This window comes from Channa argus, chromosome 17, assembly GCF_033026475.1.
Source record: "Channa argus isolate prfri chromosome 17, Channa argus male v1.0, whole genome shotgun sequence".
NCBI classification, from domain to species: Eukaryota; Metazoa; Chordata; class Actinopteri; order Anabantiformes; family Channidae; genus Channa; species Channa argus.
The window spans coordinates 13,122,265-13,266,443 of NC_090213.1; the positions used below are offsets into that span (position 1 = coordinate 13,122,265).

General features: G+C 39.6%; 8 protein-coding genes and 1 long non-coding RNA gene across 24 annotated transcripts in view; 4 read left to right on the forward strand and 5 right to left on the reverse strand.

The window, feature by feature from the left end:
• Nucleotides 1-27,156: 27,156 nt before the first annotated feature.
• On the forward strand, nt 27,157-31,701 carry pou3f2a (POU class 3 homeobox 2a). The gene has a single exon (XM_067482848.1). It carries the CDS (start codon nt 28,729-28,731, stop codon nt 29,896-29,898), a length of 1,170 nt encoding a protein of 389 aa, XP_067338949.1. The 5' UTR covers nt 27,157-28,728; the 3' UTR covers nt 29,899-31,701.
• A 2,267-nt stretch (nt 31,702-33,968) lies between these two features.
• Nucleotides 33,969-43,157, reverse strand: faxca (failed axon connections homolog, metaxin like GST domain containing a). Of its 2 annotated transcripts, XR_010911304.1 has the most exons (7): nt 42,703-43,157; nt 40,932-41,067; nt 40,314-40,510; nt 39,450-39,667; nt 38,430-38,546; nt 38,118-38,253; nt 37,437-37,576 (listed from the first exon to the last, which is right to left on the reverse strand). XR_010911304.1 is itself a non-coding variant. In XM_067482847.1 (6 exons), the coding sequence occupies exons 1-6, from the start codon at nt 42,960-42,962 to the stop codon at nt 37,272-37,274; spliced, it is 1,233 nt and encodes a 410-aa protein (XP_067338948.1). In that variant the 5' UTR covers nt 42,963-43,157; the 3' UTR covers nt 33,969-37,271. The 2 variants fall into 2 exon arrangements, 1 of the variants encoding a protein (XP_067338948.1); XM_067482847.1 differs by lacking the exon at nt 38,118-38,253 and having other exon boundaries at nt 33,969-37,576.
• A 1,495-nt stretch (nt 43,158-44,652) lies between these two features.
• On the reverse strand, nt 44,653-51,138 carry ccnc (cyclin C). Its single transcript, XM_067482849.1, has 12 exons — nt 50,981-51,138; nt 50,488-50,594; nt 50,244-50,328; nt 48,942-49,011; nt 48,792-48,843; nt 48,621-48,676; nt 47,389-47,424; nt 47,218-47,309; nt 47,034-47,101; nt 46,842-46,921; nt 46,195-46,313; nt 44,653-45,840 (listed from the first exon to the last, which is right to left on the reverse strand). Exons 1-12 carry the CDS (start codon nt 51,010-51,012, stop codon nt 45,786-45,788), a joined length of 852 nt encoding a protein of 283 aa, XP_067338950.1. The 5' UTR covers nt 51,013-51,138; the 3' UTR covers nt 44,653-45,785.
• Nucleotides 51,139-53,553: 2,415 nt separating this feature from the next.
• On the reverse strand, nt 53,554-58,565 carry pgm3 (phosphoglucomutase 3). Of its 2 annotated transcripts, none has more exons than XM_067482844.1 (13): nt 58,408-58,565; nt 57,516-57,724; nt 57,169-57,353; nt 56,943-57,010; nt 56,694-56,827; nt 56,388-56,583; nt 55,882-56,039; nt 55,719-55,802; nt 55,550-55,648; nt 55,322-55,441; nt 55,076-55,198; nt 54,408-54,581; nt 53,554-54,303 (listed from the first exon to the last, which is right to left on the reverse strand). In XM_067482844.1, coding segments are annotated over exons 1-13 (1,641 nt in total). In that variant the 5' UTR covers nt 58,409-58,565; the 3' UTR covers nt 53,554-54,213. The 2 variants fall into 2 exon arrangements, with proteins under 2 accessions (XP_067338945.1, XP_067338946.1); XM_067482845.1 differs by having other exon boundaries at nt 58,412-58,564.
• A 373-nt stretch (nt 58,566-58,938) lies between these two features.
• Nucleotides 58,939-89,775, forward strand: LOC137102901 (clathrin coat assembly protein AP180-like). Of its 13 annotated transcripts, XM_067482843.1 has the most exons (24): nt 58,939-59,599; nt 59,714-59,990; nt 67,298-67,440; nt 67,697-67,772; nt 68,200-68,302; nt 75,585-75,678; nt 75,776-75,887; nt 75,997-76,103; nt 76,199-76,240; nt 76,698-76,771; nt 77,549-77,561; nt 77,700-77,830; nt 78,124-78,197; nt 78,402-78,416; nt 78,991-79,161; nt 81,371-81,469; nt 82,360-82,614; nt 83,260-83,346; nt 83,927-83,986; nt 86,002-86,088; nt 86,846-86,907; nt 87,886-87,969; nt 88,098-88,205; nt 88,306-89,775. In XM_067482843.1, exons 2-23 carry the CDS (start codon nt 59,861-59,863, stop codon nt 88,182-88,184), a joined length of 2,106 nt encoding a protein of 701 aa, XP_067338944.1. In that variant the 5' UTR covers nt 58,939-59,599; nt 59,714-59,860; the 3' UTR covers nt 88,185-88,205; nt 88,306-89,775. The 13 variants fall into 13 exon arrangements, with proteins under 13 accessions (XP_067338944.1, XP_067338942.1, XP_067338943.1 ...); XM_067482831.1 differs by lacking the exons at nt 82,360-82,614; nt 83,260-83,346 and adding an exon at nt 87,671-87,724 and having other exon boundaries at nt 58,942-59,599; nt 88,306-88,503; XM_067482832.1 differs by lacking the exons at nt 82,360-82,614; nt 83,260-83,346 and adding an exon at nt 87,671-87,724 and having other exon boundaries at nt 58,942-59,599; nt 86,017-86,088; nt 88,306-88,503.
• Nucleotides 89,776-90,697: 922 nt separating this feature from the next.
• Nucleotides 90,698-93,536, reverse strand: LOC137102905 (inactive serine protease 35-like). Its single transcript, XM_067482846.1, has 2 exons — nt 93,356-93,536; nt 90,698-92,788 (listed from the first exon to the last, which is right to left on the reverse strand). Exons 1-2 carry the CDS (start codon nt 93,373-93,375, stop codon nt 91,354-91,356), a joined length of 1,455 nt encoding a protein of 484 aa, XP_067338947.1. The 5' UTR covers nt 93,376-93,536; the 3' UTR covers nt 90,698-91,353.
• A 1,423-nt stretch (nt 93,537-94,959) lies between these two features.
• LOC137102565 (leukotriene B4 receptor 1-like) lies at nt 94,960-96,864 on the forward strand. Its single transcript, XM_067482209.1, has one exon. It carries the CDS (start codon nt 94,966-94,968, stop codon nt 95,839-95,841), a length of 876 nt encoding a protein of 291 aa, XP_067338310.1. The 5' UTR covers nt 94,960-94,965; the 3' UTR covers nt 95,842-96,864.
• A 14,491-nt stretch (nt 96,865-111,355) lies between these two features.
• Nucleotides 111,356-116,798, forward strand: LOC137102581 (terminal nucleotidyltransferase 5A-like). 2 transcript variants are annotated; one of them, XM_067482235.1, is made up of 3 exons: nt 111,356-112,503; nt 112,670-112,750; nt 113,412-116,798. In XM_067482235.1, exons 1-3 carry the CDS (start codon nt 112,078-112,080, stop codon nt 114,222-114,224), a joined length of 1,320 nt encoding a protein of 439 aa, XP_067338336.1. In that variant the 5' UTR covers nt 111,356-112,077; the 3' UTR covers nt 114,225-116,798. The 2 variants fall into 2 exon arrangements, with proteins under 2 accessions (XP_067338336.1, XP_067338337.1); XM_067482236.1 differs by lacking the exon at nt 112,670-112,750 and having other exon boundaries at nt 111,360-112,503.
• Nucleotides 116,799-116,909: 111 nt separating this feature from the next.
• Nucleotides 116,910-144,179, reverse strand: part of LOC137102583 (uncharacterized) — a 29,428-nt gene continuing 2,158 nt past the window's right edge. The window contains exon 3 of the long non-coding RNA XR_010911244.1: nt 116,910-121,038. This is a non-coding gene — a long non-coding RNA (uncharacterized lncRNA). The remainder of the gene's footprint in view (nt 121,039-144,179) is intronic.

The window sequence follows — 144,179 nt, forward strand, 5'->3', positions numbered from 1 at the left end:
CATCAAGTTAGGATCAAGTTAGGATAATTAATACCCTAACATGATGGGTTTTAATACATTGTTACATAGTACTTTTAAGTAAGATTTTGTACTAAAATACTTTATTTCTTTAAATTTTTAATTTATTTTAGTACACAATCTTACAAAAGTAGTATGTAGCAATGTAATTAAAACCCATCATGTTAGGGTTTTAATTTAATTTTTACGTGGTATTTTTGTGGCCCAAACTCTAGATGCTGAAAAATATGCACAGCAGCCAATCATCATTCATATTTTTCTGGACCTTTACGCTGCAATTACTAAGCCTCCATTTTGAAGTATGAAAGTTTATCGGCTGAATTTTTGTATTTATTTAAATACATGTTTAGACGATTATATCCTTTTAGACAACCATTTTCAGGGGAAGAACAATCATTAGTTTAGAAAATAATTACTTCTTTAGACAATCAAACAATCTAATCTTCAAATCTAATAAGGTTTTAAATTAGTAACACATTTCATGTTTTCAGAAATTAATGTTTTCACTTTTCTCTTGTGAAGATGGAAAAAATGATGAAATGACTAATCATCTGTTAAAGTTCCTATTTTTAGTATTGAAAAGAATAGTCTCTTGTTAGACTGTAAATGAGAAACTGATGGTGGTGCATAGGGTCAGGACATAATGCTATTTTGAGAAACAATTTCTCTGTCTTGTTTTATAATTTTTGATCATGAGCAAAGTCCCAGTTTGCTTTTTTTCTGTTTGTTGTTGGAAGGAAGGAAAACAAAAGAGAGAAACTGTAGCACTGTTCATTAAAAAGGTTATATTCAAGTATGTTGCTATTAAACTGATAATTTTACATTTGTTTTACATTTTCAGTTGTTTTTTTCTTCACGCAAAACATACTGAAGAAAATCCTTTCCATAGACATTCCCCTCAATGAGCCCACACAAAGAACTCAGCTACTCTCACTGTGATAAGCAGAAACCAAAGCAGATCTCCATGTCATCTCGCCTTTCACCCAACTGAAGAGGAACTACATCATTTGCTCTTTCGACTTTGTGCAGATCATCTTATTGGTAATTGGTCAAAGCAAAATTTGCACAAAAATTAGCATAACATCAAACATAGCGAAGAAAATCTGGATTGTTCCACTTTTGAAGCATTGCAGGAGATGTGTTGTTGTGTTTTATAGGACAGAGCATTGCTAACCAATGTCACGGGATCCTATCAGATATGCCAGTGGTCAAATTAACAAATCCAATGCAATTAGATGTTCCATTTTCTGTGAGATGCTGTGATTGCTCTGAGTGTATTAGTCTCCTTTGCGCTGTTTCTCGCTTTTCTCTAGTTTTCCCTTGTGGGATTTTCTGTTTATCTGTTGTGATCTTGACTGTTCATTTCTGTTTCACGTGTCTTGCTGTGTGTATTTTGTGTGTTTTTCTTGTCTCAGTGTGAATGTGTACACACAGATGTCTGTGTTGTCAGTGTGTCCACCTTAACATCAATCTACTTGTCTGAATGTGTGTCTCTTTGTGTGTGTGTTTGTGTGTGACTGTTCATGCCTCACTGTGGGACACGTTGATTAGTGCTCACTGTGGCTCAGCTCCCAGCTGTCCTTGCTGCTGGCCGCTGATTGAAACCAATCAGGCTTGCGATGGCCCCATCGCAGTGACCCCTCACCCCTCCCACCCCCGCCCTAATCACCTGCTGATTGGCCCACGCAGGGCCCCCTGCCGTTGGCACGGAAGGTTAATTTGACCGGCGGATGAAGGCTCCAAGAGGGAATAGGAACGTGCGCTGGGTGATATTGCATGGATATAGCTCACCTGTCAATCACAGCCACTTAAAGGGGAGCAGCAAAGGGAACACTGACTATCAGAGAAGAGAAGAGAGTGAAAGGTAGGAAGGAAAGGAAAGAAGGAGTGGCAATGCTGGTTAACAGCCTTTTAGCAGAAGGTCATCTTTAGAGATTAACAAAATCCTCACTTAGAGTCCACTTACTAGCTTGCAGCAAATAGAGTTTGCACATGTGAACTCACAAAATAATATGTACCACATAGAATACTCTGTAGGGTTCATTATTTTTTATTTGTTTTGTTTGTCAGACTGTACCTCGTGATTTTCCTTATATAACATTTTCCTTTACTTTATTCACCTATTATTTTTACAGTAAGAATCATATAATTAATTGGATTTTTGATATTTAATTTTAAGCAGCTATACAAAGATTAACTTTTGCAATCCTACAGTAAATTTTAAATGATGCAAATATCACAATAGAACTGAAAGCTTTTAGAAAAATGTTTCATCTAAAAGTACAAAGATTTCACAAATACTCACTACTGCATAAAGTCCTCTGAACAATAAATATACCTATCATGGTTGAAGTGAATTTTTTAAATTATATAATCTATATAGATTTCATTTACAATATAGACTCTGAATTGTGCTTACACTGACACTTCTCTTATACCCAATTTACAATTATTTCTCCTATATCATTGAAGTGCATCTATTGTACAGTACAAATACTGCAGTGTGGGGGTTAATCCAGAGGGTGGCAGCATTGTATTCAATGTATAAAGTTTCAGCCTGTGTAATAAAATGTAAAATTATAATCCAGTGCTTTATGGTCAACTTTCCTATAAAGCTTAATATCTACCTGTAAGTCAATGTCAAATGTCTCCTCCAATATATATATTTATAAATGCACAAAAATATGCCAGTTTATTGGGTACAATGTTGAGTACTATTGATTTCCCAGAGCGTATATTGGTATCAAGGTGACGAGGTTCAAAAGCTGAGCTTAAAAGAGAAGAATTTTATTTTTTGTTTTGTCAAACTCCACATTTTTTTTCTTCAACTCGTCATTATGTTTGGAAAATCTGTGTGCTATACAGTATATTAAAACTTAATTTAAAAAATGTATGTGTAGGTGTGTGTTTGTGTGTGTGTGTGCTGATCTTGAAGCAACAACTTGGTTGAAGGTTATGAGAAGGGTTAGGCTAGGAAAAATACTGGTTATGTTTAAGGTTTAGGTAAATCTGCAGAAAATGAATGTAAGTCAATGTAAAAACCCCATGAGGTGAGGTGTGTGTGTGTGTGTGTGTGTGTGTGTGTGATTTGTGGCAGGTTCTTCTCCCTTCTACTCTCTGGTGGGCAGAATAATGTTGCCAGATTACCATATCATTACCATATCATTTCCATGTCATTATCAAACTGCTGCCTGCAAAGTGTGTGTGTGTGTCTGTGTGTGCATGTGCACATGCATGTGTGGGTGTGTATGAACTTTGCATCAGATCTTCAACTGTTTCTCTTTCTGTTGCTGACAAACACATAAACACACATATACACACTCCCCCCAATGCCCTGCAGGAATACACACATCCCTATGACATGCCCCCTCTGTTTTTCACTGTCACAGACTCTATCTCTCTATCTCTGTCACACAGCCATGTAAGCACATCATAATTCTCAATAATCTGCCGTTCATAATACTTGTTTGCTTATTTGTTTGCATTAATCTAAATAGCAATTAAAGTGAAAATGTTAGTGGGAAGGCCACAATGGCTAACATTTATTCTAGAGAGAAATGTGAATATGTTTTGTTGACATGACACATTTTTGCCGGATTAGTGTTATACCTGTAAATTGCTAATGTCCTATTTCAGAGCTGAAACAATGAGTCATTCAATTAACCGATTTATTATAGAATTAACATGGTTAGTTATTGGTTCTTTATTGCAAATTAAATATCTTTAGACTTTAAACAGCTGGGTTGACTAAAAAGTGTTAAATGTTTTTATTGGTAAATACAAAGAACTGATCCACCTTTTGGATTCAGACTGAATACAAATCTGAGAGGCAAAGTAATTTAAATTATTTTTGTTCCATATGAATAAATATCATCTTGGTTCTGCATGAAAAATAAACATTATAGCTTACTGATAATACAGCACATTTTTTCTTAGTTGACTACAAACAGGAGCAAATGAGAAATTCAGCTAAGCCAGCATGCATCACCATTTTTACTCAATGTCATCACTTCTGGGGTGTTGGCTCACTACTACTAACATGTTTTTGAATAAATGACAACATCTTTTGTACACAGTCAAAAACACTGCAGTAATGAAGATGAACTCAACATACTCCTCTGTAATACAGTCCGTTAGCCATTCTGGCTCCAATTCCCACCCCACAAAGTCAGCCATTTTGGGGTCTGCAGCTGCCAGAAAGAGCCCATTTAGCAAGGGGAGCATGTTTGGGGTCGTGCCCTTGTTTACATGGGGAGCCAAAGCTGATGGTTTTAAAATGGCGTTCAGATGGTGACAGAAGCTTGATTGCAGCAGAGGGGGCTTCTGTGTCCCACCCACTCCTGCTGTCCAGCTACTTTGGCTGTGAAGCTGCATCTCTCTATCGGGTCCCTCTTTCTTTCTCTGTCCAACAATGTCTGTTGCCTCTGTGGATGTAACCCAAAACTAAATCTATGTTATCTTCCCTTCCCCTCTATCTTTCTCTCCTTTACCCCTTTTGCTTCTCAATCATTTACTCATCTGTTTGCCACTGCCACGAAGGCACACACTCCCCTGCAGGTGATGCATGGCAGCAGAGTGTGTACATTGTCTGTGTGATGGATTGGACGACCCTTTGTTAAATTACAGTGTCGCTGCCACCCATCTGAAAGCACAGGCTTAAATAAGATTGCGCTGTATTAAGATGGAAAGGAGGGAAAGACTAGAAGAAGAAAAAAGATACATAGTTTGATGAAGGGAGACAGAGAGAGTAGTTTGAAAGAGGTGTTGGTCTCAAGCTTTCAATCTTTGTGTATTCGTTGTCTGCTTCATCACCGCAGAAGGAAGAAAAAATGACAAAGGAGAGGTATGGGAGGAAGGGAAGCGATAGAACGCAAGAAACAGAGGAAGATGCTGTATAGCGGGGGAGAAAGGAGAGGACTGGGGTGAAAGATGCAAGGAGATGAAGGAGAGAGGGAGAGAGGGAGGGAAGTTACTGTGCACTAAAGGGAAGGGGCGAGAGGAATGAGAGGGAGGGCCACAGTAAATACAGATGTTGTGATTGTGTTTGTGTCAGTGTGAAATATGATTAGTGTTCTCTCTCATTAGGAAGCTGATCACCCTCGTGCCTTCTTTACACACACAACACACACACACAATCATTCACACACATACACACACGTTAGGATAAGTGTAGTGTAAAGATGTGTGCAGCTGTGTGTGTGTGTGTGTGTGTGTGTGTGTGTGTGTGTGTGTGTGTGTGTGTGTGTGTGTGTGTGTGTGTGTGTGTGTGTGTGTGTGTGTGTGTGTTTAGAAGTCTGCATTTTGCACATTGCAACTTGTAATGAGGTTTGCCTGCATCTGTGCAGGCACACATTTGTGCCAGTGTGTCTGTGCATATGTCATTTCTTGTGAGCTTGTGTGTGTGTGTGTGTGTGCGCGGGTGTGTGTGTGCGTGTGTGTGTGGACGCCAACAAGTGTACGTTCTCTCCCCCACCGTGGTAGCTGGTAAGTGATTCCACAGGCTGCTGGCGGGGCTCCAGCCCAGCTCAGAGAGAGAGAGAGGGAGGGAGAGAGAGAAACTGAAGGGAGAGAATCAAGTAAACTGAAGAGGGAAGGAGAGAGAGAGGCAGTGGCTGTGTAATTAGTAGCAGGTTTTTGCAGCCCTCTGCCTCTGTTTAATTAAAAACTGAAAGAGGGAAAGAGGAAACAAGAAGAGGGAGCCTGCAAGAATGAAAGAGAGTTTTGCATAGTTATTCTGTTTTTGCCAGGGGCAGGTGCGAGGGTGGCACTGGGAAAAATCCCCAATAGCTCAAGGCATCTCCCACTAGGCTTTGGGAAAAATTGTTAAAGGGACAAACTTCACCAACAATTTCATCCGTTTAGAAAGTGAATTAAATGTGAATATTTATGCATTTGTCCATATTAAAATAATATGCATGATGGATTTGGACTTGTGGAGTGATAATGACAGGGCTGATGAGTGATAATGAAGGTGATCCTGGTGTTGAAAGCTTTTTTTTCCCCTGCAGTTGTGTGTCAGGGCAATGATGACTCAGCGATATCGGCAGCAGTCGAGGTGCTGATGAAGAGTTCTCTCTGTCTTCACTAACCCTGGGCTATGGATCCATTTTGCTGAGCACGCTCTTTCTCTTCCACCACAAACTCCTTTTGTCTCTTTACTCCACCTCAACCCCATCACCAACTTTGTGCCTGTCATTGCTCTTTCCTCTCTTATCCACCACACCTTCCCTTTATCTGTTTCCTCACCTGATGAAACATAGTAAAGGAAGATCCGGGTACTTTTCAGAGGTTACTGCAATTCCCTTGTTGATTTGATTTTTCCACTTGGGGGAACCACAGTGAAACATTTATATTGAATCAGCTCAATACTCACTCTGCTTTTAGCTCTGTTTTGGTCTCCACCTGCTCCTGAGGGAACTGTCTGGCTGGTTCTTTAATTGTTCACCAACTAGATACTGGAAACACAAAAGCAGTGTGACAAAAAAATGTAAACCATAACCTGAAAGATGGCAACATGCTGTGTAATGCTAGGAGGAACTGCTGATTTGAGTGATAGTTTTCTTTGAATTCATCATTATGAGGGACATCTTTTACACCACAACAACTGATTTTATCCATTTGTAATATACAGATTAGTGCACCTTTTATTTACAAGTTTTACATAGTTGGTTCACTGAAATTATATCCAAATAAATATATAATGATAATAATAATAATAAATAAAAACTTTTACTAAATAGTCTAAAAAAACAGTTGGAACTACTTTCTACCAAATGTTCCTAAATGTATAATCCACCATTACACAAAAGAGATGTTTTTTCTCAAACGTTTTAAGGTAAATTTTCATTGTGTGCATGTATGACAAACATATTTATATTCAGATTTGTAGAGGTGGATATCTCAAAACCGAGACAAATTGAGTCAAGTCTACCAGCATTGTCAGTTGTTTTTGCAGAATTTTTTTTTCTAATTTGGATATATTTATCTGATTGCTGTAAAAAAAAATCCAACACTGGATGCTTCATCGGATTTCTATTCTTGAGCTGCAGCCCATGGGTTATTACTGCATCCCAATGACAGCACCTAGACTGTACAGGTAGGAACACTGCTGTTTTATTTGCTTTTTCTCGTCATCTTCACCTACTCTTCCCCCTGTTTTTTTTTTTTTTTTGGTGAATTTGTTGCATTTCCTTGACAAACCACGTTTTTCTCTCTGCTATGTGCAGTATGTTTTTTGCAAAATGCCTCTGCAGACTGTCTTTGTGATGTGCTCTGCCTCTTTCATTCTCTTTGTTTTGTCTCTTTCATCTTTTGCTAGGTCTTCTTGTCTTGGTAAGTAAATGAGAGAGAGAGAGAGAGAGAGAGAGAGAGAGAGATGAACTGAAATTCGGTCAGGTAGGCAAATAAAGACAGGAGGAAAGAGAGATTGGGAAAAGAAAGCTAGAGAGAGTGAAGGGGGAGAGAGAGAGGAAAGGGGAGGGGAGCTGAGGAGTGAAGAGCAGGTGCCAGTGCCAGTCAGTTGGAGGAGAGTGAGGAGTAGGGAGATAAGGAGACGGCCAGAGAGCGGAAGCTAGCAGGCATCCGAAAGAAAGACACTGATACCCTCTCTCTCTCTTCTCTCCCACCCCTCTCACCGCCCCTGCTTCCTCCTACTCCTCCCTTCCTCCCTCCATCCCCAGCCAGCCTCCTCTCCTCTTTTGTGCAGTGTCTCAACAGAGCTGCATTTGAGTGGCAGGCCGTCACAGATCAGCTAGCAGCTAAAGCAGAGGACTCTGTGTGTGTGTGTGTGTTTGTGTGTGTGTGTGTGTCTCAGCCAGCCCAGAGCAAACAGATCAGGGGAGAGTGTAAGTAGGTTTATCAGTGCCAGCAAGAGCCAACACACACACACACACAAACACACACTCATATCTAATAAACATGAACACACAACTGTCACACAAACAGAAAGTGAAGAAACAAAGAAGGGAGTTAGTTACACATAGTGTCAGATTTAGGCATATGCTAATGTGCATGCACACACACACACACAGATACAGAGAGAGAAAGGGGTATTAGACTCAACCAAAGCAAACCTGTGAGCGTGAAAGCGCCTTACTGCCTGCCTGCTAGCAAAAGATGTGACTGGATTCTTAAGCAGCCGGCTAGAGAGTGAGGGCTGCTAAATACACTTACACACACAGAGACACACATGTACACACACACACACATCGCTCATATCTCAAGGTTCAGACGAAGACTCGTGCCTCATTCCTCTTGTAGCTCGATGACTCGAATCCCCAACATGCTTGTCGAGGTAAGGATTAGGTGTGTTTGTGCACTGCTTTCTGTGATTTCACAGGATGTCATATCTTTATTTTAATCACATTTATTGACTTTTTAGGTTATTTTTAAGGTAGTGACATTTTTATTAGACAGTGTACTTTAGAAAGAGATAACACAGAATGATTGAGGTAATGCTGAGCATAAAGTACACCTCAGTTTTAGTACATGAAAGGACACCCTGATCGATGCAATAAACACACTGTGGCCTACGGCTGTGTCAATTAATAGCTTTAAATTACAGTGAATAAAATGACTACATAATATAAAGAGGTTCTCCCTGTGGTCAGGAACCTGCTGGAAATAATAATAATAATAATAACATTGAAATTAATGCTAATATTGTTCTATGCCTGGAAGTGTGCAGTAAACTGTTGGCATGTTCAAGAAATCCTGACTGGAGATAGAGATGAAAAACCACCAATCTAGGAAGAAAGTTGTGAATATTAGCCATAAGTTATTAATCTCAGCAGAAGATGGGCCTCAAGACAAAGAGGGTTAGGTTTAGGGAAAGTCGCTGGTCACAGCAGTAGGCCATAAATTGAGAAAAAAAGGCTTTGACAACTTCTGGCCGAAATCTACAATATGTTGGATTCAGTTAGTCGGTACAAAATGTAAAACCTTTAAACCTACAGTATAGCGAATTTTCCAACATCTGTAATCTGATGGACTGAGGGACTAGCGCAATTGTTGCGTCTGCTCATTTTATTTTCATGTTCCTGTCATTTATTTATTTGCTGCACTTAATTCCTGAGGCATATGTATTGCCAACGCACTGAGAAGGTTTTGTTTTTGAGTTTTATTTATTGACTTGTCTTTTGGAAAATTGCACTATGGACTCTCTCACTGTTGTAACAACTCAACTGAAAGCAAATAAAGCCAAGGAAAAGCCATTATGTTCGTTCCCAAGTTGTTTCCACCGTATGGTAAGTGTGCACGATTAACATGGTAATTAAATTGCATATGTGTGTTCATGTTGGCTTGTCCGCGTGTGAACCCTCTCGCTCCACAGAGCGCCTTGGTGTACAGTGATATCTCTTTGTTTAGTAATGGAACAGGCAGGCCTAATTATATCTTTAAGTGTGTAATTAGGAGCGACTGTAATTGTTGGTTTGCACACAGAACGCACTCCTGGCTGGAAAACACAAATCATGTCTGACACAATGCCTTAATGCAGAAACGACAGGTGGTATAGACTCTCGCATAGAGATTCCGGATTCAAGAATTGGGCATAGATGGAGAAGCATATGCAGCAACAACTAATAATGATCATTACTGTTTGTTGACTGGTACATTGTGGTTATTTGGCATTTGTCTTAATCACTAGACCACCAGGACATTTTTAAAAAATGTATCAATTATTGTCAAATTGGCAGAGGTAGCAGTAAAAAATTACAGTATATTTATTTTTAAGCATTTTATTTTGCTCTAATTAAAATATTCTGAAAAAAAGCCTATAGGAATTAATGTGATCTCCTGCACTAAGACAGCAAATCAGCTGCTCATTCCAGGCGATAAACACAAATAACCTGCTCCACAAGTGAACTGGAGCAAGTCCTGACATAGACTAGTGACCTGTCCAGTCAGCCAAATCTGGGGTACAGACTAATAACAGTTGGGTTCAACAGCCCCCACACTCTATGACTGATATAGATACTGGATAGCTGCATGGAATAACTGAAGTACTTTAAAATAAATGGACAAACATGGAATAAGTGCTGAGCTGAAAAATCTGATTCTCAGGCTTGTTCAGTTAAGGGTAAAGTAGAACATGAATAAGAGATGAATTCATTAAATCCCAAAACAACAACTTTAAAAGAAATTTTGTTTGGACAAAGTTGTGGAGACAGCAGCTCATAAAAACTCTGCAGCTTGGCTGCTCCAGCCTGTGCAGGTAAGTTATCAAACTGTAGTTACTAATCCCTCAGGTTTCTCTTGATGGTTACGATCAGTAGCCTTGCTGATGTTGGTTTACAGGTTGTTGGCAGTGTACATGTTTGGTGTTTGTGTGGAGCTGGAAAAAAAAACATAAATACTCCTGCACTGTCTATATTTTCTGTGAGCGCCCTAGAGCATTAAAAAATTAATTAATTAAATAAATGTATTAATTTATGGAATATATTATTGCATACATATCACTATTTATATTCTGAAAAGATTACTTTTACTTCAATACATCTTTATTGCAATTCACTTTACAATAATAGTGATGCAAAAAAAAGTAATCTCTCACATTTAAGAGCCTGTAATGTGAATAGGTTTGGCTTTACTGGTGCAATTTATCAAGGCATAAATACCCACATCTGGAGACTAATCAGGTCGTAAAACACTGCAGCGTGGTATATGATACCATGAAGAAAGTTTACACTAGAGATTTTACATTATTTTAAAATAATCTACTTAGAATGTGCCCTTGCATTGTATTTGTGAAAGACTGGCAGCAAAAGTTAAGCCAGTCAAAGTTTGGACAGGGTTTGTGCATGACTGCTTTGATGCTGTACTATCACTTCTGTTCATGGCATTCAGGGCACAAAACAAAAAAAACCACACATACTCACACACACACATGGAGGAGATGGTGGAGGACAGAGGGAGATTCACAGGGAAGGCCTCCAACCTCTCTCATGCCCACAGAAGGGCTGTTTGTTTAGAGGAAATGACACGTGCTGCATAGGAGGAAATGATCGGCTTGGCCCCATGTAAGATCCTCCCTGGCACCAAGACCACTGCACTCAGCTCTTTTCTCACTGCCAGCATGCCTACAAACGCACACACACACACACAGACGCACACGCGCACACACACACAGTCCCCCTCTGTCCCTTTCTTTCCTTCATCTTCTCAGCTCTCCATCCATCGCTCGTCTGTCATGGCAGGAGTGCAGCCAATCCATCACAGATCGGAGCTAGGCGAGCCGTTAGGGCGTGTGTGTGCGTCTGTGTAAATGACTGAATATGTGAGTAGTGTTTGTGTATCAAACTACCACTGTCGCACACTCCGACACCAAGCTGTTCACGTACACTCATTTTATGTTTGTATGCAGGTTTTCACACACACACACACACACACACACACACACACACACACACACACACACACACACACACACACACACACACACACACACACACACACACACACACACACACACACAGTCACACACCTTTCCTCACTCCTTCACCTTCAATAAACAGTGTGACTGTTGTGCATGGGTTTCTATACGACACAGAGAAAGTGGATTGGCCCTGCCTTCCTTCCCCATGTTCTGCTGACAGATCGTTGGACCATGGCAAGCTGCAAAGAGCCACACAATGCTGGGATAGAGACTTATGATGAAATATCAAATTATGTAGCAAATGAGCGTGTCTGCTTGGGAGCCTGCATGCACACGCATACATTCATATTTGTACCACCACACACCTCATCGAACTGTTGCCATATTCCACTAAAAGTCTCCCACTGAGTCATTATGATCTGGTGGCAGCAACAAGCCAGTAATACTGATGGCGTGTTGTTTTATTTACATAATACATCTCCTTTAGGCTGCTGATGTGGTCTCTGCAAAATCACTTTGGATTTATGAGGCCATTTTCACGCTTGTTACCACAGGAAATATGAGTGTCTATCAGCATGTGTTAGAGAGGGAAAGAGCGAGAGTTTCAGCTATGGGCAGCAGTGACAGCTTCACACACACTCTGCTCCAATAGAATAAAATTAGAAGTGCACACACACAAAGACATACACACTTTGTTTTCTGGTGACAGTGAATTGTGGGTGTGTGTTAAAAGCCAAATTCAGGCTCATAAACACACCAGAGCTGGAGGTGTGAAATACAATGTGTGTGTGTGTGTTTGTGTGTGTGTGTCTTGGCTTGGTATCAATATGCAGCACCACAGCCTCTCTGCCCTGGGTTGCACTGCACTATTGACTGATATTTACGTTTGTACCTGAGCTGATAGATGATATTCTTGTGACTGTAATTAAATGTTGTTGGTATGATTTTGTGTCTATATGTCAATGAAATGTGTAACCATCTCCAAATGACCCGAGCAAGTGTATGAGTACACCATATGACCAAATTCAGTTTCAAGATAAGATTTGTTTTTAAACCCAGCAGGTTACAACAATGCAGTACCACTGTTTAGATTAATACAAAGTTTAATAAATAGTACAATATAAGTTATTTTGTAAAGTATACTGTATAATTTGATTTTGAAGGAGTTCCCTCAAGGCATTCCTGAGATGTCAGGACAGACGTACAGACATAATAACAGATCAAATCCTAATCAAATCATAATGCTTATGGCTACAACTGTTGCTGATGCAGAGGCATAAAAACAATAATAACAATATGTTAAAACCATATTACCACTATTACTATATGTTGCTACAACTTATACTGCTACAACAGGAATAAATACCATGTGGTCTAGAGCCAAACAAGCTGCGGCATTATTGACATTACACAACGTAATGACAGTAATGGCATAAATATAAAAATATGAATATAAAAAATATCAAAATAAATCTCTGGGTTACTTGTTGCACTTGTTACTTGTTGTTACTTGTATGGAGCCCCTCAAGGTAAATGGTCTGCTTATAATGGTATAATATATGGATATAGGACAAGCAGAATTATTATTATTGTTTTTAAATCAAGTAGTTGCCATATTTTATATCAGAGAATGCAACAGTTTATTCAGAAAAATGTGTTGTTGTTGTTGTTGTTGTTGCTTTCCCATGTCCCTTAAGGGTCTTGGTATAATTACTATAAGGATTAGAAAGTTATTTAAGCATTAAATCAAAAAAGTCAATCATGAACAAACAAACTTCATCTTAAACTTAGATAGTCTCATTCTTTTTGATCATATTACATGATCTTTGCTGATAAGATTTAATTAGTTAATGAACCTTTAGGGGATGTTGTTTTGTAAGTTGTTGTTTCCAGGGTCAAGAGTTAACACTGAAACTCAAAATTAATTGTTAATTTCATATAAAGGAATGTTCTAATCTGTTATCCTAAATTGACAATTACACAACCTATGAAGGTAATACATAGCCATTGCATGGCCTATAAAGATATTAAGTTGATATAAGTCAAAACAAATGTTAGTTTAATAGCTGTGTCAGAGGCACCCATGCCAATTGTTTTTTGTAAATGTCAGTTTTATATATAATGTGAAATGTTTTTCCTCATATAATTTATGAGGTGTGGGATTTTTTGGAAGTAATTGTGCTTCAACAGAAATTATGACACTAAAATGAAGGAAATGACAATCACATCCCGACTGTGCTGCTCACTGGGGAAACAAACACACGATAGCAGAAACACTGTGAATCAAAAGCAATTTCAGTATTGATGGCTCATGTTTCAATAAAAATCAGAGGGGCTTGCTTGTGTCAGATAGGGTCAACTCTCCAATTCAGTTTTCTCCTGAGATTTTGCTACAGAGACAAAGGTTAGAAGGACGAGGTTATGTGTGTGTGTGTGTGTGTCTCCCCGGAGATCCATGCTCACATGCACTTTTACCTTTTCATCCTCTGTAAAACAGGCCATATTGTTTATGATAGCTTATTTTGGGTGTGCACCAAAGGAGGCTGCTGTACAGTGCCCTCAGTATTTCAAATTACTTATTGATCTTCAACTGGTGTCAGTAATAGGTCATGTTTATGATGAGTCTGGTAGTTTTTAGTCTTAGGCATTTATTTAGAGGACTATTGCCACTTTAAGCAGGCTTCAAAAGATAATTCACAGTGTTCTTCTTCACTCAGACAACAGTGGCCTCATTGGTGTCATTGTAACTTGGACATTTTAGTTGGAAGTTGACATCTTTCCTATTACATTTTTAACAAATCTGAGGGCAAATCTGTGCTCTCAGATTTGTCAAAAATGTTTACTGTGTAGTTCTACCTCCTTCAGAATCTCCACTTATTTTACGTTTTTTTGTAATTTACAAATTTGACAACGTGCACAACACCTGACATCCTTCAACCACTTCAGATTACGAAAGAGTTGACATAAGATAGACAATCCTTATGAAGAGCCTGCACAGCTTGAGTCCAGAATGATAATATTACATTCACCCTTCAGCTTCAAACAGAGAGTAAAGAGCATTTTCCCCCACAAAAAGCTGCTATGAGTGGACGTCATCAGAAGTGCGACTCAGACAGTCCAGCAGCTTCAGGAACCCCCTTCCCCCGACACCTTTGTGATGTGTGACTGAGACGGCTGTGTCCAACCGTTTCTAAAAGTTTCTGACAACAACAATCTGGCATTTACACCCATTTTACACTGATCAGCCAGCTGTGTAGAGGTGAGGGGGATCAGGGGCTTCATTCTAAAGCTCACTGTCACCTTTAATGTATACAAATGAGTGCATGAATGCCTTGATGGAGTGACTGGAAATGTGCACTGTCACACCCAAATTTAAACATTCACCATGTCTGCTCTCTCCATGGTAAGAGACTTTTCACCACACCTTTGAGTTGGCTATTCAAACAACTTTATTAAACCTTACTATACCACTATATTACACTTTTGGCTTCCAATAAATCATGATTTATTCTTTTTTATTATGACTTGTCCCTTAGAATGGTAACAGTCACATAATGCAAACCGTACCGGAGCTTTCACATCCTTCTTGATGAGTTTTTTACAGACTTTAGATTATTTTAGAATAGAATCCAGTAGAATTACATAACTCAAATTTCAATTTTATGCTGTTTCACTACCTGTCAGTGCTGGAATGTATTCAACATAATCTTGAAAAATGGCACAACTGAGGGTGAAAGTTGAATTTATTTAAAACATTATGACAATGGTGGCGTATGCCCAGCCGAGCCCCCTCTTACCACTGAAAAGAATGGTCTTAACCAGTGCACTTGAATGTTGGGTGTCAAAGTAGCCGAACATTTTCTGTTGTCTGTCACACTATAGCTTTAATTAAACTCAGATAAAAAAAATTTATTTTCTCACATATGTTGAGGAATTGGCAAAGGTGTTTCACTTGTCCCTGACCTCCTTCATGCATACACATACACTCAACCACACAATGTACCATTTTAATACATTTGGGATGTGGTGTACAATTCCCATGGGTTGTGTACACACATAAAATTATACGACAGATGAAATATAGCCCTTCAAAAAGAAGAGCACTTCCTACCTCCACTCATACCCCCTTCTCTTACACACACACACTTTACACTGGTTATGTGCTGATTGGACATGGGCAGGGGTTTGCAAACACAACTGCTAGTGATGGGAACTGCACTGAGATGAGAGATGAGAGGAGCCCCTGCAGTGTTGAGGATTGAGCCATAGTCTTTCGATGAAAATATCAAAAATAAGACACAAAAGTAAGGACATAGATGGCAAATATCTTGCTAAACATAAAGAAATGTCATTGTTGGCTTTGAGTCTATTAAGGTCTCATGTGTATGTTGTAAACCAGAAAAGCATCTGAGCTGTTCAGGTGCTTTAGAGAAAAAATGGAAAAAGAGGAAACGGACAGGAAGAACCATGGATCACTGACCCCCAATCATCCCATTCCATTCAGATCGTGTTGCTATTTCTCACCCGATCTATGCCATCTGGCTGCGGATCTAAATTTTGGCACCTCATCCATGTGGAATGCCCCAACACACGGCTCAGCTTGCAGTGAAATGAAGGGAAAATGAAAATGAAATGAGCTGAGCTTCTCTCCCGATCCTGGTCTCAGCTCTGTCCTCTGCTCAATCTCATCACCCCCTCCTTCCCCTCTGTATCATCCTCCTCCTCCTCCTCCTCCTCCTCCACCCTCTCATCCCTCCCACCTCCTTCACCCTCCTCTTCCTCCTCCTCCTCCCCTCCCTCCCACCACCCCTGGGTAATCAGTGTGCTCTCTCATTCCGTGGCACACGGAGACACATTGATCTGGCATCGTGCGCTCACGCTTGTGTTGACGCACCTACACGCATACACACAGACACCACGGCTTGTCTCTCACACACAAACACACACATGCATTGATCTGGCCCGCAGGTCAAGTTCAATAGGAACAGCCAAGCCCCCCGCCCTTTTCTATTTTTTTACTGACTAGCTCTGCAGTATACTGCAAGAAGCTTTCATTCCTTGTCTATGTTTGTTTCTCTCTGTCTCTTTCTCTCTCTCTCTCAAACACACACACTCTACTTTTTAAACAAACTGACTCTGGGATCTGAATCTGACAGTATAAACATATAAACTCAAACACAGCTGCTTGCTAAGGTTACGTTCTCAAACATCCATCACCTCTAACTTTAACACCTTCTGCACCAAACAAGTCTGAAAACACAACTTTTGGTCATGGTTTTTAAAACCAATTCAATTTTAAATTGGATATTGCTGTTAATGATCGTCATCACTAATCATTGTAAAATGACACCCAGGTTAAGCCCACACAGTTTGCTCCAGTTTTGTACATGTCAGACACCAAACATGATATTTATTTTTGTACAAATAAGTGTGAATTTTCCTTTGAGATCAGGCTGAGAGAAACACACAAATGCTGTAAACACATGCCTTATGCACCCTAAGAGGGGAACATGCACAGAAAGACAGACAAAATCAAAGAAACACTCACAACGCACTGGAGACACATAAGCCAACATCTCAGTAAGCAGGAGCATGCTGGGATTGTTTGGGAGGGGAATCCCACTTGACTAAAATCTCTCTTTTCCTCTCTGCCTGTAATTTTTTTACTCTTTTATGATTCTGAAGTAATTTATCCCTCAGAGAAAGGAGACAGACAGACGGACACACAGAGAAGGAGAGACAGCGGGGAAGAGAGAGAGCGAGAGTCCCACATTTGGCGCTGCACTTTGATTTAGCGGAGCAAATTTAATTTTGTTTGCTTTATGCAAAAAAGCGGCATCAGCCTCGACTTCTGTTGATTTCCACTGGAGGCAGAAACATCGCTAATGGGAGCTAGCGCCGCACTCACCACAGCTACAGGGCTACGACACTAACTGAATTAGCCTCATGCATATATTTAATACAGACCTGCAACACAAATTAGCCTAGTGGTATGTAGCCTAGCACCTCTCCAGCGAAGCTTTGAGATCTGAGCTGCAAATTAATTGGCTAGGTTGCCTCCAAGAGTGGCTCGTCTGTTTTCCCTCCACCCTGAATTACTCTTTCCAATTGCAGAAACACATTTGATATGCATGGGAAAAAGCATATAAAACAGTGTTCCTTCACAAAAGCAATATTTGCTTTCATTTCTTTTCCAAATTCTGTGCATCTGGCAAATATTATCAGCATAGTAGTTTTACAGCTGTAGTCTGTATCAGTAATTGTCTGAACATACAGGCTAATAACCCATAGGAGTACTGCTCTGAATACATTAGATATACTCTAACAGAATCAATTCCTTTTGGGAAACACTACACTGCTTTGACTCTTTAAAGTGAATTTGCTTGTTCATTAGGTGTCACACAAATTCTGCACGCTGAGGGACACTGTAATGAAGTAGTGTACATTTCTATCCCATAGTAACTAGAAACAAAATATACTGGGGGAGTATATCTTCTGATTCGCCCCTGAAAGGCATCACCACTAAGTAAATATACTTCAAGAAGAATTAATGCAGCAGAATTAATGCAAAATTATCCGTTTGTGCTTTTCCATCAGAGATAGAGAACAAGTAAGAGAACAAGACAGAGATTAGTTTGATTACCACACTATGAACAAGCATTATTGCTCCCCGAGGTTTCTCCCCTATCAGTTTTAGGACACGATATTTAAATGAAGATGTGTTTTACTCAAGCATTACATCAGCTGACTCTTTGGCCTTGGCATTGACCTTAGAAAAGATTATAGTTTTTATAGAACTGTAATTGAATTTAGTGCATTAACACTGTATAATATTACTGGGACTTATTACAAGTGATGTGATCTGCTTGTGTTATTTAAACAAAGAATAATGTGATGTGGAGAAAGCATACAATGTCTTTAGTGCTTTCCACTTTTCACTCTGCATTTTACAGTAAAAGGCACCGTGGTGAAAAGTGCTGTTCTATTTGCTTCCTTATGAATTATGGAGAACATATCTACTTACAGGGACAAAGAAGCTGTAGTTTATGGAGATAAGCAGGACAAGAGAATGTGCACACTGTGATTTTTTTCGTGTTGATATTTGTAGAATGTGTTTTTGCTTAAAAAGATTTATTCAATGTATTATTTAAACTTATTCTAAATCTGAAGTGATATGTTTTTATACATGTTTTGGCCTTTAAGAGATGACAGTTTATTACATCACACATAAATGTTAGCACACAAATCTAACATTTTGCAACAAATTGGAGTTATAGTATATGTAGGTAACTATATGTAGAAATTAGGTTTCAGTACTTTGTGTTTGTTTTTAAGAGAAAACCTTTCTGTGATACATCTGTGATAGGTAATTTTTCTATTGATAAATGTATATTCAATGTAAGTTCACCATATATAATCTTTTTAGCATATCATATATAGGGAAGATGGAAATAACCTTAGGATACCATTATAATGAAGGCTTAGTGGCTGAAAACATTTGCTTTACTCTCAAATAAGGTGGTCTTGATTGTCCAGAACTTATGTGAGATGTCAGTGCAACTCCATTTTCCTCTTGTTTCTCGCTGGCTATCCTCTCTCTCAATACTTCTGTGAATTGTTCAAGCTTACCTTTGGCCCCCTGCTCTGGTTCATAATTGACCAATTTTGTAACTAGTGTTTGCACCTGTACACCAGTCATCAGTGTGGACGATTGATCATTTCACTACAGTGTTTTGAAGGACAATTGTGTGTTGTGTGATTTAAAATTGCCATCTGAGTGAAAAGCTGAAAATGTGTGTGTTCTTTTGGTTTCAAGGGTTTGGAACAGAGGTGTCAGGATTTTGTCACTGTATGTCAGGTTCAGATGTTAGTATTTAGCCAGAACATTTATTATGTAAAACACTAGTAAAAATAAGTCAATTCTTTATGCCTGTTAAATATTGTAGATCCTAAACATGTCCATGATTTTTTTTAGGGAAGAATCTGTAGGACTTAATTTTACAGCTCATCAGTTACAGGAAAATATGGGGCTATTGTTTGTTACATACTGAGGTAATATAGAGGTAATGTCTAGGTAATAACAAAATGGGGGCGATAATATTTGGTTATTAACAAGGCCAAGGTAATGGGGAGGTAATATTTCAGTTATGTGTGTATGTGATACAATTCTAACAGGGTCAATACTAAAATAATAACCAGGTAATAACCAGCTTGGTAATAGTTAGGCCAACATTGGCAAAGTAAAGCCTGTCCTGCCTGTTTTCCAACTTTCCCTCACCTAAATCTGGTTTGTTCAATCAATCAAATAGCTGATTCAGTTAATCAGCAGCGGATTGGCTGGGAATAATTGGAAAACAAGCAGGTTTGTGGCTCTTGAGGAACAGGTTTGGCCACCCCTGAACATTGCTTGTATTATAAGCAATGTTCATAGGTAATAATGTGGAAATTAAACACCAAGGGCTAGTAGTTACCTGGAAATATAGGTTGATGATGTATACTGGGAAGTTTTGTCATTACAGACATTACCATGAAAGAAAAATGAAAAGGGTGACTGTGAAAGATCTTGGTGTTTGGTTAGATAAATCAATTGCTCTTACCTGATTTTGCCTAGTAATTACAAGATATTGCTGTATTAAACTCACTATAATATACAATCCAATTATAAAAAAAAGTTGGGACAGTGTGTTAAATGGAAATAAAAACAGAATGCAAACATTTGCAAATCTCATCAACCCATATTTTATTCACAATAGAACATAAACTTCAGATGTTGGAATTTTATGGAAAATATTAGATATCTAATATTATTAGATATATTAGATATGGAAAACATTTTAAATTTGATGGCAGCATGATATTGAACCATTGTGTTCACATATAGTTTCTTCTTTACATAACACAGCTTTAACTTACATTTTTGGATTGCTCAGTGAACAGTGAATTGTTCCTGAGCCCATGCAGTGATGTCCAGCAGAGAATCAAACCTGTTTTTTAATGCAATGAGGACAAAGTTTGTGCGCATCCAGTTTTGACCTTCAACCTTGTCCCTTGCTCACAGAGATTCCTCCTGATTCTCTGAATCTTTTGATTATATTATATACCCTAGATAGTGGGATCTTTAAAGTCTTCGCAATAGTGTTTAGAGACAGATATTATATTATATTATATTTTGTTCATGAGTATCTTTATATCTTTCAACAGCATGCACAAAACTATTAGTAGGAAAAATAAACAAACAAACAAAAAAGCCAGTAGCAGCACAATTCATGATGAAAACAAATGTACCAAAGTTAAGTTCAGTGCATTGATGAATTCTCGCAAAAGCTCAGGCTGCAAATCCAGTGTTGTCCATAATGATCCTCCAATTAAAATATCACTGTCATCATCCAATTCAGTTCATGCAGTTCCTCAGCCGTCCTTGTTAATGGCATATATGCCCATGTTGGCCTTTTGTAGGTTTCCCGGGATGTCATCTTCTTTGAGCTTCTGTTTATTTTAACAAAAGAAAAGAAAAAACACATCTTTTCATTTAGTTTTATACTTGGGTAATAATTCATTTCACATATCAAAAAGCGCATCCATCCATTATCTTTAACCACTTGTCCTGTTTAAAGTGGTACGGTGGCGGGAGCTTATCCAAGCTGTCATAGGGCGAGAGGCAGGTTACACCCTGGACAGGTCGCCAGTCTATCTAACGGCTAACACACACATACAGACAACTATTCACCCTCAAGCCTATCGGCAATTTGAGTCCCCAATTAACTTAACATGCATGTCTTTGGAATGTGATAGGAAACCAGAGTACCCAGAGGAAGGCAAGCATGGGGATAACATGCAAAGTCCACACAGAAAGGCCAGGTAGACATGGGCACGATCCCTCTAGCTGTGAGGGGGCAGCACTAATCACTCCACCTTATCAGAAAGTCTCACATGACAGTATCAGGTCCTCTTCTGTTAAAGACGTTGTAATTAAAGGCTAAAGAAAAAAATCGAAAAAAGAAAAAGGTTTTTTGTCCTTTCGGCTTGTCCCGGGAGTTCAGGGTTGCCATAGCGGATCGTTGTCTGCATGTTGATTTTGGCACAGTTTTATTTGGCCCTTCCTGACACAACCCTCCCCAATTTCTAACGGGCTTGGACCAGCACTGCACAGCTGGGGAAGGGAACGGGCTGTTATGGGTTCAGTTTCTTACCCAGAGACACTTTGACATATAGCCAGGGCCGAGGATCAAACCACTGACCCTGTGGTCTGTGGACAACTGCCTTTACCAACTGAGCTACAGTCGCCCCCTTCCAGTGAACAAGTTTCTTTTGCTGTAAATGCACTGACCACCTCTCTGTTGGTAATGCATCATATGATACGAGGGACAAAACATGGATCATGAATCTGGCATCATCAAAGTCTTGCAGCTAATGTGCTAATGTAGAAAACCATAATTCTGCCATATTAACATCCTGGATTTATAGGATACTGGCTGACTACTACTAAAAAATCAGAGAAATAGTATAAAACAATATCCAGTGTCGATGCTAACAGTAAAGTGAGACAACATTTGTTGTGCTGCCATCATACTACTTGTGTGAGCCAACTGTGACCCTTAGGGCTAGTGATCATTTGCATTATTCATTATTCAATGATCAGTTATTATTGAATACCCAATTATTTATTTCAGGTATTAAAAATATATACAAATATATTCATATTAAAAATGTTAAAAATATATACTCTAAATATATGAAAAAAGATGTGAAAAACCTGTTATAAATTTTACAGGCCCAAGTTGATGTCTTAAGAGTTTTTATTTCGGCCAATCACCTGCTCAAAAGGTGGTTTTCTGAGTTAATTGTATTTTTTAAAAATCCCCCTACAAATACTTAGACCCACAACAAATTTCTCTTCACAGGTGATATCTGCTGTACGTATTTCTAACCTGGATTATGTTGTTTGTCTGTGGCATGAATTACTGTTTTTGTCCAAAAGCTGATTAAAAACAGATCAGTATGACAATCTCCTCCACTTGTTGTGAAGTTGTAAAAGTTGTTAAACACTTTACAGTGGTTGTGCGTGCACAGTTGCAGCCAGTTGATTCCAACAACTGTAAAACGTTATAGCAACTATTCAACCAGGTACTTTGGAATTGGAAGAAACAGCTTACCCAGTTTACAGAGTGATGGACAACAGTAAGTAAAGAAGATTCATTGTTAGTTTTAGTGTCTGTGTGGGGACTTTTACAAATAATTAAGAAAATGTCTGAAGTTTTTCTTTAAAACATTGTGTTCTTGTAAATTGGAAAATGCATTTAAACTACCTTAGCATAGACTACCAAATAAGGTGCCCCTCATCTTCACCAGGCCTTGAGGATTGCTGTCCTTTCAATCCTGCGATGTGTAAAAGCATTCCAGTGATTAAAACAGACCTAAATGAATAAATAGCTGCATATAAAAATAAAACACATATCTGAGGAGGAAGAGGCTCCTTGCTTACCATTTTTACATTGTGTAGTTTAAATTAGAAAATAATTTCAGTATAAATTCAAATAATTTTTAGTTAATGTATACACATATTTACGCACCTCTTGCAAGAACATGCAGATGTCACACTCTTTCACAGATGTTCTGCACCTTTTCAAACACATTACCACGAGCTTTACTTACTGCGCTCATCCCCATCACCGAGCCCAAATTTACTGTCTCAATTTCCTAACTAGGCTGAGTGTATATTCTCACAGACTACACACGTTGCTGCTGAAGGCCTGAGCAGCACTGATTCATATCGACTGCACTCACACGGTAACCCATTGTGTGTCCATTTGCATGGATAGCTGTAGATTTATCTGTACTGTAGGCCATAGTGCAGACTTGTGTATGGACGTGTATGGAGATTTACTGGTGTTTTAACCCCAGGGTTAGCCATCAGTATTGATTACAACAGACTTAGCCCGATTTTAATCCTTGCTTGGCCCAAGACTATCGATCAGGGTGCTAAGCTTTCAAGTGGGTTTAACGACCTACCTCCCCTCCTATCCCTCACTCCTCTGATTCTGTTGCATTCTTTTTCTTCCCGGGAAGCAAAAGGAGAGGTTTGTTATTACACCCCAAAACAGAAATGACATGAGGTGTATCCACAGCCCACCCACTCCTCTTCCAACACATTCCTCCCTGAACACCAACCTATTACAGAGGGATGTGACAGGACGTTGCCCGTAAAATATGACTGCACTCATGCTTCTCCTATCTGGAGTTTGTGTAGGACATTATAAAGCAGGAGATGAGATGAATCTGTGCACCTTGACAGCAATGTCACGGTAAAAATACCTGCTGGTGAATTACGACCACTCACCTTGAGGTGGGAGCATCCCTTTATGTCTTTATGTGTTCTCTGAAAACAGTTATATGGGAGAACATGGGAAGCCTTATAGGAGCCCTGGTGCCTTGGGACTTGGGGAGTGTTGTGAATTTATAGGCTCGCAGAATGGCTGACACACTGATTGGTCTTGACATAGTAATGGTGGAAGCTGAGAACCTGAGTTTTAGAGGCGTTTGTCTGTGCGCGTCTGTGTGTGTGCACGCAAACACACTAAATAAAGATCCTAAAAAGGGCAATTTGCTGAATGCAAATACAATTACCATCTGAATATAGTGATGTAAGTAGCAGATACAGAAAAGAAAAATATATCTAATATGTAATAGTCAGACGTGTTGTATCATTGTTTATTCAGTGTGCTGATGCACCTTGGAATGCATTGGGATGTGCCCACTAACATACAGACTTACTGTAGTATGTGTTTTGTGCTTTTGCTTGATGCCCCTATGCAGAGATATGAATTTGAGTGCACTTCTGCTTGTGTAAACATTTATTACTGTGTGTGTGTGTGTGTGTGTGTGTGTGTGTGTGTGTGTGTGTGTGTGTGAGGGATGGGTTCTGTGCTTGCCGTTTCTCCTCCATTTGTCCTCCCAGAGGCAGATCAGGCGAAGGGGAAATAAATTGGAGAAAGAGAATAAATCAATGCTAAACTGAGCACCAGTGAGACCTCCTAACCCTGACAATGTCTTTCTCTCTCTCTCTCTGTTTCACACACACACACACACACACACACACACGATTGCGCAAAATGCAATACGAGTCAAGGGAAAAGAGTGTATATGTCCATATATCTATACAAATCTTAAATCACTCACAAGCTCCGAGAAAAAAAGGGCTGGTCAGATGTGGCATTTGCCCATGGTGGGTAAGGGGCTGGTGTGTGTGTAGAGATGTAATAGAGGCCATAGCTCTGGGGAAGAAAAGGTTGATTGCCCTGTAGGTCTACCTTTGTACAGATGGCAGAGGGGTGAACAGTAGCGTAGTGCCACAACGCACTGTGGCACAGAGGAGGGGGAGGTTCTCCATGGAGCATTTATTGTTTTTTGAGGAAGAACAGCCTCTGCTGAGCCTTCTTCACCATGTGGAAAGTGTGGAAGCGCCAGGAAAGTGCTCATCACACAGAATACAGTACATTTCCTTTGGTTCCATCCTTGACTTTCTGCTCATACTTCAACTGTGCAATATAAACTATTCACAATTTAACTTGTTAACAGTGTTTCTCAGCACAAGCTAAAACACTGATATGTTTGCATTTTAAGACGATCTCAGACAGCTCTCTTTGTTAAACAGGCAGATAAACAAACACACTGCAGTGGAAAAAATCAATGTATCAGTGAGTGTGAGAAAATAAGCTAGATGTATTTTCTAAATGACAAATCATAAGACAGAGCACCAAAACATGACGTCCTGATGTCACTGCGCTGCACAGACACAAACTGCATCTGAGGCCACAGATGGAGCCGAGCACTGGAGCTCGGGGTGCAGAGGGAGAGTATAGATTGGGATTATGGGGGTGCACCGAGAAAAGACTCTTCACTGTGTTTCCTATTCAACATAAGTCCTCTAAGACCTCCTTATCTCTTTTGAGAGCAGCACGCTGAGATCTGATCTAATATGGAGTGCCACATGTGAGTGTGTGTGAAAGACACAACACTTTGATGAGAGCATGCTGGTGATGTGAGTGTGTATGGGTTAAGAACGAGTTCAGAGTGTGGCTGTGTGTGCTAGGGTAATGAAGGAGTCCAGGATTTATATTTTTCTGTGTGTGTGTGTGTGCGCGCACGCCCTATGTCTATGCACTCTCCCTCATCCCTGAAGAGTTGTTTGGGGTATTCTGTGCAGATTTTGCTGAGGGGGGAGGTGGGTTCTCAGGGTCCTGCATTCAGATGTAATTAGCCCAGACAATGGCCTGGTTAAAGCTGGAATCCTTAGAGCCCCCTCTCTATTTGATTGTGTGGGCCAGCTGTGGAGGAATGGCCATTATCTCCCTGTGTCCAACAGCATAAAGAAGCCCCCTGCCCCAGTTACCCCTGTGTTAGGGTTCCCACAGGGGGACTGACATGGCTTGGTCACACACTGGTTTGGAAAAAGTGAAAGCAACCAAAATACTGGTTCACTTGCAAACACTGACTCACAGAAATGGCTTCACCTCGCACTTGAACCACCCTTTTTCAAACTAATGTGGGAGAGCGGGTGGTACTATTTACACAAGCTTTAAAAAGTGGCTTTTCAATCTTTGACTGGATTTGAAGAGAGCTGGCCTTGAATACAGTTTTAGCGCTGCACTTCTGTGACAGAATCAAAATCTTTAAATCTACACATTAGGAGCCACAGATGCTTCTGTTCTATATGTGTTTTCGTGTGTGTGTGTGTGTGTTTGTTTTTGTTCTGTCTGTGTGGTTTTCAATCATAAATATCTCATAGAGAGTTCTGCTGGTGCACGGGGACACTTAGGCTCATTAGACTTGTGAAGAAATTGAATCTTTACAGCACTGGGGCCATATAATTACTGTTAATTTAACGCTCAGATTCTCCATCATTAACTCTCACTCTTGAATACAGAAGGAGGGACAAGGAAACAGAGACAGTATGTGAGTGGAACAGTGTTGACAGCACACCCAGCCCTGACTGGGCTTGACTGAATTAACAGCGACCTCTTCGTCTTGTAAGAACAGGACTGGCATCGTTTATGCGTTATTAAGTTCTGTAATTGGGCAGCCAGTAGTTTGCATATTAGTCTATTAGGGTAATATGTTTTGCCTCTCTCAACACACGAATTGCCAGAGCCCCTGGCGACACATTTGGTAATTCTCAGAATTACACCCTAATCATAAGCCAGTGTTCTTTCGATCTCTGCAATTCAATGTGCGTCAGTTTATGTCTACGCATCTTCAGCTTAATTAGATTTATTGATTAACCTATTACTTTCTATGTGAGGTTTTATGTGGGCTTATATTGTACGATCTTTAATAAATATTATACTGTTTATTAAACAGCATTATTACTGTATTGCTATCATTTAAATATTGTCACTTTTTCCGTTGGTGCCCATGATGTTTCACGCTACCCCCCGTTTGAAGGTGAAACTTGCATATTTTTTGCCCTTTGACGTTCTATTAAACCCTTAATAGCTGTTATGTTTTACAGCCAGTGTCCCACTTTGAGCCAATAAAATCACATCTCCTAAATACCAGTAGTTGCCAAAGTAGGTCCAGGGACCCCCCCAGGGGTGTAAAAAAGTTTCGGGGGGGCTCAGCAGAATGAGGATTAGTTTAACCTCAGTTTCATTGCATTCATTTAAAGATAGGACCAGCAGATCAAACCAGCAAAATTAGTGCTTTGGTGAATTTTCCCAAAGCAACTTCACTGTTATTTTTATTAACAGTGCCAAGAGGTGGTATATCTGTGTTATCAGGGGAGAATTCCTCAGTGAACACCTTTATGGTCCTGAGTCTGATAAAAGTATTGATTACACCGTGTAAAGAGATACTCAATTACATGTGGAAATGTGATAAACAAAAAAGCAAAAAATGCAAAAAACGTTTTTAAAATAAAAATGTTCAGCATGACAAATTACCAGTTTGAGATGGTTATATATCTATTATGATATTGCTGGATTATTATTTTGGGTGCATTACAAAGTCATCAACCTTTTAACATTGTAGCTGGTCATGGTGAGGCTATAGGCATTTCCTGTTAGGTGTAGTTTTATAAAAAAAAAAACAATACATAACATCTTATAAGTTCTTTGTTCGTTTTGTGTGGACAATAAAGTTGATAGCAGCCTTAAATGCCCAAGTAAAACAAAAGTATCTAAAACTGTAAAAAAAAAAAAAGTTCAGTCAAACTTTCCAATGTGTTCACCAGTGAGATAAATATTTCTTGCTGTGCTTACCAGGGTTGAAAAATTGCAAAACCCCTTTCTAGCATCTTTTGTGCATTGGAAAGAGGTTTATTTTAATTCATGCAAGTCTTTGAATTCAAGGCCTCCCTATTTAAACGTCGTGCAACCACCCTCGCGTGTCACTGCTGGTGCATCTATCTCAAAGTGTACACAACAAGCAGGTGGAAGGGCGCAGAGCAGGCTAAAGGACCCATTCTTGCAGCCTCCTGTCTTTGGCCCCGAGCTGCCCTCTCCGCTCGGCCCCCATTATTTGCCCCGACGGCCAAGCGCGCGGCCCCAATGAGTGCTTTGGAACGGAACGAAAAGAAGGAGCGAACCGCAGATGTGACGTGGGCGTTGTTGTTCCATTCACCGCGTTCGCCATGGCAACCGTGCAGAGGCCCTGGAAGCACGCAGCCCCTCTCCCTGGACAGCGTCCTGAGGGCAAAGAGACAGCTGGAAGTTTCTCCCCTTGATCACTGTTCACTGTCTCGTGGCGCAAAGCCCAGCGAATATTCTACATCAAATGCATTAACACTGGGGTAAATTAAGGTCCAAACGATTGAGATTGGAGACACACATTTATATTGTTTAGCGAACACATGTGGTCACTACAGCAAGTAATGCGCGAATTGGATGTATTTTATGCAACTTTTACGCACTGTTTTGACGCACCAAACTAATAGATATGTCCCAGTGACCCACATCAAGGTTATTCATCTACTTTCCAAACATAACAAAAAATAGCTGAGCTTGTTTAGTCTTTTCTCTATTTACACCCCGGTTTCCCCCTCCACTTTGTACTCGAGCATGCTGCAGGACTACTAGTATTGTTGGGCAGAGTGACTGGGGTTTCTGTACAATCTCCCGTGACCAATGAGCGGGGTGCTGTCAGGGGTAACCACATCTGTCAACCGTTCTTGGCCAATAAAGAGCTGAGCGAGGCGGACCACAGGTGCGCGCCTCTGCGTCCCCTTGGCACAGCGCCCGGGAGATGCTGGAGAGAGACGCCTAGCTACCCCGTGGCGCAAAAGAGTTACTGTCAAAGACAGCCTCCTTTTAACTCCAGCTATCACTCTGGCTCCGATAGTTATGGCGACCGCAACGTCTAACCACTACAGCGTCCTCACCACCCCCAGCAGCGCGCCGCCGCCGCACTCGGAGTCCGGGAGCATGCAGCAGGCGGCAGCATACAGGGACGCGCACACCCTGCTCCAGAACGACTACAGCACGTTACCGGGCGGTGGACATCCGCTCAGCCACGCGCACCAGTGGATAACAGCGCTGTCGCACGGTGACAGCGGGGCGCCCTGGCCATCTAGTCCCCTTGGAGAACAAGACGTGAAGCCTGTTCTGCACGACAGTGACCGAGAGGAGCTGCAGAACTCCAGCAGTCTGCAGCAGCAGCAGCAGCAGCAACAGCGACACCCTCACCTAGCGCACCAGCAGGCGCATCACGACGCCAGAGCATGGCGAACCAGCACAGCCACCACGCACATCCCCGGTATGGCGACATCTGAGGGCCAGAGTCTGGTGTATTCCCAGTCCGGTTTCAGTCTAATGCCGGGGGGAGAGCAGGGGGGACTGCACCACCACCCCCTGCGGGACGAGGATCATCATAGCCACAGTCCGCACCTCAGTGAACATGGAGGGGGACCTGGGGCCCACCAGCAGTCTCTCTCACACCATCACCAGCACGGGGGCCATCAGGACCAGTCAGACGAGGACACACCGACCTCCGACGAGTTGGAGCAGTTTGCCAAGCAGTTCAAACAGCGGCGTATCAAGCTGGGCTTCACGCAGGCGGATGTGGGACTGGCTCTTGGGACTCTGTATGGAAACGTCTTTTCTCAGACCACCATTTGCAGGTTCGAGGCACTTCAGCTCAGCTTCAAAAACATGTGTAAACTCAAGCCTTTGTTGAACAAGTGGTTGGAGGAGGCGGACTCCACCTCAGGGAGCCCCACTAGCCTGGATAAAATCGCGGCACAAGGAAGGAAAAGGAAAAAGAGGACCTCCATAGAGGTCGGCGTCAAAGGGGCTCTGGAGAGCCATTTTCTCAAATGTCCAAAACCAGGAGCTGCAGAGATCAACTCCCTAGCGGACAGCCTGCAGCTGGAGAAGGAAGTGGTGAGGGTTTGGTTTTGTAACCGGCGGCAGAAGGAAAAGAGGATGACACCCGCTGGAGGACAGATACCAGGAGGAGAGGACATGTACGGGGACACCCCTCCTCACCATGGAGGACAAACTCCGGTGCAGTGACCCCAGTCCGTTATTCTGAGCAAAACACGGACCACTCAAGGAGGTATAACGCCTCCTCATTTGTTTGATTCACTGTGCTGAACCACTCGGAACTGGACCTCGGCCAGTTTAAACGTTGGACCCACGGACACACACAGTGTGGATCTACAGTGGCACTCTAGCACTAAAAATACGCATAGCAGAGAGCTGTATGAAAAGCTTTCATGCCGCGGGACTGCCAAGCATGTTGGGATACGGCTGGTGTGTGCTAACCAAAAATAGCGACATTGATACGAAACGCTTTTCTACACCTTCGACCAAGGCGCCAGTGTGTCATTATGTAATGTGTCATTAAAGACAGGCAGTGTGTGGCGTGGACACGAGGTGTCCGCATCACAAAAACAAGCTTCGGGCATAATAATAAATCGCAGTCAGTGTGGGTAAATAAACGCCATCTTTCCATCATAACAAAAGCAACAGGGGTTCTTCGCAGATTGTGGCAAGAGAGGGCTGAAATGGCAGACACCTGCTTACAGTGTTAAAAATGAAAGCCAATACCAGCCAACGGCTTTTATTATTATTATTATTATTATTAATATTATTATTACTAATATTATTGCAGATTAAATTACAAATCTCTCTCTACTGTCTGTTGAGTCAATTTGTGTAATTTTAATTTATCTTTAATATAAATATAAATTCTCTTTGCTTTAATACAACAAAGTTTATTTCATTCTGAATTCAAGTGGTAATGGACAATCTTTCCGTAATAATAATAATAATAATAATAATAATAATAATAATAATAATATCAATAATAATAATACTAATAATAAAAGACTGCGTATTGGTTGACTTTACTGCTTTTCTTTCTGTGCAGACATTTCTGTGCGCCTGTTTACAATGTGTTTTTGCTGTTTGTTATTTCTGTACTTTTCCTAAATGCTGTGACGAGAAAGACCGAGACTGTCCGGCTGGAACACTCAAAGCAATCCAGCCCATTTGCCTTCCTTTCCTAAGAAGAAAAAAAACTGAATATATCCTGGTACCAGCTGTGGCCGCAGTGGCTATACTACTACTGTATGACTCATTCATTCACTTTGTGGGATGTATCTCCATTCGTTTTTGTATGGCAACGTTTATTTGTTTGTTTGTATGTTTGTTCGGTTTTCTCTGTCAATCTGTGCCAAAAGCACAAACACAGAAACGTGTTCTTGTGCCACTTAAATCCTGTGACTAATAGCCGGATCTGAAAGTGGGAGGTTATGAGGGGAAGATCCACGGTCAGTTAGTGGGGGATTTTTAATCTCTGACTAAAACTTACAGAAAATACTGTATAGAAATTCAAAAATTCTAATCCAGCTGAAGGATGTAGCTGACATGAGAGGAAATATTTGAACAGCCCCATTATATAAATTTTAGACGATTCTTTGACATCTTTTGCATCTCTAAAACTTTCTGAATGTATTATATCCCGTGAATAATAAGAAATAACAAAACGCTCCACTCCCCTTTGTAGTGCTTTCACATTGCCAATCATTAAAATTGAAACAAAGCAATATCTTATGCATTTTCCTTATCCAAAGCTATGTTACATAACAATCCGCCTTTATTTAAATAAGGGCCTATATTTCTTTACTTCTGATAGCATGTAATCCTTCAGCTGAATTTGAGTTATTGACATGATAGAAAAAAAAAATCAACAAAACCAAAACAAAATAGCATTGACCTGAAATCTGTGATCAAATGACGTGGAAAAAGAAATCAACGATTGCACAATTTCTACATGCTTTTTTGTCATTAAATCGTATTTGTTTTCTATAACTCCTCGGTCTTTGCACGTTTATTAAACTTCAGAGAGAAACCTTTGAAGCTCTGGAAACAATAATTTTGTTTTTGTGTTGAGCGCGGCCTTGCATTATAAAATTAGATTTTATCAATCCGTCTCAGTTACTTAAAAATGTTCTTCAGCTGCATCGCTAAAGTGCTTACCGCTGATTTTTCACTGATATTGTTGTGTGAGGAGAGATATCCGTGAAGCTCCTCAGACAGTCGCTCAGCGAATTACCTCAAATGGAAATGCATAGCATTCATTTTATATGTGCCTCAAGATATAATACCCCAACAATTAATGGGGCTGGTTCCCACATAGGTAACAAGCAGGTCTGCGTGTAAACTGTGGCAACACACATCAACATACTGCGGCCCAATATGTCAAATAACCGCACATACGATGATGGAAAACAAACGGGCCTGTTCCCTTCAACACAAATTTGTCAACACATACAATGTGTTAAAGGCTAAAAAAGCATCGGAAACAATTTTAACAAACCCAAATATGAATTCAGATATTAAAGACTCTTGAAATTCGTGTATAAAAAGTGGAATAATCCCAAGCTTCGCGGTAACGTTGAACATCATGCTTGTTTTGACATTTTGCGCATTTTGTAGCAAAACGATGTTTGTTCTAATTTCACCTGTTACAAGTGAGTTTTTTTTTTATTCGTCGGCACTCCCCTTACCTCATGGCTGTTTTCACTTAGTGGCTAATATTTCTTTTTACACATTGCACTGGGCTGATCAAAAGCCAAGACAGAAACAGCGGCTGGTGCCACCTGCTGGATGTTGGAGGACAGTGGTTACTTTATGCTTTATAACAAGTGAATGTTGTTGTAATCTATTTTATTTTATTTATTATTAAATTACCGCACAATGCTTGTGCTTATTGTGTGGTAATGTAATTACTGGCAGTATGCGGGGAAACACTTCATTTTACACATTTACTGAAATACTGATGTCATCTATCTGAATAGAGGGATTTTTTTTTTGACATAACTTGCCAAGTCTTAAAAAATCTAAATTGTATATTTAACTTTTTAATAAGCCATTTCTGGCTATGATGTTACTCTGATACCTATGTCAGTTTTATGTACATAGCTCAGGTTACAAGTCCTTTAGGAATAATGAGATTTAACAACACCTGAAAACCTTAATGGATAAATTCCATCCCTATGTTTTTATTAATTATTTTCAGTCTATCTCTAAACAACTGGAGAGGACTGTGGGGATGACACAGTTTCAAATTATCATTTAATAACAGCCAATTTTCAGCTTACCTTGTCTATCAATTCTAATATCGAGGCTTTTATTTTGAAAGCGGAGGGCGTATGCGCAACTGTAGGGAAAAAAGAGAGAGGGAGAGATCTGAAAAAGAAACAAAGAAATGCATGAATATTTGTGAGTTGTGTGTGCGTGTAAAGCTAGGTCCAAACCCAGCTCTCTGGAGGACCCTTTTGCCTGGATTCTGTCCTATCAGCAGGCGACCATCTGCCCTCCTCCCGGCCCTCACGCTCCTACAGGCATCCTCTGCATTATTCATATTTTTACACACACACAGACTCACACAAATACAGACAGTGGCACACTCACACATCCTACCTCCCAAATCATGCATACAGCCACGTGTCAGGGAGCCAACCTCACTCTCTCTATGTCTCTCTCTCACACACACACACACATACAGAGAGAGAGAGAGAGAGAGAGAGAGCTGCTACCTCTAACATTGTATGCCATCTTTGACTCACCAGAGGTGGGTTGTAGTCTGGTGTCATTGTCAGTTATGAATTGCCTCCTCCGTCTTGTGTGGATGGGATCTCCCAGGGATTTAGCACAATGGTCGTAGAAATGCAGTGAGCCAAAGTCATCAAATATCATTCATCTCTCTGTGACTGTTTGCCTCTTTCCCTTTTCATGCCCTTTTTCTCAACCAAACCCACACTCAGTCTCAACCGTGGTGCTCCCACGACTTGCCTTTTCTATTCCTCTGGCCTCCTTTTTCCCTTGGGTTCTCCCAAGCTCCAACACGAACACAAAGAAAAGGGCAGAGAGCTAATCCTTCTGCATTGTTGGGTGGGCTTAGTATTGTCATATGGTAGCAAGCACAGAGGGAGAGGGATTATGAGACAGATATGTGCCAGTGTATACCCACCTCCACTGTTGATGCAGAGCCATTTTTGCTAAATGATTCACATTTTATTTTCCCCCTCAGGTAGATACAACTGATGCACACAAGAACTGAAAGAAAACAAGGAGAAAATACCACAGCTATATTTAATGAAATATTGAGTAACCCATTGTCATACAGCTTTTTTTTTATCTATAGGTATGATACATTCATTTTTTAATGTTAAAGAGCATTTTCATTTGGGTAAGGTACGCATATTAATTTTTTTCCTGGCTCTCCTATTTACAGTTTGATGAGATTCCACAAGTGTTTCAGCACACACGGAACATCAAAAGACAAAGCAATATGGCTTCTAGAAACTACAAGTTGGAGACTTGATTGGTAAGTAACACACAACAGGGCTGAATCCCGACTCCTGGCCCTTTAACGGCTGTGCCACACCGAGACAGATCAAGCTTCCCACAGACACTGATCTGGAAAGATTTTACAAGAGAGAGCAGAGATGCTGATCAGGAGGATGACACCCTGCTGATCTGATGGGAATTTAGTACTGTCAAAATATTTTGACATCTAATAATACTGTAAATGCAAACATGCAATCATGACAGCGAACAAGAAAATATTAATTTTCTGCAATTTTCTGCAAGTCAATAGCATTGCGCTAATACATAGATGAAGAAATTATTTTTATAGGAATTCTTAACCATAGAAGAAAACACAAGTACAGGTTTCTAAGAAAAGTGCAAAAATAATTAACATCATTGTTTCCTAAATTCAAGCTCATCCACCATCATACTCATTAGATGTGACTAAAATAAATAAATAGCTGATAGAACAATGACAGAAAACTGTAAGTCATATGTTGGCACCGGTATAAAGTAAACAGTTGAGCTTCAGTTTTCATAAGGCTAAATCTGACCAGCAATGACACAAGGCAAGAACATGCAGGCAAAGGGGTTTTAAGACAGAAGAAGTTAAGACCACATTATTACATGGAAATTAATCTGCAGAAGCACATACAAAGACTTCACTGTACTGCATTTGTAGCTACTGTCTCCTTTCTAAAGGCTTGATCCAGACTTTGGTCTAAAGCCGGATTTATTGATGCTTTTTGCATCATTTTGTTAAGCACAGAACCCCCAAATGTAGGCCATACCCTGAAGACGCCACACAGAGAAAAATGGGCATCTTTCATATTATTAAATCAAGATTCAAATCTGTAGTTAAAAACGTCAAGCCATTGTTATTATCAACATCATGGTCCCACTTAAACGTCACATTCATGCACCTTTTGATATCTGTGCACTAGGTTTCTAGATTTTAATTATAACATCATACTGTTACTTCATAATATAACGCTACATATTAATGCTACATATTTGTCATTTGTCTTGTAAGTAAAATCACTATGCCACCAAATTTTCTAGATCCATATATTTTAAAAAGATGTACAGATTCATCTTCTGATGTGACCAGGTCCTTACACTAATATCAGACACTATATTGGCCCAGCCAGTTTATAGGTCTATTTACAAGCCTCTGTAGATCAATGGTTCCCCTCCATTTCTACAGGAACATAAAGTTGAACGATGAGTAAGAAGCAGACTCATCAATACAACACTTAAACTCAGTATTTACTACCATCTAACTAAGAAGGCCTGGTGGATCCGTGGTAGAGCATTGGGTTGAAATGCAGAAGGCTGCGGGTTCAAATCCCACCACGTAAGAACTCATGCCAAATCTACGTGTGGGACACGTTCTGCTGTGACGCTCCCCAAAGCAGAGAGCTGTAGGCTGTTGATCTTATTTACTACCATCTAACACAAACACTAAAGTCATTTGTGAGTGTGTTTATGTAGGAAGAGTACACTGGTGTGGACACACATAGAGTGACTCATCCATGTGTAACATGGACAAAACCCTATTCAGTGCATACCCCCTGCTTGCATCCAGTGTGCATACAGTGTAAGTAGCCTTAAAATACAATATATTGGTGCCTTGCCATCACACAGCTCATATGTCACGCAGCCTAGCATAAAATTAAAAAGTAGACCTGTGTATGCTTTCTTATTGCCTTGTATAACTTTTACTCAACAATTTGTCTTTTTGAAACATTACATGCCTGTCATGAAAATGCCTGGAAGGGGAAAAAAAAAAACTTTTTCATGATCTACTGACATTTTTGTGTGGTTGATGTGACAAGAGGCACGGGCGAACACACTGCATCACGAGTCAAACTTTAAAAAGACGCCTATAGTGTAGATAACACTACCTGCATTATGTGTAAAGGGTCATTTTCATTGGCAGGTACCAGCCATGCACTTTTATTCTGACTATATATTTATTTAGTCTACAGTATTTCTACATGATTGTTTGACTCGCTCTTAATGCTTGAATACATGTAAAATGTCTATTTGACCTAAAGCTACTGTCCTCAATGATAATCCAAACAACAAAGGAGTTTGATGATATATCTTGTCATATAATCCTTCTAATGTGGGGAAAAAATATGATTTATTTTTTAATTTGGTAAATTCATTGTCCTAATAAGACAAAAGTTTCAAAGTGCAGATTGCACTTTACTATCCATTATCGTCCATAAACTTGTACTGCAGCAGGTATTTCTGTAATATCCCTGTTATATAGGAAGATATGCAGTCTTACTGATCCTTGACAAGCAGAGTGGACAATATTTCAGTATTGGTTACTGAGCCCAACACAAAACGAATCTTACTGTCTAGGAAAAATGCCTAGAGTATTTACACCATACAACAGTGGGGATGATTTTAAACTTTCTGTACTATGTCTACTCATATGTAATCAAATATTCTATCTTCTAAATCTAAGAACCATATCAGATCCACTTATGTATTTACACTGAATTGTGTTTATTCACACAAATCCTGTACAGTTCCCTGGCGTTTAAGGGTTCAGTTGGATCAAAACACACAAAACACTGGGTGGTGCACGTTGCTACAAGGGACACATGCACAGTAATTGTCATGGTTACACCACCGTGATGACAGGTAGAGGGTTGTGACTGGAGATGTCGGCCATGTGGAGGAGTTTGTCAGCAGCGGCATCATTTACTCCGGGTTTTAAGATTTCTACTTCTCACTTTTTTAACCTGTTCCTGCATCTTCCTCGAGCTAATTTCCCCCCAGCACAATTTTTCTGCTTTCGGACTCTTTTATTTTTGTCTCTATATTCTACTTTTTCCCCAAGACTTCACTCCCAATGCTTCTACTACAATCATCCCTCCACTACAGTGTGCACATTAACTCTCTACACCCTCAGCTTATACAGGCAACACCACAAACATTCCCCAATCATTTGCTTTTCTAAGCGGTAGGGGGCATGTTTACAGGTGGGATAGAGTACCCTCCTGTGGTGTTTGCACATGTAGTGTGTACTATACGTGCATGTATTGTCAAAATTTGAGCTGGTCTATTTCAGAGCACTCCGTGTCCATGTCGGAGTCATACAGCGAGTGGCCTGTGGGATCGCTGGCGGGAGACGGTGGGTCCTGTGGTGTGTGAGTGTGTGAAGTGTGCGTGTGGGTTTCATCCTGGAAAGTGTCAGTGCGGGAGTAGAGACCCAAATAAGGGAGTTTAGAGGGCGAGTTGCTGCCCTCTGTGGTGTCATTGTAACAGAAGTCTTCCAGGTCTACGAACCACTCAGGCCATATTCGCCGGCGGATACGCTCGCAGTACATGGCCAGGTTGATCAGCTCACCTGCAGGGGATGGACAGATCAGTTTTAATTGGATTTTCAAACTCCTCTATGTTTGTGCATCACTAGTAAAATTAATTTCCATTTTGGTGTTTATGTTTCCAAAAGTTGCATAATGTAATTTTGATATTATCAGAATTAGATTATCAATTCTGATTGATAATCAATTCAGCCTTTACTGTTCAGCTAACTCATTTTTAAAAAAGTTCTTCTGCTTCAGTGTTTTTGAAGGATTCCACTGTTTTCCATTGATTTACTTTGTAAAACATGTTTTGAGGGTCATGTTGTGCAGTCCAGATTTCATGAAAGTATCACAAAGACTCTAGACATTTATCTATTAACAGTAGTCGTGTCATTTCTAATTTTCATCATGGGTTTGAATTTCCTCTTTCAGGTGGATGACCTGAAATGAAGCCTTGTGTCTGCGATCATCAACTGACGTAGGCTGTGGATGAGTCTCTCCTTTGATATAAAGCAAATTTTAAGGCCCTGTTCTAACAGGACGTACGTGAAGACAGAGCGTATATTTGAGAGAAAAACTCACTTTTCTGTGTGTGAATCATGCTGTAAATGATTTATAACATCCATCCATCCATCCATTATCTGTCACCGCTCATCCTATTTGGGTCGCAGGGGGCTGGAGCCTATCCCAGCTGTCTGATTTATAACAAAATTCCATACTGTAAATATAAATTCAATATTTTCAAGGCTATGAGCACTGCATGTCATTCTGCTTCACCACAGCAGAAGTCTGAGTAGAGGAGTTTTCAGACTGTCTGCATGTCTAGATATCACTAGCAGTAAGTGGAAAAAGCATGAAATGATCTTTACACGCTGTTATCCTTAAGCATCTCACCTTTGATTAGCTGCTCTGGCCTTGATCCCGGTAGCATCCACATAGCAGGTGCCAGATGGCTGAAGACTGCAGCATCTACTGTTGAAAGCTTAGACCCCATTAGGTACTTTTTATCACCTGAAACACAAACAGAAATAAATTTAAATGTTAGCACAAAACATACACATTGTGTAGCTGTGTATTTCCTCTAGTGATGCAAAAAATACTGTATTTGGACTTGTGACATTTGGCAATAGCATAAAAGCCATCAGAAATCAACTAATGCCTTTAGAGTTGTAAAAACACAGTTTGTCATAACTAAACAACACGTCCCACCTCTGCTCCACTTGCATCTCCCACCACAAACTGCCTGAGGTTATGCATTAATTCTACGCTGCAGTGTTACATTTCCACCGCATGGTGTCAGTAATGTGCTATACTTGATACTATTTATGGACTAGGACAAACCTGATGTGGCTGGTTATAGTTCTCAAGGCACACATAAAAAAGTAATTGAGACTGTTTTACTTGGCCAATAAACCTGCTGATCGGGTTCCAGGGTAAACTATGTGTACACAGAGGCGACACAAATAGTGATAAAGTTTCCCAATCACAAATTGAATGACCATAAACCTCTTTGGATACAGAGCAGGCTCATAAGAAACATTAACTGTGCTGTACTGGCAGTTTTCATATGGCCAAGATGACTGGATTATTATCTCTCTCTACAAAAACGCAGTTTAAATTCCCCAGGTTAATCCCACCTGAATTGAAAAACTATACAATAATAGATTTTATTGTTCCAAGTATGAGCAATGTTATAACCCCAATATAAACAAAGTTGAAACCATGTGTAAAACGTAAATAAAAACAGAATGCAATGATTTGCAAATCTCATCAACCCATATTTTATTCACAATAGAATATAAATAACATATCAGATGTTGAAACTGAGATATTTTAACAGTTCATGGAAAATATTAGCTCACATTAATTGGGGTTGTAATTCAATTTTTTAAATATTTAAAAAATTTTTGTCACCTAGTAGAGTGGCCAGGGTTCGCATGTCTTTCTCCATCAGGGCGTACACCTCCTCTTTAGAGAACCGCCCGATCCCATGACCATACATCTCCCTCTTGATGATCCCACCGGTCAGGTGACTCAGGATCCACTTGAGCAGGTCACTCAGTGGCCCGCTCACCGACAGCATTTTCCTTGTCTCCTCCAGATTGTCCACCCACTGACAGTAAGCTATGGTCCTGTGACACACACACATACCTCATGATTAATACAAGTAATCCAACTGCCACCAAGATTAATGCTGTTAAGAAGAAGTGATAAAATCAAACTTAACTTTCACACAAAATATTGTAAGCTGCATCCTAAAAGAAATAATTAAAGCAAGAGTTATTTAAGTATGTTTTCTCTGGAAAACCCTAATACTACTAGATACTTAAGGAGTCTTAACTGCCAAAACTGAACAGTAAATTATGCAAAAACAAACAAAACCCAAAGAGCTGGTAGGAGAAGTGCCATTTCAAGTGTCCTGACTGAGAAATGTCAAGTAGGATTGAAATCTATAATAATAACAGTCTTGGCAATATCACACAAAACAAACTGACCAAACAAAAAAACCTCTCTATCATTGACTACAATGTCAAATATTGTTGGTAGGGTTTATATTTAAAACTAATAAAAATGTAGCTTTAGTTGTAAAAATTAAAAAAATGTCACATCTCGCTCATACTTTCTTGAGAACTGTCATTTACCTAAAAATGTAACACTCATGCAAGATACATATCACCATCTTCTGCTCCTTCTGCTCCATTTCTTTCTCACAACCAACCTGCAATGTGATTTGCACTGATCTGAGGTTTCAGAAAAAGCCAAGTGGCGATCCCTTACCAGTAAAAATGCTCCTCCACCATTTTGGTGATGGCTCGAGACATGGCCTTCTCTTGAAGTGTCAGGCTCTTGTTGAGGCTTACACCCAGCCTCTCCTCCAGGAAGTCGATGATGAATTCAGTGCCACACACCTGCTCCTGGTTGTACTCAATCCATGGCATCTTTCCCTGCGGTGAAAGCTTCCCATCAAAGTAGTTCTGCAGGAGCGATAGGTACAAGGAGAGGTGGGGGGGAGGGGTTCCACGGAGAAAAAACAAAACCACTTTAATTGTAATGTTAATGGAGAAAGTGGCTGGTATTGGTATTGGTATTAAGTGACATCAATTTAAATTGATTTAAGGCAAAATATTTCAATGAATTTTTAATTATCCCTTTAAGGTAACTGAATGAGCTTTGCAGCTGAAGCTCAGATTTGAACAGTAATTACAATTACAGCAAGAGTAACTACAACAAGTGTGCAAACTCTGGATTTTGTCATATGAAAAAGGGGGTTAAAACCTCATCGCACATGTAAACAAGGAATGCTAGCTAGTCACCTTAGGACAATAAAAGAAAACAAAATTAGATGAAGTAGTAGCATTTTTTTTTTCTAAAACAGAGACAAATCCACAGCTGTACCTGATAGGGCAGGTCGACCATGCGGAGGTAGGTCTCCATCTTAAGGCAGAAGGGGGACAGGGACGGGGCGCCAGTTTTGGGCCTGGAGAACTGGTGGAGTATGATGGCGTCTTTAGAGTCCAGCTCTTCCTCTTTTCTGGGTGGGCCAAAGAATGACAGAGCTGAAGGAAAAGGCCTAAAAGCAACAAACTGCATGTGTCTGTGTGTGTGATGATGTAGGTATATTAATCTGTTCACAGTCACAATTTATATGCATCCTTTTTTAAACGCCACAGATATAAATAATATTTTATTTTAGTTCACTGGTCAAAATGGACTCAATAATATCAGATATATGCTTATTCTCTTACTTACATTAAGACAGTTGATGGGTCTGACAGCCACAGCTAAAACCAGTAATCAGTTATGTAGCCTAATGTAGCACTGAGACTAGAAAAATTGGAAAGAATCTAGCCTGGGTCCTTCTATTTTTAGCAAAACGTGCCTACAAACACCTCTGAATGTCACCAGTTAGCATCTAATTTGTTTAATCTATACAAAACCCACAATGTGAAAACCACAAATACCTCCTATAGCAGCCTCACACTGAACAAAAAGACTTATTGGTCATAGTCAGGCTTCCATTTTCCCTGTCTCCACTTTTTCTATTTAGTTCACTCTGTCTACTAAGACAGGTGTGTTTAGTGGTGTATCAAATCATTGTGGTTGTCATCCCTGTGCCACGATGCAAAATGTTCACTCTGAACAGTGCTGGGCCAAAGAAATCCAAAAGAAAAGAAAACACAGAGCTGAGGAGCTGTCTGTGTCAGTGTGGTGCTGAAACACCGCCTCCATAACAGCTGCTGTTCACTTGCAATAACAGTGAATGCTTTCCTATTCGACACAAAGGCTGAATAGCTTGAGTTTGACTGCATAACAAACATCCCGCATGTTTGCCCAAGACCTTCAGCTATAGGTGACTAAATGCATCTCAAACTGCTTAAACATCATTTAATTATCACGTAATAGATGTCTGCATTTTTTTTTCACATTGTAAATTTTTTCATCTGTGTTTTCTCTGGGCTTTAGTAGGCTGCTATGGAGCAGCACTCAGCCAATAACAATGAGCCTGTGCTGCAGGTAACTTGAGATCTGACTCAGTCAGTAAAACCTCACTGCCACTGAATGCTCAATAATAAAGCATGTAAATTTATATTTAGGGTCCACGCTGCTGCCTGCGCTGTAGAAAACCACTAAGGCGTTGTAAGAATTCTTTCTTTCCATTACTGCAGATCACAATAAAGCCAACACATGATGTTGACCTCTAGAAATCATGTTGCCTTGTCCTTGAAATGCATGCAAATGAAAGGGGCCTACTGTCATACTTTATGAAGTCAGAGCTTGTAAAAACACACACTGACCTCCCAAAGAGGAACATGTTGACTGTGAAATATGATCATTTTGACTTTTGTTTAATTGCAAACATTTGCAAAGGGGGCTTTTCAAATGTGTGCGTTTATGGGGATAAAGTTGTGGGGCCTAATGGGGGAGTCTGTTAAATCAAATCCCACCCACTCACGACTCCTTATTCTCCAATGGCTCCGCTCTCACCCCGCCCAATCTGTCTAGATTAAGTAATACCAAAGCCCAGTGAAAATACAGCAGACCTGGAAGATCGGGAGTGGAAATATGAACACAACCCGAACCACAGCTCTTCTGATCGACTATGCTGTGGCCCAAGAGGGCTGACTGTGGCAGGTGATGAGCTCTGCAGCCTCTGTGCTGTTGGTACCTGATGGCCAGCAATTCGTGCAGCAAATAAGCAGCGGCAGCGAGCAGAGCCCCTCCGGTCAAATACAGCGTTTTCCGCCACCACGAGTCCGAGCCCAAAGCTGACATTATCCCACCGTAGTCCTGCAGTGGGTAGGCGATGATGTACCCATAAAACGAGAGCTGCTCATCGCAGCCCAGCAGGCCGGAGGAGAAGCTCTGGTTCTGGCCAAGATCAACCACACACGACCCCGTCCAGGCGAGCCCGACGCGCCAGTACATGCTCTCTGTCTCCGGCCACTTTCCGCCCCACTCTGGCAGCTCGGGGCTTCATCAGCGGGGGCTTCATGGGTGCCGAGGGGTGCAGTTGCGGGGCGACTGGCCGAGGAACAGCCTGCTGGACACAGACATCCTGCCCGGAGCTTGTCCCCGCAGCGGGGTCGACATCCTCCGCAGCCTGCTAGCTGTTGCCTCCCTCCCGTGACGGACAAGTCAAACAGAACAATCATCAACATCAAGAAAGATCCGGTTGCATCTTTCCAAAATAAAAGTGGATTTTAGTGTTTTCTTCGACAACCTAATTGATTGGACAAATACAAGTTCATAGAATTGTTTCTCGCTCCCTCAACATCACGGGTTTACAAAGACCATTATTTTCTGACTTTTAAAGGCGTCAAGGTACAGACTTGCTACTATTATTAGGCTGTTGATATTAACTGGATTTATCCAAATTATTAAAGCAAATACAATAGTGAATTTCAATAAAACAATGGGCAAATATGTTCATTTAAAAAACATGCCCCGAATTGTGGACGTCACAGTTAAATTGTGTTCTACTTTTAAAGTTCATGAAACAGTTGTTTCACATTGGATTCACTCTTTTATCCTTGATTGCTCCAGTGACCCAGTGAATATCGGTAAAATGATTTTATCTAACCAACTCGAAGCCCAATATTAGCTAAAGATCCCCAAAATGTTTTTTAGCTATAAAACACCACTGTTTTTATAGTAAAAACACATTTTCAGCCTTATCCCTTAGTTACCATTGCACATCAATATATTTATTATAAGACGTTTAGTCGTAGACCATGTGAAAGTTTTCAACACGTGAACACCTAATTCGATTTCAATATTTAGGTGATCAAACAATCCTTTTATTATATTAACATTATTAAAACCCTACAATAGTAACGATTGTTTTACTTTGCAGAGTCAATTGTCTTGTAGCATTACTTCCGCTGCTGGCTGAACAAGCAAACTTGACGTCACCGTGTCGCAATCATCTAAGAATTGAGTAAACAGATCCTTTAGTAATGTTTATCGTCTTAGTGTGAAATGGCGAGAGTTTGTAATTGATTTTGTATATTGCGCTATTGAGTCCAAACTTTCAGTTACTGAATAAATTGATCTTATGTCAAAACCAAAGACGCGACATAAAAGATTTCAACTTTCTAAAACTGTTTTTGTTCAGAACTGATTTGCATCACCACTAGGGGTCCTACCAGGGGGGTTGATATTGAGTTGTACCTAAGTGTTGCAGTTGCAGTAACAGAAGTGATCCACTTTGCTTTGCACATCATATTTTATTTCCATAAATGATGCTCCAAAATGACAAACTTTTGTAATTTGTTTCTGGATAATGTTTGAATCCAGACTTACTTGGAATATTTAGTTGGGGTAAAGCCCTTGTGATCCGTCATAAAACAGATGGAACCTGCTGATGGGAAGGAAAATGCCAGGAGGCAAAGCAAAACATGGCTGAGTCTCATTTGCCTCTAATGATTCCCTGTCTCACTAGTCTCTTCACTTAGTGTGAGTGAAACGAGTGTGGCCTTTATCAAGCTGTGTATGAACCCGTTTAGATGTTTTCCTACACTGACAAATTCAAAGGAGGAAGAAAACTGAATGATCCTGATTAGTTCAGCACAAACACACACCTAAAATATCTTTTACAGTTTGCCTGAATTAGACATTGTGCTTTAATGAAGGGTTTAATCTTTAATCAGCAGCTTTTATTTTGTAAGGCTTTCAAGCACCTTGTTTTGAGTAAAGCCACACATAGCTTCCACTTTACATCACAAAAATATAAAGACATCTACAACTAGATGCACACATATGACCACAATTAAATGATTAAATAGATGGCAGAAAGTAGAAAAAATAAGAATGTACAACCTTAATTCTAGAACATGTGTTAAAATGAAAAATTATGAAAATAAAATGGAAATACAAGCTTTCCAACAGGCAAGGAGCATCATGGAAGTGAAAGAAACAGGAGCATTTCTATTACAAGCACAAGTATGAAGCCAAACCAGCTCACAATTTCCACTAATTCCCCTTAAGCAAAAGCATGAAAGATAAAAGAAAAGAATAGAATTATAAGGCTATTTACAAAAGGGGTTCGCAAATGGGAGGGAGGAGGGGGAGTGGTCATGATTCAAACCAGTAAATTCTTGTATTTCTGAAAAAAAAAAAGCCTCTGTTGCATTTTTTTACCTGCCACAGCCTATCTTTAAACAGCACAGGATCAAGTGATTTTACAGAGAAGACTACTGTATTATAGTCCCTGAGGAATGAAAACACACCCATACTGACGTTTATCATGTTGTGTACACACACACACACACACACACACAGAAACAGTACTTGTGATCAAGTTTTCTCGAATCCCATAGAGCTCTGCATGAACTGGCTCGCTCCTCTGGGCTTTTCAAGGACGTCAGGATCATCACAATGACAAGTTTCTACCCCCATTAGTTTGCCCCACATTCAAAGACACCACTCCCCCACCAAAGTTCATCTCAAGCCTGACACAGAGTAAGCGGCCTCATCAAGATAACACAACTGCCTGTTGTCAGCGATGGGCTATTCACTGCAGGCATGTCCGCTCACTCGATCCATGAACCCATAATGGACAGAGGTGGAAAGTGAAAACATAGTTCTCAAAGTTTGCTAGGGCATCCATCGATGATGAAGGGAACATCTTGGTCAGCTGAAACGAGTGATTTTTTTCAGCGGACATCAAAAAGGTCGTGCTGTGTGAGATTTTCAAAAGAGCCGCTACATCAACGTAATGGATTCCAGTACAGAAATACAGACATCACGCTAAGACTGACTATAGGAGTTGCTTTGGTTCCCATTGGAGCTCTGGTCACTCTCACTGGAAATGGAGCAAAGAGACAGGTGGAGAAACAATTACATACAGTTAAAAGTTAAACTGCAAAGCGCTCTAACATGCTACATCGTTCTGAGTGTGCCCTCAAAAATCGATAAATGAGACATGTACAGTTTCTTTGGCATGTAATCAGATTAGCTGTCTCAAATTTTTTTTTTTTTTTACTTTCCAGATGAATCACAATTAGTAAAAATACACTGTAGCCATTTTCTCACTCTCACATCAACAACGTTCTTATTTATTTTGACATGTCATAATTTAAATAAAAAAAAAGAATCTGTATACTGCATTTCCAGGGGTTGGGGGGCAAATACAGTCTCAATTAAAGGAGTTACATACCTGTTAGGAGGAGGTTTGGGCTTGGGCATCTTGTTCAACACTGCAGCTATCTCCTTTCTGTCATCAAAGTTTTTCCATTGGTCGTAGAGCTTCAGAATGACACGAATAATTTCCAGGATCTTGATGGAAAACAAATACAAGTCAGCTCAATCTGAGACACAGCTGCTTATTACAAAAAAATATTAAAATTATAATTAATTATAAGATAAAGTTTTCTCTCTTCTTGTTTAAAAAGGTTCAAGTGTCCCAAGTGCTCCTAAATCAACAATAAGCTAGAAAGGATATCTTGCAGTTGCATTGTTTTGTTAAGATTCATACAAGTTCTAGGGAATCTTAAATATATTTTAATAGTAAGAATGAATTGGGTAATGCATAGTGATCAAATAAAATATCAACACTGCATCAAAATAACAGTGGGATTGACCTCTGCTTTACACTGATTACAATAACGTCTCAGTACAGTAATATTCTTTTTACAGCATCTGTGGTGACAATTGGGCAGACGTTCCATGAAGATCAGTAGTAATAGTAGTAATAGTGTGAACATATTAACAATGTATTCTGCCTCACACTTCAAACATTCTCAGATAATTCTGTCTGCATCAAAAATAAAACAGTTTTAATACTGCAGCACAAGCCAATCTTACTTTGTCCATGTCAACCGAGAGCTCTGCAAACCACTGCCTGGCATCTTTCTGCTGCACCACACAGGCGACATGCAAACAGGCTGTGGGAGGAAAATTGGAAAAACTGATCACATTACATCTAATAAAACTTATTTTAAGTCAGTAACTACATTAAGTGACCACCAAAAAAAAATGCATGCAAACAGATCTTACCCAGGGCAATCATGAATGGAGGGTAGAGCAAACACAGATCTGTCCTGTATGTGTCATTTACTATTCGCCTAATAGAAGCACAGAAAAGCACAGTGTGAGAGGCCACCATTCCCAGCAATATCTAAATTGTTTTACCCCCCCATCCAAAAAGGACACAGGTAACTGTCCACAGACTGTATCATACCAGGCCAGAGGTAGCAGCATGTCCTCCTGTCCCATATCCTGCACATACTGTAACAGTGGTCTGTAGGGGTGGTATACGATCAGGCAACAGTCCTGAAACATGTTACATTAAAGTCAATGAAGACAACTCCCTGCAATGTTTTTAAGTGAGAATGACACAATCTGCACTTACCATCAGCTCCAGAAGGTAGAACTCACACTCTAATATCTGTAAATACACAAATATAAATCGTGTTGAATATAAACTCAACCAGTCGAACAGAAATTTTAAAATAGACTCCTATTTGGAAATATTGCTTCAAAAACAAGTTGATGGGATGTGGCTTTTCACAGTTAAAGTGAAATTTACTGTCTTGATGAATCATAAAATATTTGGATCACATAAAATCTATATTTTGCATTTATTTGTATTTTACATTTTCAGATAAAAAGGAGCACAGATTAAAAACAAAAATAACAATTCACCAATCATTAATGTTTCCAACCACTGCCAAAGAAGGAACACAAACCTAGATCCCACCTCATGTTGAATAAGATTTTACTGGAATTATGACTATTCCCATGTCTGTTCCTTTGCCACCCTCTCTCTCACTACAGAGCAGACATGAAAAATTATACTGATTAGTCCCAGCACCCTGCAAACTCATTCTATGCTGTAATAGCCGCTCCCTCCATTTATCCCTTCACTGTGGCCTACTATAAAAAATCATTTACACAGTTCACTTGACAGGTTGCCTGTCAGAACAGCCTTGATGACCTTTAAGAAACTTGGTGGAAATGCTGAATGAATAAAATGCCGGCAGGTGACACTGCATTGAGAGATGCCGCGCAGAACAGAACTTTGCACCTGTGCACATGGGCAGCTGTGGCTAAAGCAATTTCCCAGAGCAACAGAGTTTTTCATCACAGAAGTACAAACTGTAGTTGTGGAATCTCATGTAATGATAGGCAAGTAGGTTCAGGTTCTGATGTTTTTATGAATGACTGCCACTTTGTTTGATATGGATTTATACAGTAGCCAGCAGTCCACATTTTTTATGTTCATATCATTGTCAACCAATTAATATGCAGAAAAAGACATTAAAACAGCAGACGGCCAAGTAGAGAGATGGAGAGAAAGTGTGAATTGTTATAAATGTGTGGGGGAATTGCTCACAGATTTGTGAGAATAATTTTTATTATGCACAATTTCAGCAACAAAATTATAACCAAAAGCTGTATTATACAACAACAGACTAATAATTTTATTAGGTCGCAAATAACAGTTTTGTGTGTTATTTTCTCCTTATTTGCACAGTGAATCCAAATGTAAGAAGTAATTTTAGTAAGTATAGTACAACTTGAGTTGTGCCAGATAAAAGCAACCAAATGCATAAAAGGTAAACTGCTAAATATTTTACTTACATGATTCATTCTGTAAGGGAACTCCTTTGGAAAGGCGTAAGAAAATCTGGTTTTCACTATGGGAAAAAAGAACCATAAATGTTAAATGCATAGGAAAACACGGTTTGACTGAAATAAAGCTATTAAACTGTGGTGCTATATTCACTTTTATTAAATATATTACTAACTTACACACAGATGTTGCTGCTGAGATCAGTCTCGTATTAGAAACAACTCCAAATTCCTGAAAAGGACAAAAGTTTAAGCTAAGCACAGCAAAACCTGAACCTGCAATTTTGCTTATCTTTTTATAACATAATGGCATCACAGAAACCACCAAACCTCAACTTTGGAAGCCAAAAAAACGCAGGTTGGAGCCATGAGCACTGGGTCTATACTTTTCAACGAATACCTGCAAACAAGAAGAAAGTGGAGCAACCCCTTATGTTGAAATGTCAAAGAGTGAATGAAATTTTTTTTTTGCATCAAAATTATATTTAATGCACAGCTAGTCCCAATGTTCTTTTATCATCAGAACTAAAAAATTGGTCAAGTGGTCAGTGGATAAATCAAAATTTATAGCAATCAGGTGTTTGACCTTTTAAAAAGAGACTGTCAACACTTAATGCTTAACAAGTGGTACCAGATTGTTTAAACTGGGCTTACACTTTAAATTTGGAGTTGGGTAAATCTCCAATGGCATTAGGAACAGCTTTCAGAAGAACTGAAAATTAAGCTTGTAAACCTTCATAAAGCTGGAGGAACATCTAAAATAATGTAAAAGCATTTATGGATACCAACCTTAACTGTATAACCATAAGCAGAGAATGTACCATGGACACATTAGGACTGCTCCAAAAAGTGTAAGGCCAAGAAAAATAAGTGAAAGTGGTGCTTGGAAACTTGCTCAAGTTCTACGTGAGAATCCTAAAACAAACAGCAAGGGACCTGACAGAGTCCTTAGACACATCTGGAATAAATGTCCAGATACCCACAGTCAATTGTAGCCTGCACAACTCTGGATTGATTTGGAGAAAGCAGACATTGAGCCATTGCTTACGTGTACACATAAGGCAGCATGGTTGGTGTATGCTAAGGACTATGTTAAATTTCAAATAAGTTTGGAACAAGATTGTGTGGTCTGATGAAACCAAAGGCATCAGAAAATGAAGCTTTGGAGATAGAAGGAAGAATGAAAAAGAAAGACAAGGTGAATGTATTACCATGGCCTTCTCAGGTCTCCAGACTTAAATAATATAATATGAAAATCTGTGAAAAGATTCGAAGAAGACTGTACAGACAACCAATCTGGTGGACTTGGAAATATTAGGCCATGAAGAATGGGCTAAAATCACACCTGAAAGCTCAAACACGTTGCTCAAGGCAAAGAGAGGTCATAAAAAGTATTAGAGAACATTTCATTATGAAGGATGCAAACGTTTGCAACTTTATAATTCTCATTTAAAACTCCTTAGTCCCTATTTATTGTTTGACATTTACACCAGCTGAATGTGCATTAAATATTTTGTTGATGAAAAAAATGGTAAAGACCAAGCTATCCACTTTTAAGCTAGCTACGATATATTGATAATATATTATTTTGCTCAAAACATGTGGTGGTGTATTTACTATGATTTTCCTTACCTGGCATAGAAGCGTTTGAAGTAGACAGTTGCAGTTGCAATGACCTGCTGCCGCAGCTTCAGGTGTTCCCCTAAAGCCTGGATCACTGAAATAAAAGGAGAAAGAAAAGTTTCAACAAGAGCATTGATAATAACATGTCATTGTCAATTCGGTATATTCAATATTTTCCAGGTAAAATTAACAAGTATTTAAGTACGTACAGCTCTCATGTTATATGTTATATGATACAAATATAAATTAATACCATTGGCGAAAAAGATCTGCAATTTCCAGTACTCCTCTTCTGTAAGAAACTTAAGGTCTTTCTGGCGCTCCTTCATCAGGTCCTGCTTATCCAAGACCCACTGCAGACTTTAAAACAGACAATACAGATCAGGTTTTAAATGTTAAAACACTGGATACAAATATATAGATGTGAAGACACCTGTACTGGTTAGTCAGTATAGGTGTTTTTTACCATTTTCACCACGGCGCTAGCCATAAATAGTACTCTCGCAAAACATGGCAGCTACTCAAGAAGACCAAATTAATTACGTTAATCTTAAAGCGAAGACTATCTATCAGCATTTTTCTTTCTGTTTGTGTATTTCAATGTGTATTTTACAGCACCAGTACTGCAGAGACTGCGAGCTTTGCCATACGATGTCGCACAAATGCAGCTAATACCTAGGCCCCACAACAAAGACGTCGATTTACAAAATAAATACGTAACGTCAACTTTTTACGAAAACACTCACTAATGAGAACTTTGCCAGAAGTTTCCCGCCATGTCGCAGTACTTGAGGTAGAAAAATGCACTTAAATTTTAGATATATTTTTAAAAAGAAGCGATTAACCCAGGCAAAGTAGTTGTGCTTAGAAGAGACTAGCGTTCCATCTAAAGTCTTCCGTAGAACATAAACGCCTAAATTGAATGGTTCCGGGCATTCAGTTGATGGATGATGGAGCATGGATGTAGCCGAGAACCAGGCTTTTATGATGAATAGAAATAATGAGAGGCAGGAGATGGTAGCTCTCAATGACCGCCTGGCAGCATACGTTGAAAAGGCAAGAGCCCCCACACCCTATTCACAGACATGATTGTTTTCAATGACTGTCATGTCTTTGATCCTAAAGACAAAACAAACCCCCTCAGATACACACATCCTCTTTTTTTGTGACTTATTTTCACTTTGAATTCTGTTTTGGCAGAATTCTACAACACAATATTTCTACACAACTATAGCAATAAATGGCAGAGCATCAACTTGATCATTGCATAGGTCTGCCTCCTGTAGGTGTGAACATTGGAGGCTGTTGGAGGCAGAGATTAAGGCAATGAAGACCCACCATGACAGATCCTCAGTCCTCAGACAGCTATACGAGTCTCAGCTGAGGGACCTCAACAGGGACGCTTAGCAGATGAGAGTCCAGAGAGTTTTAAAACACCAAAGTAACCCTGGTCTGTACAGGATTTGTACTTGACAGCCCAAGAGGCTATGTTGGGTCAGCTGAAGATGCTGAAGATCAAATATGAAGAGGCAGTGGAAGCCAGAAAAAAGACACAGAATGACATCAAGAGTTTTCGTCCTGTAAGTGGAAAGTCTCTTTTCTATATTTAAACTGAGTAAGATTTCAAAGCTTAATACATATTATGGGCAGAAATAGGTATTTAACCTCACAGTGCGAATCTCATGTCTTTATCTGTTCCAGGATGTAGATAAGGCAATCTCAGCCAAAATTCCTCTGGAGAAGCAGTTGGAAAACCTGGAGGTTGAGCTGGCCTTCCTCCAGAGAGTCCACAAAGAGGTAGCGTGTGTGCTTGTCCATCCACAGCAGCCAGCGTAGATGAGTCTGTGTCTGCATGCCGTTCATGTTTTTATTAAGGGTTTATTGGGTTGGTAATTATTCCTGTGACAGGTTACACTTTGGTCGGGCATTGTTGACAGATAGAGTAAGGCTGTCAAGATAGTAATTATCAATGCAGCGTGAAGTTCTCAGAGGAAAGCTTATAAGAGGGGAAATCACAGCCTATAAGAAAGATGTAATTTTCTGCTTGTGTTTATGGGTGGTACTGTGATTTCTTAAGACAAGCAAAATTGTGTGTACATGTGTGTTTAGATTCTTAACAAGGAACAGGATTTGGAAAACCTGAAAGAAATTAGTATCTGGAGGCCCAGATGCATGATACTATGACAAAGTAAAAGAAGAAGGAGGACTTACAGGTTTTAAGAAATTAAATCATTAATATCCCTTAAAAGCTTTTTATTTTCCAGTCTGATCATCTTATTCCTACAAAATAAACCTATGTGACTGTATTTTATTTCAACAGGAACGAATAGAATCCATAAAGCTGGAGGTGAAGATGACAAAGGACAAGATCGCTTTTGCGGGAATATCAGGACCTGCTGAATGTTAAGATGGCTCTGAAGATTGAGATCACCACTTACAGGTGAACAAAACAATACACGTATTTAAGTAGCTCACAGTGTCATTTATTGACTGTTTCATATTTGATATTTTATATTCCTTCTTTCAGCGTTTCTGTATTTTGTGTGCAGTGCTTACTTTAAAGTCACTTCCCTGTGTTTATTTGGCAGGAAGCTGATTGAGGGAGAGGATACCAGTCTGAGCACCATAGTCCGTAACCTGTCCCTGACTGGAGGCCACCACCTTACTTCTAGTGTACACATTGCCTCAGTCGCAGCTTTAGCTGCTGACAGTCCTGCCCCAGCAGCATCTTCAAAGCTAGAGGAATCCCACGGTGACAAGCTGTGGCAGGGCCGCCAAAGCTCCAGGTGCCACCCAGACAGATGGCAGTTCAGAAGAGCAGGCAACTGAGATGACAACGAGGAAGAGTGTGCTCATCAAGTAGAGGGGGAATTTTGCACAATCTGTCACTTAATAAGTTTTAGCTAATTCACTTAGTGGCCCAGCATAACAGCAATCTTTCATTATCTCATTCTTATATACAGCTCTACTGCTGAGGAATAAAACATTTTTCTGTTCCGAATTCTTGTTGGTCGATCTATGCTCACTAGTTGCAACCGTTCATGCCACGCTGTTTAGGGTTTTGAAAGATTCTGTCTATTCTCCATGGACATTTTAAAGTCTCTCTGTGTCACATGGCTCTGGCTACTCCTAACTTTCTGTCAGCCTCTCTTAGCCTTTCTTTTTGAAAGTAACAAAATAAATAGCAAGTAAGCAAAGTTGTGGTTTTCCTTGAAATCACAGGATATGTGAAGTCATCAGTGTCACTTCACAACCATTTCCTAATGCAAACGTTTGATTTCCCTGTTTCAAAAAGAAGAAATGACAGTAACTGGTGGAAAAAGAGGAAAGTTATATTTTAATCAAAAGAGAAGTGAAGATCTCCTTAAATTCATCTTAATGTGTTTATTATTGTGTGGGTAGTGGAGTCGTACTGCATGTTTTGGCCACCATATTTAAGATGAACGGGGTGGCTAAACATTAGAACCACCTCTTCTTATAATGCACTTCACTATGACTCCACTATAAACTTTGACCTCAATAATAAACACATAGTAGAATTATCATCTTTCTCAAAGTTTCAACCTAAAAAATGAGAAATTATAACCTTGTAGAGTAGAATTCATGACAAAGCCACCTGTATTGGAATGCATTAAATTGCCCAAGTGTACTTAATGTTGCGCCTGACCGGTGAATATATATACAGTATAGTCAGTTTTTAATATTACAAGAAAATTATAAATTAAAAGGTACATGACAGTCTGTTTAAGATACGATAACACTGCCTCATTTTATTGCCTCCCCATGTGTGTCCCTTGTAATCACAAAGACAAATACAAAAAAAATTAATAGTATTACCAAGTGCAATTAACAGTACAAAATAATTTTATGCCGCAGCTCCAAAAAATGTTGGTAAACTACAACTGAGGATTTCTGTCAAAACCCACCAAGAATGAGACAAAATTCCGGGGTTAATAAAGTTGCATATGTGAAAAGGTTTTTAGTGCAGTGATTTAGGTTCATCTCCCACTCCCCCAGCAAGGCGATAAACTGCAAGGCTGACTTCATGTGCAAGAGCATCAGCACTCTCCTAAAACACAAACACAATATGTGGAGCAACAGGATTATTTACAATACAATTCCCTTCAGAACCATTTGTTGTACATCAACACCAAAAACAAAATTATTTCTCACCTGTGTTTCTGCTTCAGTGTAAACTCTCACCACGTCCTCTGTGCCGGAGGGTCTTACAAAGGAACGGGCCTTCCTGTATTTCTTCACTAAAGTGTCGATGGCCTCTTGGAGTCCTGGTGGGCTCAATGCTCGTCTCTCTGCATCTGTTGTATCGATCACCCTGCGGTCTAACACCTACGGAATATGGAGACGATGCTCTTATTAAGTCTTCAAAGCGTCCTTGAGCAGAAAACTGAAATCTCATCAGGTTTTGATTGGACCGCAAATAGAGTCATGTTTTATTTAAGACATGCTTACAGTCAAAATCAGACAAAGAGGTGTAAATGCATTCGTGTAATCTTGGCAAATCAAACCAAACTGTAATTTTTAAACTCTTAATACATCTGTATTCAGGCTGTGAAGAGATGATAAAAGAAAGGAGGTGGCCTATAATTTACGAACAAGTGTTTTTACAAAATTAGGAAAAATCAAATATATACAGTATTTTCGAAGCATTTTCCATAACATTCAATAAGTTTCAAGTCAGAACTCTGAGGTACTACATAACATTCTGTCGCTTTTTGTTTTGACAATATGCACTTTGAGAGAGGCAAAGATAAGCACGATAAGCCTACACGATTAACTAGAAGATATGTATTATAAATTATATTACATAAATGTGTGAGTACCTTGACTTTCAGCTGTCTGTTTGGCAGGTCAGTGTAGATGGCATCCCACTGCTGGACAGTCATGCCTTTGATGGCTAATATAGCTTCAATCAGCAGCATGTCAGAAATGGCATCACCTACAGTCTTTAGACGATAAGGCACAGAACAGGGTTTCTTCAGATGTTTTTCTGCATAAAAAAATTCTTTAATCCAATGTTTGTTTGATATTGTATTACATGTCTCAGATCAGTCAGTGAGTGTGTTTACCTGGTTGATGATGTTGACAGTGTTCTGCAGCAGGAGAGCTGCTCTCTTCCTCTCGTCATCAGTGTTGGGGTCATTCGCCAGCTGCTGGATCTTTTGTTCAGCTGCCTTGCTAAACAACACCTTAACACACAGACAGACGGTGCAGAAAGAGCTTTTGTTATTATGAAACATTTTTGACAACTGGTGAATTACGTGCTGTAATCTGCATACATATGTGTGACTACCCACAGTTCCATGACCATTGGCCTCGAAGTACACACCAATGTCAAACTCCTGGGCTGCATGGTGAAGGTGCTTCACCCCAGTCTTTGTACACCTCACTATTACCTATGGGACAGCAGAATATGTCAGCACTAACTCAGTAAGTGTTGAATTTAAGTGAATTATCTCTTCTTACCTTCATAGTGTTCTCCAGGTAGTCTGTTGAGCTCCCGTTAGCATAAGCAGTTTGCACAACTGCTATCTTCAAGTCTAAACCAGCCTACAGAGTCCACAAAAAACAATTTAGTGTTGTATGTATACAGTATCCCCCACTTTATTGTTTGTATTTAAGAGTTTACCTGTGTGAGCAGCTCTTTAAGAAAAGTGCTAATGAGAGTGGCAATCTTGTCTCCATCCAGAAGATGAAACTGTTCCTCAGAGTCAACGTAGTAATAAACTATTCGGTCAGCATCACCATCAAACGAGCAGCAACGCTCTCCCGTGTTCATCAAAATACCTTCCCAAAAAGATAAGGTGGCACAGATTTTTTTATTTAGTTACACAGAAGATAATCTGACACTTAATTAACAAACAAAAATCGAAAAATAAATTGTATAGCAATTATATTCATTATTTTGGCAATTTACTTATTGAAAGACTCCTTCTTTTGGTCAAACATTTAATCTAGGATTACACAAGAGATTAACCTGAGAAATAATGTTCGGGATATAATGCTATCTGCTATAGTTACACTTTTCAACGTATTATCTTTAGGGAAAAGACCAAAAGAACATTCCTATTGAAACAAATAAAGACCACTTGCATTTGCAGCATTTGAGCACTAAACAATTTGTGTTAGTCTCACCTGTTGGAGGTTTCTGCTGCACTTTAACAAAGTCGGCCCCACACTGGTAGTTTAGCTTTCCTTTGGTGCCGTCGTTGAAAATGGAAATCTGGAGCTCTGTCTTCAAAAGACTCTCCATCTCACGGACCTTCAGAGCCCCAATGCCATTAGCACCATCCACACAGAGGTGCTTTTGGTCATCTGTGCAGTTAGGAGCCTACCAGATTAACAGAAAAGTGAAAAAAGAATGGATAACTACAAAAACACTAAACCAAAGTCCACAAGAATGAAATTACTGGAAAACAACAACACGCCCTGTTTCCTTACATTCTTTGCCAGCCGAATGAAAGCCTGTGAAAGTTTGTTGTAGTATCCTTCCACTGTGGCCTCTCCATATTTACCCTCTGTGTTTTGACAGCAAACCATATAGTGGAGCTGTGGGGTTGTCACCAAACCATAATCTGATAAGACAGAGGTAGAGGAGACAAATAAGAAGCAAAAATTTAAACCAAAATAAAATAATATAAAAAGTACAATAGACAATACTAATACTAATACTCGTTTAATAAACTAAACCTTTGCTGTGACCACCAACAGCAGTTACTCCATCCAACACTGCCTGTGAGAGGCTCAGACTGCTGCACCTATAGTTAGATGACACATGTGTTTCTTAGTCTTTTGTTGTTAGGAATTAAAAACACCAATAAGCATAACAGGTCTGATTAAGGTGTATGTCAGTTTACTTTTCTGCAGTCTTATTTTAATAAAGTATCTATGAAATCCAAACCAGAAGATCATGTACCTGGTGTCTCTGCCCACAAAAACGTTAGCCTCCTGGCTCATGTTTATAGTCTCCTTCTCTATGATGTCTTTTAAAGCAGTGAGCATATCTTCCTGTTCTGCGTTGGCCAGCTGGGTAGCGTAACCCTCCCACGCTGGTGTGACCATCTCTCCCATAGGGTCAATCAGCTTTACCCCATTGTCCTCCTACAAATCAGTTAGTGGTTGAATAGGGATTAAATAAACAACGTTCTACTGGGACAGGTTGACATTATTGTCAAAATAATTGCAATAATGTAAAATATCTCCACAGAACACAAGCCAAAGTAAAGAAGTGGATATTTTAATTTGTCTGTATAAATGTCTGACCTCAGGGTTGTGTGATGCAGTGACCATGACGCCTATGGTGGCTTTAGTCTTTTTGGAGCGGAGAGTGGCCAGCAGTCCCATCCTGAACATGACATGGTCAAGCTGTTTGGCGTTGGTTCTGAAGCCGGCAGTGCCATACTGCAAAACCAATCCTGCAGGTTTAGGGTGTAGACTTGACTGCTTTAATACTTCCTGGAACTGAGCCATCACTAAAATACATGAATCAGACATAACAAACAGACAAGTTTGTGCTGGAATGAGTATTCAGGTTCTGCTATGGTATGTTAAAGCATATCACTGGGTTATATTTACTAATTCAAATACACATAACTTTTTGAAATTGGAGCTGGTTACGGCGCAGATCATTTGAACAATTTTTAGACTTATAAGTAACCTACAATCTAATTATGTGAAAAGACCCTGGTTTATAATATTTAACTATGTAAGAGTTACAGTTGTCAAATAGTAATAGAACCAATTGTAGCTTGAATATTTTTGTTTTAAAGGCAGAAAATAAATTATAGTTAAGAAAAAGCACTGAGAATAAAATTTAGCTTTTTTGAAAGCATACATATTCATTCAAACATTATGATCATATCTTTCTTCAGGCTTAAACGACTGCAAACAACGCATAGGCCAACACTTTATATAACGTGTCAAAGGACAAGAGAAGGACAAAGTTTGCAGTTAACAGCACCAGTCTGCCGCCCACTAAACAGATAACCTCAATAAACTGACTCAATGATTCCAACTGAATAACAAAACTAACTTCATTAGAGTGAATTAAACAAGCTTGAACTGCACAAACGAGTGCTTCCAGGGTTAAACGTAAATGACACTATGTTAAAACCAATGCAAAACTTGTTAGCACAATAAATTCGGTTTAACTTACTTACATTCACTCCAAGGATTGGTTTATGCGGCAAGTGAAGAAGCTCTGTTCTTCCCAGTTCCTCCTTCTGATTGACGACGTGGCTACAGTTCCGGGTACGTCACATGACGCACGTAAACTCGGCGTCCGTGTGTTGTACTCCACGGAAGGTCTATTTGCCACCATGAGCAGACTAAAATGCAGGGATTCTGGGCACCGTTACTCCACTGCAATATTGTAAAAATAATACGATTTTTATGAAATGCATTTCCTGGAAATAATAAAGAAAGAAACTATTTTTGCCCACATATAGTGCAAATCTGGAGTCTAGTCAATCATTCTGCCCATGCCTTAACATCGATGTGGGGGAATATACTACCGAGGTCTAACAGATTACTTTAACCCCTAAATGTTAAACGTGGAATAGCCTTCCTCGCATGATAGCAATAATTTAGCATCTTTATCAACTGTCGATCTACGTGCTGTACGTGCAAACCTGTGTGATGCATAGCATAACATAGATACGCTACACACGTCATTAACCCTTCGGTGCACAGGGACCCCACGCCTCATCTTTAAGAGAAGTGGGATGCAACGTGTGTCATCCAAACTAGTCTAAGGACCTGCTGTGGGTGGAGCGTCGAGATGGACGTATAGAGAGGACAAATAAATAAACAAACGTTAGGGGGGAAGGAGAAAAGGAAATTCCCTACTGTCCTTTCCTCTTCCCGGGCATCTTGCGCTGCGCAGTGCTGGCGACACCACCCGGGAACGGTGCGTATTTTCTATCGGTCTGAGGAGAAGACCACAGCATTTCTGAGCCAATACGGACAAATCAGAGCGGAAAGAAACGCCGCAATCTGTCAAGCGAGTGCGGGTTCTTACATTTATTTTGGAAGGGTTTTTTTAATGATCTGACGGGAGGGAAGCAGCCAAACCCGATGCCCCCTCAAAACGAGACATCTGACCGACCTATGGAGCATTGATTTACCTTCCATGATTTTCCAAACATATATATTTTGAACGATCAGAGGAGTCTCTCCTGTGCAGCATTTTTAATTGCACTATTTTTGAGATAATTGTTGCTTGGTGAGAAAATTGCTTTCATTGCCAGTTGAGCGTTACATAACCGAGTGGCTTTAGCTGTCCACGGTGCTGAACTGAACGCTCAGAGCCTATAACGGGACGAGCCAGTGGGAATTCACAACCTTGCGTAAGTCCACTCATGTCACCGCGCATATTAACAACGTGACCGCATGATTTGATGCAAAGACAACACTTAACTTGCGCTTTGAGCTCATATTGTGTGCCTTTTCCGCCCACACAGAAGGTCACGGGCCTGTGGAGGAGGACAGCACGGGATCCACTCACTGAACCACCACCGGGAAGCTGCTTGGTTTTATTCTCTTTTATTAGTTCCACCCCGTCCCGTGGTGAAATACATTCCTGAGGTGGTCGACTGAACGGAGAGAAAATGTCGGGGCAAACGCTCACGGATCGCATTGCCGCTGCGCAATACCAGCTAACGGGATCAGATATGGCCCGGGCTGTCTGCAAAGCCACCACTCATGAAGTGATGGCGCCCAAGAAAAAGCACCTGGACTGTAAGTGTAGTCCTTCTTCCTCCTCCTTCATTCTGCACGGGTAGATCATATAGGGCCCATAGGGTAACAGGCCTCAGTCTTTACAAACCACATGTCATCACATCCAAATGGGCTATGATATAATTGGGAGCAGTTATGTTTTAATTCCCTTTGCTTCAGTGGGTGTGGTGGTGCCATAATGAATTGATGTAGCCATAGTGATGACCCCTCCGGTGACCCTCTGTGTCAGCCTCAAGTCTCTAGTAAACATGATGGGCCAAGAAGAGAAAGTGGGAGGGGGAGGGAGTAAAAGGACATATTTTAAGGTAGAGTGACAAGGCATCCTCAGAACAAGGCCATTTAATGTCTGCTCTCTGTCCTAAAAAATCACTTTCCTTTAACACAGAAGCCTTTCAATGTTTAGAGGTGAAGAAGACCTGCAGGTCATGATACTAAAGGACTCTGTGCTGGACACAGAGACTACACTTTAAAATGTAAAATTAAAGCATGTATATCACCAGTCTAGACACTTTCGGACTGTAAAGTCACAGATGAAGAATATTATCACACCTCACAGCTTTACTAGCACATCTATAGATGACAGCAGGTGCTAACTTATGACAAATCATGATTAATCACTGTCATCTCCCACAAATACTGAGTCAGACCAGAGAATACAGATAGTGGCACTGAATAAAGATTGGGATGGGTAGTCTAGGTGACTCTAAAAGACATTTGGTTGGATGTCTCTTATCTGTGTCGGTGTGTGGTCATTAACCAGGTCTGGTCCTCTGTCTTGGGCAAAGACGTTATATCTGGTGATCCGCTCTCCCGCTGAATAATTTAATAATCAGCCAATGACTGCCTTGCATTATTTACACAGCCAAAGGTGATAATGCTAGTGCCAGAATGCACCAAAGACCAATGCTCTTCTTTGTCTGCTGTTTTCACATGTTTGTTGCCTGGATGACTTTAGCTTTTGTAGCTTTTTAAAAAACTGTCACTGGCACAAGTCATGACTTCTTTGTCCACCACATGTCATGTTAGCACAAATAATGCTGACATGCTGGACAACTGATATAGGCTTTATATTCAAGTGACTTCTACAAGGTGTCCTAAAGATTTTTATTCTTGAGGTGAGGTTATGTTGTATCTATATCTGGAGCAATTAAACAAGCTTCATGTTTTTGTAGGCCACTGTGCTTCTCTTGCACGTGGCTCTTGGCTGGTGGAAATAACATGAAATACTCAAAGGTCTCAAAGTTTTTATAGAAATTATAAATATACTCATAAATCACTTGTGTATTATGACCTTAAATAGTTAATGCTGAAAATGGGAAACATTTAAGGGGATTACTTTAAGTTCCAGAATGAAAGTGCTGTACAAGTACAATAAAGGGCATTACAAAGTAATTAGTCACCTTTCACCAGGCTTAATACAGCACCTGACTCTAGATGTCTACCTAAGTGTTTTTATTCCTTTGTCATTGTGACAGTAACTGACTCTTGTAGTCGATGTGGGTGTGTGTTAGTGGTAGTAGTGATGGTGGTGGTGCAGTACAGTTGCTATGGCAACAGATTGAGATTGTCTGGGGATGGCACTGTAATGACATAGACATACATCTGTCATCTGAAATGTGAAGCAACAATCGCAGTGGCTCCATTGACATTTTTTGATTGTTTTTTAAATGAAAACACTTAATGATGAGTGTTGTTGAAAATATTTACTTAAAATGTTTTACGGAGAAAAAAATCATTCTTAACTTCTTCCTTTTGTATGTGCCTCCGGGAGTCACTGCTAAAAGTTCAGGGTGTGAAGTTAAATTAAAGTAGTTCCTGAACTGTACTCTTTGAAAAACAAGTTTCAAATAATATACAATAATGTGTGATTAGAATACACATTATCTTTTTCATTTAATCTCAAAATATGTATAAGCAACACCTTGCTTTTTGCAGGTTGTGATGTGCAAGGTAATGTCTTGCCTAGAAGCAGAGACATTCTAGAGTTTGGTTATTACTATATGCTATGAACAATTACTGTATGGTTATTGTGCTAAGATAAGCGATCCAGCTGCTAAATAAAACCTCACATTTAACATGTAGGCTCGATTATGATATTGGCATCAATCCTTTAACTGTAAATATAATTTTTTAAAAGTAAGCAAATTAGTGTTTGTTCCTATAATGTTGACCATATAGAGAGTTAATGGGTGAAGAAGGGGCTGATTTTATTCACAGCATGGTGTAAACTAGTGTGAAACCACTTGAAGAAGCTTTTGTCACTATTGCACTGCACATAGCTGACAGCAGACAGGAATTATTCTACCCAGATGAATGTGCACATTAGCTCAGAGAAGTGTACTGTGTAATTTCATCTGGAATATTCTGGCTACAACTAGAGTGGTATAATTTGCAATTACAACTCACAGTATAATAGCATACATAGAGTAAAAAACATGTGCATACGTAGACACAGTTCCACACAAACTTACACTCACACAGTACAAGGCCTTACTATTCATTCCTAGATCTTCCCTGTTGACAGTGGATTACCGTAAGAGTCTTTATTTAGCTCACCCAATCCTCATTAGATACACACACACACGTACACACTACTTGTATGAGAAGGGACCATGTTTCTGTGGGTTTTTTGAGTGTGCAGTTTCAGAAGAGTTTAATCTTTCTACAAAAAAGTGAGGCTGACCACGCGACAGAGAAATGGCAGTGAAGACAAAACAGTGGATGGAAATAATTTTAAGAGAAAATTATCCCTAATGTGGTGAAGGACTTGATGTCACTGCAGTTATTGGTAAATATAAAAACACTGGTCACCTTTAGAGAGAAGCTGTGAGCAATTAGTTACATTGTTCAGAAAGACTAACTGGTTCCACAAATGAAGTACTAGATTCACTTAAAACAAGATAAAAAAACGCATTCATGAGAATTTGAATCATTGAAGCTGATCTCGTTTGTCCTGTTTTGTGCTACAAAGATAATCAAATAAACCTGAATCATTACACTTGGTGCCACAGGTGACAATGGCAGATAATGGGGACGTGTTAGATGATGAAGACAGTGTAAAAGGAGGTGGGTGACAGGTGTGTGTGCTGTATGGGGGATGGGTGGTGAAACAACCTCCATAACAAGACTAAAACCAGTGATTAGTAATAATCTGTTTACAATGCCCCCTCACGCCCTAACCCCAGTTTCTGTCCTGCCCCCCTCCCATGACCTGACTCACACACCTCCTTGTTTTTTCAGTCTACAGCTGTTTGTCTCAACACACTCTCTGCTCTTCTGTATGTGTCAGCGCTTTTTCTTCCATCCTGTTATGCCTTGCTCATCACCTTGATGTATTTTTGGTCTTGTCTGCAGTCTGGTATCTACCTACTTGAGGCAAGGCCAAGGTCTCTTAGATGTAATGTTCTTCCTCTTCTTATATTATCAGAGGTGTCAATATTTGCAGCATTACTCTCTGTATGGACACACACAGTCTGGACTTCTATGGCCATCAGCATAAAAAAAGCTTAAATGTCAGGAAGTTAAATGCTATTGCTTCATATTGTTCCACTGTTCACAGTTTACCTTCACTGTGCCCTTCACAAATGCAACATCTGCCCTCATTTACATTTATGCTAAAAATGCTTTAGAACGTTTGTCACTTTGGCCAAACATGCTGCAAAGATTCCTTCTCAAACATTACTTACTCTGCTTGACCAAATCCGGTTGGAATTTTATATTTGGATTATGTATCTCTGGCCATCTGTCTGCCTCTGAGAAAACCCCAATAACTCATTAGAAATGTCCTCATCATACAAAGAATGAAAAAACATATATTGTTAAATGTTTATTGGAAAAAAAATATAAAGCTAAGCATATAAAACAGTAAATGTCATCGGATCGCAAATGGCAATGTTTCAGGTTTGGTTTTGGATCACATTTTAGGATTAAAATGATTGTTTGGGTGAGAATGTTTTGATTAATGAACTTTGTCAAAATTAATTATAGATAATTAATTTAATATGAATATTACAGTGCATGTAGCAGAATGGGTATGACAGGCCACGGGTCCACAAAATTGTGTGCACATCATATTATAGAGCTGAGACAATTACTCATTAAAATTGATGGACAGGACATTAAATTAGCAGCTTTCTTGTTTTGAGTCATTTTAAATAATTCTTTAGGCTCAACTGGGGGGCAATGCAAACACAAGGGGGTAATGCAACTACAAGGGGGCAATGCAATCAAAAGAGGGCACAAGCCAGTGTCTTCTTGTGCCAATCCCAAGTCCGGAGAAATGCTGAGGGTTGTGTCAGGAAGGGCATCCAATGTAAAACCCATGCCAAATTAACCATGTGAATCATGATTTCTACACCAAATCCGACTTTCATACCAGATCGGTCGAGGCCTGGGTTAACAATGAACGCCACCAGTGCTGTTGACCTACAGGGTGCTGGTGGAAATTGGGCTACTGTTGGTCAAAGGAGAGGAGGAAGACGTGTTTGTAGGCAGAGAGAGGAGAGGAAAGTCAAGAGTGTAGGACAGACAGTAGGGACTTTGAATGTTGGGACTATGACAGAGAAGGAAAGAGAGTTGGTTGACATGATGCAGAGAAATAAGGTGGATAAACTGTGTGTCCAGGAGACCAGGTGGAAAGGTAGTAAGGCTTGAAGCTTAGAAGCAGTGTTGTAGTTGTTTTACCATGGGTCGGATAGGAAGAGAAATGTAGTAGGAGTTATCCTGAAATAGGAGTTTATAAGGAATGTTCCGGAGGTGAAAAGCATATCAGACAGGTTGATGAGTCGGAAGCTAGAAATTCAAGGCGTGATGTTCAATGTTTCTAAGTGGTTATGCCCCACAGGTAAAATGTGGGTTGGATGAAGTGCTGCAGAGCATCCCCAGAGGTGAGAGAGTGGTAATTGGTGCAGATTTTAATGGACATATAGGTGAAGGATACAGAGGTGAGTAGAATGTGATGGGCAGGTTTGGACCTCAGGACAGATGATGAAAGACAAGAAGGATGCAAAAAGGATGGAAATGGCTGTAGTGAACACTTTCTTCCAGAAGAGGCAGGAACATAGGGTGACATATAAGAGCGGTGGTAGAAGCACTTGGGTGGACTACATCTGTTGTCAATGTTGTAATCTGAAAGAGATCAGTGTCTGCAAAGTATTGATAGGGGAGAGTGTAGCCAGACAACACAGGAAGGTGGTGTGTAAAATGGTGGTGGGGAAGATGAAGGGGACTAAGGCAAAGCAGAGGATAAAGTGGTGGAAGTTGAAAAAGAATGTTGTGTAGTTTTTAGGGAGGTACTGAAACAGACTCTAGGTGGTCTGGAGGTGCTTCCAGATGATTGGACCACTACAGCTAATGCAATTAGGGAGAGGGATGGGAATGTATTGACAGGTGCCAGGAGTGTGATGGGAAGGAGAACTTTGCAGAGTTAATGAATGTAGAAAATGAAAGGGAACAAAGAGTAGAAGAGGTGACTGGTGTAGAGCAGGAAGTAGGAAAGATTAGTAAGAGTGAAATGAGGAGTTGAAGTGGATGAAAGGCAGTTTGTCCTGATGACATACATGTTGAGATATGGAAGTGTCTAGGAGAGCTGGCAGGAGAGTTTCGGACTAGTTTGTTTAACAAGATCTTGGAGAGAGGATGCTTGAGGACTGGAGGAGAAGTGTACTGGTCCTGATTTGTAAGAACAAGGGAGATGTGCAGAGCTGTGGCAACTACAGAGGAATAAAGCTGATGAGCCACACAATGAAGTTGTGGGAAGGAGTAGTGGAAGCTCGGCTAAGGGCAGAGGTGAACATTTGTGAGCAGCAATATTGTATAAAGAGTACAACAGATGCAGTATTTGGGGGCTGATGGAGAAGTACAGAGAAGGTCATAGGGAGTTTTATTTTGTCTTCGTACATTTAGAGAAAGTGTATGACGGTGCCGAGAGAGGAGCTGTGGTATTGTATGAGGAAGTCTGCAGTGGCAGAGAAGTATGTTAGAATGGTGCAGGACATGTGTGATAGCTGTAAGACCGTGGTGAGGTGTGCTGTAGGTGGGACAGAGGAGTTCAAGGTGGAGGTGGGTCTGCATCAAGAATCAGCTCTGAGCCCCCTTGTTTGCTCTGGTGATGGGCAGGCTGACAGATGAGTTTAGACAGGAATCTCTGTGGACTATGAAGTTTGCTGAAGACATTGTGATCTGTAGCAAGAGCAGGGAGGAGGTGGAGGAAAATCTAGAGAGGTGGAGGTCTGCTCTAGAAAGCAGAGGAATGAAGATTAGCTGCAGCAAGAAAGAATACATGCTTGTTAATGAGAGGGATCCAAGTGGAACGGTGAGGTTACAAGGAGCAGAGGTAAAGAAGGTGCAGGATTTTTTTATTACTTAAGGTTAATGGTTTAAAGCAACAGAAAGTGGAGGTAGCAGAGCTTAAGATGTTGAGGGTTTCTTTGGGAGTGATGAGAGTGGACAGGATCAGGAATGAGGACATCAGAGGGACAGCTCATGTTAGATGTGTTGGCAATAAAGTCAGAGAGGCCAGATTGAGGTGGTTTGGACATGTTCAAAGGAGAGACTTTGAATATATCAGTAGAAGGATGCTGAGGTTGGAGCTGCCAGGCAGGAGGTCTAGAGGAAGACCAAAGAGGAGATTTATGGATGTAGTGAGAGAGGACATGAAGTTAGTTGGTGTGACAGAAGAGGTTGCAGAGGATAGAGTTAGATGGGGGCACATGATTTGCTGTGGGGACCCCTGAAAGGGAACAGCCGAAAGGAAAAAAAGAAACAAGAATATCATTAAAAATATTTCAGATACAACTGAATGCAAAGTAGTTCAATATAAACTGTACCTGAAATAGACTGATAAATGCTGTTATTCTTTCTCATAACTTAAAAGCAAAAGTGATTCAGTGTAAAACTGCACTCTACACATTCATCTGTATCACTGCTGTCCAACTCAAAAGGATGTATATATCTTGAATTGTCACTGACACAGAGTATTCCATTGTCTGGACACTGAGGGTTTGAACTGCAACCCAGGTCAGAGAGATGACAAAGTATTATTCCATCTCTTCGCAGTGTCAGCGTGTGTGTGTACTTGTGTGTGGGCTTGTGCACCAACATCATTTTGTATGTGCATCAGGTCTTCTTCTTGGCTTTGTCTCAGGGCTGTCTCGAGGAACTCTGCAGAGTTTTATCACAAGACACACAAATTTGTCTAAGGATAAGCTTGTCAGGCTCTATAACATTTCCTAAACTAGACCACTTAATACTAAAGTCTCAAGAGACAGTATTAACAATGGTAATGTGTCTTTGTGATGTTGTTGCAGACCTGGTGTCAGCCACCAATACCACCAATGTGAACATCCCTCAGATGGCTGACACACTGTTTGAGCGATCCACCAATGCCAGCTGGGTGGTCGTCTTTAAGGCCCTTGTCACTACTCATCACATGTGTGTCTACGGCAACGAGGTTAGTAAATGTTATACAGACTGAGCAGTTTTACCTTAAAGCTGTTTAACTTCTATTCTGAAATATAACATTAATATAAATGCTATTTTTAATTAGTAACTTATTTAGCCAGTGTGTGTGCAATCATAGATAGAATCCCATAGAGAGACAAATCTTATTATATATGTATATATTATTGTATTCCTCGACTTTAATTTGCCTTCACTACCTCTAGTAGTTAAAAATGTCATCATTGTGTTTTCTATCTCTTTGTCAGAGGTTCATTCAGTACTTGGCTTCCCGGACCTCCCTGTTCAACCTCAGCAACTTTATCGACAAAACTGGTTCTCACGGTATGAATGACTCTCGTCATTTAGTATGTGCATTCCGGGGAGATAAACACAAAGAGAGCCATCTGGTAAATAATGAGAATGGCACAAGGTGGGACACACACGTGTAATTGTAAGCACACAAACACACTTACTTGTGCATAATGTACACAAGCAAACACATTTCTGTTTCTAAGGTCTAATACCAAAAATACAATTTATAAATTTGTTTTGCTACAATTAATACAAAATTTGAGAATTTCAAAGGTTTTTTCCTAAATAGATTTTACCTATAATAAATATACAATAATCAGGTAAACTGATCACTTAAAACCAGTTTCATTTACACTAAAACAGGTCCTCCTGGACAAATAATTTTTATTCGAAAATCAAAATGTATTAGTGTCATTAACATCCTTTCTTTCTCTGGCATTTATTTCATTCTGTTTAGGCTATGACATGTCTACATTTATCAGACGGTATGGACGATACCTGAACGAGAAAGCCTTCGCCTACCGCCAGATGGCTTTTGACTTTACCAGGGTTAAGAAGGGGTATGTTAAATATGGTTATCATAACCCTTTTTTATGTGGAAACCTGATGTATTGGTGATGCTTCTTTAAAGAAATGTTGCACTTAAGGTGCTTGTTTGTTTATTTTACACAGATTGTCAGCACACCAGCACATTGCTTTTAAGAAAGATATCCAGATGTAATGTGAGGTGCATTTACTAGTTTTGCACATTTAGGCCATGATTTGGACTCTAACAAAGTTTTAGAATTAGGTCATCATTAATGATTATAGATTTAGTTTCCTGTAGCAGTATGTGTGCGTTGGGAGACTCTCAAGGACCACTAGGACCTTGAGAGTGTCCCTCAAGGGCTATGATGACCCAGTATGAGTCATCATAGCGGTTTGAGACTGCTATGATGACCGCTGTGATGCAGGTCGCAGAGATAACTGTGAGTTGGAGTAAGGCTAGGCAAGAGAAGAGGTCTTGAGCCCTTAAGTCCCCCAATTGGGGGACATTGGGTGGTGCTGGGAACACACTGTAAAACAAACCACTAATTACGAACGAATATAGTGATGTTGCACATCTAATTAAAAAGCAGAACCTGGGCTATAAAGGTATATACATTCCACATGCTCTAACACAACTCAAATAACAACAAAATAAATACATATCAAACTCCATACAGCACTACTGTGTCAACCCAATCGTTACATTTCCCCCCTGCCATGACTCTTTACACAGAAGACACAATGTACACCTCAAATGTAAAATGCAGAGACTCTACAGATTCCATATATATATGTCAAAGCACTCAACACCACAAAGTCAGAGAGATAAAAGGCGAAGAATAACAACAGAACTGGCTTTGCAAAATGTCTTTTAACTTTGTTGTTCTGCAGTGAAAGGTTTATTTTAACCATGATCCACATTTTATCCTGTTAGACCTATGTCTTTGGGTTAGACTCAAATAAATTATCTGACAGGCTTTAGGATCCTGGGAAGCCTTAGAAAGTCCATATGCAGCAGCCTGCACATCCCCCACACTGGCATTCTGCTCATTCTGATTATCTGACAGTGTTGTCAATCTAACTTTGGTGGGTATAGCTTCATTGTATTGGCTCTTACACTCAAAATGAGGTGTCATTCACTCATGTTTACCCATCCGTACAGAGCTAGAGCAATGCGTAAGCAGAACCAGGTAAATAGCAGCACCGGTAGCTTTACATACTATTAGGCAGAGTGAGTAAGAAATACTTGGTTTTCCTCTCTTCTTTTTCATTTTTCACTTCACTCTTGTGAATTGTGAGAAAACATTTTTTGAAGAAGAGACTTTACAATGCTGAGGAAGTTTTGAGACTACTGGAGGAGGACATCGTGAGCAGTCTGTGTATTTGATTTGTCAGACGAAGACCTACATTCTGAAAACACATGAGGACTCAGATTACTGTCTTCTATCATCGGAAAAGGTAGGGACTTTAAGTTAAAAGTTGTATTTCTAGATTTATTGTTGTCAATTTTATCTAGAGCTAGCAACTTTGTCAGGGCAAAATTCTGGATTAGTCTTTTGATATGACACACAATTACACATTTTGTGCATGTAGAACAGAACAGAATAGAATAGAATAATACTGAATTGATCCTCTGCAGGAAATTACTTTGTTTTATATATATATAGGGTGTTATTGGAATGCTACTATACAAGTAACTAGCGAAAGGGGTTAATATATGCAAGAAATATCTCCTATCACAACTAAGGAGATTGACGAGGTACAACACAAATGCTACAGCAAGGGGGAGCCAGAACGACAGGTCAGGGGGTAGATATCATCGTTACCCCCACAATCGGAGATTGGGTTCCAAAATATCAGAATTGCAGAAAGGCATGATGATGAAGAAGCACAACCTACCTAGGTATAACAAACTGCCCATACCTACCTAACCTGCTGAAGAGGTACACCAGAAAAGTTAAAACCAGGAGAATAAACAGGATATTCTCCACTGAGCCATCCACGGTGCACTGAAAGTGGCAGGGTAATACCATAAGAGCAGACTCGCCAAGGCTAGAGACTGAACAATACTGGAAAAGCATATCGGAGACCGAGGCATTAAGTAACAACAATACCCAGTCGCTGGTGGACTTGAGAGGATCCCACAGGAGCCTTCCTGAAGATCCAGTGACCATCAGACATCCAAAAGAGGATCTCAAGTATGAAGAGCTGGAAAGGACCAGACATGGTCCTGACATGATCCATGTCCACTGGTTAATGAAGCTAACCTCACTCCATGAGCACCTGGCACCACAAATGAGCAACCTACCCTAAATGTTTAACTAAAGGCCACATGATCCTGATTCTGGAGGACCCCCAGAAGGGAGCAGTCCCTTCCAAATACTGCCCAATAACCTGCCTCTGCAAAATGTGGAAGCTCCTGTCAGGCATAATAGGACTAGCTAAGATGAGCAGGCACATGGATCATACACAGTACATAAGCAGATCCCAGAAAGGATTCGGTAGTAACACCAGAATAGCAAAGCACCAGCTACTTGTGCTACTCAACGTGACTCTAAGATCCTTCATCAAGAAGTCAATGTTAAGTGGAAAACAACCCTAGAGGCCAACTTCAAGCCAATTGGACAAGTCAACATCAAGTGCAGCATATACCAAGGAGTTGCTCTGTCCCTGCTGCTTTTCTGCATAGGCCTGAATCCCCTCAGCCAGAGCTTCACCAAGAGTGGGTATCAATATCGATTACGGAATTGAACGAGCATCAGCCACCTCCTCTACATGGATGACATCAAGCTGTATGCCAGGAGTTAACGAGACATCGACTCACTGATCCATACCACCAGGATATAAAGCTAGGACATCGGAATGTAATTCAGACTGGATAAATGTGGACGGATGCTAACAACGAGAGGAAAAGTAGTCAGAACTGAGGGGTAGAAAAAGGCAAGATAGCAGATGTTGAGGATAGCTAGAGGTACCTTGTGATCCCAGCCAAATGGTAAACATAAAGAGGCCACAAGGAAAGCAGCTACTATCAAGTACCTACAAAGAGCAAGGCAAGTCCTGAGAAGCCAGGTGAATGGTAAGTCCAGATGATTAACACATAATCTCTCCCATTCATCAGGTACCCAACAGGTATAATACACTGGCCAAAAGAGGAGATAGAGGCCACTGACATCAAGTCAAGGAAGCTCCTTACAATGCATCCTCATGGGTTTGTGAAGAACAAACCCATCAGGATGTTGGATCTGCACAGTATGTACCACCTTCAGATAGAAGAAGCAACTGAAAAATCCTACCAGTGAATGGAAAAAGGTGGTCTAAAAGACAGCACAGAGGCACTAATCCTACCAGCACAGGAGCAGGCTCTAAGTACAAGATCAAGAGGCTGTGGTCTACCATACCAGGCAGGACTCCAGGTGCAGGCTGTGCAAAGATGCCCCTGAGACAATACAGACACATAACAGCGGTGTGCAAGATGCTAGCAGGCAGGGCATACATGAATGAGTGGCTGACACAGTGTGCCGAAACATCTGTGCCAAGTATGGGCTTGAAATCAAAATGGGACACCGCTCCAAAGGTGGTTGAGAATGACAAATCCTGTGGGACTTCCAGATGCAGTCTGACAAACTGGTAAAGACCAACCAACCCAAAATAGTAGTTGTGGACAAACAGAAGAACAAGGCTGTAGTGGTAGATGTAGCAATCCCAAGTGATAGCAACATCAGGAAGAAGGAACATAAGAACCTCGAGGAATATCAATGGCTGAAAGAGGAGTCAGAAAAGATGTGGAAGGTGAAGGTACAAGTGGTACCTGTGGTAATAGGCTGTGATCCCAAATGGGGAAAGTGGCTCCAGCAGATTCCAGGATCAAAATCTAAGATTTCTGTCCTAGTTTGAAGTCCTCTTGTAGAGAAAGGAATAAGACCGGGCCAAAAGATATATATATATGTATATTTATACGGTATATAAATAATATGTCATTTTGTGTGTGTGTGTGTGTGTGTGTGTCGACTTCCCTAGCACAGTGGTTGTTTTTTGCTTTTTTGTTTACATGTAATTGCAATTTCCGAACCAGGCCACTGAATGAATATATTTGTTTTTCTTCTGGTTTTTCTTTCGAGTGACCTTTCACCCACAAGACCTTCAGGGAGTAGTTCGCTAAGGAGATGCTGGAGTTTGCTGAAGGCTCAGCAGTCGACCCACCACCACCATTTGCATGCCTTCATTATTCGAAAGCAAGGAAACACAGGCCAGGAAGCATTGTAAGAGATGTCATAATGCTGGACCAACCAGGGTGAAGACAGCAGTGTGTTGCACAAAGTCTAAGGTTCCTCTGTGTCAGTAACTTGACAGTAAATTCCTGATGGTCATGTGTAAATAAATAGTCAATAGTGTAAATAGTTGTTTTAGATTTATGTGTTTTTACAGTTTTATTACAGAAATATTTACACTTTGATAAAAGTAAATCTGTTCCATTTGGAATTAACCTTCAGTTGCTTTGTGTGGTCATTTTTGGAATAGAAAATATATATAGGTCTGGTTGAATCTTCAAAAAAATGCCAAAAACTGTTGTATTTGGATGTATTGAACACCCTGCCAAATGAATTATATAATTTATGTACATGAGAATATTCAAGGTGCGGCAGTGGCTCAATAGGTATAGTTCCTGCCTACTGACCATAGGGTCGGAAGTTCGTGCCTCTGGGACAAGACACTGACGCTAGGTCGGCCCGCACCAGCTACCGGGGCCTGACTAGCGGAGTTGTTTTCCATGGTGCGGAGCCGTGCTTCCAATTCCGTGAGCCTCGCCTCCAAAGCTGCAAAAACCTTACACTTGTTACATATACCATTATCACTAAAGGAGGCAGAGGAAAAACTGAACATGAGACACACCGAGCAAGTGAGAGAAGGAGAGACAGAGGGAGACAGAGAAGCCATTGCTAATGTTTAACTGCTAAGCTAGCGAAGCTAATATAAGTGAAATGTGGAATTTGTAAACTTTAGCTGGTTATGTTTTGCAAAAGCAGGTGCTTGTGCAATACAAGCGTATGTTACGACTAAGTATTAATTCTTGTGTGAAGAAATCACTTATTTAAGTAAAAATAACAGCTACAATTAATCAGTAAACAGTCTTTCGGTAGAAACCCAAGAGTGTGCAGAAACAGGAAGTGACGCAATACGCTTACCGCAAATCTGGATGGCCTATCAGGCCTATCATAGTGCCTGTCCCAAGCCCGAAAGGGCATCCGGTGTAAAAACTCTGCCAAATCTACATATGAACAAATGATCGTTATGGCGACCTTGAAGTCACAGGATAAGCCTAAAGGAAAAAAAGTACATGAGAAAATTCAAATGGCACAGATGGTGCCAAAATATTCCAAAACGGACATTTTGGAGACCTAAACGGTCTGTACTAAAACCTTTCTAATTTTGTTCTGCTTCACTTTTTTAAAAATCAACTATTGCAGAGATCATTTTCATGTGTTGCACTACGATTTGATAAAGGTCTAAAGCTGCAGCTGCATCATTTAAAAGGGATAATTATGCTGAAAGTTCTCTTTTATTTAAGGAGTAACATTTGAGTTTGGTTTTTCTTAACAAGGGAATTCACAGTTTCACAGTAAGGCGTTCATGTTCTGACCCCTAGATGCACAGTCTGCAGGATTAAGCTGAGAATTCACATAGGACCACTGTGAGACTGTTAAGGTCTGCTGAATCTCTGACACCCTATACAGCTAGAAATGGGCAAAACCTTATATATATGTAGTCCTCCAGTGGAAGCTGTAACTCCTTGTCCACACGTACTGCCAAGGTTGTTGCTTCAAGTGAGGGATGTTCATGGGCATTAGGAGGGACTGTGAACTGGATTACTGCTGTTTTGCTGGACTATGTTACTGTACCATAGCCTTCCTCACTAGTCTCTGCAAAATTATGCAGTTGAACAGACACAGTCTGAATAAAGTTTTCTGGCTTCAAACATCTGTCAGTTGCAAAGTCACTTAACTGCTCTAAACTTTAACCCAAACTTTAAACCCAATGGAACCACCTTTGGGCAAGATGTTCAGGCACAGTCTCATCCCATCCCAATCTTATCCTGCAAAGCTCCTGCATAGTTTTCCTGGCATTTAAATTAACAGGTGCAAGTCCCAATGGATCATACACTGAGCTTAGCAAGGATCCCCCTTATGGTTAGGAGCTTGCGGGATAACAGCAAGGATAACAGCTCTGAACTTGAATTGATCTGACTGAATGCACCATTGCACGCCCAATACCCTTTTCCATTGGAAGTGCATTTTAATCTAAATCTGCCTCTTTAATCCCATGAGCAACACTGTATTATGAATGAATTTGCCCTTGGCTCAAACCAGCATATCTGATCTAATTTCATTTTCCTTTTCTGATTTAATGGTTGTTGACTGCTTATTTACCTGAGATATTTATATCACAAAACTCACCAAACAGTTGGTTAAACTCCGTCAGTAGTTTGGTTTCCACCACCTCCACGCAGCAATCATCCAAAAACCAAGGAATCTTGTTCTTTTTCCTGTCAGCTGACCTAATTTGGCCTTTCTTGCATTCATCCGACTTTGCAAAGCATTCTCTATGGCCTTAAGAGTTAGCTTTGCTCGTTGTTTTTTCATTATAGCGGGATCAATTTCCTCTTCCATGTTCACTTTCCACAGGATACGCAATGCCTTACAAATTAGCTTTGGAGCTCGCAAACACTTTAAAGGCAGCTGTGTGATGTCCGATACGCTTACACTGTCATAACCTGGCTCTACAGTATGTGACAAAAGAGGGAGGCCACAAAGTTCTCAAATAATACAACATGTTTTAATTGAATGCCTAGAGATTTAAATTTGTGAGCAAGTCAGTGTTGGATGGGTAGTGTGAAAAGAGTGTGTCTAGATGTAGACAAGACAAACATGATTCAAAAGGGTGAACAGATCTGTAAGGCTTCCTTTATAGGAATGTCAACACAGTTGACACAGTTGTGGTGCATGTCTAAAACCCAGCTCCACCCTCTGACATCCTGGAAGACAAGGAAAACACAGAAAAGTCAACCAACCACACATGAACAAAGGCAAAACCCAAATCTGGCTGAGGCCATCATAATACATACATTTCTTAATTTACCTTATCTTTTATAGTAAATTAAGGTAAATTAAGGTTTTTTTTGTAGTAACTACAACCCCCCCCCCCCAAAAAACAAAAGCAGAACAAACAGAGAAAACTCCCGCTAACTCCTACAGTCACTTTGATGGTTTTCTTCACGTGAATCTTTTAAGTCTTCTCCTGGCTGTGTCCCCTCAGTGCTGAGGGTGTGATGAGGACCATGACAACGGAGAAGCTGTTAAAAGGCATGCCTGTTCTGCAGACTCAGATTGACACACTCCTGGAGTTTGATGTGAGTCCAGCATTTTTATTTTTTTATTTTTACTTAGATGAACAAAGACTTTTTATTCTTTCACTTTACTTGTCATCTCTTTTCTTTCTCCACCCAGGTTCATCCCAAGGAGCTTAACAATGGGATTATCAATGCTGCATTTATGCTTCTATTCAAGGACCTGGTGAAACTGTTTGCATCCTACAATGATGGAATCATCAACCTATTAGGTGAGTGAATGGTCAACACCTTCATTGCAGATTTTGCTTGCTTGGCACCTCACAGATAAAAAACACAGCTCAAGGTGAAATGTCTGAATCGGCAAACCATTTTTTGTAGAGAAATATTTTAAGATGAAGAAGAGTGATTGTAAGGAGGCCTTGGAGATCTACAAGAGGTTTCTGACCAGGGTGACAAAGATTGGTGAATTCATGAAGCTGGCCGAGGTAAGGGACAACCTTATTACATTTGATGGACACATCACCAAGCAACGGGGTAATGCAGATTATTTACATTTTTTATTTTTATATTTGTTCAACAGACAGTTGGAGTTGAGAAAAATGACATTCCAGACATCAACTATGTAAGTTAGATTGGGACCAAGAATAAATTGAATGTTACCCAGCCCTCCTCACACACACACGCACGCACGCATGCATGCACACACGCACACACACACACACACACACACACACAGAAACACCCATGTCTCACCCACAACCATCTCCCCACCCCAGTGTCTCCACCCTGGGGTAGTGGTGGACCTAGCAGACTCAGATGATGAAGACTGCCCCTTTAAACCCCTCGAGGAACCGGTAACCACAGAAACAAAGGGTGCCCTGCCAGAGTGCCTGCTTGCAGGATGAAGTGTTGGCATGCTGATCATAATTAAATTTTTACCCCAGACTAAAAAACTTCACATGTGTGTGCGTGTTTGTATAGGCATGTGTATTTACAGTAAGATTTTCCAAAGCTCCCTCAATGGTTTACTTTGTTTAAAATGTAAATTAAGGATTATTTATTGATTACTTTTATTTTAGGCCCCCAGCAGTATCCTGGAGTCACTGGAAACACACATGAATGGTCTGGAGGATGTTAAGGGTGGAAAGAAGGGGTAAGAATTCAGTAATATTCTTTTATTTTGGTTTCTTACCCTGAGCATCCAAACAGAAAAATTACAACAAAAGTAAAAGAGACTGAGAGCTGAGGAGCTGCCTCTTTGTTTCCATGAGTGGTGCCAGTGAAAAAGCTTGAAAACAGATGCTACATTTTGAGCATTTCTTTTAACCCTTCCTCTCTTCTATCCCCCTTTATGTTCACTTGGAATCACCAGTGAAGGGTGAGCATATACTGTATGTTTTGTTTGGAGTTTACTATCTTCTTAGAAACTTTTGCAGATGTATTTGCCCCTCCAACCTCCACCCTCTGATAAATGTAAATTCACATGTGAATCACAGTGATGTCCATGTGAACAGAACCTCTATGCACCATAGGAGCATTCACATGTGGAGTGGTGTGTACTGGTGTGATTACATGTGAGAAATGAACCCGTTTTGATAAACTGCAAGTCCCCTCATGTGTATTATCATATCCTGATGTGCAATGACAAATTATGAAGAGTTTTGTTCCAAAGTTATATTGATCATTAGCTCAAATTTAAAACATTACTTTTCTTGACACGATTCTGTTATTCTTTCCTTATCATGGAATTTGGAGAGTGTATTTATTTGGAAATTAACGCGGTCTGTCACGTGCATTCTCATTTGGTTTCTTGAGTTAAGACTTTATCATTTTTGAAAATACATCTGTCTAATAATGTCACGCTTAATCAGGATCATCTACCTGTTAAAAGCAAAAGCTCTAACAGTTTCTCCTGCTCTTCCATTTTCAGGTCTCCAACAAAGGTGAGATAAATATTTTCAATAGTACTTTAAATAATAATTACTAATAATAAGTAAATCAATTAATAATAATACTTTTACTTTTTTAAGTCTTTCAGTCTGAAGCATCACTGAACAGGGGCTTCTTTGATTGTCTTCCAGGGGTCTCCAACAAACAATGTGTCTCCAACATCGACTCCAGCCAAATCTTCAAACGCCGTTCCCACACTGCAACCTCCTCCTGGGGAGAGCGGTGCCGGAGCAGCAGCTGCTGCTCCTGAACCAGCTGAAGAGTGAGTGACTGTGTTCTGTTACCTTTCTAACCTGTGTATTCTCTTAATGCTCTGAATATTCTTATAAATCTGCACGTGTCTTTCTTTCTTTCTGTTATAAATTTCTTAGCAATAAATTTGAATTTGAAATTTGAAACTTTGTAGCACCAGTGTAAATGATTAGATTATGCAGACAGGTAATCAGTTTGCAGAGTTTGGAGTATCACTATATTTAACTCCTTATTTAGTTGTGGGTTTTAATCTGTGCAGAGGCTTATGGATCAAATGTAACTCTCATCTTTTGTATTCTGCAGTTCTTTGTTGGACCTGGACCCACTGTCATCCTCAGGTCCTTCAGCACCGTCAGCTGCCCCCACATCTTGGGGTGGTAAGTCCCTCTCTTTCCTGTCTAAAAAAAGCCTGATTTCATTAAATTGTGCCATCATATCTGTGAATGGTGAAACAATAAGTAAGGCATTGGAATAGACAGGTTTTCATTTGCAATAGGTTAATTTCTACTTCTTTTTTGAGATCATAAAAAAATACTCGAGCTTGTATCTTTTTCCTTTTCCCCTCTTTTCTGCTTCCATAGACCTTCTTGGATCAGGTGAGTGTTGCTCTCTTCCTTACTTCACCCACAGTCTACAGACTAGTTTTGTGTAGTTTTTTTACTCATCCTATTAGTGATATGTCATCAACTTTCTCAATGAACTCTAATCTGTAATTGAGTTAACCTGGAAACAATGTGAGACAGATTTCCTCATAGATTTACTGCACCAATGTCAGGTAGTTCCTGTTTGTCTCCTCAAGCTGTTCTCTTTAGTCTGAGTAGTGTCTTTGTTTCTCTCTGCTTTCTCTCTCCCCTCCCTCCACATTCTCCATTGTCTGTTTTTGGTTTTCAATGGGGGCTATTTTGGTTGCTGATTTTTATTTGTTGATTGTGAATGAACGGTGTTGGATAATTTTGGAACTTTATTTTGCTAAAATTTGGATTTTTGCTTTGGTCTGTCAATTCTATATGACTTGATTGGGGTTTGATTTGAATTGGACCTTTGTTCATGAATGATTTTTCTTCACTGTTTTCCTAAATGGTGACTTGATCATTTTTTATTTGTTACTTTTTGGGGGTTTAATTTGATACCTTTCTTTGGGGATTTCAAAAAACCCATTGGCACTCGCAGAAATGGGCGATTCCTTGCTATCAGAACCCACCCTCACGGCAGAGCCCACCCCCTCCCCTGCAGCAGCAGCACCTACTCCTGCAGCGGCAGAATCCGGAGTCTCTCTAGCTCCTCCCACTAGCACAGCAGCCGCCACCTCCCCTGGCACCGCCAATATGGATCTGTTGGGAGGTCAGTGGGCTTCCAGAAAGTTCTCTAAGGAAGAATCACTCTGGGAAGCTCAAACCTAAAACAATCACACAATATGATAACACATACATGCATGTCCAAATACATATTTAGACAAGACTTGACATTGTCTTTATGCTGCAAAAAAGAAAAATTACATTATCAGAAACAGTCAGGTTGTATGCTTCGCTTACGTCATGTTGGCAGATTGGGAAGGATGGGAATGGTTTCCATAAGATTAACTGGAGTGCATTCATGCAGCAGTGCAAGATATTGGTCATTTGTTGTTTGGTGTTGTGCTGTTGCAGCTGCTAAAATAGCTAATTAAACCAGCTGAGTACTTAAGTTAGGCTACTGTTGTTTCAGCTGCATATTAATAGCTGTTCATTTGCAAGTTAAATTAGGTCTAAATACATATCTCTTTCAAATGTAATTACTAATTTTAAAAGTTTAAAAAATTATATAATTGATCTCCCCTAGCCTCCCAGTAATGGTGGTTGTATAGCCATTTCTGAACCCATTATTTGACACTTCTTTGACAGTTCTTTCTACCAAGGGGAGATATTGTATTGGTCAGAAAGTCCTGAGATTGCCGACTAAGACGGCTTTCAAGATGGAGGTTGGCGTGAACGTTTTGGCCCACTTGGCTGCTCATAGTAAGGTTTAAATGACATGATTTGAACTGTGTCCAAAATCACTTTTCTCATTTGTTGTTTTTACACTTTACTCATCAGTGAGCAGTAAATTAGGACTGAGGAAGCTAAGCTGGGTTATTAATCATCCTCATTGTTCACCGTCACTAAACACTGTAGAGCCAGAAATTGTTTCATTTTTTAAGTGAGGAGCATAGCACTGTGTACATTGTGTGGAAGCTGTTCTATTGTGACTTTATTCAGGGCTCTATGCAGCTGATACTGTTACACAATTAGTGTTAGCAAACAGTGAATGTAGTGCACTGGATAGAAACCAAGAGCGATTTTGGACACAGCCTTTCTAATATACTGATTCACACCTCCATCATTTTCTGCTATCAACTGTGTCACAATTATAGTGCACCCAACATTTATTTACATGATAAATAATTATATAATGCAAATTGTTATGGTGAATTAGGTAAATCTTTAATTTAACAAATAATTGTTAAGTTATTGTAAAAGTATTTATTTTTTAATTTTTGGAAATAGGCCCTTTTCAAAAGACCATTTATTTCATGGTAGTGATGTTGTTGACAATCTCCACCCCCTCGGTTTCCCAGCCAAACTTCTTATGTACCTAAAAAAATCGAGCACTTGTTTATCTCAAAAAATTGAAAATTTATTCCCAACATAATAATCCCTCATTTTATTGAGAATTTGTAAATTACCTGGATAGCAAAGCTGGATTGTTGGTTATTACTCAGCATTAAAGAAATAATAAAAAGTGTCTTTTGAAAAGGGAATCCTATTATGAAATAAACTCAAAGCCTAATAAAACTATTTAAAAAAGTAACATTCATAATAAATATGTTTTAATCCAATCTTTAGTAAGTAAGAAAGTCAATTATTAACCTCTTGGTTTTACATACGTTACACATGGCTTTATTTGGTAGATTTTGTTTTTTAAGTATTTGACCAAGTATTTGTTTTACTTATTTAGTTTTTTAACAATGGATACTTTCAGACTCTATATAAAACAGGTCAGAAAAGCTGGTAATTTACAAAGAGTGTTATTATCTCCAACAGAAACACTGCAGATGGCTACAAAGATTCAACATTTCTGCATAGTGTAATTAAGCACAGCTACATACTTGCCGTCAGCTTGTAAATACTGTTACCCTCATTATTCACATGCCTCTTGTTTGATATGGAAAAAATGCTTTTCTTTGGCCGCAGTTAAAAGCAATTTTATCAAACCATGTCACATGGCTACAGCTATAAATGGCAGCTGTAACACTTGTAGACTTCAGCCGTATTCTGTTTTTTGTGCAGTAGATGAATCCTTGCTGTAGTGCCTCCTATCTGTATTGCCATTTGTCCATTCACCTGTCAGTCATTAATGTCAAATATTGATGAAAGTGTTTTGTACTGGTTATTTTTCTGACTTAAATATTGTAGTCTTAACTTTACTTTCCCTATGTTCTATTCTCCTCCACTATTTATCTTTTCATCTTTACTTCTTCATCTGTTTCGGCCTCTGTGGATTCCTCTTCTGCTGGGGTTTGCATGAACCTCAGATGCCTTTGCGACACCTGCTCCTACAACTGAGACCTCTGCAGCAACAGCAGAAGGTGGGGCTGCAACTACGTCTGCCCCAGCCACTAGTGCTGGAGCTGGTGGGTGACTGAATGTCTATCTGTGTGTGTGTGTGAGTGTGTGTGAGAGAGAGAGAGAGAGAGTGGGGATGTACACTCAGCTATTAGTTTATTACAGTAAGTCCACCTAAATAAAACCAAAGACTTGTAATACAACAGTCTTTCAGTAAATCTCTCCTTCATGAAATTGGTGATCTTTTGGCAAAACTGTTTTTTTGGTTTGGATGATGTGGTTTGCAATCCTGTTGGGCTGCAGGCGTTTAGACCACATTATTTGTATTTCGTTTCGAGAAATAACAGGAACAATTCTCTGTATGAGGCAGTGCTGAACAACAGCAGCACAAACAACATTCACCAAAATGACCATATAGTTGATTTAACACCTCTGTAAAACGGGCTTTGAACAGGGTAAGTAGGCGTACATATTTATTATTCCTCACTGCTGGTGTCTGGATGGTGTCATTATTGTTACCATGGTGATTGAGGACAATACTCTTACTTGTCTCCTATATTTTGCCATTAAATTTGGGCTTTTTCTGTCATGGAGAAGGTTTCATGTGGCAGTTGCTGTGGTTATGGCTGTAGTTAAGTTTGTTCCTTTAATGTGCTCCAAAGGTGTTAAATAGTCATGTTAGTTGTTTGTTGTTTTTTCCCCACCACAGATGCTATTTTTAACTTAAACTGTTTCAACTGACAGCAGGAGTATTTTGGAACTCTGCACATTATCACTCCTCTCAGCTGCTTTTCATTCCTTCCTCCTCACCTTTCATGTTTAGAGTTTTTAATCACCATGCTCATTAAATGATGCACCCATCTACTCTGTTTTGTATTAAGGTCATTGTCTAATATAAAACCTTCCTCTCCATTTGTTATATGTCTTCCTCACCCCTCATCCTATTTCTTCCCCAAAGACCCATTCGCTCCCTCCAGTGGTAACACCAACGCAGCCGCTTCAGGCCTAGACCTTTTCACCATGATGACGGCGGAGAATAATAATCTGGGTAGTTCACTGGATCCCTGTTTTAGCTCTGTGGTGCCCCGGCCCTGTCCCTCCCCTTCCCCTTCTCTGGCGTTTGCCTCCGCATCCAGCACCATCACAACCACTGCAACCATTTCAGCTCCCATATCCCCCAGCACCACCAAACCTGCGACTGACCTTTTTAGCGGTAAATGTTAGAAACATGTGTGATCTTGTATTAACATCACTGTCTTGGCCTATTGATAGACATCCTCCTGGCTCTCATCTGCCTGTTATCCTCTCTTCTCATCCCTTCTCCTCACCTTTCCTATAGCCATTCTCATTGGTTAGATTAGGGTAATGTGCACATATTGATGGTCTTTTATACTTGGCTGCTGTGTGTGAGCATATAGCCATTTTAGAGTTTAATAATCCTGTTTTTGGCACGCACATGCTTGCAGATCTCTTTGATTCCATTCCAGAAACAAGCTTCACCAAAGCAGATCCCACTCCAAGTGTTGATTTGTTTACAGCAGGTACCCTATTGCACCCAGTCTGCCATCTTGTGTGCTCCTACTCTCATTTCCTGTTTTGCCGAGTCTGTTCTTTAGCTTTGTCTGTTGCTCTGATTTGACATAAAAAACAGGAAATGAGATTACCCTCTTATGGGTCAGCTAAAAGCCATTGAGCTCTCTAAACGTTTACAAAATCACTCTTACCTCTTTTCTGTTCCAGCATGCTCTGCGTCCACGGCCGATAAATGTGCATAACAATGAATCAAAGTCAATAGTTGGTGTGTATTTGTGTGAGCATATTAAGGCTCTAAACATCATCTTTACCTTGCCCTCCCCAGCGGATTTGTTCATCTCCCCTGCCCCCATCCTCTCCTCTGCACCCCCTCCTAAAATTGACACTGGAGCCATCATGAACCTGTTTGGTGGTGGGTAACTGCACATGACTGCCTGCTCTCACTCCCCCACCCTCCTGCTCATGAAAGCCTCATCAAAGAAGAGGAGTTGAATCTGAGAAGGCCATAAAGTGAAAACATTGATATTGACACCATCTGATTTTGTTAATGGGTGTAACTTCTGGCTAGTAATGTTGTTGCATATTATACTTTTCGTTGTCCATTAAATACATAATTGTGTGTTATCAGATTAAGTATCAGATAAATATCATGGAAAGAAGAATAATGGTTCTTTCTATGTGGGTTGACTATGGAAAGATCAGAAGCAAATACTTACGATGTGGTTTAGATTTAATGTGACTTTAATTCAGTTTATTACAAAATGTGTTGTGCGTGTGTGTTTGTTTCGCAGTTGAATGACACACAACTAAACTAAGCTGTCTATTTATCCTTTCAGCTGTCTGTCTAACTCTAAACATTTTTCTTGGTATTAGCAGTGTGAAGTCGAAAGCTGATTATTACCCATTCTTTGCCCTTATGCTGCGATGGAAATGGCTCACCCTGCTTTGGCTTGACATGGTATGGTTTGCTATACTTTGGGTTGACCTGGCAGAGTCCACAGGAGGAGATGCCCCAGCTGCTGCTGCTTCCACCGGTGCAGAGCTCATGTCAGGTATGAAATGAAATGCATGCAGATGTGAAAAGATGAGGTGAAACCAACATGTTACAGACATCACAGTGATATTACCATTTCATTGAAACACATTGTACTGCAGCTATGGATGCATTATTACTGGGCCTATTGGGCACAGACCAGGATGGGCCACAGGGTCAGGGTTTGGAAAGTCACAGTGCTCCTAAACCGGTTTAGTGTCCTAGCTGACTCAGCTATTTACTTACTTTGTGCCTCGCTTCTATGCCACAATGGACAGAAGCACCTGCCAAATGACTAAATGTTAATGAAAACGAGTATCTGCCAAGTGAATCCAATTCAATATTTGCTTTGGTTTGAATTCTCCTTCATTTCAGATCTGCACAGCACATTGAGACTAGACTAACATTTTATAAAAGTGTTAGTAAAGCTATTTAAAGCTATTTGCCAGCAGAATGGTTCAGCTGAAAGGCAAAAAATAAAATATGTCAGGTTGTTAATAATGATTATTTTGTGCAGTGTGCTGTACTTTTGTAGTGTAATTGTGCAGAGTGTCTGTGTAATTTAAACATGAACTATCTTGCTGTGTCGGAGAGGTGTGGAGGGTTTTAACATGTCTGTGCCCAGGGCCCTTTTGTCTCGTAATCATATGTTATTGTGGCTATTGTTAATTCATAGGTAATGCATGATACCTTTGGTATTGTCCTAATATCATGTGCTTTAGAGCAACTTTATTGCCATCATACATGTAGTTTACAAAAGCTAAACAGTTCAGTGCTCTTTGGCTATAGATTTAACACTCACTGTTTCGATTAACTTTTGGTTATTAATTACTCATCCACATTAATCACAGATTCCGTGTATTGTAAACTAAAGTGTTATTGATTCAGTGTCAGGGTTTGTACTCATGTGGTCATGCAGCACCTCATTGCTTAGTACTTTGGTTGAAATACTCCAATCTTTACCACTTTTCATGACTGTGCAACTGGTGACTGCAGCAACTGTTACCATGGCAACATTTGCCCAGCTCACCTGGCTTCTCATCACCTCCTGTCCTATGCCATTAGTCTTCATGTTATGTAACTGATGGTCTGAATATTACTGCTGTAAGGCTTGACTCTTTCTCCCCACTCTCTTTATATCGTTTACTCAATTACCTCTAATGGTTACACTGTCACACGCTCCTTTAAAAGCTCATTGCATTTTTCTCTCTCTGGCATCTGGGCCTTTTATACTTCCTTCTCTCTCTCTCTCTATTTCTCTCTTTCTTGCTCCTCTCCATCTGGCTCTTGGGCTGGCTCATTGCTTGCTTCCTGCCATTTGATTGGGTGAGTTTCCTTGTTCTTTAGCACGCTAATTTCCCACAGTGCACCTCTGCATTGCAGTGGCACAAGACAAGCTCAGCTGCACTGTCTCTTCTACCACCAGGTGCTTAATGGTTACAAAAATGCATGTGCAGTGCAGTTAGCATATTATGTAGTGTTTCTGTAGCAGTTTTCATTTTAGCTGCCGTGCTTTGCTTTTCTCATAATGTCTGCAGCAGTCACACACATACATTAAAAACCTTGAAATAAATTATAGAAAGAACTAAAATTGTATTCTTGACTAATGTTGTTTTGATGGTAAGATGCACAACTACAGTATTTCTAGTTGTCCCACATCTGTTATTTTGTATTTAAACTTTCTTATGCCCAGATTACAAATAACTACACTAGTAAAATGCTGACTCGACAGATACTTTATCTCCTGTTGCAGGTGTCTATATTAAATACTCACTGTCTATTTATCATGCTGTTAATACACTATAATTGGCTCTTTCCTCATTTCCTATAGATGATACCTCATATGTATTTATATCAACCTAGTCTCCATAGTAGTTCAATAATCCTATCCTCTCTCTGTTGCCATGGAGATATCTATTGGCTGTCATGTAGTAAGGAGGCTACTGAGTCGTGTGGGTATAGCCTGCAGTAACAGATGCTAATATTTCCATCCTCTTTCCACCCTTGCCCCGTTCCTCCCCTCCCTTCCTGTAGTATTTGATGGACTAGGGGAGGTAATGAAGCCCATTGGTACCCCTCAGGCAGGTGATGTTGATACATCCATGGCCAACATGGCAAGTAGTAAGTAGTCATTCAGAATAACTAAACCAATCAATATCATAGATATTTATTTACGGGAACTGTTTAGCAAAGTGTTAAGTTTTCTTTCTTTCCAAGTGTATGATTAGAAAATCAGTACTACTCTCATTAGCTTTGCACAACATACAGGGGGAAACAGCTGGCTTGGTTTTCTCCAAATATGTAAAATACGCCTCTGAGCACCTCTAAAGCTTATGGTAATGCCTGTCTGTTGGTGGATTGTTCCACCACTTTGCTCCAGACTGAACTATCCCAATAACTATTGGGTGCATTTCTATGAAATGCTAGTATATAGATTAAGGCTGAATTCAAAAAATATCCTTTTTACATTTCTTATACAACCACCATCAGGTCAGTTTGTCTTAGTGGTTAGTGGTTTGAGATACTCTACTTTACTGTTTGCAAGCTAACACATGTAAGCACTACCAAAGTGAAGTTTGATTACGTATAAAGCATGCAATACATTTATTAGTGGGCTTTGATGAGGTGTCGGAGGGTGTTTGGAGATGAGACAGAGACAGCTGTTTCTCTCTGCTTCTGGTCACCTCCTGGGTCTTCCTCCAAAGCCATGAGAGTGGTATGGCTGTTTTGTCTGTATGCCCAGAAAGACAGTGATTCTACAAATTTCCACTTTTTTGTAACTTTATTGTATTGAATCATGTGTGCTCATAATGCATTGGTAAATGAAAACAGTGATTTTGCAGTTTCTCTCCTTCTCTTTCTCTCTTTTTTGTCCCAGCCCTCACAATGGGATCCTCAGCAGCCCCTCAGGTAGCTCCCCCCAGTTGGGGTGCTCCCATGGTAAATGTTGTCTGTGACTTATAGCATGGAGTGGAGCCGCATGGCAGCGACGGTTAGGGACACTAGTAGCAGCAATCATAAGGATTGCCTTCATCTGACTCTCCAGTGTCGAGGCCCAGTCATAGAACTAGGAAACTGAGAGGTGTTGTGAAGCATAGAAGCAGATCACTTTACTCAACCTGTAGCAAGCCACCGAAGTTGCTGCTGGATAATTGTTCGGTGCACAGTATAATATTGCCCAGGTCAGAATACCTGCACTTCCTATTTGAAATGTAGGTGTTCTGTTTGCAGGTAGGCATTGATAGAAATAGGTCAATGGCAGAAATTCGGGCAGTTTCCTATATTTTCAGATTAGCTGCTGGAGAGTGATGAAGTGAAGAGTGAAGAGGCTGCTGCTTGGAAACAGCTTCTTAATATTTTAAGTTTACACTTTCTTTAAATGTTATTGAGTTCAACCAAGCTGCGTGGTTTCCACTTCATAACTAACCCCATAGCTTTTTATTGATGTGAAGTCGTTTTTATGACCAGAACAGATTTTATACTTGAATCAGAAGCCTGCAACAAGCTTCCCCTCTCCTGCCTAGCGCCCTGTGCATGTTTTATCAAAGTATATAACGTTAGATTTGGGTTTTGTGTTGTGCTGTGGTTATTTGTTTGTTTTATGTGTGTGAATACTGTCTTGCAGTGTCTCTGTCTCTGTCTTATATGTACTGTAGTGCAGTAACATCCCAAACCCTCCTCTCCCTCCACTCCACATCTTTAGACCGTATCCATGGGTGTCCCTTCTTTTATGGGGACTCACCCCAGCTTCAGCAGGGTAAGACCATCTGTTCAGTCCAGTCCAGTAATGCCCCTAACCAGTCATTACATTACTGGACTCTGATGGACAATGACCCCTGTAGGTGGCCCTCACTCCTTTCAGATGGGAAACATTGTGTCTTATTATCTGTTTTCCTTCCTTTTCTGTCTCTGTATAAGACTGGGGCACCAGGTGGTGGAGCTCCCATGATGCCCATGGTGAGGCCAGGGTTCCCTGCCACCGGAGCAACCACTGGAGCACCGGTAACACACTCATTCCTAATTTCATTATACAGAGGTTTACACACTCGTAATACCTTAATACTTATAATAAGTTTCACATGTTCTAAAAAAAAAATGAGTTTTTGTGCTAAAAGTAGATGTGTCTGCAGATGTCTCCCGGAGTGGCCCAGAGCCCCAGAAAGCCTCCCCCTCCCAGGAACGCTCTGGATGACCTCAACATTAAGGATTTCATGTAGACTGATTTGTAAACACCCGAGGTACATGCCCAGTCTTCCAAATCAGACCTAACATATTTCAATTAGGACTGTTTGTGTTAATCAAGTCTCATTTATTCTCTCTGCTTCCCTCTTTCCTTAGGTTTGTCATTGTGTCTGGAGCTCCGTGGATGTGGATGTCTGCAATTCCCCACTGCCTACCCTCAGTCATGTCCCAGCCTTTCAGCCAATCAGCCATCACACCTATGATCTTTGCTCCCTAAACTCCTACCAGCCGTGACCCCTAAAATAACCTGCCCTCCTATCTAATGTTGTAGCACAACTGTGAATGTGAACCCTAGATACAAAAAAACGAAATTCAGTTTACGTGTGTGTGGGTGTGTGTATAATTCAGTGTTAACCTTTACTTAATATACTTCTGAAAAATGAACAAAAAAATAATTCAATGTGTATTTAGATCCATTCTGGATTTCCATATATCTGCTACTTGGAATGGTGGATATATGTTGGTTTCTTTGCGCATCTCCCAAACAAGGACTACGTTGTTAAATGTGGACTGTATTCAGTGTGTGTAACTTCACTGGCCAAACCCCACCCCTGCCCTCCTCTATCCACTGTCATCCAGGATACTGAGCTATGTTTATGTCATTAACAACTTGGTTGTACCTATATCTGCCATGCTGTCCATCCTCTCACCTGTCTACTTCAAGATTTTGAAGAATAAATCCTAATCAAAAGGTACTGGAAATTTGCACTGCAAATCTGGACTTATCATTGAACACATCAAATAGTGTTCATTGTTTTTTTTTTTTTTTTTTTTTTTTTTTTTGTTTGTTTTTTTTGATTGAATGAACATGCAAAAATTTGTGAACTGTGTTTAAACTAACATATGCATTTTAGACTTTTAAATGAGAGATTATACATATTTTCTTTAATCTTTATTTTGGAAGGAAAATGTATCATATATTTTTAGTTACATCAAATTATATGGTTAAAAAAAACAGCAAGTAGACTCAAACCCCCTTCTTCTTTGTGGATTCCTCTTGATGTGGAATTTGAGGCAGTATTGAATGGTTTACTGTTGCGCCCTCATCTGGTGTGGAGTCATACTGCATCGTAGCATGCAACACAGGGATGCATTCTGATATCCTCAAATAGTTTGTTTCTTTGTCCTGTTTTCCACACAGCATGGATTACTGTTGGGTGGAAATCAAAGATACAGAGAAGCATTTGTGTATGTGATTGGAAAGTGGCCTCAGTCCTGTTTGGGTCATTTGCGACGCAACAGTGGTTTGTACATTTGTTTATGTACTTTCGCTGGAAGTCCTGAGGACTCACTGTAAAGCACTCAAGTATACGCTGGATGTTCTGTGTATTGTTTATTTACAAAAGTGACTGTATCTTAATTCGTTGTGGCATTACTGAAAAATAAAGATGAGTAAGACGCATTAAAAAACCAATGTGGATAAGTACTGTTTGCTAAGTATTCTTACGAGGGCTGTGTTAATTCTGTTTCTTCATTTGGGTTTTAATGGATGGCATTGACCTCCCTTCCTCACCTCCACCCTGCATGTGACTCCAAATGAGATGCAATAAAGGACAAATACACTCACCCAAATGACCCTTGTGGCTCATCACTTATCCTTAGTCTGCTTTTCTCAGCTCGTTATTTATTTAATATTTGTATTTGATAGCATTAATATTTTTTCTAAAAACAGTGTGTCATAGCAGTCCTAAAGCTCAATAACAGGCAAAATTGCAATGCAAGACGTTGTTGCTCATTTTAAACATCTCAAACTACAGTAAAAATGTGGTGTAGACCCATATGAAATAAACAAGGGTGACTAGGCTGTTACCAGTTAAACTTGCATCTTGCATGAGAAATCAATTTCCTCCCTACATAATTACATAAAATGTTCAGGTATTTACAGTAACATAAATTCCTGGATGTGATTTCTCATGACCTCCAGATGCTGTGGGAAAAGACTGAATTGGCCACAAATCCAGACCAAGGGAAATTTTGCACAATCAGGTTTGTTGATATGACCTGACAAACTGTCACTGACAAGCTGAGCTGCTGTCAGATCAGCTCTCCTGGGCCAGTGTGTATAAAGCTGCTCAGAATAAAATTGTGGTCTTGTACGCTTCCAGGTTTTTAAAATGGGTTTGTCATGTATTTTACTGACATTTTACAGTGTTGTACTTGACATAGTGATTTCACAGTTGCAGCAAACAAATTAGTAAAGCATGTATATGTCCCAGTCCATAAAGTCCATAAAAGATGGATTCAGCCTCACTGCAATTCATTGTATATATTCTAGTCCAACTCGATTTATTCTGCAATATATTTAAGCATTGCCATTACAATGTTACAATGGTTACAATGAAGGACAGGCAGTTTTAAACATGACGTGTGTAAAGCTGTGGTGAAGAAACCTGCTACTGTATTTTTAAGGGCGGGCATGATTATAGTCTTTATTTTTTAACACTTTGAAATCGCTGCAGTCAGGGACTATGATTTTTCTTTTAGTTTCTTTTTACAAAGCATCTAGAAGGTATGTTTTATGAAAAATTTAGTGACTGTTGAGTCAAACTTTAGGAGCATTCTTAAGAACAGAGGTTGGTTTCACAAAGGAATTTAAAATGCTAAAAATGTGTTCTTATATTAGTCTAATGCAACTTAGAAAAAAAAAAGATTGACTTATTTAAGCCTACAGAGTTAGGCACCATATCATAAGCTAATTAATATATCACAAAAACCCATGTTTCCATGGTAACAAACAGTCACAGAAACTGACAAAATGGATGGTAATAAAATAAAAGCTGGAGAGCTTTGTTGACACTCTAACCATCTCAGTGAAATATCAACACAACTGTTCCAGGTGTTATTTTGCTGGAGTAAAGGGAGCTGAGCAGTCAGCCATGTCTTTTACCTGAAGTTCAATTCAATTTCATTATATTTATAAAGCACCAATTCATAACAGAAATATCTCAAGTTAACTGCAATAAGTCACTTAAGATAGTCCTGTCTTAAGTCTGAGTTTTAGATCCATCTATAGTCACACTCTTTGTGAACCTCGGTTTATGAAGCCCCAGTTCTTAGAGACTTTATACACACCGGCCCTGACCCTTTAGTCTCTTAGAAAGTGACAACAGGTGTTTTCTTTTTTCGATTTGTTGCTTTGTAAGTTCAGACCTCGTTACAGAGACTTGGATCTCCGTGAATCCAGTGGCAGATCTGGGCATATTTAGGAGGAGTGATCCTCACTGCAACATTGAAGTCCCTCTGTTCGCCTCCCTCCATCTCCACCCACTCGTGGCCTGAGAACACACCAATCACCCTCCTCTGAAACTTCCCTCTCCTGCCTGCATCTCCCGTTTCCTTTCTCAGACGCATGTAGACACCTGCGCCTGTAGCACCGGGCTCTGCATCACAGTGCTGGTACATCAAGTCATCAGACTCTTTTGCCACTGAGCAAAACCTATAAACCACCTTCTCGTCTCCCTGCCCGTCCAGGAGGCCTTTGTCAGAGTCAAAGCCTGAGAAGTGGATTCGTGCCAGGGGAGCAGTGAAGGGAGCCACGCCGAGCTTCATGTACTTTTGTTTGATGGGTCGTTTCAGCTCCAGGAGGGCGTAGTCGTAGTCGGAGGAAACTGAGTTGGCAGTGTGGTCAGTGTGAATCCATCCTTGAGGGATTCGGATTTGTTTGACTCGTGTCCAGCGGAACACAGGCTGCTTTCTGGGTTCAATGCTGCGTCGAACGCGGTGGAGACTTTTTCGTTTCCCATTTCTTCTTCCCTCAAATTCATCTTTACTTCCATGTTCAGCTACAACATGACTTTTCTCTCTTCTTCCCCTGCGTCTACTTTTGCCTCTGTTTCTCCCTCCCACTACATCCCCATCTATGCTATTGTGCTCCTCACCATCCTCCATTAACTGCTCCTCTCCTTTCTCCTTAGCTGCCTCTGCCTCTTCTTTCCTCCCACCCCTTTGCCGCCCTCCTCTTTTCCTTCCCCCTTTTATTTTTTTAGTTTTGAGCTTCAGCACACCGACTTTAAGCTTTCTGGCACTCACTAGGTAGTCCCTTCCACTGTGGATGCAGCGTGCTGCCGTCAGCACATGTTTTGGAGCTATGAGGACTCCAGAGCAGTTGGTGGAGAGACGAACTGCAGCAGAGAACGGGTAGTTGGTGATAAAATGTGAGTCAGAAATCACGAAGCGTCCATCTGCTCCATAAACTTGTCGTTTCCTGCGAGTGTTTGTTGCCACGTTTGCAGGTATACCTGTAGATGACTTGTTAAATCCCTGCAACATGATATCTGTATGTGTGCGTGTGCCATTCTCGTACATTGTCTCATATCCCAGAATCCTCTCTTGCTCAGTTTGGTCGATAGGTAGCAGGCTGCTTTGGCACTCTATCCCACAGAGTGACTTTAAGCCTTCTTTCTCCTCACCCTCCGCCTGTGCTCTGAATAAAGGGGTGTTTAATAGCTGTGTGTGAGTGTCCAGCATGAGTGGGAGGCTCTGCCTGGTCCACCTGTATGCCACATTGTCCCCGTCTTTACCAAACACAGTCAGGGCAGTTGCAGAAAGCAGCAGACACAGGATGTGTTTGAGGCCCATCCTAATGAAATAAATGACAATGTAAACTATCAGATGAACAAAATGAAATTGTTCCAGACCACATCTCAGGTTTTTAACAACCTTGAGCAGTAAGTAGCATGTATTTTCTTACCTATAATAATTGGCCACTAGATGGCGCACAGACTCACTTTCACAATTCACTGACCAGCGCAGTTGGTGCTGTCATTTTTTTTTTTACACTGACAACAGCTTTAATTAAATGAATATTACTGCTATATGTTAATAAAATACATAGAATGCCACATTTATCACATGCTAAAGGCAACTTTAACTGTAATTTAGAGGTACAAAGAACATTTTTGACAGAATATTAACAAATGAATGCAGTCTGGGATTTTATTAACCTATTCACAGACTTGTGAAGAAACATTAAGTCAATCAGAATACTGTAAACATGAAGATAGTGCTGGTTTAAAGCAGATGCAGAGAAAACATAGCTAATGTAAATAGTAAGATAAGTATTTGATCTTATTTTGAAAGGATAGTCTATGCAAACGTGATACTGAAGCGTCAAGAGACGCAAGTAATACAAATAAATAGTTCCTACCTGCAAACACTCAAAAACATCCCAACCGCTTTTAGTTCTTTCGCTCATTAATTTAAATTCCTCTCTATTTCACAGCTTCCAGCAGACTGGGCTCCATCATTTCCTAACTAAACACAAAGTAGATGCTGCGTGCAGCAGGGATAGAAATCAACATCCCACTCTGATGAAAAAAAAGTGACGACCAGACAGGCACAAGGGGGGAGCCAGCCAGGAGGGTGCGAGTATAAATGAAGTTTTTGATCGTGGTCAGAAGTGGAGCCACGTGGAGACAATTTTGGGGTGTTTTTTTTTCTCTGCGTTCAATAAATGTGTTTTATTATGCACAGAGCAGAGGTGCTCAAATGCAAATATATGTACACAAGGCGCAACAAGGGGAGGTTTGTCCTGTTCTACTGTATGCAGATGTAGGTTCACATACTGTCTGTCAGGTGTCAAGTGTGTCCAGACGCAGGCAGGAACACACACACACACACACACACACACACAAAACGAATGTATTTTGGTTTAATGCTTTCTTCGAGTGTAAGATAAGAGCACAAAACCGACACACAAAGCGTGCTCTTATCTCACTGATTGTATAAGCTAATGATGACAATTAATGACGTCATATAGCTGCCTTTGAAGTTTACCTATTAAGTTAACTAGTTGTCATAGAAACTATGTATATCGAAGGTTTGTACGAGCTCAGCTTTTGGAAAGAACAGACACAGCTATTGGGGCTATTAGACCTGACAGAAAGAACGGACTACAAGGTAGAAGTGAAAGGTTCAGTGTGTAGCTGTGGAGGCACACGGTTTCTTACGTCTTGATTTGTGAACGTCTTTGTGAAGTTACTATTCGTAAACGTGCATTTTAGAATCGGCTCAGTTGAGAAACGTGGAATTCAATAAATGTTCAGTGTTCGTCATACAACCATCTCTGGAGTGGATCAAACAGTTGGATCAAAGGAAACGAGTAAGATCGACTTTACACTGACAGATGAAGTTGCTCCATTTGTCATTGTGTTGCAGAATTTACAGTTGTTGTTTTTTTAAAATCACTTCAGAATTTAAAACTAACTAAGATTTAAAGTCCCCCTTTTGCTCTCACGAACACCAGCTTGAGAACTTTGTGGCGCTTTGAGTCTCATGGTCGTCAGCAACAGATTGAGGTTGCTCCATTGTTTTGTTACAGGGGCTTTTTTTCTGACCCTCGCAAAAGTCACAAGAAGTCATCAGTTGCTGTTTCCAAGCTAAAACATAATTCTCAGCAATACATGGTTGGAAAGTCCCTAAAGTGTCGCAAAAACAGACATTCAAAACTCTGCTGATGAAAACCATGTGAGATAATTTAAGAAAAAGGTTTTAGAGCAATGACTGGACAGCCAGCAATGAGATAATAATCATAAATTAACAAAGGATAAAGTAATGAACGTCAGAAAATTATTTTATTTATCAATGTCTGGGAAAACATTGTGTCCAAAAATAAATATGCTGCAGTGCATGTAGATATTCAGGTTTATAATTAACAAATATGATTGACTTGTTCCTCTTTGACATGTCACAGTGGAACATCTGCTTTATCTACTTCATACTTCATGCAGTTGAAGATTCTGCTTTTCTGCTGGCAGCATGGAGCAAATCAACTCCACTGTGGACACTGTGAACATCTCCTCGTCTCCTGCACCTCCTGTTGCCTGGGAGGCTAGTGCTTTGGTACCTGCCATAATTCTGTCCCTCTGCTTCCTGCTGGGAGTTCCTGGGAATATCGCTGTGATCCTCCTCAAATCCAAGTGGTTGCATCTGTCCAGTCTAAGCCAGAATTTGATGCTGAATTTGGCCGTGTCAGACCTGCTCTGCTTGGTTACCCTGCCCCTATGGATTTATGATTTTCTCTGGAACTGGATCTTCAGCCTAGTGGCCTGTAAGCTCATTTCATATCTTGTGTATTGCAGCATTTATAGCAGCCTGCTTACCGTGACATCACTTAGTGTCCAGCGTTATCTGAAGGTGGTATACATGCACAGGTGTTTAGATCAAAGAAAGCAAAATAGGCTGCTGGTTCTGCTCTGGCTGGTTTCAATGATCCTGTCCATACCTATGTTAATAGTTTCACAGCTGACCCAAAATCAGCAAGGAACACACTGCCGCCCTCAGTACATTCTTGATACCCAGCTAGAGGCTCTGCTGCTAATAGAGTCATTAGTTGGATTTCTTTCCCTTTTTGTTGTAACTTTTGCATACATCTGTATTGCGAGAAAGGTTCGCAAGTTGTCTCTTTTCAAACTTCCACGGACAACCAGACTGTCCACCAGTATTATCCTGACCTTCTTTGTCCTGTGGCTGCCAAATCACACCATAAACGTGCTTGGTGTTGTAGCTGTTTCACAGAAGAACGAGGGCCTCTTTAAGCTTTGTATGGACAGCTGGAACCTTGTTGGAGCACTGACATTTGTGAATAGCTGCATGAATCCAATCCTATACACATATGCTACCTGCAACATGTGAACTGTGTGCCAAAACGCTAATCACGGGCACTGCTGTTAACAGAGAAACTTCCGGAAAAATTGTCTTATCATTTATCATGAAAACTTACAACATATCTGTGCAGATGTGGAACCCCCTGATGATCACAATAAAGATTAAAGAAGCTATTTTTGCTTTTTGGCACTGAAAAATGGTGTTTTCCGTTAAAAGATCTAATCTCCCCTGCATGCCGACATGCTGTTTCAGGGTGTGGTACAGAAAGCTGTAAATGATTTGTGGTGCGATGGCAATGAATTTTGAAGTTAAGCTACATCCCCACATAAATGAACCGTGAGCTGATTACAAATGGTCCTCAGCCAGAAATAAAGGTTGGTTGTAAATGGACCAATGATTTCTGGTTTATTAGTTTAACTGCATATTTTGTGCTTTTAGGTTTGATTAAAGTTTATTTCTTGTGCGCGCATGTGTGTATGGTTACATTATCCTGTCCTGTTGCTCCCACTGACATTGTTTTAGGCATCTTATGGGAGAGAATCATTCACAGGAAACAGCAATTTAATTAATAGACTGAATAAATATTTACGTTGGAGTTCCATCTAAAAGAGGAATGACCCTTAGTCCATATTGTTTAGCAACAGACAAACTAAGAAACACATGAGAATGGAAAATGTTGGGCCAGTATACCATTATATGTGGAACCGTGTTCACTTGTTTACAATTTACTGAATCTTTTGTGTAAAAAAAGAAAAAAAGAAAAAAAGAATGTACCTACATTTATAGTGATGAAGGGAATTATCTCACAGAAATTTACCAGAATGTACTAGCACCTGTGAAACTCATAAATGAATATGTTACGGCCGATCTTGTTTGTTTAATCCACACAACAACCAAGGTTTTCATTTGGATTTTGCTACCTTCCAGCTATTTCCCACTGGTTTTTGCTAAGTTAAGTGACAGGCAGCTTAACAAAAAGAGCAGCTGGCCGGCTTGGCTTAGCTGCCTGCAGCTTGCTTAATCTACATACAGTCCTCCAGCACAGTTCAACAGCAGCATTCTTCCAAAAATAACTTTCAGAGAACTTCTCACTTATCATGAGAGCTTTCACTTTATTTTCTTAAAACTTTTGTGATTGTAATTAGTTACTGTGCAAACAATTCTCAGTAAAGTGCTGTATTGTTCGTTAACTGGTGTGTTTCATGGTTCTTGGGTCATCATTCATCACTGCACCTTTATTTATGCTTTACGCATTTTTCTCTATGGTCTGACCAACCGTCGCCTTCACCTTTTGTTCTCTCTTTTCATTAATTTCCGGTGAAACGTGCAGGGGGTCTTCTTTTCTGCAGGGAAATTAGCAGCGGGACTTTTTCCTGGTGTCACTGTCCTGGCGATCCCCTCAGAGGCCAAGTAAAAGCCATTTTTACGTCACCTTACGTAGCGTGTGAGCAGCAGCCTGGGTCAATACCTAACGCATAACCCCTTGGGTACTGCACTATGTCTAGACAGCACTGTTAATAAAACCAATCAAACCAAATGGTCAGGACTGCTGAGATGGCTGTGTACTTTGTGTATGTGCTTTTTATGACTCAGTACTTTCCCCAGTTGCTCCTTTGGGCCCAGGCAGGGTTTTCTCTGGCTGGTTCTCAACAAAGAAAGCATCCCTTTCCCATGCAAGGATGACTTCTCCTCTGAATTTGGTTTATGCTCTCTTGCCGAGATGCTCACTTACAATTTTCTTGAACTGTAACACACACTATTGGTCAACAGACAAGAATCATACCAACTAACAAAGGATGAAAACCCTCTGAAGCGGAATGACTTCAAGTTAAAAGGCATTAAGTGCAATTGCGTGATGAAAACAAATTGAGAGCTAAATAAATCCTTTTGTTTTATCATTCCTCTGCCAGTGCATCAGATTAAGTGTGGTGAAAATATAAGTCATGGTGGTGTCATACAAAACATAAATGATGGTGCAATTACACTTATGACACCTATAAATCACATCTAGTGCTCTGTGGAAACTAAAATTAAGTTTTAGTCACACTAATTTCACCATGACAAATTCCCACTTGTTGCTAAACCCACCTAATCAGGAATTACAACACAAAACTGATTTCTTTTCCATCAACAGTCTGGTGTTAAATGAATAGTTTGACCTTTTGGGAAATACCCATATTTTCTTTCTTGCAGTGTTGGCTAGAAAGACTGACACCAAACTCCTGATTGTAATAATCCAGGAACCTTACTGTGTATAATAAACAAAAAAAAAATGTGAAAATTCGATTTTCAATCAAAGCCAAGCTATGTTTCCTTTGCTTCCAACCTCTGTGCTAGGGATGAACATGGAGGCTACACCTGCAGCCAATCAGAGCTGGTGCTTATGAAAAAGGATAATTTCATGCTGATAGCTTCTTAAACAGCTTGTTGCAAGACACAGGGAAAATTGGATGATTTACTTCAGTTTGATGAAGATAGAATAAAATGTCTTACAATTGGAATGTTAAAAAGTATATATTCAGTGCATATTAACATGAGTGAAAATGGCCCTAATTCCACACTTTTAAAGGATTACATTAAAATTAGATCACTGGTCGAACTTCAATAAACAAAATAGTTATTTTTATCCTGGATATTTTACTGTAGCAGTGTTATGCAGCTGTGGGAAAGTAGCTAGTAATGTGACCTGATGCAAAAGGTTTGAGTCTGCTGAGAGCTAGAGATAACAGCATTATTGCCCTGGGACGATGGATGACTCATTTTTGCCTGCTCATTCCTTTCTTCTCACGAAGCTTGGATTTGTTGTCCTTTCCTCAATTAATAATCTTTCTGGTTCCGACCTGCCCTCCGTTTAAGTGCATCTAGTCGCCATTCCATTAATATTCAAGTGCATGTATGTTTATTTGTGAGGTTCTGTGTTTTTCTCGTTTTTCTTTCTTTCCTTCTGTCTTTTTTCTTTTCATTCTTCTATCTTTCTTTCTTTTGTTCGTTCTTCACATTCTGTCTACTTTCGTCTATATGTTTCTTCCAGCTGTGAAGCCAGGTGCAGAGACATGAGTAAGAAGACAGCAGAAAGTAAAAAACGGTTTGTCTTGGCTTACTACACCTCACTGTGTTTTATGAAAAAAAAAAAGACACTGCTGGTTCATGTCCGTCCATAATTCGTAGTTTAAGGGTGATATTACAGTTAAATGGAAGGTTTCTCCTTAAGCGCCAAACTAATTAAAATATTCAGGCTCAGTCTGACCCGCTGAGCTGGGGTTGGGACATTTGTAAAAATGTGACATTGGGATGCTCTGATATCTCCAGTTGCAATTTGTTACATTTTTTTTGTCCTGTCGCCCAACGGATCATTGTCTGCATGCTGATTTGGCACAGTTTTTACGCCGGATGCCTTCCTGACGAAACCCTCCCCAATTTATATCTCCAGCTGCAAATAAAAGTCAACAATTCACTGTAAATATTTGAGTGTCTTCGTTTTTTCTTTTCAAAGGTTTTGAGGAATATTTATGAGATTCAACAATCAGAGAAAATTTTGAGATATCTGTGGGTGCAGTATGAGTTATTTGTTAATTCTTCGTGTGCATACTTGCTTTTGGGTGAATCCATTTGCAGTCTTGATTTGCTTAAAAGCCATATTGGCTGCCAGGAATTGAAGTCAATCCAGCTGTAATTACAGAAAAACTATGAAGTGCACACCAGAATACACCTCTGAATTATAGTTACAACATGCTTGTTTATTATTGTTTTGCTCTTATAATAACTGAAAACTATCTCAAAAGTTCTGGACACACACTCACACACACGCATGCACACAACACACACACACACACACACACACAGAGGTATAAGCACAAGGTATGTGTGGCATCTTCATTATTTCTGCAGTTAAAGTCATATGAAGTATGATATTTAAATATTTAAAATCTCAGACATGGTAAACTAACAAATTCAGACATGATGCAAACACGTGTTGATGCACACATCCGTATAGCAGGTTGTGGCTTCAAGCTGATGCCAGTGCAAGCTACTGCACTGATAGTGACAGGAAATACTATATACTAATACTAATAATAATAATACTAAATACTCTGGAGGACACGTGTTTAATGACACAATGCTGATCTGCAGGCAGATCAAACTTTTCTCGTGATTTGTTTTTTACATAAAATATTTAGATAACACTTTGTGTGCTTACATTAGGACTTTTGTTGCGCAGAATGCTTATGTGCATTTATTTACACATGTGCATGTGGTGTAAGCCATCTTGCCCAAATGACTTGGTTTTACTTGAATGAGATCTGGCATTTTTCACATATCAGCTCAGTAACATTCAGCATCAGTTCCTCGACAAGACGTATCAGGGAGTGTCCTGCAGCTGTCAATAGATGCCTTTATGGACAAAGTTTCAGAGATAAACAAAACACAGTCCTGAAATAAATGAGGAACATCAGTGTTACATGCTAAATGAGATCACTGTGTTTTTCAACTTTCTACAGTCTCAGTGGAGGATTCATTCTTCAGGTCAAGGGAAGGGCAGTTCTGTAGAATTAGGTGTATATTTTTTGGCTGGTGAAGTTATAAATTGCCAGGAAACAAAGCTTTACAGCTGCTAAACTAAACAGAAGTTACAGTCCTTTGTAAAAAATTTTATGTCGACACACGGACATAGAGCTTAATACACAGTAGCATATACTAAAGCCTAAAAGCCTAAAGCCACTTAAAGCGCTGCCAACAAACAGCAAATAAAGTTACATGGTGTTTTTAATACTGTGAAGGTTTGAAAAAGCTGTGCAATTGCTGCCTTAGACATAGCAGTTGCCTTTTTGCTATATGAATTTGATCATCAATATAATGTTGCATTGAATAGCTGTGGTCTTTGTCAAGTTGTTTCACACCTTTGATGGTTTCATTAATCAAAAATATTGAATTAGAAAGGCTGTAACTGAAACATTATGTGATTACATATCACTCCGAAAACATCTGTGAAACCTTTGTGCCTTATTGCACTAATAAGCTAATTCCAGATAAATGAGCTGACGTGTGCACTGACTGTCATCATGCTATCGCTCCAACAGGAGATTTTGTTGCACCATTGTTCCAAATCAAAACAGATGTGTATGTGTGTATGTGTGTGTGTGTCTGTGTGTGTGTGTGTGTGTGTGTGTGCATTTGGAGGCCTGTGCGTGTGGACCTGGACATCTATCCCTGCTGTTGGTATGTTTGTTGGGGTGTGCATTTCTATCTGTGTGTGTGTGTGTGTGTGTGTGTGTTTTCCTCTGTTCCAGTGTGTGTGGTCCATACTTTCTGTTTATAGATTGTTCCATGATAAGGATCACGTCTGTGACCTGATGTTCTATTTGTTCTTTTCTATCACTCAGGATTATGCATCATGAGTCTGACTCAGACAACCATCTGTTTACCATCTCATCATCATCATTTATTTGTTTTCCTTAAATGAAGCTAGACATTGATACATGGAAATACAGGTCTTACTCAACCCAAAGAACTGGTTTTTAGTAGCTACAGTAAGCATTTTTGAATAACATCCCCTCCACAGATGCTGATCTATGTGTGACATTTTTATTTGTATGTTTGATTTATTTATTTGTGCATTTCTCTCTGCAGGCCTTACCACCCATAGATTTGGAATAATTTCTTTAAAAAAAAAAAATCAATGTAGGTGTAAAATGGACCTGTGGAAAATTTCGGCCATGTACTGCATATTTAACGTTCTCATAATCCTAACACCTGATTATGCTCTCATCAATTTGTAAAATGTAAATCAGAATGTGTATTTGTCTTTAGCAAAATCAGAGCTGCAGGCTAAGGACCATGTGGCACCTCAGAACAGTCAGCCATATGCATTATTTAATATGTATACAGTAAGCAGAATTTTGGGAGAAAAGTTTATTTATAAAGCCATGCAGGTGATGAAAGCTACACTACACTATGCTACACTGCTGTTGGTTTCTGGCTTTCTTGACTTGCACTGTGCAGGAGGCTGAAGGTGTGGTAGTAAATAACATGTGTTATAAGCGTGATTATGAGGATTTACTACAGTACTTTGAAATATAACATCAACTTATATTATATGTGCTAAGTCAGAATGAGTGTAAATACAGTTCAGTTATGCTGCAGACACAACGCCCTGTAGCAAGTGACGCTCTAAGATGAGGATGTGAATTAGAAAGTCTCATCCTTCTCCAGAGAATGTCATTTCAGTTTCAACTGCAAAGAAAGTGGGATAATAAACAGGCCGCATGCAGATGATTTTAGTATATTTATGTGGAAACTCTGTGCAAAACCCATTTATACTTAATTTCAATATTTAAACCACTGCCACATGTCTCTTTTTCAGTGTCTGTTAACAATGCACGCTTTAAACGGTGCTGGGGAATAACTGGCACATGTGATGGTTAATATGAGGTGTGTTTACCACTACAAAGCCTGTTGTTGAATTCAAGGCAGTATTGAACAAAAAGTTTGACTGGCAACCTAAATATGAAATATGAACCCCAACCAGATTCTGTCTTGTTTTTTTTTTTTTTGCTAAGCTTCTTTCTTGTGGTGTTTCCAGCAGTCTTTGTGTGTTTTGTAGTTTTGGTTAGACCATGCCATGGGCTTTGACAGCCTTCCAGCTTGTTAAGCAGGGAGCTTTGCTGCTTTGGGACTGCAGAAGAAAACTCCACTCAACCATCTTGATCGTGGGAGACAGTTTGGGAAAGTTAAGACTGCATACTGAATACATAATGACACACTGATAAATCATTCACCTCTCTACTGTATGTTTTTCTCTTCTTTCTGTATTATCTTTGTCTCCGTCTGGATCCATGTGTATGGAAAAGATAGTCAGCTTCGATGCCAAGTTGCACAACACACAAACAACTCCAGTTACAGCCAGAAATTATGGAACTTTGTCACATGATTTTTTTTTGAGCAATATCTCCTGACCTCTGTACGCCCTCACTTCATCCTTTAAATAACTTGCAATCCAGTTCACGCCTGTAGATATCAAAATGACTATATTACAAGTATTTAAAGTTAAAATGAAACTACCCAGGATTTTTAGTGAGATAACAATCATTTTATCTGTTGTCAACTGCTTTTTCCCACTCAAAGCCATTGCATTCAGCTTAATATACAATCTAAAAAACACAAAAACTAATCTGTGCTTCTTTTCTGGTCCCGCTGTTCGATTGATGTTCCAATAACTGCATGGACTGAAAAAGAAACGGACAGAAAAACTTGGACTGCAGCACCCTTTACTCCATTGGACAGAGGCAGGAGAAAGGTGAAAGAACAGCAACAGAAAGACCAAATATCCTGTTTTACTGCTGACACAGATCCCTGAACTGAGGTTGCCCAGAGCAATTTTAGACAGAATAATAATGAAGCGAAATAACATGCAGCTGGTGATCTTCATCTCATCGTTTTCACACACAAGCCTTTTGTACATTCCCATGATTGTTTCACAGACCCATCAGCCAGCTGGCTGGAAATTTGGATTGACTATTAAATGTTGAAACAATGTCATTCAAAGTGACCCAAACTCCCACGAGATACTGTAATGTGCTTGACAAAGGTGTGAGACCTAATTGCTCAAGTGATGCTCAAAGTTAGCATAAAATAACGGGTGCATTTACATCAACTGTTGGAACAAAGAGTGAAGGCACTGGTCCAACTCGGAACAGGTCACATGCCGATGTCATCTACTAATTGTTCATGCTGAACAACAGTCCATGTGGTGTAATTCTAGCCATTTCTTGCTCACCACACACATACGAAGCCACTAATACATTCACACACACTCAACCTTTATGTGTCTTTTGGCTTTGCGACAAACAGGAAACTTTCTGATTATAAACACACAGCTATTAACTGTGAGGCAAAAGTGAAGAATACATGCCAAAACAGACGTTTTGGAGAAAACAGTTCAGAAAAGATTCAAACAACACAGATAGAAGAAGAGTTGATTATGAAATTCAAGATGTGGGTTAGCAGTGTAGAATTTGGGGAATTTTGTGAATGCTTACAGAAAATCAAACAATCACACAATCATACAATCCCACACACCTCAGATACACTTTGTGTAAAACCCTCAAGAAAAGGTATCACACTCCAGAGCTATTTCAGAAAACACTCAGAGTCCAGATTGTCTAATAACAATTTGAATAAATGTGCCATAAAATTTTTTTGTTGTTGTTGTTAATTTGTTGTTTTAGCTCTGAGCGTACAATTAGCTTATAGCCTGTAGCAGCAGTGTCCACGTAAGGTGAAGGGTTTAACACAGAACTTGATGATTAGAAAACACTTGTGCTGTGTCTTTACTTAGAACATGTCATGTTAGGTGGAGATAACGGCTGTCTACCATTTGACGTGTGGTAGAAGTTCGGAGACATCTACACTTGTAAATAGTTCTCCAATGCATATATAATACAAATCAACTATAACTTATAGCATACAGTATTTGTCTGTTAGTTTCTATTATCTGACATAGTATTATTGGTTTTCTTGGATACCCCATTAGGCTTCCTGGGCTTAATTCTATCTACTTTCATCTATAGTTTTACCGGATTGACAAAGGTTGTACGCTTTAGGCAGATGATCCTCTGTTTTATACATATATAACTTGCATGAGCATGTGGGAAATTACCAGTATTTGCTGTATTTATTATGCAGTAATAGTTGTCTTTTGTTATACAAAAATAATAAGTCATGTCCAGAAAAGCCTTTTTTTTGTTAACCCGGTATTTAAATTTCAGAAAATCAGATACATCTTTACAAATAATACATGCAGAGCACAATTCCAATAACCTATATATGTTTTATATAGGTTGTTAACCACCCATCAGGTCACTGGGTGTATTGGATGCTATTTGAATCACATTAATTACCGATTCTCTAAATTCCTCTTAAATAAAAGACACGAGCAAAGCGAGAATATGCTGACGGGAACTTAACATAGTCCAGAAAGAAAGGGGAAAAATGTTTAGAAAGCTCAAAATGGAAAGTCAAGGGGAAGCATGGGCCTGGATGTGGAGCCGTATGGGGAAGGATAGCATTTTAAGTAAGTAGAGAAAGCTGTGTGTGACATCAGGCTTGGATGGGAGCAGCTGGATGGATGATGCGTGCGAGGTGCTGACGTGGTCGTCTGGGGCTTGAGTTAGCAACTTTATTTCAGGCTTTATTTACTTTATTTCATTATTTATCCACCTTTGCTCCTTGGGTTTTGTTTATAGTTTCCAACCCCCGTCTCCCTCGTTTTCTTCTCCACCCTTCCCTGATGTCTACTCATCGCTCCATGCAGTCTTCACTCTCATCATCCAGAACCTCAATTATACACCAGAGAGTTTTTTCCTCTCTTGTCATCTCTCATTCACCCACCACCGTTCTGCTGGGTGGGAATCACAGAAGAAGACCTCACCCTATATCACCGCTCACTGAGGTCGAGACAGACAAGCAGAGGAGTGGAACTCCACCCTAAACCTTTCATGATAGAGCACGAAATGCCAAATGACTGACCACGGTGCAAAATTACTGCCACATCACCTGCAGCTGCAGCCCGTATAGGGATTCACCAAACCAGCCCAGGGTGGATTGTCTTCAGGGTCTTATCACTAAGAATGTCTTTGTTCTTCACTGGACATCTCTGTAAAACCTGTCCTTAACTGGGTTTGAACTGTAAACTGTCATATGCTGATCCTAAGAGCAGATTGATTGCTGTTACCAAGAGGGTGTAACTGCATGTGTGTGCTTGTCAGGCTTTTATTTTCACTGCCTTTACAGTATAAAATGTGACTGAGGAAGGAGAATATGATTTCTTGCATGTTATGGTAGCTAACAGGTTGCAGACGTATTTAAAGGAAGCACAGTGGAAACCTCATACTTCATTCTGTTTACATCTGCACATGCAGAACATATCAGTAATCAATTTCCTTAACCGTGGGAAAATCTGCACACACACATCTTGGCAGATGCCTAAAACGATTTAGTTTCTTCTTTTGCATCATTTGTGGCCATAAATCACTCTGCAGTCAAAACAAAGCAGAGTCTAAGCATTTGCCCCTGCTGCACAAGCAACCAGTCATTTGAGTCATCCATCCCACAGACAAGCAACAGACAACGTTGTGAGCTGTTGCTGGGGCTTCAAAATAATGCTGACAAAGAGCTCAACAACAAAAGAACTGCAGCAAAGAATAAAGTTTAACTGCTGGCACACAAAGTTCACTTTGGGTCACACGACCTGAGTAACACACACACGCATTTCCCACAGCAGATACCTACAATATAACTCATGTCAGCATTATTTCAAACATATCAAGACTTCAGACTCTTTATCATGACACGTATGTTAAGAGAGAAATTACCTTGTCGTAATTAGTGCATTTTACCAATTCTTCTTTAATACCATAATTCCCCACAATAAATGACAAAATGATCAAACTTGGCTCTTTGATGAGACTTTTCATCCATCATAGCTGTAGAAATACATATGTTAATACTTCAGGGCAGTTTGAAGTGTGGGAAACTGAAGATAAGAGAAAACAGAAGTGCTCTGTGCATGATATAAAAAGAGCACCACCTAGTGAAATCTCACAATATGTCTCAGCAGAGCCAGTAAATATGTAGTCAGCTTACTACTGCATGGGCTGTTTGTAGTGCTCCAGCAGGTGGCACCACAGTACCTTCCTGCTCTTGACCTTTGTTGAGGCTTCAGGGGTTTTCCAGTTTCTCCATGAAACTAGAAGAGGGACTTCTGAGGAGGGAGATGAAAGTGAATCCAAAAAAACAATTGCTTTCATTTGCAAGTTTAAAAATGGTACAATTTAGCTACAGCATAATACCACTGACACCTCAGAGAGAGGGCAAAACTGATTGGCGATTGATTGGACAGACTGAGCAAATATGTAAACTTCAGGTTAATGAAGAAAGTCTCATAACGCCATACTGTATTATACAGTATTTGGCCAGTTTACCTTGCCTGGGTGATCTCATGAGCAACTGGGCTGCATTTTCTTACTGAATTGTGCGTATGTTTCCACACACACAAGCAACTCCATACAGAAACACAAGAGCCGACAGGTGGATTCAAACCTTCCTGTGCTTTAAAGTGACAGCACTACCCACTCCACCAAAGTGCTGCCTAGACTAAAGTTAACTAAAAGACGTGAATATAAATCTAAAGCTGCCATTTATGATCACATGCATGCACAAACATGCTTGAATGGGGTTTGTTCATGCATGTGGCTGCATGTGTCAATGTACATGGGTCCGAGATCATTACAAAGGATCAGCGTGGTGTTGACATCTCCGACCACAATGTCATACAGGAAGCTGAGTCACAGATAGAAGTCACTTGTTTCCTGTTGATTTTGTTACAGCAGTTTGCTGCAGTCATCAGAGGTCAGGAAAGTGGACATGTGTGTTAAGAATATGTGGAAAATGTTGGCTTGAAAGCAGGGGAATGTATGAATCTCTGGGGCTGCATTAGAAACTGAGTTAAGTTTGGTTCAAAGGGGAGTTTGTTGTAGAAACAACATCCGCTGTGTTATTATTTAATGATAAATGACTTGAGAATCTTGGGTAAATGCTCTTTGCATTGTGTGACTTTGAACATTTTTCTAAACATTTACATAGATGTTAGATGTGTGTGTGTGTGTATGTGTGTGTGTGTGTGTGTGTGTGTGTGTGTGTGTGTGTGTGTGTGTGTGTGTGTGTGTTAGTGTGCATGTGCATGGGTTTGCACATGGGTGTGTGTGCTCACGTTTGGGTGTGTTTGCTTGAGCAATACATGTCTGTGAACTTGTGTACGTGGTTAGACAACAATCTTGCATCTTGAATCTTGTTACATGCGTTTAGAAGATATCAGCTTGACACCAACATTTTGCACAAGTTAACTTTAAAGACAGACCAATTTTTGAGCAAGTGTACAGTTTGCTGTAATGCTGTAATGCCGGCCTTATGTTTTGAGGAAATGTGTGTTATAATGTAATCGATTTAATTTCACTGCTCTGTGTCCATTTGGCAACAGTGAATAATATGTTAATGGGCACAGACAGATCATCTGTTAGGAGCACTGCAGCATGACAGCGATGCTCATTAATGGCCAGGGATGAGTTTAGGGGGAGCTTACATAAATATGTGCACTCTTCATGGTGGGGGGTCAACACAGGGCTCTTACTGAGGTCAGAGTTCAAACTGATGGGCAATGCTGCTGAGTTACATCTTTTCCTGCATCCAATGCTATTAGCTACATTAGCTCCAATATGCTTAGATGTAAAGCACATTGTCATTGGCCTGCACACTGTGAATGTGAATTTCATGCTCAGTCAAAGAAACTAGAAGGTTTGTAGTCACAGCGGATTCATTACTTGTGCTTAAGTGTAATTTCACAATTTCAGCATTTATTGCTGTACAACCAGCATCAACCTGTATGAGTAATTATTATGAGTACAATCATCTGGAACCCCTATGGATTATTTCTGCTGATTGTAATGTTGAAACTAGCTTACACAATAGGTTCCCAATTTAAAATGCAACCAAGCACAATGTGTTCATGTATGGAACTTCCCTTGAATAGGACTACAAACTAAATTGTTGCAAGTGTAAGATGCAGATAAACACAGTACATTTTATGTTCATTTTATGTGGTTTTTCCTCTCTTTGTGGTCCATTTCATTTTTCTGTAGTTGTTCTGTAGTGTCTTATTTTATTGTTTTGTGTCATTTTGTTTCTGGGAAGATTGGGGGGTGCACTGACCACAGGTCACGTACTTGCTCTTCAATGCTTAAATCAGCCTTAAGCTGTGGCTAAATTTCAATCAGCCATTGTTAATATCAGCACTACACCCTCTGATGTCTTGACGAATTTAAAAACATGAAGAGATTAACAGTTGCTTGTCTATTAATCAACAGATAACATTTGCTTAAATCCACTATGGTTAAGAAGCTGATTGTTGGTGGACAAGTCATCACACGGTGTGTATGACTGACAATGAAAATATTAATACCAAAAAAACAAGAAACAAACAAACAAACAAAAAACTACGCTAATGCTAATGTTAGACAGTGAATCATTTCTGTAAATCCCAGCTCACCTTCTCTCTCTGCTCTGTTACACTCCAGCATGCTGTGGCCAGTGCTTCAGAAGGTGTTACGAAGTAAAAATGTTCCACTACTCACAAGTCAAACAAGGTAGAAGGGTGAGCCTCTCTCAAATTCTAGAGTAAATATCTCTGCACTGCTGCAAGTGCTGTTCATTTAGTTTGGATCACAGGAGACTTTAACAGCACCTCTATGCTTCTACTAAAAAGATATTATAAAGTAAAATAAATATTTTACTCCCCATTTTCCAACATTGGGAAAGTAAAGAGACAAACGTGTTACTGTAGGTGGAGAAGATGGATTTTTTTCTTACCTGTATAAATCCAGATGAGAGAATAAAAATAGTACAAAGTGTTTTAGAGTGAGGGGGGAAGAAAGAAGAGATTGGAGGCACATTCGGGTAACGGGCTCAATGTAATCCCTTAACAAACTTTCATAGGAATAGTGAAAAGGGGAATGGACAACAAGATGTGCAAAAAGAAAAAAAGAGAAAGAAAATTGGGATGAAGGAAAGAAAGGGTTATAGTGAAAGACGCTGGTGCTCAGGGTGAAGGCAGGGAGATGCTTTAAATGTGACAGAGCAGAAGGCCTAAATGATGTGTTGACCGAGCTGAACCTTCGTAATTGGTTTCATTTACTTTTTTCATGAGTATAAGGAAGGAAGTTTGCAGATTCCGATGAACAAACAGAAACCTTGCACAAGCATTCAGAGTGAAAATTACACATTATGAAAAATGGCACAAAGAATAAATAGAGGAATAATTAATTGTACACACATTAATGCTCTCAAATAGGCTAAACATGCACATGTGAAGACGCACATACTGTACACTCATAAATGTGTTTCCAGGTGCAGCAATCAGTTTGGCAGCCTGACAAGGGGTCTGCCTGAAATCCCCTCGTCAATCCTCTCATGTCGTCAGACATCGGAAACCAAGCCGTCATCCACTTGACAAGTCAGAGGTCAGGTAAGTAGCAGCTCTTTGGTAGCGATCCACAGCAGTAAGCCTGACATTGAGCCAGTTAGTGAATGGGGAAAGTGATGAGTTTGACTGTGGATCCGCATTGTCTGCAAACTGGAAATCTTTATACATTATTGCATTAAAATATATTTTAGAATTGTCCATAATATGACCATATACACTTGTGGCACCCTGGTTCTCCAATGATACTCCCTTAACAAGCAATAACACGACGTGAACAGCTCACACACTCAAACACATCCCACTGACCTAAAATCAGCAAAGTTGACCTAAATGCCATAGTGTGAAACAAAAGCATATACAATGCGGTCAACGTTCCTTGTGATATATATGCTCATTGTTTAAAATGCTTAAAATATTGTCAGATTCATCACATATTCAGACAAATATCCACATACAATGGTTTTGAAACCATTTTACCAAAGAGGTTTTAAAACCATTTCATATGAAAGTGTAAAAAATGTTCACATTAGTTTTTCTGCACGTTATTCTACGACAGTTGTTTGCTTTTTCGTTACATTGCTTAAAAATGTTTCACAGTCTTTTATCCGTACTTTGTTTTCAGAGCATGCACACAGCACGCAGTTATTAATACTTTAAAATGGCAGGAGCAGTGTGTTATCTGCAAAGATGTGAGTGTGCAAGTGTCTCTTTGTGCATGCCCGTGTTTCTGTGTGAATGTGTGTGTCACTACACATGTAGGGTAATCTGCGGTAAGCTGGTTTATGGGCTCGTCTGGAGTGACGCAGATATATGCGCCAAGCTCAGCGCTGATAGATTCTCCGTGACAACTACCCAGCAGAGACTATGCGGCCTATACTCTGCGTACTGACAGCTCAATGTACATTTTAAGTGTCAGAAGTGTTCGTCAAAAACATGGACTAAATACAGGTCATTTGAAATAGTTAAATTTGTGTATATTACATTAGATATGCGTATGGATTATTCCCCTTTTGAAGTTTTTTTTGCAGTTTTGCTCCAAGTTTGTAACTTAAACCCAGACTGAGAGGCTGTTTCACACCATAAATTCAGCACCAAATGATGATGATGATGATGATGTGTGTGGGTGTGTGCGTGCTTTCCCCTGCCTCACTTGTGAATGATAAGAGATACAAATATTAGGCCTACCGTAATTCTATGACCTGTTCATGATTGTGATAGAGATTACGCTCACTGCAGTGACCGCTAAAACATTGGAGAACTGACACTGGATTACTGTAGAAGGAGCTCATGGTGTTGGGAGTAAGGTTGCCAGAAGTCTACTGGGAGTTTCAGGAGATGAAGGAGGACAGAAAAGCTCCATTCTAGCTGAGAATGGGTTTTTGTTTATGGGTCCGCGTCCAATCTGATTGTGTCTCATCTCTTGTAACGCCCACTATCTAGACACGCCTGTGTGGGAACTGTGCGCCGTAGCAGCAGCTATTAGTAGATGTGGTTTGTCAGTCAATTCGACCCGCCCCAACGTTTTTTACACGGGAAGCACACTGTTCACAATTTCACCAACATATGTGGTGCGAGATTCCCGTGGCATCAAGCAGTATCAACGAGTGACAAGCGATCAAAATGTAATGGATAAGAAGCCATACACCACTTTCTGAAAGTAGGTGTGCAATTGAAACGCGTGGCATTTTTTTCAAACGAGGTTTAAAGTTGGTGTTGCGCAGCAGAGACGTGCAGTTTGCTGTGCGTAAGAAAATGAGCCAAAGGAGACAGAAGTAAAACCTCTGTGCTGGATGAAGCGTTTTCGCAGACGGGATGGATACGTCAAATCGCCTTTGGGACATAAGAGAAACTTGACGGTGCGAGAGATATTCATATCGACTTCATCAGCTGATGTCTGTCTTCCCTGAGTGTGGCGTTAAAAACCAAAGTGAGGCTGAGCGCGCACCGGGGCGGCAGATGCTGGACAGTGACTGCGTACCCTCGAGGCTGGAAAGCTTGTGAATTGAAACGGTCTGGAGTGTAGACTAAGAAGTAGGACAAGGACAACACCGCACAACAAGTTCTTTGAGTCGTGCGTGGAGACGTTTTGTCGTCCACCGTTTGTTATTATGGTAGAGTTCGCTTCTGAAAGATCAGTTCCACAGAAAGTAGCAGCTAGCTCACACCACTTCTCCAGTAGGAGTTAGTGTAAAGTCGCGTCGTTTACATCCTTCTGTCTACCTCTAATCATTATGGACGAGAATGTAGAGTCTGCTGCGGCCGACAGCTGCTCCGACGTGGAGAGCGTCAACCTCAGCGTGCTCAACTGGGAGCAAGTGCAGCGGCTTGACACCATCCTCACCGGCTCTATCCCCATCCACGGCCGGTGGAGCTTCCCTACCCTGGAGGTGAAGCCACGGGACATCGTTAAGGTGGTCCGGAGCCGCATGGAGGAGAAACGGATACAAGTCCGGGAGGTGCGTCTGAACGGCTCTGCGGCCAGTTACGTCCTGCACGAAGACAGCGGTCTAGGATGGAAAGACCTGGACTTAATATTCTGCGCAGACCTGAAAGGAGAGCTGGAGTTCCAAATGGTCAAAGATATTGTTCTGGACTCTCTTCTAGACTTCTTGCCGGAGGGAGTGAATAAAGAAAAGATCACACCAGTGACTTTAAAGGTAGTGTATGGAGTTATACGTCTGATACAATATGTAACTTGTCATTTGCAACGCATAAATGACTCTGTCATACATTTTTTAGGCTTTCAAACTTGCCAAGGAAGATTGCATATGCAAATTTTCATTGTCTTGTTTCCTCTTTATCTCCCTTATTTGCATTTCACAGTCACTGAACACGTTTCTATTTGAAAAGAAATACGAATACGTCCAGCCAACACAGAGGTATAAAGCTTCAAATAGTAAAAAGGTCAGTTTCCAGTTCAAAGAGGATTCTGTCTAATCCAATTGAATTCGGATCCACATTAATCAGTCGGCCCTCAGTTACCTAGATACTCAGGACTACCCGGGCTACTAATGGCCCCACCAACAGATGTGATCAACAAAACATCATGACCAACGGAGCAAATCAAGATTTTTATCGGGTGCAAATATAGTTAATGTCCGGTTGTTTACAGTTTTAAATAATTTTCATACAGAGGATTAAGCATTAAGAGTCACACTGCAGTTTTTATTCAATCTAATGATGAAACCAAATATCTGTCTGGTATTAGGTCTAGAATTACTTGCAAGGAAAGACAAAATAAAGTGTTTCATGCTGTGTGGGAACTAACACTTTATTACAGCTACAAGATGAAGAAAAAAAGAAGAGGAGGAGCTAGTGAACAGAAGAAAACAGGCAGTAGCTGTTTGAGAATCTTAACACATATTCCTAATAATTCTGGATCACTGTGGCCAAAAGTGGAATTGCTCTTACTGTCTATGCAATGCAAAGATTATGATGGTTTACTACATATACCTCTGTACACTGATTCATTAAATACCTACCTATCCAACATTGTCTTCAATGTCCAGACATTCTCAGGGAAAATTTGCTAGGGAACCTAATCTTTCACTTATGTGTGTTTTAGGAGGCCTATGTTCAAAAGATGGTGAAGGTGTGTAACGACTCTGACCGCTGGAGTCTCATCTCCCTCTCCAACAACCATGGTAAAAATGTGGAGCTCAAGTTTGTGGACTCTCTTCGACGGCAGTTTGAGTTCAGCGTGGACTCTTTCCAGATCCGCCTGGACTCACTTCTCCTCTTCTATGAATGCTCCGAGCACCCCATGGCAGCCACATTCCATCCCACAATCCTCGGGGAGAGTGTGTACGGCGACTTCCCCACTGCCCTCGATCACCTGCGCAAGCGCCTCATCTGCACACGGAGCCCAGAGGAGATTCGAGGTGGGGGCTTGCTGAAGTATTGCCACCTGCTGGTGCGAGGTTTTCGCGCAGCTTCTGATCCCGAGATGAAACTGCTGCAGCGCTACATGTGCTCACGCTTCTTCATAGACTTTCCTGATGTGAGCGAGCAAAGGAGGAAACTGGAGTCCTACCTGCAGAACCACTTTGTAGACCTGGAGGACAGGAAGTATGACTATCTGGCCACTTTGTACAATGTGGTGCAGGAGAGCACAGTCTGCTTGATGGGCCATGAGAGGCGTCAGACGCTCAGCCTCATCTCTTCACTGGCACTGCGGGTGCTCGCTGAGCAGAACGCCATCCCTAATGCTGCCAACGTCACCTGCTTCTACCAGCCGGCTCCTTATGTCACTGATGGCAACTTCAACAACTATTATATAGCGCAAGTTCAACCTGTTTACTCATGTCCTCCTTCCCCTCCTCAGCACTACATTCCTCCACAGCATCCTATGTACACCACCTGGTTGCCCTGTAATTAAACCTCGTGTACACTCATGCACTTTTGTGTAACTGATGGAACTCATGCCCTAATTAAATGGATGAATGATGGTCTTTTTAATCTCCTGCTCAAAATGGAAAAATGAGGGAAATGAAAGAAGGAAATGCAGGAGAACATGGATGAAGGCAGTGGCCCAGTGTAAGGCCTTTGGTTAGCAAGGCACAGCAGAAGGAGCTTAAGCACATAGGGAGAGATGTGAATGAGGGAAGCTGATCCATCAGCTTTAGGGTTCTTTCATTGGGAACGAGATCAATTTGAAGCAAACTACAAGTTGAGCTCAGCCACGGACTCCTTAACAGCTTAAATATGTATTTTTGTATGTCGTGCATTGCAACTCATAGGAACTCATATTTCAAGTGATGAACACGTATCCTCTTCACTTAACAATCAAACAGACAATCACACAGAGCCACGGAGGACACACATGATGCACTGAATATTTTGATTCGTGGTCAAATAACAGCAAATTGACCATTTTGACCATTTTATATCTGAACTATTATGTGCTTGTGGTGAGGAGACTCATTGTTCACAGAGAAAGCAAAAAGAGGAACTTGGTACTGTTTACAAATCCAAAGATCTCTCTTTTTTCTCCAGTTATGCAAGTTCATCTGAACTCAGAGAAAAAAAAATAAGAAAACAAAACAATGCATGCTTTTCTTTAAGTGCCTAGATAAAGCCTAAGGGGAGGAGATATTTTTGTGATTCTTTATGCTATAGTTGTGTAATTTGACATTTGCAAGGTGATAATGAATGTATTGAGCAGAGAATGTAGTAAGGTCTCTTACACTACCGAGGGTGGAGGGGTGTATCCGATCAACTGCTGTCTTTGACAAAGTTAAGTTGAAGACTGCTTTTATCTGGAGTCCTGGTGGATGAACACACATCCTGATTACCAAAGAGGAAGTAACAACATAATCTCATCATCAGTACAGAAAGAGGCGGGGTGGTGGTTAGACATGAAATGCTAATAAGAGTGAAAAAAGATTGTGATTGCAAGGGGAAATGCATAGAGAAAAAAGTGTTTGACTGCAAGATACTAAAGAAGAGAGATTAATTTTCTCTTATTTGCAGCTTTATTGGATTGCAACATAAGTTGGACCAGTGCAGAGCTTACAAAACCAAAAAGCTATTTATGACAGAGATAATCTAATCTTTTGTAGGGGATGAAATGCCAAAAAAAAGGTGTATTTGGAATTCACTAATGCATTTCAAAACACTGTTCGTACATTAGTTCAAATCATGCGTACTTAAAGCTCCTCTGTAGAGTTTTCATGTTAAAAAAGTTGGACTCCCACTCAGTGTTACTCACCAAAACACACTGACAAAAGTCAGCCTGAAAACAATAGAATTTCTGAATGTTTTTAAAACTTGTATTGTTTACATCCATGGTTGTGGCCGTCCTCTTCAAAACTTTTGTATCCCTTTTGTGCGTCACCACCACCAACTGTTAATCTTTCGAATAACATGAAACCAAAGGCAGAATGTAAATTGTGTTGCCTGAATATTTCCACGTGTGGATGTACAATACAAACAAAACGGGGGGTTGACTGGTAAAAACATTGCTCCATAGTGCTACTAGTGGTCGAAACCTCTACAGGGTACCTTTAAGTTTCAAATACATGTTAAATGGAAGGTAAATGTGATATGATTAAAATGCCCTTTTAAACAGGGACGACTATTAAACAACTTGTTGAAATCCTTACAATGTTTATATACATTTTTAAAAAGTATTTTGTCCTATATGAAAATGCATTGGAATACACTGTATGCACAGTGTATAACAGAAAATTCAGGATGTGCATCTACTATCCCCTAACTCACCTTACAGTGTTTAACAATCTGCATGGGCTGGAGGTTAGATTGTGTATGCAAGGATATTGCAGCAGTGTAAGAGCATACTACCAACTCTGCACACACTTTATGCACAAACCCAAAAAAGGTTCAAAGTTGTACAGCATTAGTGTAATCTCTCTTTTCTAATAAAAAGCATTACGTTTGAGATGTGTGGCTGCAGAAGCAGTTGGCTGATCAAAGTTGAACCTCCTCTATTGAGTGCCGATACGTGACCATAAGATGAGTTGGCTAAAACTTCAGATTTTTGTGATCGTCGATAAAACAACAAGTGGGATTTTCCAGCTTTCAAGTGTAAGAGACTCAGCAAATTTTCTGAACCATGTTGTCAGATCTCTTATTTTTCTATCAATCTCTATTTTTGTACAGTTTGTGTTTGGCTGATGTAGCAAGAAGCTGTGTGATAAATGAGGGTTTTTTTTTCTGTGTGTGTGAATTTGTGTTTTAGTGTGGCAAATGAAGAGCAGCACAGGTGGACACAGTGACTATGTTAAAATGCAGATTTGACTTGTGTTCATTGCATGTGTGTATTGTGTGCTCTGAGCTGTTTGGATTTCTGTTGCTCTAAAGAGATTGTTTCACCATTCTATGTGTGGTTTTAACTGCCATCCTATTTGGACATGAAAGTGATGATCTGATGCTCTGGTGAATTGTGTTCAAGTTTATTGACTTGAGAATTAAAGAAAAACAAGACTTTAAAGCTGTTTAGTGTAGTTATTCTTTTTTAATCTCAGTGATAAATGGTATATACCTATCAAAGCACATTACACTGCTTCTCATTCACCCATTCACATTCACAATCACACACACAGATGGGGGAGCTGCTATGCAGCTGGCCAACACTAACTACGAGCAACTAAGTTCAGTGTCTTGCTCAAGGACACTTCAACATGGGACTGGAGGAGCCGGGGATCAAACTAAAAACTGTGGGATTGGTGGAGAACTGCTGTATCACTTCACAGTCTCTATCTCTAACAGTGATCACATACACAATCAACCACAGTAACTAAACAGCTCAGAGATTTAGATTTGGTGCCCAAGCTTTGACTAACAGAGATAATCTCTTCATCAGGTCAATGTCGTGAGGTGCCCACACAATCACAGCAGGCACGACTGTTGCTGCCAGCAAGTGACAGCTGAACGTGACGGATTTCCCCTGCAAGAGACGTCACAGATGAGCATCAACAACTGTCAGCGATCGTCATCGCACAGTTTGCCAGGTCTCTTTACCTGGAGGTGCACTCGCAACCGCAGGTAGATCATGCATATGCACAAACCTTACTACCGGCGGGACCTTGTCCTCCAGTGAGATATTGCAACTGACTGTGTAGATTAACTCCAGGTCTGCACTGCTCTAATGCCCAAAGGCTTCAGCCTCCAGATGTCACTTTCCCTGCTGAGTTTGAGAAAAAAATATTTTCCTAAGGTTCTCTTTCATCTTTATTACTCCACCTTTGCCTCGCTTCTACAGCAGATCTGTACCTTAGTTTCTTTGACTGAAACGCATTTTTATAAGTTTCTAACATGCACAGCTGTGTTGTCTCTTCCATCTGATCTGTGTTATCGCTGTGTCACTTAACATACGCGGCATCTACTAAATGCTCTCTGTTTTTTGTCTTAACAAATCTAGCTTCAGCTCTGCCAATTTTTAATAAAATTTAACTTTTTAACTAATTGAATTTTAATTGAGTAAGATGAGCTATGGAAAGAAGAATAAGACCTTTAAGCAAGAGAGAGTGAATCCTAAATGTAGGACCCCCCTCTCAGCCACTGTAAGGACATTAGCCCATCTGCAAAAAGCTGATTAGCCTCCCTCCATAAGCATGTGTTCAGTGCGCGTCAGTGCATACTGCAGAGAGACTTGCCTCCTATATTACTGTAACACATAACTCACCCATCTGCTTTTTCTTTGGAAAGGAAAAAAAAAATGATTCTGTCAACTTCCTTATTTATGGCTTAAAGGGAACTGAAAACTTGGATTGAGGTGTTGCGTGTTGCACAACGAGGAAAAGCTCTAACCTATCACAGCTCAAGAAGTGTGTTACCATTTGCGACTTAAAGCAATGCAGAGTATCGACAAGTGAGCTGAGGAAGTGTGTCATTAATGCTGTCAGAGGGAGACACTGACTGGCAAATTCTGTGAAAAAAAAAAGAACTGCATCATCATTTTCAGCCTTTAATTTTCCTGCCACATGGTGATGCACAGCCTAAAATTACAAATCTGTTAATACAGGTATGTGTCTGTGGCCTCCTACATTCTATTTATTGACTAACAGGGTTTTTTATGAATCCAAAGAAAATATTTGTGTAGAACTGTAGGCTGTTAGCTTAGAATAAACAGCGGTAAAGGGAGCTCATAAAGTCCCAGCTGTTTGGTTCTGTATCTTTTGGCTAAAACTCAGTCATTTGTATATCAAGTTTTATGGGCCATTGTTTATGAGCGCTAAACAGGCTGGTTGGTGGATTTTGTTAGTTTTGGACAGAGGATGGCTAGTTGTTTTCCCCTGCTAAGATAAGTCATGTGTCAGTCTTTTTAACTGTAAGAAAGCTAAAGTGTTATTTTCCAAAATGTCAAACATTTTTTTTAAAGAGTTGTAACCCACATTGAGTGTCTTTAGTCAAAATTTTGGGAATGTGAGGAAGAACCGATGGGAATCCCACATCTGTAAACTCAAGCTATAGATCTTTTTTAAAGATGAGACTGTTTAACAAAACACCACAGCTATGACTTTAAGAAAAGCCATCAAACAAACATGAAGAACAAAGATGCCTCTGTGATTTATATTTTCAAAGAAGTGTTGACAGATTTAGTTATTGCTTATAGTCCAGGAGGATGTTATATTTATCATTATATCATTATATCTGTCTATAATTGATTTATTTTAGCTTTTCAGGCATTTGTTTCAATTGCAAAGACAGACATGCGCCATGATAGAAATCCACTTTGTGCCAAAGAATTCATTTAAGAAGCTAAGAAATTATTTATAAGGATTGCAGTACATTTAAAATTAAAGCATCAATTAAATTGCAAGTGCTCAGAAAAGAGGCTTTCCTGAAGGAAACAATCCCATTTGTATGGGCCAACGCACAGCCTATCTGTAATCTACCAAATGGTGGCGTCTTTGTGTCGAAGGAGATGTGAAGTGAAAAACAGGTTAAGTAGACCAAAAAGGAAGCTCAGTGAAAACAGGACAAAATAACTAATTATTCTGTTTTTGTTTAAAAAGAACCATATGCTACACTTCTGTTAAATCACATTAATTAGCTGAGTATTGCAAAGTAGTTTAGTGTAGTGTAATTTGATTATGTATTGTTTTAATGAAGACACTGCGTATTTTCATAAACAAAAGGTTTCAAATGATTTGTGTTTGTGTGGAAATAAATAACACCAAAAGGTCAGTTTGCAACTTGTAAAACACTGGAATTATGGGTGTGTTGCTGACAAAAAATTCACGAAGACACCTTAATTTATTTTAACTCCTATTTTTAAAAAAGACATAAAAAAGAGTAAATAGCAGGCAAGTAAACAAACAAACAAAAAAAGTATTAAAAGTCGAATTAAACTACACAAAATTAAATTATAAGAAGGGCATTAGACATAATTACATTTTTGGACCACAGAGCGACACAGGAAATGTTCACACCCTTTAATTTTCAAAGAGAATTGTTGAGAAAGTGTAGATCAAGACATGCAAACAAACACCCTCAGGTCCAGCAGGATTATGTTGGAGATGAACCAGTTGGAACAGCAACATGGACCAAGAGTCCATCCAGCTCAGCCCAGCCAGGGTCAGAGATCACAGAGTAACTCAAACAACAGCCAGACATGACTGTGAGAAACAACAATGAGCATGTGTGTGTGACAAAGAGAGCAGCAGATAGAAAGGAAAAAGAGTGTGTGTGGGCATGTATGTCTGTTTGTGTTGTTGGGCTGTCTGTGTATTTGTGTTACAGAAAAACCTAAGTAAGTGTCTAGTTTTCAGCGTGAGACATCTGTGGACGATGTTGCTTTCAGGGATTATGAGTAGCAGACATGCAAAACTTGATCCTCTTGATTATTAGGCAACATAATAGTAATAATTTATACTTGAGGAACAAACTAACCACCAAGGGAGTTTTCCATGATATCAGATGCCAAACAACTGGCTGGGGCACTAAATCAGATTCATCCCTAATCTTTAATGTTTTTCCTGTTAGTGTAAATAGTTTGGCCAGCAGGACCAGAGCCAAGGCTGGAATACTTGTTGTTTTGCAGAAACCAGCCTCTAACAGAAGGGGAGAGACTGACACACAGCAGTGGATATGAGTGCCGTGGTTCCTCAAAAGGAACAGGAAGCCACTTAGTAATAAACACATAAACAGATCTGCAATGTCTCACATGTATCTGTGTGTTTGCATATATACATACTGGATAAGCAGATGCCACAATTTCAATTAAGATGAATTCTCAATTCAGTCATGTTTCCATTAGTGTATTTGAACTTGGAATAAAGTTTATTATAAAGTTTATTATCTTAGATTAGCATAAGATTAAGTACGATAAACTAATGGTTTATGTGTTTTCAGGTTGTTTTTTGGGTATTTGTTCACAAAATTAAGCACTTGACAGATAAATATCATCCACTGATTAACTGTTAAGAAATCACCTAAGTTATTAACCATTAATGAAGTCATTAATGTGCATTAAAGTGAGGTCGGCTGTAGCTCAGGTGGTAAAAGCAGTCATCCACGAACCTCGTGGCTCGATCCCCGGTCTCGGCTATATGTCAAAGTGTCTCTGGGCAAGACACTGAACCGCCAACAGCCCATTCCCCTCCCCAGCTGTGCAGTGTCGGTCCAAGCCCGGTAGAAATTGGGGAGGGTTTTGTCAGGAAGGGCATCCGGCGTAATCAACATGTTGAAAATGATCCGCTGTGGTGAGCCTGAACTCTCGAGATAAGCTGAAATGACAAAAAAAATAAAAAATAAAAGTGCATTAAGGTCCAGTTATCTATCAATGACTGCTGAAGCCTTACAGATATTTTATATTTGTTGTTACAATTAGAAACAATTTATGTTACAATTATACAATTGTTGTTACATATACAATTCTTCAATAAACCAGATGTCTGTATCATCTGGTTTCGTATTTATCTATAAAACCAGAAGATACGAATCAATAAGTCAAACATCAATTATGCCTGTAAGGCGTGGATGTCCTATAATTTTCTACTTAGTCATTGCGTTTGGACCTAAAACTTTGAGAAATATGCTGTGTAACCATTTATTTACTTTAGATGGCATAGTTCTGGCCTCCAGTACTACTGCAAGAAACTTTGGAGTTATTTTTGACCATGTGCTTTAATGCTTGCACATAAAGCAAATTTCTAAAACAGCTTTTTTCCACCGGCGAAATATTGCCAAAATTAGGAGCATCATGTCTCAAAGTGATGCGGAACAACTAGTAGTTCTGTAATTGCCTACTTTTGGGATATCCTATTAACTCCAAAAAAGTCCTTCAAATTATTCAAAATGCTCGAGCAAGAATGCTGACTGGTATTGGCAAGATTTCTCATATTTGTCCTTCACTACTTTCTCTACACTGGCTTCTGATAAAATCTAAAGTAGAACTACTTCAGTACTTTTAAGACTTGGCTTAAACCCTTCCTTTCTGATAATTATTTAGAGCTGGCCTTGTTGCTCTGAACTTGCACTTAGTGATGCTGCTATAGACTTAGACTGCTGCTCTTCACGTTCCACTCACCCCAACCGGTCAAGGCAGATGGACGCCCACCCTGAGCCTGGTTCTGCTGGAGGTTTCTTCCATTAAAGGGAGTTTTTCCTCTCCACTGTTGCCTAGGGCTTCCTCAAGGAGGATTTGTTCTGTTTCCTGTACATACAGTATCTGTATAGTCTTCACTTAATTATGTGAAGTGTCTTGAAATAACCATGTTGTCAATTGGTTCCATATAAATAAAGCTGAATTTATTTAAAAATTTGAATTAAGGGGCTTTACTCTGCTTTCCTGCAAAAGAAGATCCCTGTCACTGTATATTGCTGAGATGCACACACACACACACACACACACAAACTTAAACACATTCACTTGACCAACACATTCCCACTAAAGTAGTACTTTCCAAGCACATAACTATAGTGAGGAGAGAAGAAATGACAGCGTATAGAAAATAAATTGGACAAACCCTTAAATTGCGTTATTGAGTTATGGAGTTATGCTGTGTAGCATCAGTTGTATTACCGATTAAGGAATTGATGACTGTGGAAACATTGCTGCCAAAGAAATCACAAAGATAAGATGTCGAAAGTGCAAAGAGTCAGTAATAATACTTAAAATACACATACAAGGTTAATCAGTGTTAAAATCACCACCATTATCATCATCATTACCTTGTTTTTATTTTGTCACATTTAATATCATTACCTCAAATAATGATATGAAACGGGCTGTTCTCAACAGTGCAGCCAGTGCTTATCACACTGTATAATTTATCTTGCTAGAGTCAGGTCATTAAAGCAAAAAATAATGCTTTCCTTGGAGCAGTACACTTGCATTTATTAAAAAAAAAAAAGTGATTGAAATCATACAAAGCAGGGCAACATAATGACCTTTTGCTTCTTCTCACGTTACACTGTTTATGGTAAAAGCTATTAAGGTTGAATTATAGAATTAGAATAGGCTCAAGCATTAAACAAAGTCATGTAGTAAAATTTTGGTTTGGAGTTAGAACAATACTGTAGCACCGTCACTGACGCACTCACAACTATAATGATTGAAAGCTGTGTGTTTTCGTTTGTCTATGCACATGTGCATACAGCTGCAGGTTCCTGTTTACAGCACCCAAGGAGGTACTGAAAAGCTGTGATGGATCTACTCCAGATGGTGAGGCAGCAGAAAGTGTGAACAAGCCTGAGAAAATGTCAGTTTGCTTTTTCTAACTATAGTTACCTGGATCTGTGTGTGCGTGCGTTGCTGTTCAGGGATTTGCCATCACACGTTTTGGTTTAGGATGTTAATCCATGTCAAACATGTAAAACTCATATTTCTGCTGTTTTACATGGATTTTAAATGGCAAAATACTGCAATACATGAACACGTTAATATTTGGTTCACATTTCAGAACACATTTAATAGAACTGAAGTGATTTTTAGCATATCATGACATATATAATTGTAGTCTAAAACCCTAACTTGCCCTTTACTCCATCAATAAAATAACAGCAATCTGTAATGGGCATTTATTTAGGCCTGATACCCTCTGAAGCCTTCATTTGGAGCTAAATTTAAATCAGCAAGGTGCTAATTTGTGTGAGTTTTTGTTTGTGCATCGCTTTCTCACGGCTTTCTATGTGTCTCACTGTATTAATGTGTGTTTGTGGCTGTGTGTGTTGGGCGTAGAACTGTTGGGTGCTCACATCCCTTTAAAAGCGTTACTGCTTTCCTCTCATCTCCTCCCAGCCTCCTGCCAGCATGCCTGTTCTTACCTGGGCTGTAATGATAGTCATTATCACATTGCAATAGCAAACACACCTGCCAGCTTGCTGCTGTTGCCCAAAACACACCTGTATGTGGTTAAGTATAGGTTTGCCCCAACACAGGATAACAGAAAGTTATAACTGGCCTAAAGAAATACTTAGTATGCAGCTTTATAGCATCATATATCATCACATCTATAACACTGTATGACATTGGTAATATGGGTTATCACTTCCTGAAGGCTCTTTGAAATAGTTTCTGCCTCTTTGTAGGAGAAAATGCTTTTACAAGTGGAAATGTTTTATTGGCTATATTCTCTGTGTTGAAGGGCTTTTGTGTAATTAATCACAGAAACCATGTTAGTCACAACAGCTTGGCTCCAAACAGCAACCAGGGCAAATGTTTCAAGCAGTTATGCATTATTCGTGCTGCTGGTCAGAAAAACACAAGCAGACTGTGCTAAGTCTGCAGACTCTGGGTTTGTTGGATCCACTTTCACAGCAATGTTCCCCGCCAGAGAAAACCCAAACAAACTTATCCGAAGCTCCACTGTTTGACGTGGCTGATCATTTTTCATTAAAGCTGCTGTAGTGATACTATGACATTTCCAATTGGCATGTTAATAACACAGATATACAGATAGCAGGGACATTCAATATTGTTTTGCCTATTACCGATTGAAACTTGTACAGTATGTGCTTGACAAACAAGTCCTTAGAGTCTAAAATTTAAACCCAGACATGCAGGTTTACATGTTCATGTAATGTTTAAGGGCATTTTGGATGGATGCTGTGGAGAATTTGACACTTGTGAATAGTTTTACTTTTTTCATTCCTTATATCGAGCTACGTAAATTACTCATGTATCCGTAAATCGCCAAATGAGTAGAAACAGATCTAGTAAAAAATGTGTCAGGACCAACAAAGGATGCCAGGAAACTAAGATGACATCATTTGATAGTGCTATCCAATACGACCCACTGACCATCGACCTCAATGACCGATTAGCATTTTATTAACTGCCACCCATGTGATTAGGGTTTTGGTCTGGGAACAAAGTCTTCTTCGTAAAAGTAAAGGAAAGATCATGGTTATAGTCAAAAGAAATTCATTTTGAATGATGTTTTCTGGCATCAGTCACACTGTTTTGTACACTCAACCATTTTGCAACTCGTTTTTCTGTTGGTTGGTCACTCAGTCCTCAGCTTTATTTTAGACAGCAGTGTCTCAACAACTATTGGACGAACTGCCAGAAAATGTTGAGATGACATTCATGTTCCCCAGAGGAATAAATGGTAACTCAAGGTTGTAATTTTTAGTTTTAGTGAAATGTCCCAACTAGTATTACAGTGAAATTTGATGAGTGATGAGTTGCTTTTTCATCTAGCAATCTTATCCATCCATTATCTTAACCGTGTTAACCACTCCATCACTGTGCTTCCCATCACTTTTATCAGGGCTAAATTTTTGTCTTATTCTTCGATTTATTATCTGCAATTACCTGCAAAGCCCATTAGCTTCCGTTGTAATTTGTACTTAGTGCTGGATGTTAGCATACTAATACGCTAAACCAAGATTTAAAAAATTCTTAATTAGACCAGTGCTGTTTGTCAGGTGACAGCTTTCCACTGTGCAGGTGATGAAGAGATTTTGTTGGTGCATTAGCGGAGGGGAACATAAAGTGGAGAAAGAAAAGCCAGAAAGGATGAACACGAGTCAGCAGAAAACAAACACATATGAAAATATGAAATATGCTGAATACCTGAGCACCGTGTTTACAAATAGAGTTCTTTTTAAAACTTAACTTAGGAACATTATCATGGACTTAAGATAATCGCTTAGTTTGCTGTGCAAACATGCCCGAGAGGATGCACGTGTACCAGGAGCAACATGAGCACACACGGCTCACAATCACACACAGACATGGTCATGAACGCTGCTGCTTTCCATGTACCGTATGCTAGTGTTTACCAAAGACCAGGAAATTTTTTCTCTTACAGGAAACTGTAACTTTTTCTAACCTAATAAAACATCTGATGTGCTTTTTTGGCCACGAGATTACTGGTATACATTCCTGATGAAAAAAATGCTTCTTGCTGCCATTGGAAGTTTCAGAAATGATTGACATTATGTTTCTGCAGAGTAATGCATCTTCCAGAATGCGCCTAAAGGTAACAGATGTGCAGTCTCGCAAACACTTGAACACATTTGCATCCACTGACATAGTGAGCTGACAAAACCTAAGTTAAAGTTACAGTAAGTAACCTTTTTTTTCATTAGACGCAAGGCAGAGATATTCACATTCAAATATATTTCATCGAGGCTCACCTGTCTAACCAATCAAAGAATTTTTACAGTTTCTTGCGTAATTTGTATGTTTTGTAATTTATTATAGTCGATTTATCAATGACTAATAGCTGCAGGGCTGTGCAGAGCATGGCTAAGACCCTTATTTTCATACCTAGAATTTGAAATCAGTACCTTTTTTACCCCCCTTTCATTTTCAGGTTGACATCATTCAAAAACAATTTCTGTAACAAGTCTATATTCAAGTTTCTTAGGCTGTTAATTTGTTTCAGAAGTTTAGAGTGCCAATATCAACAATCCCTGATTGACCCATCAGCCAAACCAGTGATTCCAATCCAACCATTACCAGTTCGAACAAAATGTACGTCTTTTTCCAATTGTCTCATCAGATGTTTGCCTGCATTCAGTTTTGCTCCTGGCAAAGTTTGGAAAACAGATGTAGGTGGTTGTTTGCAGAGCTTTTGCAAACGCAAAATCTTTAAAAAAAAGAGCAACTAATTGTATAGCAATGTGTATTTTAATCCAGTCAAGTAACTCTGCGATGGCAGCATCGGTCAGATGACTTCCTTTTAGCCTTGGCCTGAAAACTGAGGTCACCAACGTGTTTGCATTTCAACCAAAAGAAAACAAAACAAACAAAAATAGGAACAATTACACAAACTGTAAGGTTTAATCTATCTTTTTTTTCTCTCATTTAGTCCAACGTTTTCCCCTTTTTACGATTTTTTCCCCCCACTTTCCTCCTATATTTTAGTCATTTGGTGTTTCCATTTTTCGCTTGCTTTCTGCTCGCTGTCATTTAATGGGTGGTTATGGCTAATCAAGGGCAGTTTGGGGATCTACAGAGAAGTTATTTTTTGCTTTGTTTTGTTTGGGGTTAGTTTTTCTTTCTTTTTTTTATATTTAAACATGTGGCATGAATGGCTCACAGAGAAAGAGCTGTATGTGTTTACTGCGCTCATCAAGTGTTCCCTTCTGAAAATTGGCTTGCTTGGTGTGCAGAGAGGAAACTATGTTTGGTGGTTCATTCTTGTTGGAAGGTAAATGTCAAAAAACAACTGGCCTGAAGCTGAAACTGATGTGCAAATTCAAAATGATTTGTTTGTTGTGGGGGTATTTAGTTTTTGCTTACACAACGCATATGAAAATTTTCAAAACACCCCACTGCAAGCTTTGAACAACTTACTCCAGTGTTTCTCTCCTTGCATTTGCTTCCTCAGTCAGTTCTCCTCCAAACAACAGAAATGTTGTTTTAGAATTCTTTAGAAGTTGAACCCTTTTGCTGTCTAGGAGGCTGGGAAACATCTCATCATCTCAGCTTCTCCATCCATGTACAGTACCCAACCTCTGCCAGTCCCACACACTGAATGAACAACTGTCCTACTTTTATGATAGCCATAAAGTTTTTAATTGTCTTTAAAAGTCTAAAAATATTGATGACGTGAGTCTTTAAAGTTTAGGGTGACATTTTGTGTATGTGATAATCGGCTACATATAAATTGTCATAAAAGTTCATCTATTGAAAGTTCAAAGAGTTTATCAGTAATTCTGAATTCAAATTGAGGGAGTACTGGCTTTTATTAAGAGTGAGATAATTTAGTGCACATCTTTTCACCAAAGCCTTTTCAAAACACAAGTTGTCATTTATTTTTTCCTTCTCTCTCTAGTTGACAAGCTTCTCTCTGTTTCCCACAAGCTGATAGACACTTTAAAATCTAGTGGTCCAATTCCAGCAAAGGTTGAAGTCTTGAAGCTGAACTCACTGATCTGCTTGTGTATCTAACAACAGATTTATGGCTTTTCAGTGTGGGCTTTCGAATGACCCCAGCAAGGGCTCTGAGGTCATAGGACAGTGGTGAGGGTAAAAGAAACTGAGGCAGGCTACTGATAGGAGGGTGTGAAGAAAAAACTCAAGTGTCAGCAAAAACTGTAGAGCTGAACAAACATTTTGTTCATGTCTGGAGCTCTCTCTCTCATGTGCAGATTGATGATGTGGACTGATTATTTATTATGTCAAAGTTGGGAAATTCACAGTGATGGTCACGAGGATCTGGACTGGAATATTATGGGAAAGCAATCCTGATGTGCAGGGACACATTCATATACACACATTTCGAAGTACTCTCCCAGCTCATGCTAGAACTATGTTTACTTATGAGGCCCAGAGACTTTTACATCCTCTGAAACCTGTTCCATCTATCCGCTCCATGACCCCACTTTCAGCTTGCCCTCTGCCCCTTCAACCCCTCCTTTACTCTTGCCCACCTCCCCAACACACGCACGCACACACACAATAAACTTATTTACAAAAAATTCATCATTGCAATTGTACAGGCCTAGTGACTGAGTTCATTTAAATCACAATCACATTTGAACCTAATGAAGGATACCTGCCCCATTTACCCCCTAATAAATAATTCGTAGATCCACCCATGGAAGTGATAAAATACATTAGAAGAAATCTGCCGAGTGATATACAGACTAGTTTTGAATAATTATTATTAATTTCACACAAATGTAATGATTTTCTTAAAGTTAGAGATGTCCTTCATGGCTTTTTACAAAAAAACAAAAGCAGCCATATAGCTGTCAAACAAGTTTTTTACGTGGTAACATTTTGTACTGTGACTGGTTTTACTAATTGTACTTCTCTTCACAAACCCTAACTTCCAGTAAGGAAGGAAAATGAATAACAGTGGCCCGGGGGGGTTGAACAACTTTGTTTATGTCTGAATCACATTTCAAATGTGCAAAAAGCACAGTACTCTGTTCTTCTGCCACTATTGCTTTGTGTAAATGATTTTATTTCTAACCTGCAAATTATACTGTATATGTGGGCCGGCTATAGCTAACTTGGTAAGGCAGTTGTCCACGGAGGTCAGTGGTTCAATCCCCAGTCCTGGCTATATGTCAAAGTGTCTCTGGGCAAGACACTGAAGCCCTTACGGTAAGTAAGTAAAATCACAAAATGTAAAAAAGAGAAAATATTACAGACAATAAAACTTCAAATATAAATTAAAATATAACTACAAAGATGCAACCATAAGAGCCCAGTCAGCTAAAAGCTTGTCTGGAGAAGACTGTCTTCAGTTGCTTTTTAAAAAAATCAGCAGAGTCAGCCACACGCAGAGTCAGGGGCAGTGTGTTCCACAGACTGAAAAAAGATCCCCGCCGAGTTTTAAAATGGGTTTTAGGGACCACGAGCAGATTTTGACCTGATGACCTCAATGCTCTCTAGGAGCCATAAGGGGTCAACAAGTCAGAAATGTACTCAGAAGCGTTGCCATGAAGGGCTCTATAAATGAGCACCAAAATTTTAAAATCAATTCTAAATTTGATTGGTAACCTGTGAAGAGAATATAAATCCGGTGCGATGTGGGATCTTCTACTGGTTCCAGGTAAAAGTGTCGCTGCTGAGTTCTGAAAAATCTGAAGACGATTTATCCCCAGCCATCCCCAGCTGGTCCAAGCTCGGTAGAAATTGGGGAGGGTTGCGTCAGGAAGGGCATCCGGCGTAAAAACTGCAGCCAAATCAACATGCGGACAACGATCCACTGTGGCGACCCTGAACTCACGGGATAAGCCGAAAGGACAAAAAATAAATAAAAAATTATACTGTATATCATGTTTTATTGTACATCACATTACCACTGGATGCCAACAGCTGTGCAAACAAAAAGAGAGGAGTATTCCACTGGCCTTTCAGAGTTTAGTGTCAATAAGAAGTGCTTCTTAAAGAAATAGCACTTAAAGCTACAATGTGCAACCTCAATCCAGTCTGCTCAGCCCTCCCTCTCCCTGGTCCACTGTGCTTATCTACTGTCAGCTATTCTCCAAGGTGTTGTGCACAGTATTAGTTATCATCAAATCACCTTAAATAAGAATGTTGTAAATGTTAAAAATCAAGCAGAAATTGCTAAAATGTAATGATTGCTTAGAAGGGTGAGCCTCACTTACAAACTCCTAAAAGTGAATCTCTCGCTGCTTCCAGTGTTTAATGACTCAGACTTCACAAAAAGCTTTGACTGTTGAGATCACTTTTAAAACATTATACTACAAACAAATGATACCAATTACTTATTGTAGTTTTAATGGCAATCTAGTAAAATCTCTGTCAAAAAGGGCTTTAGATAAAAGGAAGGAGGTTGTGGGGAAACTCCTATATCATCAGATGATTAAAGCTGAAACACAGCTTTATATGGCTAAGGATGCATCAAAAAACAGAAATAAGCATGTCTTCTTATATTCTTTGCAATAATTTATACTTAATTCTGAAAAAATAAATAAATGTGAAACAAAAGTTAATAATGGTTATTAATCAGCCTCGTTTGCACCACAAACTCTTTCTCTGGGCCACAAGCTGCAGTCTAATCACTTTCATATTAGTCCCAAAAAATAAAAAGAGGCACTAATCAGATTACAGCAGAGAAAGAGCCAAATTCCTGACCTTCTCTGACCATAACCCATGTTTGTCTGCAGTCACTTGTGTAAGGGGCATCTGTTTCATATTGATGTGGTCATAGAAAGTGTAATGTAAAGAAAAATGAGAACTGAGAGAAATATTTAAACTCTGGAACAAATGTCCTGGACCCCAGTTGTAGCAGGTCATTCTGTGCAAGTATGTTTGCGTGCATGTCTGCATGGGTGGCTGTGTGTGTGCATGCTCTGTAAAAACCAATGTCGTCTGCTCCTCTCAGCCATCTGAGCGCAGCTGGTGAGCAGACATCTGAGGAGAGTGAGAGAGAGAAAGGGGGACAAAGTAATTTAGAAGGACAGAGAAATAGAGAGAGGGTGATGGTGAGGACAAAGGTAATTCTGGGTGAGACAGACTGAACTTATAGAGGGAAACAATATGGTGCAGATATCTGAAAATGGATGCAGCTGTGTTTGAGAGTTTGGTTTCCTTTCTAGCTTTAGATGAAAGCTTCCTTGTAGACATGATTATTATTTTAAGTCTTATCACATAAAGAATTATATATTTTGTTGGGATTTTGTTCGGTTATTGTCAGCCCTCAGGGATTAGCAACAAGCAGATACTTAGTTTTGGATGTGTTGTGCAGTTGCATTTATCACAGATTTCATTACTTGTTTATTATTGAACTCATGTGTACATGAAAGCACAGTTGTATTAAAGAAACACAATGCCTGAAATTATGTATTTGTGTTAGTTTTTTTTCCACTGTTCTGTTTCTCTCCACCTAGCAGTTTTGTTTATCTATGTCTATATGTCATTTCAAAAAGAGGATAGAAGTCAGTTGTGAAGTCAGTAGTGGCTGTGGCCCTACTACTCAACAATAATTCCCAGACATGCTAAGATGCAACAGCAAGAAGTTCTTTTAAGGTCAAGGACCGAAAGCACAGATACACAGATAATACACACCAGTGAAAAGCTGCAGGCTGTAGTGGGTTTGTTAAGTATGTGTGTCTTTTTGTGGTTACTGCCATGGAAAACTTTAAGCAGAGATTCAGTCCAAAATTGGGAAAAAGGAAAAATAACAGAAAGGGAATTCAAAAAGATGGAAAGAGAAGGAAATTGAGCTCCTGTTGTAAGTTAACTGATTACTGACCAACAGCAAAAGGGACAGAAGAAGACGTTATCAGAGAGGGATGATATATACAAGCAGTTTTTACCTCCCAGAGATGATACCACCATTCATAAAAACAGATCAAAAGGCAGAGACATTTTTTTTAAGTGCACCATCTGAAACATAAAGGCTCTGTTATCGCTAAACCATGTTCCTTTCGCAAAGACTTGACAACACTGCAAATAATAAATCCTGTGTTGTGATGAAAATTATAGTTTAGAATACTATGTATGGATGAATCCAGCTGTGTACTTTTTGTTTATGTAACATCACAAACAAAACAGAAGCCCAGTAAAAGTTAAAAAACAAAGATTAATTTACAGTGACAGTAGTAAGCATTCAGACCCCTGTAAACAATGATTTGTGTTGTACAGATAAAAAGGAGATAAAAGTATTAGTATTCTCAGTCATACATTTCCATATTCATTTTTCATTTTCTTTTCCTATGTGTTCTGCACTGACAAAATTATAAATAACACATAGCTGGTGTGAAAGGCCATAAAAATATAGCAACCTTCCTTTAGCACATGGTCACAATTTGCGTTGTCATCTGTCAGTACAACAGACATATTTTACTGTCTCAGTGAACCTTTGTTCCTTGCTTTGACGAAAATCCTGGAAAACAGTTCTTATTATCTGTGAGATAAATTGAGGATGGAAGACAAAACACCATAACAGAATTGCTTTAATTGCTTGTTTCACATTTTTGTTGCTGGAGCCAAAATCATTTTAGTCCTGGTTACTCTTATTAGTGTAAGCAAAACTGACACATCCAAAGGCAGAATGGTTGCCTTAGGTAGGCCATACACTATGAACCACCACAGATTGTGAGTTCGGGCTACGTTGGTGAGCCATTTCACCACAACATAAAATATCTACATAGAATACCAGATCTTCTGATGTTCTAAGCTGTTTAATTTGTTTAGTGCACTTCATCTGGTTCTTATTTAGACATGAGTGATTGATGTGGCTCAGCACATGTCCTAGTGTTACTGGAAGAGTCTGGACCTGTATCCCTGTGTGAATTTTTAATCAAAGATGCAGACATACTATGGAATATGAGGCATTAGGATGTGAGGTTCACACTTAAAGTGGTTATCCAACCAATTGATGTTAAAAGGATGCTGATTGTAATGTTCTATCTTTTAATCTGCACGTCATGCTAAGTAGAAAACTTTCCACATATTCTTCACTAAATAGTTGTAACAAACCCCAAACTGCTTCCTGTCTAAACAGTTCACTGACTGATTAAACAAAGAACAGAGCAATCTCTAGTAAGGATCTTTTAATGGGTTTTGAAAATGCATATTTGATGATTAAACAAGTGAAAAACTGCCACAGGTTCAAGATTGTTGGTTTAAAAATCACAGTCCTCAGACATATTTGCTTAGTGCAATAGTTCTACATACCTCGATAGTCTGCTAAATTATCAGAAAGAATAAAGGAATTTCAGGGATAGCAGATGCCTGCAATGCATTCAGTCATATGTTAGCAAAGGCTCTATGTGTGCATGTGTGTGTATTTGGGGGGGGGGGGGGGGGTTGTTTTGCTGCTGTGATTTGTAAATTTTAAACACTGTTTAACCCTAGCGGGAGTAAAGTCCTGTTTCATGTTATTACATCCAGTACCTTTACCAACCTTATAAACCCTTTTGTAACTCGAAAAGAAGCTTTGTGAACTTTTATAAGTTGCCTTAAGCTGATGTCATTTGAGTCAATGTCTGTCAAGTGTAAACCTGAAAATAATAAAAATGTAGAGTTGTGAAGAATTGACGTTACCATATCTCTGTATCCAGATCATATTTGCAAAGTATGCCCGAGTATTGCAGCTGCTGGGTCAGTTGGATGTGCTATTATGTTCTAAGGTTGAATAATTACAAGTGTAACTGCATTGTTTCAGTAGAGATGGATGCCTTCTTTCATTGAGTCAGCAACAACAGGAAAAAATCGTGGGAATGAAGGAAATTTTGTGATGACTCAGCTAAATGCAGCTCCTCAACCTATCAAATCCCATGTGGCTGTGAGGGCGGATTGCGAGCAAACACGGAAACACTGGTCGCAATTAACCACATCAGACCACGGATGATTCATCTCAGAGGAGACTTCAAGGGGTGTCTGGGTGGCGTGCATGTTTGTCTGTGCACTTCGGTATGTGGGCATGAGGTTTTGTGTCCTCCTCTGTAACAACTGTGTCCTTGGTGTTTTGAATCGAGACCTTAAGGACATTTTGTGTCGCCAGTGAGGTCATCTGAGTCTTGGTATTTGTAAAATTTCACGGCAGGGAGGAAATATCCCCATCTACAAACTATCTCCCTTTTACATGTATTAACATTGTAAATATTGTAATATGCTATGGCATTTTACACAATCACAATTTAGAACAAAAAACATGGAATTAAAACACATTTTAAAATGCAGCATATTATTCAGACTGTCAATCTGTTAAAATTTGGTTTTACTTTTTTCCTACATTCACAAGCAAAAATGTCTGTTTCACAACAGGACCAACAGCTGTGTCTTCCTGAGGTCCAATGCCTAATCAATATTCCATCAGGAGAGGTATTGGCTAGTGCATTGACAACAGGAGTGAGTGTGTGCAACAGAAATGTTTTAAGTCTCAAAAAGTTTGAACAGAAATTTAGACAGACAACAGTTTATTTATGCGTCAAAGTTGTAGGAGCAAATGTTCTAACGGTGTGTGACACATTTAAATGAAATAGTACATTCTGGTTTCGGAAACTCTTTGATGAACATTTGAACTGCATTACTATTTTTGCTTTTCAATTATAAACTTCTTGGGACATGATTGTCTATGTCTTATTTTGAAAACATCTCAGCAGGCAAATCCAAGGGTAAACTATGTTTCTCCAAGGAAACATAGTTTACATTTACTGCTTTTTGAACAAATCTCTTATCTGAGTTAAGAATTGTTTAGGGCACATTTATATCTTCAGCTGCTAAGCATTAATAGTCCTGCAACATATGAAAACATTTTGAAGACGTACTTCAGTTTTTCAGAGCAAAACATGGTACAATTATTTTCATAGTTTTACATCATCTCTGTCCCTAATTAGTGTGGTAACAAAAATGGCCACATGGCTTTGTGGTAAAGGACCAGTATCACATTTTGGAAAGTACTTACTTTCTTGCAGAGAATTAGAACAAATGATTGATTCTCATACCTGTCCACAGATATGAAGCTATGGCCATTTAGCTTATTTTAGCTTAACCAGCATATACAGTAAACTGCAAATAGAAGGAAAAGATTCCCGGTTCCTGTAAATTTTATATTAACTCACTGTGCTTGTTTTCAATTTAATCTCTACAAAAGAAGGTATATTACATAGTAAAGCATACTTCCACAAATCCCTATCCAAATGTTGCTCAGTAGACGTGAATCTCCTAAGTAGACATAGTTCTTTTTAACATCTTTTTTGCAAAATAGAATCCACTAAACTCATTTCCCCCTAAAAATGCTAACCATGTTTGTTCCCAACCACAATCACACTAACCATAACAGAGGATCTGGTTAACTGGTCAGGAAATTGTCAGTTATATATGGTCTATTCGAGATGAGCAATTAGCTGCATTTAGTCTGTCATTAAATATTACTAGACAGATTTACAGTATGTAGGTGAGGGTTATGGTAAAGTAGGGTCAGACACCAGTGACAGGATAGAAAATATGCAGCAAACATCTGTATACACAACAAACACACATGAACAATCATACATACATACACTCTTCTGTCTTCTGTCTGTCCCACTTTGACTTTTATGAGCAGTGATAGACTAAATTTTAATTTTTTGTGGAAATTCCAATAGCCCTTAAGACACCTGGGAACTATAAAAAAAAAAACAACTATAAAGCCTGACTAGAAAATAAACAAGTTAAGTCATTTTTATCAATTCAAAGACAAAACCCTAATGATGTCTGATTAAATACAAATCTTTAAAATGACATCACAGACCACAGACAGCAAAGACTTTCTTTAAACTTGTATGTAAAACCAGCAATATAAGCAGTCTGTGTTGGTCAATTACAACTGAAAAGCATGATTACATAACAGGCTGGGTCTTTTTTAAGAAAACCCAGATAGATTTGCACATCTGAACAGGAAACAGAGGGACCAAAGAAAGATTATATACTAACCCTGCTTCCATACTATAATCCTTCATTGAGCTTTTGTATTTTTGGCTCTCAACTTGAATTTGTTGAATAAGAATCTAGGTTAAGAATATGCAGTAACAATATATGAACATTTTGTGCATAGTCATAATGTGCATAAGAAATCTTGCAAGCCACGTGCAAATGCAGGCTGAGGTACGTTGCAGTGGATAAGTTAAATACTGAAAGGACTGTAATGTCAAATTATTCAAGGAAAGCTGGGGGATTTTTGTTCTGCTCATTTCAACAATCCAGAACTAATCTCTATTTTGGGAAAATTGTCTAATGCAGGCTTTAAAACTTGGATCTTTTACCAGTGACTTCTGTAGCTGTAGCCAGAGCAGTAAATATACACACATCTAGCTCAGATAACTTGATACATTTTCCATTATATATTTCACCATTCTATAACTCACCTTCCACGAATTCTTCTTTCAGCCCTTGATGTTTCTCAAGATTCTTGTGTTCGTTCTTCCAGAAGAAACACTTGTTGCTATCATTCGGGATTGCTAAATCTATCACTACAACCTTGTGCTTCTGTTTGTCCAATACTACTATGTCCGGTTGTTTGGCCAATAACAGTTTTTCAGTCAGTATCTGAAAGTCGCACAGGGTCTTAACTTGGTATTTTTTAACCACCTACGAAGGTGTATCCCATGTCTGCTAGCATCTTACACTCTGCTGTTATGTGCTAGAGTGTCTCAGGGGTATGTTTGATTGATCTTTGGTTGACCCCTTCCCCTCATGATCTTGTACTTAGAGCCTGTTCCTGTGCTAGCAGGATTAGTGCCTTTGTGCTGTCTTTCAGTCCAGCTTTGTCCAGACACTGGTAGGATTTTTCTATATCAAGCACTTTCATCTGCTGGTGGTACATAACATGCAGGGGTTTGTCCTTCCATGAGCCTTCCTGTTCTTCCTCCTCTTCCTCTTGTAGTCAATCCATTCATTGCACAGGTTGGTACAGTATGTCTGGTGTGACTGATTTAGTATCTACAAGTAGCTGTTGCTTGGCTCCTCCATTGTTGCTTCCAATTCCTTCCTGGGTCTTGCTCGTGTATTGATTCATGTGCCTACTCATCTTAGCCACTATGATGCCTGACAGGAGCTCCCATGATGTGGGTTATTGGGCAGTAGTTGGATAGAACTGCTCCCTTCTGGGGGTCCTTCAGGATCAGGGTTGGCCAGCCTTCAGTTAACCATTCAGGGTGCGTTCCATTCATTAATAGCTGGTTTTACCAGGTGGTCATGAAGTTAGTTTCTTTAATCATATGTTGTGGATCATGTTAGGGTGTGGTGCTGTCAAGCTCTTCATACTTGAGACCCTGACTTGGATGTCTGCCAGTGTGAGTTACTGGACCTTGTCCATGAAGGTTTCTCTGGTCTGCCACTGGGCATTGATGATATGTGATGCTTCCTATTCCCATATGCTTTTCCAGTATTGCTAAGTCTCCAGCCTTGGTGGTTCTGCTCTCATGTTTTTTGCGCTAACCATTACCCATATTATCACCCTTACACTTAATTTTTTTTCAGCTATTACAAAAGTTCCTTAATCATCAGAAGTAAGAAAGCTGATCATGGAGTGTATGTAAAGTTATGATCAAATAATAACAAAAGTGCAAAGGTTTGCTTTGCTCTAAATAAATTGATTTAAGTTTACCCTATGTAATTTCCAATAAAACAACATTTGAACTAACTAAATGTGCATTATATATTATGTTAATATAAAAACATCTTTGTTTCTCTCTCTCTCTGTAGCAGTGCACACATATTTACTTCTACACCTTTTTTAACAAGGCTCACCTTTCTAACCAATTAGAGACTAGTCAATTATTTCTGCCTAATAGTAATTTTTGGAGGATTCTCATTTTCTGTAATTTTGTAACAAAGAATAGCAGAGTGTGCCGGGCAAAGCGGATCAGAACAGTGAGAGGGAGGGTATTTAAATTTTCCTGATTAACTGATAACAAAGTGCACATGCACAAAAATGGGCAAGAATTAAGAAATTTGATGCTACTCCTTGGTCCACTTCCAAAATCCACCAAAACTACAACAATGGTGAACAAATGAAACTGTGATCTCTCTGTTTTTAGTTTTGGCCAGGCTGTCCATCATTAACAGCAGCACACAGAACAGTGAATGGCTGCTTTCTTTCATCATCTGCTAGTCTAGCTAAAATGAGCAAATAATATGTAAACATGAAAACAATAAGCATTCACAGAAATTCAGATGATAAATAAATATTATAAACTATTAAATGCTGATATATCAGTATGTGCTGACCACCTGTCAGCACATTAATTGGTTTTAAAAACAGCTTCATCTTTACCAACAGTGATTTTGTAATGCTTATTTTCTATCAATTACTGAACATGTTTTGCCATAATTACCATTTTCAAAACTGTTTAAAAATGTTGTTTTATTAGTGGAGTACTGTAGATAATCTGCTTAGTACTTGAGTAAAAGTACTTGAAGTCTTTTTCAAGCACAATAGTTAATAGTACAGTAGTTTTTTGCTTCCAGCTCTGCACAGAGTGTATCACATTGTGTTGCTTATGGGGCTATGTAGCTGCAGACTGGTCAGAGTGACCATGCTGAACCTTGTCCTTCATGACATTGTTAAGACCATCAGTGTTGTGGCTGATCCGGGTACACTAAATGACTGCCAAACCTGCATTTTTAAAATGTTATCAGAGGTCATTGGCATTTTAAATCCAGGTTCATGGTGGTAATGATCTCAGGGCAGCACATTGGCACAGGTCACTGAATGACGTCAGACTCTAACCTCAGCTGCAGCAGGGTCGCAGGCAGTGGGTCAGCCCTTTGGCAGTGCATCCAGTGCAGATTATCATTAACAGAACGTGACAGTACTGAGAGGCTTTGAACTCTCTGGGGAAGGTAAACGGATTAACTACTGACTGCTATACCTGCAGTGCCTACCTAGAACTTATCTTGTTCCAATTCCATACTACATACAGTACTAATATAAGAGCATATCATGTTTAAAATCTTTACTCTAATATCTCAGTTTACAACAGATATCAAATTTGCTAGACAGTGAGGATGCTGTTGATGGACTGTAATGTCCAGGAGATAGTCACAGCTGCAAATTCCAGCTGGTACCTGAGAGCAGTCATTCAGATCTCCACATTTCACTGAAAAACTCGCAAAATAAATATTAAGACATTTGTAAAGCAACTGGCTTTCTATTTGTTAAGAAAAGCAACATTTATCTGTAAGGAACATTACAAGTGTATCTGTAATGAAAAGCAGAACGTAGCCTGTCTCCTGTAACCAGTATAGTTTGCAAACCCACATGGGGCAAATTTGTGATCTGTGATGCTGGCCCACAGAAACAAAATTTGTCTTGACTTGACTTCTGTATATCTGAAGATAAACCTGACAAAGGGTCATCAAAATATTTGACATAAAAACAAACCAGGGGTGTGAGATACACAACCTCTTTAAGTTCCAGATGGTGATACATAGTCAGTAAAGTAAACCATAAATCATTAATACAGTAACTGTATTAAGTGAAAAAAAGTGAGACAACTGACAATGGAATTACCTGTGAGTCTTTAAAATGTGTCTGTCTTATCTGGCATTTATTAAATTGTTCATCTTGTAGTTCCAGTTATTGTAGCACATAACAAAAGTAACGGCTTTGCCATAAAGTGCTACCAAGATAGTGTTATGTCTTTAAATGAAATTTGGAGCTTTTTAATTGGTTACTCGTTATTTATATTGTTCCTTCACTAAGTGGGAGTGAAAGATTTATTGGAACAAAATCAGCCAAAATAGGACAGCTCAATTACATTTAAATTGGCAGTGTAGCCTATGTCCCCATTATGGACTGACTTGGCAGAGCTGGTCCTGAACCAGCTGTAAATATAATTAGTGACCACATTGTGCTGGAAGTGCCTCACCATGAGTCCTTCCACACCACAGTGGCAGACTTTCTCTACTGGCTATACTTCAGTCTTCTTGTAACACTACAACTGTTTCAGTGACTGTTTTGTGCAGCAATACACACTCAAAACAAGTGGCTCCACTGTGTGCCAGTGACAAAAAAGGATCAGATTTCTTGTCACAATGCCAAGTCAGTGAACAAAGTTTAACTTCTTCCAGGTAGCTTTAGTCAAAGAAGAAAAATATTTTCTCAAAATATTATCATACTTTACCCAGCACAGACCACCGTACGGTCCACATCAAGAATTCCTCAGTATGTAAGAGGCCATAAAATGGATAATGAGGACCGTGAAACTGTGTTTTTATAGCATGTAAAGAAACTGTTAATATAAAGGTAGTTGAAGAAATAGTGGACTTTTACAGACGGATCTTGGTCACAGGGTTACTGTTGTCCAAATGCTGATGTGTTTCTGGTGTAATTAAGTGTCCTGTGAACTATGTTGACATCATCACTGGGTTACAGAGAATATAATAACAGATGAGAACAGAAAAAACACCTCATAAATTGTAGAGAACATTTTTAAAACCAGTCTTCAAAATGCTCTCACATTGTTAGCAAAATAACTGTAATATCCTGCAGTTGTTTTATTATTGATTATATAAGCCCAGATTTCATTAAGTGCATGAAACAACAGTTTTTTTGGTTCACTGCATAGGTTACGATATGGCTGAAGTCTGGACAAAGAATGCCATTCCTTATTAACAGAGAGTGCAGCTTAGAGCCGAGACTCAGATTTCAAAAGGTGAGAAGAAGAAAATGAGCCAAGTAGCCCCGCCCCATAGAACCCCCACCCCCCCACAGAGGTACCACCTTGGGATCTCATTTTGTATTGTGACTGTGGTCATGTCTATGGTATAATCTTACAACCCGTTTAAGCTCACTTTAGCTAAAGTTCAGCATTTAAAGAAATTACAAGCGACACCCACATTGTTAATACTGCTTGTTAAAAAATTGTTAAAACAGGAAAACAAATAAAAAATAAATAAAATCCAGCCGTCCAGTTCTTACTGTTATATTGTCCTAATGATGAGGTGTGAACATCCCTGAAATGTTGCTCTAGTTGCATGTTGTGAAAAATGTCACAATGAATGTCATCCCTGGTCAATAGCATTCCCTTAGAATTACACAATTAATGTACATAATCTTTGCTCTAATATTATTACTCATAATTATCAGATAGATGTAAGTAAGGATGTGTCACTGCCTTATTTATCATATTGTAAATAATTAAGGACTCCGTCATTTATATATCATACAGAAAACACTTTTTACTAAAACTAAATGTGGACTGTCAAAAAAATGCCAGATGTAATATTTACTGGTATCTCTTATACTAAAAAGCCTTTATCAGATTTTTTCATTTTATATCTCATCTTTGCTTCTCAGAAACTGTGGTTCATATTTAACTTGCTGCAATTATTAACTGATCCTGCAGGAGCCTTTTACCAGAAGTGACAATGAAGACATTTTTTTTGCCAAGCAATCCAAATGCAGAAACACTTAATAGTAAAAGGACATTACTGCATGCTCAGCCAACCAAGCATATATAATTATAGTGAAAAAATGTGCATGTGCATGTGTCTATATGTGTCTATATGCAGACATAAAAGTGTAAAGAGACATTTGGCATGTGGATATAAATGAGACAAAATACAGAAGAGAAACACTGAAAGATGATGATGGATGAAAAAGGTTTTGCGTTGAGAGAAGGAAAGGATAATACTGTGAATAAGAAAACAAAAGGGAGGGGAAAATGAATTAGAGAGAAAAAAAGAGGCAAAAAAGTGTGTGTAACATTATAACATGAATATTGGTTTTCCATCATCAGTCAAGTGTTGAGCTACTTTCAGCATGGGGCCCCTCAGGACTGGCCACACACTGCAGGGGCGGGGTTTCCCTGACAAAGAGGCCAAATGAGGACACAACATTGTGTGTGTGCACGTTTAGACTACATATATATGTGTGGAGCTCAAATCCTGTTTTTATGGGAAGCAGTAAAAAAAGCCCAGTTATTCTCAAAATGGCACAGGCTGTGACCTAATGCCAGATCTTGTGAGCCTCTATAGACAGAGAGGGATCAGCTACTGAAAAAAGCCAGTTAAATCTCAGCCTGATGCATATGCCTTTTGAATTAAAACCATATGAAAAGACTCTAATGGGACAGCCCCTTATCCAGATTGCACAGAAACTGTGAAAGAGAAGAGCAATTAGATGCAGTTGGAGAAACTGAAGTTAGAGCAGGAGGACTAATTATAGGACCATGGATTTGCTTGTTTATTGGATAATTGTTTTGGGGAATTATATAATCTACTGTGATTAACCTTACATAAAATTACAGTTATTTAGCCCTGCTTTAGCATGCTACTCTTTGAGAGAATTGTCATTGTGTCCAGGGTACACGCGACCGTTCACCTGCAGTTGGACACCGCAACTCTTATGAGGATAGCTATCTAACATGATGGATGGATAAATTTATCACTGTACAGCTAAGATATCAAGAGATATATAGAGAGAAACCACTGAGAAAACTAAGTATATATACATACATATTGTGAGCCAAATCTGCCTAAGACTGTAATTTCCTGGCTGCACGTGCTGAAAAAGAGGCTGGACTCCAGAACACATCTTGATTGAGTTATTCCCGTCTGCACTATTCCTCTCATACATCATCAGAAATCACCCAGATCTCAGCCAGTGGTGATAACAATGATCAATTCATGTGCATCTGTGTCTTCCAGTGTTGGACATGTTTGTAAATGTGCAGACAATTTAGACTTTATACCTAATCCAGTTATAGGATCGCTGTGTGAAAAATGTAGTCCCTTTATACTGTAGCAGAATGTTTTGGAAAGCAGTATTTCCCAAAATATTTTAAAGCCATGTAGTGCTCCAAAATTCATGTGGAAAATGGTTCGTCCCAGGTGGATGGCTGTGAATGTGCCCTACAGAAGAAAGTTCCCCCAGATATTTTGTTGGTTTGTGCACAGTATGTTCCAGCATAAATCAGAAGCTAATTTATGAATAGATGGATGCTTTGAGAGCTAAAAAAAAAAAAGAGAGATGGCTACGCTTTGGCATTCAGTGGGTTGAAAGTTGTAAATGTTAACCTTTTTGAAAATAGAGTGACAGAAGCATGTAAAACTAAAATACAGATGGTTAAAAACATACAGGCCCTGGGTTAAATAAAGAGAAAGAACAAGAAAAAAAAAAAATCCAGAGGAAGAAATTAGAAGGGGTAAAAACTGGAAGTTCTGTCAACAACACCTGACAGTTTAACTCTACTATACATAGCCACTTTGACACACATACAAAGATCATATTCAATCAGGCAGTAAAAAGTAAGAAATGACTTTTTTGTAAGAGCTATTTAATAAATGTATTGGTACATTCCAACACAAGAAGACAAAAGTCTGTGGTAATAACACAATAATATTCTATATGGACAATAATGACATTGCTTGCACATTTTATTTAGCTTTACCAATTTTAAATGGAACATGGTAAAAAAAATATGCTGCTATATATCTCTTTAAGGGTGATGGTTTATCATCTGCTTTTTTTATTTGGTGCTCATCCCGTTGTAACAGGGGTTACTAAAATTCATCTAAATTCTTTATCCCATTCTTGCCTCTCCATTCACTCCTAAATGATTGTGTTCCATGACATCTTGTTTTTAATACATTTTTTAAAATTCAGATTTCAGGGTGTAGTATTTAAGGGTTTCCACAGAAATTCTCTAGTATATTTTACCACTGACTCATTATTGAGACATTTCCTTTTCCAATGAGTATGAGATGTTATATAGTTTAACTTTCTAAGTTTATTTAAACCCTTAGGATATTTCATGATTGTTATGATTGAATATGACTAAGGTAATACCAAGCCAAGATCTAATACCAAGTTTTTACTTCCCAATACTTCAAATATATTAAGCTAACTCTGATAGCAACACGTTGATGGAAATTTAGTGCGATTAGTTTTAAAGTTCATTCTCTCCTCCACTATACAAAGAAGCTCTTGTGTTACAATCTGGCTACTGCATCCACCAGAGGGCATGCTACTGCTTATCCAGTATGTCTTGTTGTGAGGCTTCACATCTTTATCTAGAAATTTGACTATCGATCATGCAATGTCCCAGTAGTGTTAAGATATGGGTTCATACTGAGTGATATATAGCCACTCTGCTAGGCTGACTAGCTCACTCACTGGAGGCTGGAGTTGCACTGGAAGTGATTTTTTTTGTTAGATTTTTTTGTTTATTTCTGTTATATTTTTCACTTTGGCTATCATTACCAAAGCTAAAGCATGAATATCTACTTGGCGACTTGCTTGTTTCTACTTGCACTGACTTCTTCCACAGGTCCTTGTGGAGTTTAGGATAATGTGCCCTGGCTGTGAAAACAGATGTTTATGCGCCTTTGATTGTTAAGGATCTGGAGCAGAAAAAAAACAATTTTATTTAACTGCAGCGTGACTTGCAGGCTTGCAATTTACAGTAATATCTCTGGTTTAGATTTGAAAATGATTAATAGGTCAGCCTTTTAATAAGCACATTCATTTTGCATCGGTTCAAATCAAAAATG

Excerpts from the sequence above, each read along its gene's own strand:
- pgm3 (XM_067482844.1), bottom strand. Across the intron at positions 57,011-57,168 it reads TTTGTGGGCAGAGACACCAG|GTGCAGCAGTCTGAGCCTCT; the intron begins GTACATGATCTT and ends ATCTAACTATAG. Across the intron at positions 55,649-55,718 it reads ACCTGGAGAACACTATGAAG|GTAATAGTGAGGTGTACAAA; the intron begins GTAAGAAGAGAT and ends GCTGTCCCATAG.
- LOC137102565 (XM_067482209.1), top strand. The coding sequence starts at position 94,966 with ATGGAGCAAATCAACTCCACTGTGGACACTGTGAACATCTCCTCGTCT.
- pou3f2a (XM_067482848.1), top strand. The coding sequence starts at position 28,729 with ATGGCGACCGCAACGTCTAACCACTACAGCGTCCTCACCACCCCCAGC.
- faxca (XM_067482847.1), bottom strand. The coding sequence starts at position 42,962 with ATGTACTGGCGCGTCGGGCTCGCCTGGACGGGGTCGTGTGTGGTTGAT. Across the intron at positions 41,068-42,702 it reads CACGAATTGCTGGCCATCAG|AAAAGAGGAAGAGCTGGACT; the intron begins GTACCAACAGCA and ends TGGCCCACCCAG. Across the intron at positions 40,511-40,931 it reads TGGTCGACCTGCCCTATCAG|AACTACTTTGATGGGAAGCT; the intron begins GTACAGCTGTGG and ends TCGCTCCTGCAG.
- LOC137102901 (XM_067482843.1), top strand. The coding sequence starts at position 59,861 with ATGTCGGGGCAAACGCTCACGGATCGCATTGCCGCTGCGCAATACCAG. Across the intron at positions 75,679-75,775 it reads ACACACTCCTGGAGTTTGAT|GTTCATCCCAAGGAGCTTAA; the intron begins GTGAGTCCAGCA and ends TTCTCCACCCAG. Across the intron at positions 77,831-78,123 it reads GCTCCTGAACCAGCTGAAGA|TTCTTTGTTGGACCTGGACC; the intron begins GTGAGTGACTGT and ends TGTATTCTGCAG.
- LOC137102905 (XM_067482846.1), bottom strand. The coding sequence starts at position 93,375 with ATGTTTTTGAGTGTTTGCAG. Across the intron at positions 92,789-93,355 it reads ATGTTTTTGAGTGTTTGCAG|GATGGGCCTCAAACACATCC; the intron begins GTAGGAACTATT and ends TTATTTCATTAG.
- LOC137102581 (XM_067482235.1), top strand. The coding sequence starts at position 112,078 with ATGGACGAGAATGTAGAGTCTGCTGCGGCCGACAGCTGCTCCGACGTG. Across the intron at positions 112,504-112,669 it reads TCACACCAGTGACTTTAAAG|TCACTGAACACGTTTCTATT; the intron begins GTAGTGTATGGA and ends TGCATTTCACAG. Across the intron at positions 112,751-113,411 it reads AAGCTTCAAATAGTAAAAAG|GAGGCCTATGTTCAAAAGAT; the intron begins GTCAGTTTCCAG and ends TGTGTGTTTTAG.
- ccnc (XM_067482849.1), bottom strand. The coding sequence starts at position 51,012 with ATGGCGGGAAACTTCTGGCAAAGTTCTCATTA. Across the intron at positions 48,844-48,941 it reads TTTTGGCTTCCAAAGTTGAG|GAATTTGGAGTTGTTTCTAA; the intron begins GTTTGGTGGTTT and ends TGTCCTTTTCAG. Across the intron at positions 46,314-46,841 it reads TCTCGGTTGACATGGACAAA|ATCCTGGAAATTATTCGTGT; the intron begins GTAAGATTGGCT and ends TTTTCCATCAAG.